The sequence below is a fragment of the Vipera berus genome (genome assembly GCF_964194415.1).
Source record: "Vipera berus genome assembly, chromosome: 1".
Lineage (NCBI taxonomy): Eukaryota > Metazoa > Chordata > Lepidosauria > Squamata > Viperidae > Vipera > Vipera berus.
The window spans coordinates 306,742,617-306,851,356 of record NC_138202.1 but is presented as its reverse complement, the minus strand read 5'-3'; the positions used below and the strand labels follow the sequence as shown (position 1 = coordinate 306,851,356).

The 108,740-nt window shown below is 40.0% G+C and overlaps 1 protein-coding gene across 1 annotated transcript; it reads left to right on the top strand.

Moving 5' to 3' along the window:
• Positions 1-24,177: 24,177 nt before the first annotated feature.
• CNIH3 (cornichon family AMPA receptor auxiliary protein 3) lies at positions 24,178-92,545 on the top strand (the record flags this gene model as incomplete). The annotated part of the gene is made up of 5 exons (XM_081329110.1): positions 24,178-24,258; positions 62,388-62,456; positions 65,367-65,414; positions 91,254-91,366; positions 92,398-92,545. 5 exons carry the CDS (start codon positions 24,178-24,180, stop codon positions 92,543-92,545), a joined length of 459 nt encoding a protein of 152 aa, XP_081185236.1.
• Positions 92,546-108,740: the final 16,195 nt, after the last annotated feature.

Genomic DNA, 108,740 nt, shown 5'->3' with positions numbered 1-108,740 from the left:
GAATTTGGCGGCTGAGAAGGGCTACAATGAGAAGTTACACAAGGAAAGATTTTATTTATAACAAAAACCAGTAAGGCTTCCCAGCTGCTTTGCTATCATTTCTCTATGTTTAAGAGCCTAGCTAAGTTGTGAAGGTAAAAATATAGTATATCAGCAATTTTATCATCTGCTAATTTCCTGTATACCTGTATGCAATATTGGAAGTTCTGGCAATGGCTTTGGGATGTGTGTTTGGGTGTATCAGCAGATTATCAGTTCTAACCAATATTAAGATAGGAATATAATGCTGAACCCCTTCATGGATTACTGCCTTGTTGTGGTGAAGGGGCTTACATAATTCGATGAAGCTATGAGCTATGCCATGCAAGGCCACCCAAGACGGACAGGTTATAGCAGAGAGTTTTGACGAAACATATTGTTTCTCTTCAGCAAAAATTCTAATACATTTTTATAAGATATATGTGTTATTCACTGTGCTTTGTCTAATCCCACTTTATAAAATATGATTACTTGCAGACTCCTTAAATAGAACTTCAGGGACTAGTCCAGGCAGTTGCCAGGAATCAAAAACTGACTCAAACGTACACACACTTAAATAATGCTTTCAATTCTCAATGGAGTGCAGTTGTCTTTCTCACTTCCACCAATCTCTTATTGTGGGTAGCAATCACAGCCATCATGTGTTGTCTACAACATAAAAAAGATTTGTCTTCAGATTGGAACATTATAAATATAAGACTATGTCTTGTATCACATTGGCAGATACAAGAGCTGTATCTGTATTTTAATCACAATAATATATAATAAAGGGACGTAGTGGCTCCGTGGGTTAGGACGCTGAGCTTGTCGATCAGAAGGCCGGCAGTTTGGCAGGTCGAATCCTGAGTGCTGCATAACAGAGTGAGTGCCTGTTACTCGTTCCAGCTTCTGCCAACCTAGCAGTTCGAAAGCACGTAAAAATGCAAGTAGAAAAATCGGGACCACTACGGTGGGAAGGTAACAGCGTTCCGTGCGCCTTTGGCGTCTAGTCATGCCGGCCACATGACCATGGAGATGTCCTCGGACAAGTGCTGGCTCTTCGGCTTTGAAACGGAGATGAACACTGGCCCCTAGAGTTGGAAACGACTAGCACGCATGTGCAGGGGAACCTTTACCTTTAATATATAATAATATGTAGGCAGACAGGCAGATATACAATGAATAATGCATCCATTACTATTTTAAAAAATGTTCCATTTATTGTTGGATACATCATTAATCTTCACCAAAGTAGCTTTCTGTTTAATTGATTATTTGTGCTACAAATTTTTTAATTTGATGTTTATTTAATATTAGTGAGATAGTAGGTACTATGAGATAAGAGTGTGAGTTATGATGTCATTGATATCATAAGCACAAATTAAAATATATTCAGAGAGTTGCTATGTGTATCACTAGTCACACTGCACTATATTTGCACCATACCACTAAAAGAGTTTGGGACATTTCAGCTTTCTAGACAGTATTTTCTCTTTAGTCATACTGTGGTGTCTATACCTACAAAAATCAGTATTACATAGGTAACGATATTCCCTGTGACAATTTTTGGAAACGAAATATGGACTTGAAGAAGCAGGATGGGAAGAGTATTTATTCTTTCAGCTTTGATTTTGGAGAAGATTCCTGAGAATAATGGAATAAAAGAGTTGGAAGGGACTAGAAGGTATTCTAATCCAATTCCCTGCTCATGGCTAGACAAGAAAAGAACAAATTCATGTAGAACATATCAATGTTCTCATTCAAGGCACAAATGACCATATTCAAATTATCAAATGGCTCCCTTGAGAAGTCTATAAAACTGAGAAAGGTGGAAGGAGAAAGACTCCAGCAAAATGGATGGATTCAGATATAGTGCACTATTGAAAGATCTGAAGGTCTAGGCTGGGACAGATTATCCTGGAGAAAATCTGTCTAGGTGATCACTAAGACATTAACTTGATGGTGCATAACCATCAGGCAGAATCGTTCATAGGGTTTATATTTTCATTTTTTTTATTTGAATCACAAAATATTACACATCAATCAGGGAAGTCACACATTTACTGCAAGTTTTATTTTGAAAGCTAATTTCAATTATGTTCAGCTAGGACTTAGAAAAAAAATTGTTAAAATATATTTGGAAGGTGTATTTTCAAAGAAAAGGAAGCATGCCTAATTCTTTGGTATGATATGTAAACTAGTTGTAATGCTGCATCGTCTAAAAGCGTCAATTAAGTTCAATTATAACGACTTGTTTGTCTGGTATTATAATGCTTCATTGCACTCTGTTTACTGTATGTATTTAGAACCTCTGGTTTTGAATAACTACGTTTTTTCAGCTTCATAAAGAAAACATCTCATTAATCTCCAAGTATCTCCAATATTTAAAAAGAGATCTAATAAAAAAAACAAAAAACTAAAACATTAGATTAAATTCACAAATGGCTGTTAGTGGGAATAACACCATAAAAATCAAGGAAAGGAACTTTCTCTTGGCCATTACATACTGTAACCAGGTCTACGAAATGGCTAGATTAGGAACTAGTTTGCATATGAAGAAGCTAGGGGGGGAAAGCAAGTGTTCAAGGTGTTGTCCTAGATTTAAGACTAATGGATACATGCTATTTATCTATCTTCTAAACCAGAAGCAAAGAATGGACAGCATTTTTCCCTTCTTTTCTCATAGAACTGCTGTTCATGCACACATACTCCCTTTCTCCTCCTCTTTCTCACAATCTTATTCATATAGTTGGAACTTCCTTTCCTTTCATTTACTTTTTTTCAAAGATTAACAAGGGGACTGCATTGTGTAAAGTTCTTTGCTTTCCAAGGACAGGACACATCACAACATAGCAAATCCGTACACGATGCTTTATTGCAGCACACAACTTAACCAACAACAGGCTATTGCTCTAGGTCAGAGGTAGGCAACCTCGGCTCTTTTATGACTCATGGACTTCAACTCCCAGGGAGTTGAAGTCCATGAGTCATAAAAGAGCCGAGGTTGCCTACCCCTGACCTAGGTCAACTCCATCCTTTTAGAATTGGCAAGGTGATGTTACCACATAAATATGTTTTTAATACTCAATCCTTTATACTCAGTATTTCAATATTCAGTTCAAACAAGTCTCAAAGTCTACACACAACTTTTGTCTTTCTCCAAATGTTCTTACACTAGTTAGGATGAGATACAGTCTCAGTATGGTTGCTCTTTTCCCAGTTGCTACCCATCTCTTGGCAAAGCTCCAAGCTCCAGGTAGAACTCCCATCAGGATATGCTGGTCGCCATAGTTTGTGATTCCGGCAGTTGAACGATAGTCCCCTTGCCTGCATGTAATAGCTGTCAATCTTCAGAGAGCACCTTCGCTTCCCCATCTGTATGCCATTTGTTTATCCCCTTTCCTCTCTTTCCCACTCAGTCTTTGCATTTCTTTTTGTAAGCTAAGGGCCTCGGTGGGGTGAGGGTTGCCTCTGGACACCTGCATGTGCTTGAAAACTCCAGGGTGTGGCTCAATTGTCACAAAGGCAGCTGCAGTGCTAGCCTGAATGCCTGTGAGTGTAAATGTATGAATGCGTGCGTGAGAGAAGTGGAGATAGCCCCAAATCAGCATTTATTTCTGGTTTTTGGCAGAGCCACACCAAAGCAAACAAATGGGTTTGCCTAAACAACTGCAGCGTTTGCTTAAGGACCACCACATTTGTTTAAAGGCTGCCATAAAAAACCCGATGAAATGCAACTGCTCCATTACAGTCATAACTCAAGGACTACCTGTATTTTTAACCATTACATTGTTCTTCTTTCATTAAAAATAGTTGTGATGTACTAGTGAAAAGAAAGGAGGATGCAAGAAGGCAGAAAAATTATATGTAGAGGAGTCAGAAACAGATTAGAAAAAGAAACTGCTGAGAAGTATGATATCCTCCACTAACCAGATTTCATCATTCACTGACCACATTTTTTTTTTTAAAAAAAATAGTGTTCTTACGTTGAATCTGCATGACATACAATTATGCCCAGAACGGTAACAGCATGATCTCACCTGGTCATATGTAATAAAATTAATATTTTTCTATGAAAGCCTCCATAAAGTAACTAATTGTATTTATTTACATTTATATGAAAATTGAAAAGTAACTTTGTAAATATTTTCAATTAATGTAAACCTTGTTAAATAGACACTGAGGAAGGCAGATAATCTTTATTTAAGGACTGTTGATATGAACTTTTTTTCCCCTGAAACTAAAAACAGAACATTTTACAAAACTTCATATAATAGTATATTCTTTTGGTTTATTAAACATTATGAAAATTCTCTGTGAGAATAGCATTGCTCTTTATAGGAGACTAATGTGGTCTGAATAATTAAATATTTTAAGCAGTAAGCAAAACCTATTGTCCAAGGCTTTCGAAAGTTTTAATACTTGTAATATTTTTTTTCAGATAACAATAAGGAATTTAAGGGATGAAATATGGAAAAAAACAAAAATAAAACCAATCAGATATTATTTACGTCAATATTTGGTTGCTATACATTACTTCCTATATTTTATATGCTGGGTTAAGTAACCTAATTTGGCAAAAACAAAGATTGGGACTTTTCCAACATGTAGAATTCTGAGTTTGAAGGACAGGCTCAAGCCAAGCATGAGAAAATATACAATTGGATCCAAAACACAGGGCAATATGAAGAATAAATTAAGTTCTGAGCAAGGCCTTATTCAAGAATACAGGACAAATGAGAATAAATTTCTTTTGCTGGGCCTAAATGATTGATAATTGGAACTTGTGTGAGGTCTTAGAACACAATTTTGTGTTGTGTGCAGTTGTGCCCCTTCCTGCTTCAAGAGGCCTTCCTCTCAAGTCACTCATGCCCTGGTCATCAACCATATAGATTGTGCAATGTGGTCTACATGGGGCTATGCTTGAAGAGTATCCAGAAGCTTCAGCTGGTGCAGAATGTGGCCACAGAAGCGGGTTTGAGTGCTCTGAGGACTATGCATGTAACATCTCTGCTGTATGAGTTGCATTGGGTCTCAGTTTGCTTCTGTGTTAAATTTAGGATGTTGGGTATTATCTTTAAAACCCTTCACGGCTAGGTTACTTGAGGAGCTGTCTTGTCACAATTACAACAACCTGTCTCACCCCGTCAGGGAGAGAGGGTATATTATGGATCTTGTCAGTTAAAGAATTTTGTCTGGCAGGGTCTAAGAAAAGAGCCTTCTCTGATGTTGCTCCTGCCCTATGGAATATTTTGCCCCCAGAGGTGAAGTTGGCCCCCACTCTTTGGCCTTTTGGAAGAGCATGAAGACCTAGCTTTGGCAACTGGCATGGGATTGAAGAGTAGCACATAACCCTGCGGTTGGTTGGTGGCTTTGAGGTGCTCCCTTTATCTTTTAACTTGCCTGTTAAATTCTTTTGTTATTTTATTTCACACTTTAATTCTGTTTTTTTAAAAAATTCTGTTTCTTTTATATATTTTAATGGTTCATGATTACAGAATCACTTAGCTAGTGACATGGGCAGTGTCATTTTGCACAATTTTTACCACATTCATTGATCCTCAACTCCATATTCATGTAAAACATTCTATAATTCCAAATTATTCATTTTGTCACATTCTTTTTCTGAATCAATGAACGTGCAATTAGCTTTCTTTTTCATTTTAATACATTTCTCAGGGTCTGCCAAAGAGACAGAATAGACTGCTTGGTATAAACTTGCACATTTTATTCTTTGTTTTGTTATGTATCCTTTCAATCACAGTTCTGGGCAGAAATGTAGTCTTCCCAAACCTGTTAAACAAGTTCAACAACCATTCCAATAAGCAAATCACATCCATATTTTAATGCTTAAAGATCACTGACACCCTCTTCCCTACAGCCTTATCTTTTTTTCCACATTCTCATAGTATTTTTGAGTATTTCTATCAGTCTTTTCTTGGACACTAATGTATTTTCATCCAAGTGCTACAGAAAGAGACTTTTTTCTTGACCTCTGGGAACCTTTGCCAAAATATCCTCTGAAGGTTCTCTTCCTGCACTGAGTGGCCCTCACACTTCGACTTCTTCAATAATCACCCAATCTTCACCCAGTTGTTATTTTTAATAATTTAATAATTATTTGCAGTTCATTTTCTGTTCAGAGGAACATACAGCTATCAAAAAACAGAATCCAAAATGTGAAACATTGCTTGATTTAATGCTAAAGTACAGCAGTGATACCTTGGCTTTTTCAAATGACACACTTAGCCATATACGGCTTGGCAGTAAACATATCTGACTCACTACCTGCCTGTCCCACTTGCTCCTCCCTGGGAATGGTGAAATGGATGCAGGGCACTTGGAGGATCCCTTTTTTGTTAAGCTACATGAAAATGTAGTGTACCATGTACTCAACCTTATGTTCTGTGGGGAATAGAAAACAGAGGCTGCAAACTAAAATACATGGTATGTGGAAGAGGCATTTGTTCCATTGGTTCCAGGGAACTGTCTGAAGCTGAGATGCCTGGCCCATACCTCCAAAGAGAAGCCTATGTGTGTAAATTTTGGGAAGAAAATATTTAGCACATGATTTAAATTACAAAGATGGTATCACGAGAACACAGTTGTTAATGGTTTCATCACTAAGAAAACTCCAAACTGAAGACTAAAGAGTTTTGGTTTTCTAAAGGCTATACCATATAGAGCAGACATGTCAAACACAAGGCCCGGGGGCCGGATGCGGCCCGCTAAGTGGTTTTATGTGGCCCGCGAAGCCATCCTGGAAACAGTGAGGGAATGGCCCCCACTGCCTTGGCCCTGGCCCAGAGACCCTCCTTCTGCCAGAGACCCTCAGATCTGTCCCACTCCTGCCCAGGCCCCCATAGGCACCCTTGATGCCAACGATGTAGAGCTGGCCACGCCCACCCAGTAGGCCATACACACTCTAGCCACGCCCACCCAGTAGGCCACGCCCACCCTGCCCCCTGAGGGCAACCGCAATGCTGATGCGGCCCTCAATGAAATTGAGTTTGACACCCCTGATATAGAGGTACATGTGGGAGAAAAGAAAATGTTCATGACAGAAAACAAGGAAAATGTAACCTGTACACAAAGGAATTTGTCCCCAGTCAGCTTAAAAATTCCATAACTATATTCCTAATGCTTAACCTATCACAAACTTTCAGGTTCTAGCATCCAACAGCAAACTTTACTCAGTGCCAGTTGTTCCACAATTGGAAAAAAAAGGGGGGAGGTGGAGGAGCGTTACTCCTTAAGTGTAACTTCGGGTCTATCTCATATTGAACAAGATTTATCTCTCTAATAATGGGGAGCAGTTTCTCCTACGCTTAGGATGGCTGATTATTGCTCCACATTATGGCCTTTATCCACTGTTGAATTAAAAATAATATGAAATAAACAAAGATATGGAAAGATACCAAAGCAGAAATAGTGTAAGAGAGAGGATTGCAAATCCTGCCATCACTATATACTCTCATGATCCTGAAATAATTAAAACTGAATAATAGTTGGGCAATCAGATCACTTATTTCACTAGGAATAGGGGGGGAAATGATTGAAATTGGCAAAATATTCTGTGAAAAATTGAGAAACTGTCTAAAGTCACAAGCTCAGTTTGGTATCCCTCATTATTTTGTAAATAAAAAATAGGCTATGGTATCTAAAAGTAAATATAGATTTGGGAATGTGTTTAAATGGAATAGTGTAAAAACATCCTCACTTCCCTGACATAACAGTGGAGGTCATTTCAGAATATAGTTTAAATAGTATATGAGTAATACAATCGTTTTTCTTCCACAGATAAAGTTGAGGGCTATGCTTACCTTTCCAGTACTTTAGTGGAGCCCTGCGGAAAAATTGGTATCAAAAAGAGGAGTTGGGCAGATGATAGGGCTGGAAAGAACCTAGCACGCATAATGCTAGTAGAGAGAAATGGATTATACTTATGGGAAAAGAAAAAGCTTATGCCTCCTAACTGTGGAAACGGAAATTTCTAAATGTGTACATGAACATTATTGGGAGCGGGAATCGGAAACTTTTTATAACTATAACAGAAGATGATTTATTTACAGGCAATGGATAATAAGAATGGAAGAACCTAGCACTTAGGGTAAATTACATAATGATTCTCCAGGAGGAGAGTCCAAGAGCATGTGCTCTATGTGCGTCTGTGTATTTCTGGGAAGAAAAGCAGAAAGTGGTGGAATCATCAATCTTGTGAAACAAAAGAGCAGAATGACAGTCAAAAAGGGGCTCAGAGAAATTCTTAGCTCTCTATAAATACCATTCTGTCCCCTTACAGTCACTAGGACAAGGTTGAAGAATCAATACTATTGGATTCACACCTCCAACCGTAGAATAGAATAGAATAGAATAGAATAGAATAGAATAGAATAGAATAGAATAGAATAGAATAGAATAGAATAGAATAGAATAGAATAGAATAGAATAGAATAACAGAGTTGGAAGGGATCTTGGAGGTCATCTAGTCCAACCCCCTGCTTAGGCAGGAAACCCTATACCATTTCAGACAAATGGTTATCCAATTTCTTCTTAAAAACTTCCAGTGTTGGAGTACCCACAACTTCTGGAGGTAAGTCCACTGATTAATTGTTCTGTCAGGATTTTTTTTCCTTAGTTCTCTCCTTGATTAATTTCCATCCATTACTTCTTGTCCTGCCTTCATGTGCTTTGAAGAATAACTTGGCTCCCTCTTCTTTGTGCCAACCCCAGAGATATTGGAACACTGCTATCGTGTCACCCCTAGTCTTTCTTTTCATTAAATTAGGTAAGGTAAAGGTAAAGGTTCCCCCGCACATGCGTGCTAGTCGTTTCCAACTCTAGGGGCCGATGCTCATCTCCGTTTTGAAGCCGAAGAGCCAGCGCTTGTCCGAGGACGTCTCCGTGGTCATGTGGCCGGCATGACTAGACGCCAAAGGTGCACAGAACGCTGTTACCTTCCCACCGTAGTGGTACCTATTTTTCTACTTGCATTTTTTACGTACTTTCGAAGTGCTAGGTTGGTAGAAGCTGGGACGAGTAACAGGCGCTCACTCTGCTATGTGGCACTTGGGATTTGACCTGCCAAACTGCCGACCTTCTGATCGACAAGCTCAGCGTCCTAACCCACTAAGCCACCGCATCCCTTTCATTAAATTAGACATACCCAAATCTCGCAACCATTCTTTATATGTTTTAGCCTCCGGTCCCCTGATCATCTTTGTTGCTCTTTTTCTAGAGTCTCAACATCTTTTTTACATTGTGATGACCAAAACTGGATGCAGTATTCCAAGTGTGACTTTACCAAGGCATTATAAAGTGGTATTAACACAATTATCAACAACAATTAACACTTCATGTGATCTTGATTCTATCCCTCTGTTAATGCAGCCTAGAACTTTGTTGGCTTTTTTGGCATCTGCAGCACACTGCTGGCTTATATTTAAGTGATTGTCCATTAGGACTCCAAGATCCCTCTCACTGTTACTATTGTTGGAGCCAGGTACCACCTAGTCTGTTTCTGTACATGTGGTTTTTCTTTCCTAAATGTATAACCTTATTTTTTCACCATTGAATTTCATTTTGTTAGATAGTGCCCAGTGTTGAAGTCTGTCAAGATCCTTCTGAATCTTAAGCCTATCTTCTAGAGCATTGGCTATTCCTGCCAGCTTGGTGTGGTCTGCAAATTTGATGAGTTCCTCATCTATCCCCTCACCCTATTCATTAAGATGTTGAACTGGAGGCTAAAATATATAAGGAACGGTTGCTGGAATTGGGTATGTCTAGTTTAACGAAGAGAAGGACAAGGGGGGACATGATAGCAGTGTTCCAATATCTCAGGGGCTAACACAAAGAGGAGGGAGTCAAGCTATTTTCCAAAGTGCCTGAAGGCAGAATAAGAAGCAACGGATGGAAACTAATCAAGGAGAGAAGCAACCTAAAACTAAGGAGAAACTTCCTGACAGTTAGAACAATTAACCAGTGGAACAACCTGCCTCCAGAAGCTGTGAATGCTCCAACACTGGAAGTTTTTAAGAAGAGACTGGACAGCCATTTGTCCAAAATTGTATAGGGTTTCCTGCCTGAGCAGGGGGTTGGACTAGATGACCTCCAAGGTCCCTTCCAACTTTATTATTATTATTATAAAACTTTTATTCATAAAACATGAAACTCAGTCAACTGAACACTCAAATTGACTGTCACTAATGGTTGACACGAGTTGCTGCCAGCATCCTAGGTATCAACCAGGTATCTCCTTAAAATGTAAGATGTTCCGAGTAGCGCAGTTTTTTGTAGCTTCGCTGCAGTTATTGCAGGAAGATGCAATTTCTTGATGTATTTTGCAAAGTTTTTGGACATTAGTTTCCAGTGCCCTGTTGACAATGGGTATCACTGTTACACGTTTTATCCATAATCACGCAGTTTCAATGGCCAGGTCAAAATTATATTTTATTATTATTATTATTATTATTATTATTATTATTATTATTATTATTATTATTATTATTATTATATAAAACTTTTATTCATAAAACATGAAACTCAGTCAACTGAACACTCAGATTGACTGGCACTAATGGTTGACACGGTTATTATTATTGTTGATATATATTATTATTATTATTATTATTATTATTATTATTATTATTATTAGTAGTAGTAGTAGTAGTAGTAGTAGTAGTAGTACTGGGCCTAAAACAAAATAATAATGCCATAGCTATACCACATGGGTATGTAGACATTAGACAGAAGGTATCTTACCAAAGAACAGAAGACAATAGTTCATATTGTTTTACAAATATCAACTGTTATGTTACATATAAAGAACTCACTTGTCTAAAGCTACAATCAACATCCATGAGGATATCTAGTCCAAGAAGCACTCTCAGGATTCAGATTTATTTGGTAAAAATAGAACCCATCTCAAAACAATAAATCATGTTTCTGGAACTGTACGGAAGTTATTGTTGTGCTCCATCCTGGGGATAGTCAGATAGATATTTAGTGAATTCATGTTCAGTGAAAAGTGTTGCTGGAATGAAAATGAACTTGGCCACACTCAAAAAATAGATTAGAAGCCAGATGGGTTGCCTGCAATTTTACTTACAAAACAAGGGAATGTGATCTTAGGCAATATCTGAATCTATATTAGTATAACAACAACATTGTTATAATAAAATCCATATTTTACTATGAATTTTCATACTTGCAGTACAGTGCTATACCTTGTATGTTGTTTTAAAAACAGTTCCTACTGTCAATATATTAAAAGAGCTTAGCTGTTAGCTCTGACAATGCATAGATACAAGCGATTACATTGCAGTTCACAAAGTATAGCCCTTTTGGGGCATTTAAAGAAGACTCAGTGAATATTTTTATTTATTTTTTATTTTAATTCCATTTATATCCCGCCCTTCTCCGAAGACTCAGGGCGGCTTACAAGCTTAGCAGTAGCCTTCATTCTATGTATATGCCTGCTTATTAGGGCTTTCATACACCCCCCAAGCGGCATTATTACAAAGTCAGCTTAATTGCCCCCAACAATCTGGGTCCTTCATATATAGAAAGTACCTTCACAAAGACAGCTCTGTTTGTGATTCTTCCTACATAATTTATGAAAAATTAGTGTAAGGAAGAAAAGAAAGAAGAGCATTCTTCAAACTTGGTTTGAAGTAAATGCAGCAAACAGAAACAATTTATGTTGGAAATGACAAACTGAGGACTTCTGGTTTGAGTCATGGCTGATTGAAGACATGTAGATGATGACCACTGTGAAGATAAAAGACTGGTGAGTAGATCTGTCCTTTAAATCTTCCTGGAAAAGGGGAGGTTGCTCATAAGTACTCTGTGGAGATCATAAAGCAACCATCTGCAGATTTGAGAACCACAAAACAAGGAAGAGAAGGTCTTCTGCCTCAGCAGCAGTGAAGCCTTTTATAAGGAGCCATCCTCATTTTCTGGTCACATTCAGAAATGTTTTAATTTCATCTCTTAGTGGACACTTAATGGGACCTTCAAAATAGCAAGTATAATTTCACATCTGGTGAGTTTTACCTTCTTTGGATTTAAGAAATTTTAAATAGAGGCAAGAATTTAAAATAATATACAATTGGCAAAAAGCCCCCAAAATTTATCAAAGTTTTAAATAGTTTGGGAAACTAGAAAAAATTGTAATATTGGTTATTTTGTTGTAAGATTCGAAAAATTAGTACATAATTAAATAATATACGCATGACAAATGACTGAAATAGAACTAAACTTGTATTAGGAACAGAGGCTTGATGAAAATTGCAAATGGACACTAGAGGGAACTAAAGAACCAGGCAAAAATGACTAATCCAGTTATAACCTATCTTTGGTTTTTGACCTGAAATATTAATAACTAATATCTTAGAAGGAATACAGATTTAAATGTTTTTTTAACTTGCACAAACTTTATCGAGTTTGAAGACATGGAAGATAACAAAATTGAGATTACCAAAATGGGAATACAAAAGACAAATCAAGAAAAGAATCTGGATATGGAACAGTTACAACAAGAAAACCAGGTTGATGCCTCTTTATGGAATTTAAAGTAGGCTGATGAAAGTTTTGATGCCAGAGTGATGAAAGATCAGATCCTATAATGAAATAGGAAAGACTTAAAGATCGACCTGAGCAGAGCAAAAAGAAGGAAGACTATTTGCCTGAAATGGTATAAGGTTTCCTGCCTGAGCAGGGGGTTGGACTAGATGACCTCCAAGGTCCCTTCCAACTTTATTATTATTATTATTATTATTATTATTATTATTATTATTATTATTATTATTATTATTATTATTATTATTATTATTATTTGACAAGAGATAATTTGTTCAATATTTCTGGTAATTCCTAATGGATCTTTTGCTGAAGTAGATTTGAAAAAAGTGATATCTGGATTGTGTATAGATAAAAAAAATGGGGAGAAGAGGTTTAGTTTACTTGTAACTTTAAAAAATGTAAACAGTTACAATATTAACTTATGCTTAGTATGCTAAAGGTTGAAAGCCATTCTTTATGATTGTTTTTGTTCTTTTTCTTTTCTACATTTTACTTTTTCTTTTTTCTTCTATTTAGTTTTTATTATTTTTATTAAGTTTATTAAAACATCAGTAAAATTATTATATAAAAAGAAGTGACAGGCAGGATAGGGAATTTAATTATATCATGGATCATTTAAGAATTCTAATTAAATTCTAATTAACTGGAATTATCCATTGATAAAATATATTCACTTGTTTTCAGGGAAATGGCAGAATGAGAGAAACAGAGAGAGAACTTGGTTTCAGAGAACATAGGAAACAAAGATATAGGCTTATATTAAGCTATCATAGTTTGCTAATAAGAATAGTTAGTTCATACAATGTGCTTAGTCCTTCCTACCCTGAAGAATGCCATGCCAAAGCATAACACGCTACATGTGATTTATTTTTATGTGTCAGTTGGGTGTTCTAGATCTAAATCTTTTATGATATCCAATTGTTCCACTTTTAGATAATTTTAAAGGGCAACAGGGGGCACCAAATCTGTTCATTTTTTCTATATTTTGTTTAAGTCCAGGCACAGAACAAAAAGCAATCATTTAATTGCAGTGCATTGTTGCTTCTAGATTTTTTTTGCTCGAATCAGGAAAAAAAGCCTTTTGATTTTAGGCTTTGATGACTAGAACAATCTTGTTATTAAAGAAATGACTTGAAATATTTAGAAATGTAAAGCAAAAGGTTGAGGTTGCAATTTTCTTTTATTCTGTTGCACTGATAAAAGTCAAAAGTCACTACCTAAAAAGTGCCAATTATTTTTATTCAAATATTAATGTACTGAAAACTGTATGTAGGAGGAAAGTTATACATGTTTTTAAAGGGGGATCTAATATTATAAAGCACCAGTCTTGCACTTTTGAATACAAATATTAACATTTAAAGAAATAAAAATACACTACTGATTTTCATTAAGAAGATTCTGTCTTCCATTATTTCTTTCTTTGCTGTAAGAATGCAAAATTATCGAAGTTTTATAAAAACAAAATATATTGTAATAAGTCTTGCATAAAATTATGCTTCTTTCTGTTATACAAGATTAGATAAAATCCACAAGAGCTATATTGAAAATATGCTTCCACTTGAAGAAAACAAAAAATTTACAAGTTAAATTAAAATGTACATAATCTTTATTTATTATTAAATGTTTATACAACCAAGAATCCTAATCTCTTTACAGTTTAAAATACAGTTTAAAATACATTAAGCAGATTGACAAAAATCTATATTTTTAGTTATAAAAATTGCACATTTTTATTTTAAATATTTTTAAATAAAATGTTTTAAAAGTATGCCTCCTGTGAGAGAGCAGGAAGAATGCTATTTTTAACATGCAGTAATTTGTACTTAGGGATGCGGTGGCTCAGTGGGTTAGGACGCTGAGCTTGTCAATCAGAAGGTCGGCAGTTTGGCGGGTCGAATCCCGAGTGCCGCGTAGCAGAGTGAGCGCCTGTTACTCGTCCCAGCTTCTGCCAACCTAGCAGTTCGAAAGCACGTAAAAATGCAAGTAGAAAAATAGGGACCACTACGGTGGGAAGGTAACAGCGTTCCGTGCGCCTTTGGCGTCTAGTCATGCCGGCCACATGACCACGGAGACGTCCTCAGACAAGCGCTGGCTCTTCGGCTTTGAAATGGAGATGAGCACCGGCCCCTAGAGTTGGAAACAACTAGCACGCATATGCGGGGGAACCTTTACCTTTTTAATTTGTACTTAAACTTATAGACATTTGACATTTAAGTTAATTTGTCTGCTACCAGAGGCCTGCACTTGTGAGTGCTGTTTAGACTTTATTTCTTTTTATTTTAGTTATAATTCTATTTGTAGTTTTAACTTACAGATTAATAATAATGTCCCATACAGAGGTGTAGAAGTGGATGCTTTGTATATAAGAAGCATCCTTTTAGAAGCATTGTATACACATTTTCCATATTTATTAATCAGTCAATCATCTAAATTATGTACACAGAATTATTTAAAACTGCAGTCTTAAGCCCACTTAAAACAAGTGAGTCAATGAAACTAGCATCTGAATAAATATGTGTAGATTATTTTTTTCCTTGTTGATAGGCTATTTAATAGACTAGCCAGACTTTAAGAAATACAAGGCTCAAGCATCTTCATTAGAATTTTAATATCAGAGGAACCTTAAATAAATATTTATAATAAACTAAATATATATGGAAATCCTTTATTGCACATAATATTGAACTTTTGTTTTTCATTACTGAGATTACTTATGATAAGCCAAGATTAGTCAGTTAAACACAATACACTACACGTGGTTTTCTGTAAGATATAAATGCAGCCAGTGTTCTAGAAAATTGTAATTAAGATAGAAAGATTTTGAATTAATTTTACACTTGTCTATCTCAGTTGGGTTAGTGATGTAGTATGCCAATTTGTTTTCTCAAACTAAACAGATGATTTAAATTTATGTTTTACCATTATGATTTAGTATTACTTAGACATTAAGCCGCATTAAACAAGCTATTGTTAAAACCAACAGTGGTTTGTCACTATATGAACTAAGCTTTTGCCATTCATTTATTGGATATATACTATTTCATGTACTAATTACACATAAAGATGTTTTACTGGCAAGGGACCAGAATCAATTTGGAAAAATTTAAACAACACAGGCAGACATCTGAGGACTTGATTTTCTGAACTATATGAATGCAAAAAAGTGAGGTTTAATATTTTCTACTTCATTCCCAAACTGACACCAGTACTACATTGCAATACCTTTGAGATATGAGTTTATTTCCAGTTATGTTTGTAAAAGAAAATAATATTAGAAAAAGGGCTTACAAATTGTTTACTTATATAAGGAAAAATTTAAAAAACAAAACTTCATTCAAGATTAAATACAGCTAAACTAATATATTTGGGGATGTTTAATTTCACAAAATAATATAGAACATATAGTAGAAATTAAAATCTTCATTAAAAATGGAATTGACATTAAATTCATCTTCATTTAAAAAGTGTGTCTTAAATTCCTGGATTTCATTAAAAGGGTGATTTATAATTAAACCTTATTTTTTTTAACAAGTATGTACTGAGTTAATTCTTTTTTAGAATGATTTCCAAAGATTATAATTGTGTCCAGTGCCTAGAAACAACTCTTTATTCATGGTAAAGAGTAAATTCAGGCCTGGTGTATTTTTGCTTAGTTGATGAATAAGGCTAATGCAATTCAAGAAGTCTTAATGCTTGGCTAAACAATAGGTGGGACCAGTGGCAGAAATCTTCATTGGCATCCTTCAGTCTTGAAAGACTTTGGTATTGTGCTCTGGAAAGAGGTCCTAAAGCAGCATCTGGTGTGGCTAAAAAGGCCAATTCAAGAGTGGCAGTCCCTTCCACACTGAGGGCAGGTAAAATCTGTCCCCTGTCCAGCCCCCAGATTTTGCTGGTTCCGGGACTGCCTCTTTGCCTCAGCCTGCCACACAAGTGTCTCTTCTAATTGGAGAAGGCCATGCTGTATCTTTAGCCTCCAGGCTGAACTATCAGAGGTCAAGGTTTCCCAGCTGTTAATGTCCATTCCCAAGGCCTTTAGATCCCTCTTGCAGATATCCTTATATTGCAGCTCTGGTCTCCCTCTGGGGTGCTTTCCCTGCACTAGTTCTCCATACAGGAGATCTTTTGGAATCCGACCATCAGCCATTCTCATGACATGCCCAAGCCAGCATAGATGACACTGTTTCAATAGTGTATATATGCTAGAAATTCCAGCACGTTTCAGGACTGCGCTATTTGGAACTTTGTCATGCCAGGTGATGCCGAGAATACGTCGAAGACAGCGCATATGGAAGGTATTCAGCTTTCTCTCCTGCCATGCATAAAGGGTTCAAGACTCACTACAGTACAAGCGTGTGCTCAAGACGCAGGCTCTATAGACCTGGATCTTTGTATGTTCTGTCAGCTTCTTATTAAGTCATTCTCTCTTTGTAAGTCTGGAAAATGTGGTGGCCACTTTACCAATATGTTTATTCAGCTCAGTATCTAAAGAGAGAGTGTCAGAGATAGTTGAGCTGAGGCACACAAAGTCATGGACGACCTCCAGTTCTCGTGCAGAGATTGTAATGCAGGGAGGTGAATCCATGTCCTGACCCATGACTTGTGTTTTTTTCAGGCTGATTTTTAGTCCAAAGTCTTGGCAGGCCTTGCTAAAGCAGAAATCTTGAGATTAAAAATAACATGAAGATTGCACCACTTCATCTGAATGAACAAAATAGCCTATGGGTGATCATTATGTAATTCTTGGTGATATGTAATTCAAATAACAGCCTACATATGCAAGTCTTTATAACATTTTTGCAGGTAGTGGTATTTATTGGCTCTTCATACTTCTCAAACTGACAAGCGTTATTATTCTGATTGAGGTAATGAATAGCTATAATTATATTTAGCATATTCATTTCTCCAGAAATGATATTCCATTGATCTTCCAATCAACACTTACTTGAGAATTCAGAATGGAGAAACTCTTTAAGATGCTTTCAGAAATGTATTCAATATACATGCAGAGGAAAGGAACATGATGAAAAGTGATGATATGTCCGTGGTACTTAAATCATGAAAGTAGGAAGTGTTCTTCAACAGAAATGAAACAAAATCATACAAGCTATTAAACTTTACTTATGAAAATATTTAGTCATTTAATAGTTTTACTCAAGATATTTAAAAACAAAACTGATGTAAGACATGGAGAGAATCATATTCCAATTGCATGGAAGGGATGGTTGTGCTACATACTGTACAGACATAATGTTTGTAGGTATCTGTGCATTTTAAGAAAGGATGTGATTGCTTTGAGTTTATGTTTGTGCTGTCACATGCTCTGAAGCACTTTTCTGGAACTAAATCCAAAACATTGCATAACAGTAATGATTGGTAGAAAGCTTACTGTACCCCTTTTGGACTTCAGAGAACAGACAACAGAGAACATCTGGTTTTTCTGACACCCTTTTAGAACTTGAAAAGCGTTCTCATTTGCCCTCCACTAGAGAAAATATTATGAGATAGTAAATAATATATTTTAATATGTTATTAAAGTTTATAGTACTATCTTTTCTTGAGATAAGTATTCTTGATACTTCCAACTCTCCTCAGAGGACTTAATTTCCAGTGCCTTGATCATCTATCATTGAACCTGTTCCAGGGTTGTCCAAAGCCTTCTTTAGATCCAGTATCTAAAACTGGGTAAAAAACTTAAAAGTGAAATCTGATCAATAGTGAAACTATTGCTTCTACTGGTACAGCCTAAAATAGCATTCATTTTTTAGCAGCTGGCTTTCACTGTTGTATTTCAAGATTCTTTTCACAAGTACTGTAGTACAACCAGACCAAATAGCCCTCATTCTAAAAAAGTGCACTTGGTTTCTTTTTCCTAATGAAGAACTTTGCAATTGTATCTATTGAACTTCATTGTCTAATATTGGTCCACTTGCCTAACTTACAAATTCATTTTGAATTATATTTTGTCTTCAATGGTATTAGCCGGGCCACCCAGTTTTATGTCATCTGCAACTTTAGTAAATCTCTTCATCTAGTCCAGGGGTCTTCAAACTTGGCCCTTTTATGACTTGTAGACTTCCACTCCCAGAATTCCTCAGCCAGGCACGCTGGCTGAGGAATTCTGGGAGTTGAAGTCCACAAGTCATAAAAGGGCCAAGTTTGAAGACCCCTGATCTAGTCATTAATAAAAATGTTGAATAGGACATGGCTAGACCAAGCCATGTGGCATTCCATTTGATTCCACTCTTTGGTTTAACATTGTTGGTTTAAACATTAAACAAGAAGACATGGCAGGCTACTGGAATGGAAGATAATGGTTCTGAATGTAAAGAAATTTTAAATTTTAATTTATTTTCTGCTTCAGTCCGCAATGGATGTGATATGGATATCAGGGAGCCACTGGCTTTGTTTCTTTTTTTTCTGCTATGGGTAATTTATCCAATTTTTCTCTCCAAGCTGTTTGCATCAAGTTAGAAAATGTTTGATTAAATGGCAAAGAACATACTAACACAAAGCCATATTCTTGGAATTAACCTTTCCATCTAACAGCAAAGTGTGTTAATTCCTTATGTGTACCAAGTAGTAACAGTTTCTGATTAAATGCCATGCATCTATAAGCCATTATGTGGTGAGTCAATTTGGTATAATACCGTAGTTAAAAGCACCAGGCTGGAAATTACAAGACTGTAAATTCTAGTTCTGTCTTAGATATGAAACCAGCTGGGTTGACTTTGGGCCAGTTGTTCTCTTTCAGCTCTAGGAAGAAGAAACTGGCAAGCCACTTCTTGCTAACTTTGCCAAGAAAATGTAGGGGACTAGTCGAAGCAGGAATCCAGAGTGCCTGGAAAGTACACATATATGCAATACTCATATTAATGTACAAACAATTCAGCACTGCTACACAATTTTTTTAATTTTTAAGACCCCTAGTCTTTTTGTTGTTATATTTTTCTTGCATTCCTAAGAGTTAGAAGTAATGTGTGGATTGTTTAGTATCTCCTTTAATTCAAATCAGTGAACTATTTCTCTGCAAAAGTAAAGTATAAGAAAAGATAGAAAGTGTTATACATTAAAGCTAGTGACTTGGAGGTCCCATCAAGGGCTGGACTCAGTGTTTGGAGGAAAGCCAGACCAGAAAACCAACTCCACCAATGTTCTGTACCAGCCTGCTACCGGCCCTGCAGAAAAGGCAGGGACAACCCCTTTTACAAAAAGGCAAGAGGCTGGAATTACGCCTGCCAAATTTATTACCACAAAAACAAACGGAACAAGACAAACCAAGAAACAGGAGCTTTAAGAAACAGGAACTATCCAAGCGGTTGCCTTCAGCAAACCAGCCCTCCCACACATTCCCCTTATATAGAGTTCAGGGCGTGGCTTCTCTCTGCCTCCTTCCGAGGAGCCCCATTGCCTTCCTCTGTTTACTCCTAATTGACTGCCTCCTGCGTCGGGCATCCTTGAACAGGGCCAGCTGTGGGTCATCTTCATCCACACTGTCAGGCTCACACAGCTGGGTCTCCATGGTGACCAAGTGGGAGGGGCCTGGCTGGGGGCTCTCATCAAGCTGTCCAATCCCCTCAGCAAGCTCTTCAACACCCCCCCTCCTCCTCTGAGTCGTCCGACCCAACTGCCGAACCCACAGGCTGACCCTGAATCACAACAACCAATTTGATTGGAATTCTATTGAAATTACTACACAAACCATCAGAATTTCTTCCTAAAGTTTTTTTTTTGTTAACCAGGTTTAAAATATATGTAATGTGTTTTTGTAATTGGTGTTCCACAGCTTCTGCAAGGTAATCTCTCTGCAGCTGGGTTCCCACAATATGCCTGGCTGATTTAGGGACAGAAGATATGTAAGCTCAGCATTCAATAGGATTCCACCTTCCTAAAAGAGGTGCATTTGGAAGGAAAGAAGTTGTGAAAAGAAATGAAATAAAACTGCCTACTCTGACTTAATGACTCATTAATTGCCCAGGAGGTAATTTAATCAAAGACAGGAAAAAGAAATAGAACAGCTGACATAGTGTAGTTTGAGAGTACAGAATCACTCCTATAAAGACTGTCTGGCTGTTTTTACGTGCTTGAAATTTCAGGGGGACCTCAGAAATGGGACAATATCTGGTTCCATCTCGTTGTTGGCATGTAACTATTGCCAAGCTATTATCCAAAAGGAAGGCAAAGAGAGGAAACTTTTTGACAGAAAAAAGAGAACTTTCTGCAGCTATTATAAGATTGTAAGGACTTTTTTTTTTGCACAAATGAAACCAAACTCTGCCTGATTCCTTTTCACTCCTTTAAAAAATTGTTCTGAACTATTGTAAAGGATGAATATACGAGAATCTATGTTGATACCATAACCTAGTATATATTTTTAAAAGCACTATAGATTTACATCCAAACAGAATGTTTATCTACAGCCCAGCTGTTGCTTTCTATCCATATTAATGTGGATGATTATTTAGGAACTGATGGAAATGTCAGATAACATAAATTGACTTTGTTAATGAATTCAAATAAACTCTATTCTATTAGACAAAAATGCTCTCAAATTTGATTATTTGTGATCAAGGCTGTTAGAAGGATGTATCTTAAGAGTCAGGTCTTACCATGTAATGGCTGAACCTGATTTCTCTATACTAGTTTAGATCTAATTGCAAAATAGTTCAATATTGAGGAAATTAACAGAAGTGTAACTTTAGTAAGAAGAAAACAATTAGAATAAGCCTAGAGAACTTGAATATTTTACTGCCACTCAGGCCTATGTTCTAGTTTTGCCACTAGTATCAGTTGAAGGGTGATTCCAGCACAATTTGTCCTATTAAAAACCATAATTCAGGAGCTTATATAACAATTTGATCCTCTGCCATAATTTGTTGTTATTGTATATCTCATTTAGTTTTAAATTTATGTAGCTTGTTTGCTGCACATAAGCTGTAACTAAAGACATAATTTTCTCAAACAACTAGAAAATCTTTATTTATTTATTTTTATTTATTTAATTGGATTTATATACCGCCCTTTCCTGCAGGACTCAGGGCGGTTTACAGGGTATTTAAAACAAGAAATACAAAAGTTAACAAACAATTAAATAAATAAATATTTATTTAAACAATTAAAAATAAATACAACAGTCCCTGAAAAAGTAAAAAAACCCAATTAAAATTAAAATTAAAATAAATTAATTAACATAAATTAACATAAATAATGAACAACAGAGAATGAACTCTTGAGTGCTGCCACAATTTGATTGTTCTTGTATGTTAAATTCTAGAGTATTTATTATTTATTTATTTATTTATTTTAATTCCATTTATATCCCGCCCTTCTCCGAAGACTCAGGGCGGCTTACAAGCTTAGCAGTAGCCTTCATTCTATGTATATGCCTGCTTATTAGGGCTTTCACACACTCACCCAAGCGGCATTATTACAAAGTCAGCTTATTGCCCCCAACAATCTGGGTCCTCATTTTACCTACCTCGGAAGGATGGAAGGCTGAGTCAACCTTGAGCCTGGTGGGACTCGAACCTGCACTAATTGCAGGCAGCTGGTGTTACTTAAGGAGGCATTAGCCCACTGCTCCACCAAGGATGTATATATATATAATGTATATAATAGAAAATCTTATGTCTTTTAATTTTTTGGATCTTGATGACTGAGAGGAAATCAAATAGTGAAATTATTAAATGCACTAACTTCACAATCCATGCGGCCAGAGCTGAAAAATCAAAATTATGTCTGTATCCAAGATAAATAGATTCTGTAGAGGCATAAGCAAAGTAGACAAACATTTATGAAAATCCGTTTCAAGTCTGAAAAAGCTGGAGGAATTTGGGGGCATCAGTATTTTTGGGAAGCCCAAAGGTGAACGTTAGATGACAAAGGTGTACATCTGAGCAAAGTTGAGCATTCTATGTGACAGATGCTTTTCCATGACTGTATTTCTGAAAGTTTAAAAAACACAAAACATTGCTAGCGATAAGATGAATAAATACTAAATAATTTAATAACATCTACTTTTGCTGAAATCACACTACAAAGTGCATTAGGATCAGTAAGGTGTGCAATCAAATTAATAGTAAAATCTAAAAACAACAACAAAAAGAGGCAACCAAGGTCCTCAAAACATGGAAAACAAGAGTCTCAGTAAAATAAAATGTCAAGATGTCTTATTCCACACCAGCCTCAGCGGGTCTCGACATTCTTTTGCCTACCAAAGATTTTCTATGGAGGAAAAAGAGCAGCCTTCCCAAAAAGCAAGTTCCCCGCTTCTCTCTTGCCTGCCAAGAAGGACGTGTGAAACATCATTTCAATCCACCCCTTTGTGACCCCTTCCCCGTTTCCTTTTCTGAACGAGGGACTGAGGCAGATGGCTTCGAGTGGGTAGAAAGGAAGAGCCTTTATCAACGACTTGGCCGAGAAGCCCGTCTAGGCTGGCGTAGCTTTCCAAATCCGTGTGCCCGAGAGAAAGGGCGCGAGCCCCGCTAGGAGGGGGGGTGGTCCACGAGGCCCCTCCGGAAGAGAACGAGCGGACTCGCAAGCGGAGGGAGAGTCGTCTGGAAACCCCTTGTTGCTTCTTTCGGACTTCCGCGAAGAGAGGCGCCCAACTGGAAGGGACGCCAACGGGGCCAGGCTACTTTTTTTTTTTACGGCGTCTCTACCTGCGCCGCTGCAGGAGGAGGGGGGGGGGAGGCAGGTGAGGTGCTGCTCCTTCGGAGCGGCGCGAGAAGCAAGGTCGCGCATCAGGGGAGCAGCAGGTGGACGGCTTCCCTCCTTCCTTGCCGAACAGACGGGCATCCGCTGCCCATCGCGGGGAAGACGAGAAGTCCCTCTTCGCCCCCACCCTTCCCTTTTCGTCGCGTCCGTCGCGGAGGCGATAATGGGGGGAGGGGGGGGAGGAGGAGGAGGAGGAGGAGGAGGATGACGCCACTGAACCTCTCTTCCCCTCGTGAATGTCGAACAAAGGAACTTCTCTGCTGAAGGAGAAAAGGTGGAAAGGGAGCCAGCCGGGGCTCTCCCCCCGCCAGAGGCTCCTCGCTTGAGGGAGAATGCGCGCGCTCCTTCCGGGAGAGAAAAGCCAGGAGCGGAGCGGTTTGCCGCCTCTCCTGTCGTCGCCTTTTCGCCCGGCTTCCCTCGCCGGCTCAGAGACATTCGCTGCGCGGGACCTTCCCGCTCCCCAGGCTGTTTCTTTTCCTTTGGGGGAGAATTTGCTTTGGGGATTGCTTTCTGAATCACCCCGCCCCGTTTCTTTAGCCCTGACAGCTCGCTCGCCTTGGATGCTTTCGAAGGGTCGCCCATTTGGATCCGGAGTATTGCCTGGAGCTGTCCTATATTCATGGGCTGCCTATCGGAAGATTTAACAGAGAAAGGCAAAAAAGCCCGAACGACGCCGTGGTACGTCTCTAAGCGGACCGCGTCGTGCTCCGATAAGGACGGTTTTGCGAAGCAAATGTGTCCTGAGCCCTCCTTTCATTGGCAAACGAGAAGCTCTTCGCACCTAGCTTGGAGAATCGCTTTGCTTCCCAAAACTAGGTGGGAGGCGCGCCACTTCCACGAGGTTCTTCTTCTCCTGGTCCCGGCATGGCCTTCACATTTGCTGCCTTCTGCTACATGCTCTCCCTGGTATTGTGCGCTGCTTTGATTTTCTTCGCCATCTGGCATGTGAGTAGATCGTTTCTACAAGTTCCCTTCGTTTAACTTTCCTTCGCACTCAGAACATAGAACAGTAAGAGTTGCAAGGGACCTCTGGGGTCTTCTAGTCCAATCCCTTGCTCCAGCAGGAGATCTTACACCCTTTTAGACAAATGATGGTTCAGTATCTTTTTGAAAGCCTCCAGTGATGGAAGGCAAGCTATTCCATTGGTTGGATTGCTCTCGCTGTTAGGAAAAAAAATTCCTTAGTTCTAGGTTGCTTCTCTCCTTGGTGAATTTCCAATCTTTGTTTCTTGTCTTTTTGTGCTTTGGAAAATAGTTTGACCTCCCCGTCTTTGTAGGAGCCCCTTAAATATTGGAGCAGTGCTATCATGTCGTCCCTAGCCCTTCTTTTCATTATATTAATCAGACATACCCAATTCCTGTAACTGTTCTTTGTATGGTTTAGTCTCCAGTCACCTAATTATTTTTATTGCTCTTCTCTGCACTCTTTCCAGAGTCTCAGCGTCTTTTTTATATTGTGGTGACCAGAACTGTATGCAGAACTTCATTCACATGCAATAGTTATATGTCTGAGAGATCGTTATGGGATCTAACCAAACTGGAATCTTTTAATTGCTAGACAACTCAAGCATGAGATGGATCAGTTAGAAATTATAGGACTCCTCCAAAAAAATGTTTTTCAGTGGAGGAGCTCAATTTTCAGCTACAAATTCAGAACACACCCTCTTATTCAGTAAATGAGAGCAGGCAATGAGAGAGTGCATCCTAGTTGCACTATCTAAGTGGTTGTGTATTGATTTGGAACAACAGAAGCATGAAGGAGCATGGGCACATAGATGTGCATAGAATTTCTCCTTGTCATGTGCATGCAAATGCTGGAAAGGCATGGTTTCTTTTTACTTGAGTACACACTTTGGCATGAAAGGCTACATATGATCCTACTATACTTGTCACAAATTCGTTCTTGGTATGTCTATGGAGATTCTCAATTATCCATGTCATGGTTGCCCCAAAAGTGCTTTTCCAAAAGGCAACTGAACTTTCTTGGTTTTTTCTTTGAAAATGTTTCACTTCTCATCCAAGAAGCTTTCTCAGTTTTGACTGAATGGAGGGGAATGGAAGGTTTTATATTCTTTGCAGTCATTTGGTCATTAGCACTCTGAGAGTCATTGAGGTCACTTGGGTTTATCTGTAACTTCAGATTCACCTAAATCAGAGTGCAAATGGATGTGGAGCCTTCTTGGAACTGCTGAAAGGAGTAGGTCGTAGACAGGTAATGTTGTATTCCTCCCCCTCTGTTGAGAAAGGGCTGTTCAATTTTAACATAGCTGGCTTCTTTGACCCCTCTTTCAAACTAGTGGTCCTCTCTGTCCAGAATGTGAACTTTGCTGTCTTCAAAAAAGTAACCTTTGTCTTTCAGATGCGGATTGATTGCTGAATCCTGTCCTGATGGGTTTGTTCTCCTATGTTGTGCCATGCATTTGTGAAGAAACAATCTCTTATTTATAAATAAATATATTTTGGCTAGCTTTGTAGTCACACTAGGTGACTAGAACAGTTATTACCTAGAACAGTTCCCCTTTCTTCTTCTCTTTTACTTCTAATGCAGCTCCATATTTCCTTTCTCATTTCAAAGTGGGCATTAGGGCCTTAAGGTATGGTTACTGAACAGTCAAGGTAATTTGGATGTCTTCGCAATACCTTATCCAGAGTTGAATTTTTGAGGCTCTTCAAACAAGTCTGCTTAAGGAGAAAGGGCCAAATCATAGAATAACAGAGTCGGAAGGGACTTTGGTGGTCTTCTAGTCCAACCACCTGCTTAAGGCATTTATAAACATATTTATAAACATTCTCATCAATCAGTAAAATAGTCTTTTACTATAGTCTTGAAGGGATGTTCTCTCTCCCCCTCTGAATTCCAAAATGAGGAGAAGTTAGTTTGATGTCTGTTGTGCTAGCTGAAAAAGTGTGGTACATTGTTCTTTCTCCATCTTTACTGAACACATTATTACTATCATTTAGAAGACCGTGTGGGGTATCAGGCCCACTCAGTTTTATCAAGAGACTACTGAAAATAAAACACTGTTGTTATTTTGAATATGGCGTCACATTGCCTTTTCTCTTTCCTGCTGGATGTAAGTCAGCTTACCTATGGCTGACTTACATTGCTAGTTAGGTTAATAGCTCTTAGGTCATCATTGTAGTGGTGTTTCTCCTCAAAACATTCTAAACTGCATCCATTCCGCTTTCATCTTGTTTAATGGGATTGTAATTAACAATTTCTCAATTAGCTATCTGCCAACTGTTATTTTCACATAGAAAGTTGGACAAGGTGCTCTTCATATCAGGAAATGACTAAACACTAAATGTACTTGCTTTATGTTATCACATACAGTAAGCATTTATGTGTTCTGACTGACATGTTGCTTAAGTCCTATAAATATCTTTGAATAGGAACATCTTGTTCTGACAATTGATACAAGCAGTGGGTAGGCTGAGTATGTTCTGCCTTTGCCAATTCTAGCATTGGTGCAGAATTCTCAGAATAAACAATACCTTTTTAAAAAAAATCATTTTATTTGAAAGTAAAATCATAACAGAGACCAATCTTATTTTTCTAAAATTATATACTCTTCCATTGTAAGTATATTGCAACATGTCCCCAAATATGAAGTCATGATTTTTTAATTTCTGCTTTAAGCATGATCTGTTATACTTCAGCATACTCAATAGCAATTGCCCACTCAAAATTTTAGACGAAAGTTTCAATTTCACATTTATTACTGAAAATGAACAACTATAAAACCACAGATTTGGAAAAGCAGGTGACAGAAGCAATAGCACTTAGACTTATATACCGTCCATAATGCTTTACAGCCCTCTCTGAGCAGTTTATGTCAGCATATTGCCCCCAACAACCTGGGTCTTTATTTTACCAACTTTGGAAGGATGGAAGACTGAGTCAACCTTGAGTCTGTCAGGACTGAACTCCTGGCTGTGGGCAGAGTTAGTCTGCAGTGCTGCATTCTAACCACTGTGTCACCAGGGCTATATCACTTGTCAGTACCTAAAGACTTTGGCAAATTAAAAAAACACACTAACTTCTAAGTAAGGGCAGGCCTATCTTGAAAGGAGGCAGTGGAAAATTATTTCAACATTGTTGACAAGAAATCTGTATGGATGTGTAGATATAGTCAACAGGAGCTGAGCATCACCTAGCCAACTTTGGCTGGTCTTAAAAGTGAAGCAGGGTTAGATCTGATTAGTGCTTGGATGAGTGATTATTGGAAATCTCAAGAATGTAGACTTGGTTGCCAAGCAAATTACATATACTGTACTGTAATCACCAGGCATCATGCTTGATTCAAAGCAAACTTTATTATTTAAAGGCAGGAAATCATTTATTTAATACAATATTTTTACTCATTGTCCTATCTGAGATATTGAAATACTTCAAGTCATCTCCAAAGGGGAAAGGAGCAAACATATGACAGATAAGAAATTAGGAATTGCTTGAAATGGTAAAAATGTAACCAAGAGTTAGTGGAATATGTATCCAACTATTCTAGTAGATTAATGTAGGCTCTACACAGATTTCTCCTTTTGATGATAGGAAGGGTATAGTGACCTACAAATGAAGCCATTCTATTCTGTTTTCTATTATAGCAATTCAGGGAATTTGAATGACAAAAAAGCTCTGCCTCTTTTAGCTACTGAATTTTTCTTACAGTCAAGGAAGTAACTATAATAACTGAATGCTACAAAATGCCACTATACAGTATCTGTGGGAATGAAAGCTGGACATAATAGGAAAGACACGAGCATCGTGGAGAGTAAGCAAAAAGAGTACAGTAAGAACTTTATAAATAAAAGATGTGTTCTTAAGAGGTGTTCTAGGGCAGGGCTTTTCAACCTTTTCACAGACTGTACCACTTTTAGGATATGGCAGTATTCGAGTACCACCAGTCGCCTAGCAAGGTGTCAAAAACTTGATGACCAAAAAAAAAAAGGAAAAAAGTGATAAATTACAGGTAGTCCTCAACTTACAACAGTTTGCTTAGTGACTATTCAAAGTTACAACAGCACTGAAAAAAGTGACTTATGACCATTTTTCACACTTATGACCGTTGCAGCACCCCAAGGGTCAATCTACATTTGGATGCTTGGCAGCTGATTCATATTTATGATGGTCACAGTGTCCCAGGATCATGAGATCCCCTTTTGCAACCTTCTGACAAACAAAGTCACTGGAGAAGCCAGATCCTCTGATTTTATATCATCTCTTCTCCATCCCTCTTTTATATCCTCTCTTCTCTTCCCTTCTTTTATAGCCTCTCCTCTCTCTTCCTCCCCCTTTTCTCTTCCATGCACCTCCAGCTGATTCCTCTCAAGGCTGCGCTTCTCTTTGTCTCTTTTGCAGTCCCCTTCTCTTTCCCCCATTGTCTTTTTTTCTTTCCCTCTCCTCTCTTCCCCCTCCTTTTTTCTTCTGTGTGCACCAGAAGCACTGATCCTGGGGCTTCTGTCTCGGCCCTGCAACCCCTGCAGAAATACGCGCTGATCCTGCCCAGCCCCCATAGCCCTGCAGAAGCACCGATCAGCTGTAGCTGCTCACGGCAATCCTGGGCTTTGCTCAGTCCGCATAGCCCTGCAGAAACGCCGATCAGCTGTAGCTGCTTAAGACGATCCTGGGCATTGCTCAGCCCCCATAGCCCTGCAGAAAGGCCCATCAGCTGTACGCACTCATGGTGATCCTGGGCTCTGCCCAGCCCCCCTAGCCCTGCAGAAACGCCGATCAGCTGCAGTATATGAATGTAAATCACAAAACCCTCGAGATGCTGCAACATTCCAGCTGATCAGCGCTTCTTCTGGGCTCGGCAGACACGCTGGGATCAGCACCGAGCTTCAGCTGGAGTCTGGTGCTGATCCTGGTGCTTCCGCTGAGCCCTGACAGCCCTGAAGAAGTGCCGATCAGCGGGAAAGCAACGCTGATCCTGGCGCTTCTGCTGAGCCCTGACAGCCCTGCAGCTCCAGCTGTCTCTCGCTCAGGCTCGTGTGGTGTTGCCACCGGTTCAGCTCATTGCCCTACTTTGCTATCATTTTTCTAGAGTGGTTGCGTACCACCTGCCAGGTGCCAATGTACCACAGGTGGTACGTGTACCACCAGTTGAAAAACCCTGGTCTAGAGTTTGAAGATGCGCTTGTTTGATCTCCATTTGGTTCATGTGTGCTACCAAGGAGAAGCAAGCACATTGCTAAAGAACAATAGGTAAAAATGTAGGAACACTAAATCAATTCTTAAAGTGAAAACTTGTTTTATAATGTAATTTATAATGGGGCAGATGTTCCATTACTGCTTTTGGATTGCTCTGAAAAAATCTACGATTGTGACCATTTGACATCTAAATAGTACAGAATAACGTTTTAAACACATCAATGTACTCTTGAAATAATTTGCTTGTTGAAATGGGGATAATTGAAACAAAGTAAACACTTAACTTGCTTTAAGTAATTTTGTTTAGTACTGTTTTGCCCGACTTCTACCCCCTATTTACAGTTGAATTTTAGTACTAATGAGACAGTATGCAAGATCTCATAAAATAATTATAGATATGGACTATAATGACCCAATTAAACTCATACAGTCACCCATAAATACCAAACAATAGCAGTTAAAACACTGCACTTAGACCTTATAACTTTAGTTTTATAAAAACTAGATGCATGTGCTGTGAATGAAGATATGTTCTGCTTTAAGGCAAATATTAGTTTATTTATGCAGGACCAAAGGAAAGAGGTATTTTTGAAAAAAAATGGCACTTTAGATAGCTTATAATTGTTTAGGCTCTGTGTGTGTGTGTGAGGGAGGGAGGGAGGGAGGGAGGGAGGGAGGGAGGGAGGGAGGGAGAGAGAGAGAGAGAGAGAGAGAGAGAGAGAGAGAGAGAGAGAGAGAGAGAGAGAGAGAGAGAGAGAGACTTATGTATGGAGGCATAATTGAAATAACATAGAGAACTTAAGCTTTGTTTTGCAATGCTGTATGTCCTAATTTGTTACCTGTCAATTTATCCTAATTTTTGAAATTCTCTTCAACTCTTCCACTTTCAAATTCCTCATCTCCTCTGAGCTTTTAACACATTCCAATTACACTTCTGTACTATAGCATAAACGTATCCCTTTCCCATTACAGGTAGTTCTCGACTTATGATCGTTTTCTTAACAACAGTTTGAATTAATAGCAGCTTTGTAAAGGGTGCTTTACAGCCTTTACAGCTTGTAAATCACTCCTGACCATTTCAAAATGTCACAAATCCTCCCTCCCCATGCAATCATGTGGTTGTGATCTGGGTGCTTGGCAACCTGTTTGTTTTCAATTGCTTGGCAAGCGTCACATAATAATATGCTCACCATTTGCAAATTTCTTCAACAGTTTCCCCAGAAAATCAATGGTTGCAAGCTGCTGCCACCGGTCCCTCTCATCTCTAAGGGCTGGCTGAAAGAGCTTCCTGCCAAAGGATTATAACTCTGTGCCTGCTTGCACGGTGCTGAAATCCTTCAGCAAGGAGCTCTTTCACTCAGTCCCCAAGACAAGAGGGAGCTGAAATGCAAGCAGAATTTTCAGCCCCTGAGCAGAGAGGCAATGCAATAATGTGAGGAGCTCAGGCTGCCTCAGGAGAGTGGGGGAGTCAGTGGGGGCCCCAGTGCAAGTTACATGTTAGTGTCCAGGGGCTGAAAATCCTGCTTGGATTTTGATGAGGAAGAGTTTCAGTTCTGAGACACTAGCATGCAACCTATGCCAGGCCTTCCAGGGTTTCCCCCAGCCCTTTGGGGCACTTCACACTCCTTCGTTGAGATTCTGTCTGCTTAACGACCTGCAACATCATTTAATGGCTGCTCTTGGGAGTGCTAAGAATGCGGTAGTTGAGCAAAGCATTCATATAACCTCTTGCATAACAACCTATAAAGTCAATCACCAAGATTTCAGTCCCACTTATGTTCCTAAGTCAAGGACTACTTGTATTACGATGAGTAACTTCTATGATTTGTTATGTATAGGTGACTCTCCTACAGTGTGATACAACTGATTATACAATAAGAGAAATTGGTATTTCTGTTCAAATACATTGCTTTCTCTTCCCCATGTTATATGCATTTTTCTTCAAAACACCATCTTTCTTGTTTGGCAATTTTTAATTTTATCCTCTAACACAGAGATCCCCAAGCTTTTGGGCACCAGGGACCAGTTCTGTGGAGAGAGGTTTTTCCATGGACTGGAGGGTGCGTGATTTTGTATGCTGCCTGCATCTCGCAGATGGGGCTTTGCTTGTTTCTGCGGCCTGGTTGCTGGCATGTCGCGACCCGGTACTGGTCCACAGACCGGGGGTTGGGGGCCCCTGCTCTAACATGAAGCAGCATTGAATCAGAAGTAAAGAAATAAACCTGCAAAATAAGTTCCAGCATTCATTTGTTTGAACTGTATATTCTGTTACTTCTTAATTTGCTACTAGGATTGTGTACCAGACTGATATTAAGGGTATTAGGTGTATAGATTTAGCATAACCTGAAGCATATTTCTGAATATGTAGCAAGTACAGAGACATTATATCCTTTTTATGGTTTTATGAGTTTTAAAAGCTGCAACTTATCACAATATTGCATACATTGTACAAAAAAGATTGATCAAATTTACATTAGAGTGTGATAGGTGACTTTCTACATTTTAGTTCTCTTTTACATCTTACAGCTTCATTCTTTTACCTTTCCTAGTCCAACCCCCTTCTATTTCAGACAAATCGTTGTCCAATCTCTTCTTAAAAACTTCCAGTGTTGGAACACCTACAACTTCTGGAGGCAAGTTGTTTCACTGATTAATTGTTCTAACTTTTAGGAAATTGCTCCTTAATCTCTCCTGGATTAATTGATTAGTTTTCATCTATTGCTACATGTCCTGCCTTCAGCTGCTTTGGAGAATAGGTTGACCCCCTCTACTTTGTGGCAGCCTCTTAGATATTGGAACACTGCCACAATGACACCCCTAGTCCTTGTTTTCATTATTCTAGATGTTGTGTAGTGAGTTCTTCGCGCAGGAAAGGAGGCAAGTGAGTTCAACAAAGCTCATGGTTTATTGCTTGCAGGATCTGAACTGAGAATTGGGCTACAGCTTGCAGCAATTTATAGCCTGGCCCCTAGGCGGCAGCCAATAGGTTTAAAGGAACCCATTGCCGCCTAGGGACAGCCAATAGCAGCACTGGAGACCTGCAGTCTGGGTAGCTGGAGAGCTGTTAGCTGCTCCAGCTTACCACGTGGTGTTACAACTGAGCCCAATACATAACACTAGACATACCCAATTTCTTTTTTTTTAGAAATGTTTTATTGTTTTTTTACAATAACAATCCTTAGTGCCTAGTGTGCAGTGTGTTGTCTTGGTTCATAAATTTTGGAAAAACAATCAGTAGAAGTTAATTAACAGTCAATAATAATTAATTTTTGTACTTCCATAATTAGTATATTAATTAATAGTATATTTCTTTGATCTTCCCTTCTTCCAATAGTATTCTCCTTCTTCAATCTTAAACAAATATAATTCTTAATATTTTCAATACATAAATGGTTAAATATAAACATTTTTTCATGTTTGCACAAATAATAATGTTCATGTATGACATTTTTTCTTATCAACTTGTGTTGCTTTTATAAAAATCATCTTATTAGTTCACCATATATCCTATTTTCATAATTCTTATTTAAGATTAATTTCTTCTTAATATTCAAACAATTCTTATCAGTCATGATTTTCTCAATATTTATCATCCAAATATCCAGATTTTCATTTAGGTACACCATCCCAATGTTTTCATATTTCATGCATTATAAAAATACTATACTGCTTATCTATTTTATGACATCTACTCATAACATCTTTTCTGATCAGTTTATATTTTACTTATATTTGTAAAAGTTAAGTTGTTAAATCACTATATATCCTATTTTTGAAGTTCTTATTTAAACTTAATTTCCCTCAGTATTTCAGTCATTCCTTAATCCTAATTCTCTTCAACTTAATTTACTTTTAAATTTCAAACTTTTCATTCACATACATCATGCCATGATTTTTACATTTTATATATTATAAAAACAGGGACGCAGTGGCTCAGTGGGTTAGGATGCTGAGCTTGTCGATCAGAAGGTCGGCAGTTTGGTGGGTTGAATCCCGAGTGCCGTGTAACAGAGTGAGCGCCTGTTACTCGTCCCAGCTTCTGCCAACCTAGCAGTTCGAAAGCACGTAAAAATGCAAGTAGAAAAATAGGGACCACTATGGTGGGAAGGTAACAGCGTTCCGTGTGCCTTTGGCGTCTAGTCATGCCAGCCACATGACCACGGAGACGTTCTCGGACAAGCGCTGGCTCTTTGGCTTTGAAACAGAGATGAGCACCGGCCCCTAGAGTTGGAAACGACTAGCACGCATGTGCGGGGGAACCTTTACCTTTACCTTTACCTATATTATAAAAAATACTATATTACTTATATCTCTTATCCCTCTTATTGCAAGGCCCCTTTATACCCAAAGTTATCTGTTCTTTTAACCGTATTCAAGCAAGTGTTTGCTCATGTAATATCCATCTGGTAGGGTGAGTCAAAACTCTTGGCCTTCTTGTTTTGCCAAGTAGCTTTCCAAATTGATATATTCTGCTTGCCAGGAAGTTCTTGTATTTTTGTAAGTGTTGTTGGGAGTGGAGAAGACAGAATGCGTAAAATATGCTTTTTGTCTCCCAAAATCTAATCTAATGGTTCTCCTGGCAATTCTGTAGTCCATTTTGTTAACTCTTCTTTCTTATCCTCAGGTTTATTTTAACATTCTGATGAATAAAGTATCTTTTCCATTTTTGTTGTTATGTCCAAGTCTTGTAGGTTTTTTCCTGTTTGCATTAAATTATAATTCTCTTCATTTGTAGCTTCACTGATTGTCATTTTCTTCTACTTTATGTTCTGTTATCTGATTTGTTTGTTCATTCTTTACTATCATTTTGTGAGTGTTTTTTGATTGTGGGTTTAGATTAGAAATGTGCTCATTTATGTCATCAAGATTGGTTTTGATCTTCTTGTGGTTTAAAGCTATTGTCATTTGTATCTGTCATAGCATTACATGCATTTCCTCCTGGAAAGTATTTGTCTTATCTTGAAATGTGGCTTTTGGAGGCCTTTGATATTCCAGGCTAGGTCCTTCAGGAGTAAGTATTAATTGTCCCCTAATTGTCTCTGTTGCTCTTATCTGTACTCTTTTGATAGTCTCAACATCTTTTTTATATTGTGACAAACCAAAACTGGATGCAGTATTCCAAGTGTGGTCATATCAAGACATTATAAAGTGGTATTAACACTTCACATGATCTTGATTCTATCCCTCTGTTAATGCAGCCTAGCATTGTGTTGGTTTTTTTGGCAGCTGCAGCACACTGCTGGCTCATATTTAAATGATTGTATGCTAGGACTCTGAGATCCCTCTCACAATTACTCCTATTGAGCAAGGTACCACCTATACTATACCTGTGCACTTAATTTTTCCTGCCTAAATGTAGAACCTTTTTCCACCATTGAATTTCATTTTGTTAGATAATGCTCAATGTTCAAGTCTGTCAAGATCCTTCTATATCTTAAGCCTATCTTCTGGAGTGTTGGCTATTCTTGCTAACTTGGTGTCATATATTCAGAATTTTAGGACATGTTAAAACTGCTTGAATGAGTATTAGATGTCTTCCGTCTGATTGCTTTTTCTACTACAGAAGAAACCCAAACTATGTGTACTGATGTAAGGTCACATTAACAACCTGAAAGAATTTCTTCCCTCCTTATCTGTACTTTCCAGAAAACTAAGGAGGGATCTTCCTTAGGTGCTTTCCATGCCCAAATTCCTTCTGTTGGTTATGTTTTGTCTGATCATTGTCTAGACTTTGACTCTTCCTCCTGTCTCACAAGGTTATTCTCACAGCCCTTAGGTGAGAGTGTGCCATGAATATATGGATAGTGATAGTGAGACCATAACTAGTTTCAAGGCATGAAATTATTGCATTGCTACTTTTTTCCTTTGGCTACCAGTTAAACTGCCTATCTGACAAATTAAGTGTTCCAATACTGAAATGAATTTCATCCCTGATGTTATTTTCATTCTTTAGACATTTGGACTAGATCTGTACTGAGGTTGAACTACTTCCCAAATTCTAAAAATGAGATGTGTTGCAGACAGGACTTTCAGTAAAGGAACAGTTTGCTCCCCTTTAAAATGGCACTGCCCATGCTGAAATACTGTATATATTGTACATAGCATCTTAAACAGGAATGCAAATAAGCAAAACACATGCCATAATGTTGGGTATATGGTAAACTTATTAAATGTCAATAATTGCTTTTCCTTTACTTTTACTATTGTAGTTCAGGAGCAAGAAAAGATCTGATGAAGTTACCATAGGTCTAAGTAATATTTCAGCTTTTAATTACAAAATATTGGCATACAAATCATAAGAATAAAAGCTATTAGAACCACACAGAGTCAACTGTATTCTGTATAGAGAAGACTAAGAAATTACCACACCCACACACCTTTTCCCTGCCTCGAAAAACTGCAGTGCAGGAGAAGAAAATGCTAATCTTTCTGTACTCTTATAATCAGGAAAATAAATGCATAATAATTGTATTTATAATTTCATCTTCTACTTCTGGTGCCTAAAACAATGTGGGAACAGAGAAACTTTTATCACACAATGATTACAGCCACATAATATATTCAACTGTATTTCTTTATGTACTGTATATAGGCATTTGGAAGATGATACCCAAAGGATACTGGAAGTAATCCTCTATTTGAGTTAAGGTTCTTTTTGACAACCTGTTTCTGTCAAAGCTATTTGTATTCTGAGGTAAATGATAAATCATGTCATAAATCATAATATTTTAAATCATACACCATAATATTTTAATATGCTATTATTAAATAATCCATTGTTAGAAAACATAGAAAGAGTTTGAAGATTATTTCCCAATAATTAGATATGAAAATACACTGGTTTTATATTTATTATTTAAGCTTATAGTATATGCTTGATTTCCAGAGATTTTGAGTGGCACAGGATGCTTTAGGACACATATTACATTGTACTTTATGCCTCATGCATAAGTTAAAATAAAAAAGTTAAATAAACAAATTGGGAGAAAAAAGTTAAATAGATAGATGCTTGCAATCAAGCAACAAAAAACTCTGTGAGGCTATCCCATTATCTGTACATAGTTGATCTGAAGCTACCGTATATGGAAAAACAGGATCTGAAATACAATCGCTGCTTAATACTGTTCACATAGACAGCCAGGATATTGCAGTGGACTTTGGTCTGGATAAATGTGCCACCCTTATCATTATCAGGGGAAAAATAGTGAAAACTAAAAGAATCAAAATGCCCTATGGAAATAACATCAGGTGTCTGGATAAAGAAACGCATTACAAATACAGACAACATCAAACACGGAAGTCAAGAAAAAGGTTAGTAGTGAATATATCAGGTGACTGAAGAAGATCTTAAAAACCAAACTCAATAGAGAATTACCATCAAGTCAACACCTGGACAATTCCAGTCATTAGATACACAGCTGGAATAGTGGGCTGGATTCAAATAGAACCCTGTACTGCTTGAGCCCTATCGAGGAAAATAAAACACAAATTTAGTAAAAAAAAATCATGATACATTGACCGATTGCAAAAAAGCCTTCAACATGATGAAGCCAATGGCCCAAACATTGAAGGCTCAAACATTTTGTCTGTCTAATACATCATGTACTTGATTTCCAAGTCCCTATAATAATATTCAATGGAGACAAAACAAAACATTTTTTAGAAAGACCTTGTTTGCTATTGTTGCAAAAAAACCAGTATTTTTTAAAAATGTAATAAAGTACATCTTTTTTTCAGAAATGTTATTTTTCTGAAACTTTATGGCATAATCCTGTTTAGCTTTACTTTATGGCTATAATCTTGAAATGAACTATTTGTTATTCAAGACAATGGTTCCTATTTACTATATACTGTTTGTAAGCCATAATTTATTCGTGGTACCAGTATCATTTGCTTGACTACAGAACTGAAAATAGAAACATCAGACAGTATCTACTGGATTGTATACGAGGGCAAACAGGTTCAATTTTTTTTTGAATTAGGATTATTACAATGATAACTGCAAAAAGATTTATGGAAATTAGGAGTATGATTACTAGGCTTCAGAATATGAACAATCACTAGAGGACAGTTAACTTATTCAGAAAATATTATCTTTGCTATATAGAGGTAATCTGGGTTTCTGAAGCCCAGCAACTGGAGCTCTACTGAAATATATCTAATTCCCTCATCTTGCCCCCATTTGCCATAAGTTATTAAGTAAGATAAGTATGTATATGACGTCTTATTATGTAGTGTATGAAGTTCCTTGTATCCTTGGGAACAACTCTACCATAAACAGATTTCTGCATTCGTCTGAAAATAGTTCCAGATGTTCCAAAAGTCTTTGAATTCTGCATTTGAAATGAACCATGAATTTTCTCATAGTCTTATGTGCTCTTTTGTTGCAGAAGTCTTTTGTAAATGGGTTTTGAATATCAGTCAACACATTTCGTTCAACTGCTTTTACCTTGTTAGCAGCAAAAGTGTTTACTGCTGAGAGCTACCCCAAAAAACTACTTTTAAAGAAAAGTAATCATTTCTGAATATACAGTATATATATAGATGTATAGTAAGTAAAATCTAAATTTGCAAATAAATTCAATAACATGATTTGTTTAATTATTCTTGTATTTTTGTCTGCTGTGTCCATGTAAATTTAAAAATAATTTATAATTACCATTTTAAACAAGAAACATGAGGATGAGATAATATAACATATATTTATTTTAAACAACACTTTTATAATTAAATCAGCTTTATCATCTGGTCTTGTGGTTAATCTTTATCAGAAATTATATAAAATCATTGTATCTCTCATTTGATTCTTCTGACTCTTTCAAGCTATTTTCAATATTGTCCAATGCAGTATTTCTAAGGTTACTATTTAAAGAATTCTAGCATTCCTGGAGCTTTAGAGGGTTGGAGAGGGGTCCTCTTAATTATTTATGGGAATCTGTGTGGGGTAGAGAAGCAAGGTGGCAGTGATGAAACATACATCATAACATGGCAAGGGAAACTATGCCCTTCATATATTTGCATTGCAATGTCACAAAGCAAGTATAGAAAGAACTTGCGACGTGGTGTATAACCCATGTTCTATCATTTTGGCTTCATCAGGTTAAAGAACAAATGCCAATATAATTACCGCTGTTTACAGACGAGAATGTTAAAAAGTGCTTAATGTACCTACTACAAATATTTCCCAGATTCCCAACAAAATAGTGTTCACAAATTGGTACCTAGCCTTTGTTGTTGTTGTTGTTAGTTGCGAAGTCATGTCCGACCCATTGTGACCCCATGGACAACGTTCCTCCAGGCCTTCCCGTCCTCTACCATCTTCTGGAGTCCATTTAGGCTTACGCTACTGCTTCAGTGACTCCATCCAGCCACCTCATTCTCTGTCATCCCCTTCTCTTGCCCTCAACCTTTCCCAGCATTAGGCTGTTCTCCAGTGAGTCCTTCCATCTCATTAGGTGGCCAAAGTATTTGAGTTTCAACTTCAAGATCTGGCCTTCTAAAGAGCAGTCAGGGTTGATCTCCTCTAGAACTGACCGGTTTGATCGCCTTGCAGTCCAAGGGACTCACAGGAGTCTTCTCCAGTACCATAGTTCAAAGGCTTCAATTCTTTGGCGCTCAGCCTTTCTTATGGTCCAACTTTCACTGCCATAAATTGCAACTGGGAAGACTATAGCCTTGACTATATGCACTTTTGTTGGCAGGGTGATGTCTCTGCTTTTTAGAGTGCTGTCTAGATTTGCCATGGCTTTCCTCCCCAGTGTTCTGAACCAGCCTGCTACCGGCCTTGCAGAAAGGCAACCCCTGTACAAACGGCAGAGGCTGGAGAGCGTCTGAAGCTGGAAGGCGTCTGCCAAGATTTATTACACAAACAACAGAACAAGAAACAAAACACTGGAACTGTGATCCTCAAACGGAGCGGTTGCTTTCAGCAACCAGCCCTTCCCCAAACACTCCCTTTATTAGAGTTCAGGGCGTGGCCTCCCTGTGCCTCCTTCCGAGGAGTCCCACAGCCTTTCTCTGCTTGTTCCTGCTTGACTGCCTCCTGCGTCGGGCGTCCTTGAACAGGGCCAGCTGTGGGTCATCATCATCCGCACTGTCGGGCTCGCGCAGCTGAGAAGAGGGCCCTGGCTGGGGGCTCTGCGAAGCCTCCAAGCCATCATCAGCAAGTTCGTCTTCAACACCCTCCTCCTCCCCCTCGTCTGAGTCATCCGAGACATCCGAGCCGGCTGCCGGACCCACAGGCTGGCCCTGAATCACAACACCCAGGAGCAAGCGTCTTTTAATTTCTTGGCTGCAGTCCCCGTCTGCAGTGATCTTGGAGCCCAGGAAAATAAAATCTGTCACTACCTCCATTTCTTCCCCATCTATTTGCCAGGAATTGAGAGGGCCGGATGCCATGATCTTGGTTTTCTTAATGTTTAGTTTCAACCCAACTTTTGCACTCTCCTTCTTCATTCGTAACAAGAGGCTTTTTAGTTCATCTTCACCTTCTGCCATTAGAGTGGTATCATCTGCATATCTTAGGTTGTTGATATTTCTCCCAGCAATTTTAATTCCAACTTTTGATTCATCTAGCCCTGCCTTTCTCGTGATGTGCTCTGCATATAAGTTAAACAGGCAGGGTGAAAGTATACAGCCTTGCCAGAATCCTTTGCCAATTTTGAACCAATCAGTGGTTCCGTGTCCAGTTCTCACTGTTGCTTCTTGACCCGCATATAGGTTTCTCAAGAGACAAATAGGATGGTCTGGTACTCCCATCTCTTTAAGAACTTGCCACAGTTTGTTGTGATCCACACAATCAAAGGCTTTAGCATAGTCAATGAAGCAGAAGTAGATGTTTTTCTGGAACTCCCTAGCTTTCTCTATTTCTCTAGACTTAGAGACATGGAAAATGTCTCATCACAAAGCATTCTGATTGGATGCTTAGTGTGCTTCAGATTGCAATCCTATATTCATTTGCTAGTAAGCCTGAACTTGGTGACATTTATTTTTAATTGGACATATATAGGATGGTACTGCAAGGCTGGCTTGCAATTACTGCTACTGGTAATAAAGGATAAATATGAAGTGGAACATATGACAAAATGAGGCAGTATGGAGGGCTCTTTTTCCATGTATCAGTTAGCTGTCCCACTTCATGATACTATTGAAGTATTATTTTAGTTACATAACAGCATCTATTCCTGACCAGCTTGATCTGTATGCTAGGATAGCTATGAATTTACCCAAGTTGAGCATGATTTTAGCGTTCTTCTCCTCCTGTGTTTGGTTTGGGAATTTAGGGCTGCCTTACCTTCCTTGTGCTTGTCCACAACATCATAGGCCACAGAGTTAATGGTCATTGCATCTGGCATTATAAACTGGAGGACGTTAAAAGATATTTGATATTAAGGAATATTTATATTTGTCTCTTGTCATAGATGGGGAAATAGATGGGGCAAATAGATGGGGAAGAAATGGAGGTAGTGACAGATTTTATTTTCCTGGGCTCCAAGATCACCGCAGATGGGGACTGTAGCCAAGAAATTAAAAGATGCTTGCTCCTGGGGAGGAAAGTCATGGCAAATCTAGACAGCACACTAAGAAGCAGAGACATCACCCTATCAACAAAAGTGAGTATCGTCAAGGCTATGGTCTTCCCAGTGGCAATGTATGGCAGTGAAAGTTGGACAATAAGAAAAACTTAAGAGGCAAAGAATTGAGGCCTTTGAACTATGGTGCTGGAGAAGACTCCTGCGAGTCCCTTGGACTGCAAGGCGATCAAACTGGTCAGTCCTAGAGGAAATCAACCCTGACTGCTCTTTAGAAGGCCAGATCCTGAAGTTGAAACTCAAATACTTTGGCCACCTAATGAGAAGGAAGGACTCACTGGAGAAGAACCTAATGCTGGGAAAGATTGAGGGCAATAGAAGAAGGGGACGACAGAGAATGAGGTGGCTGGATGAAGTCACTGAAGCAGTAGGCATGAGCTTAAATGGACTCCAGAAGATGGTAGAGGACAGGAAGGCCTGGAGGAACATTGTCCATGGGGTCGTGATGGGTCGGACATGACTTCGCAGATAACAACAACAACTTGTCATAGAGAGATAATTTCCACATGACCTCTTGGTAGCTTAGAGCTACTACTATGTTTCCACCAAAATAAGACCCATCCCAGATATAAGCCCTAGCTTGAATTTTTGGGGTGGGTTCAATATAAGCCCTACCCCAAAAATAAATCCAGGAGGCTGGATGTGGCCAGCACAAGCGACAGTGAGCATGCGGGGCCTGACGGTGTCCGGCAGCAGCCGCAGCCCCTTGGCCCCTTGGCACAGGGCAGTTAAGTCTAAGTGTGGAGGCAGAGGTGGGGGGAGGCAGGTGATCCAGACACCTGTGCACTTTTCGCCCACAAGGAGACTGGAAGCTTTGTCTGCTTGCGAAAGGGGCACTTAGAAACCGAATGATTTGTTCCGTCTCCAAGCGCCCCATTTACAAGAAGACAAAGCTTCCGGTCTCCGTGTGATAAAAAGTGTTTGGGTTCCTATGGGGTGCTTGGGGCAGCTGCACCCCCTCCCCCACACAGCATCCTGCTGCAAGTGGCTGTGAGCGGCTGCAGAAGTGGGCTGACGGCCATGCGGGCTCCTGCTGGATGGGGTTGTTGGTGCTGCCACCATCGGGCGAGGCAGGTTTTGTGGAAAAAATAAGACATTCCCCCGAAAATAAGTCCTACTGCCTCTTTTGGAGGCAAAAAAAAAGACCAGGTCTTGTTTACAGAGAAACTCAGTAGCCTCTGCAGAGTTGTTGGGCCAATTTGGATGGCCTTTCCCAGGCACCTGGTGAATTCAAAAATTTTCCACGTGGCACCTGAAGATTTCTCAGCAATCTGAAAGGCAATTTGGTTGAATGTCTAATTAATTTCTGGAATACAGAGGTAAGTGGGGTGCAAGATAGGATTGTTCCTGAATGATCTCTTCCCATGAAGAAAAATATTTATAGCTCAAGGTTGAAATGAAGGGTCCTTGGTGCTCTCTGAGCTTGCTTGCTTGTTTTCTTGCAGACGTTTCATTATCCTAACTAGGGGATATCATTAGTTTGCTGTCAGTTTATATTCTGCTGCCTTGCCTGTCTGTTTGGGTGGGGTTGGTCTTAGGGATACTTTGGCTGGGTTGTTTACTAATGGCTCTTTGGCAGTTTCTTGATTGGGTTATTGACCTTGGAGTTAATCTATGCTGATCTGAGTGCTGATTACTGGTGGAGAGGTGCTGGAATCTTTTTCTCTTTTGGGCTGGTTGTCTCTTTCCATAGCCTATAGATGTTGGTAATGTCCATTTGTCTATTGATGGCTGATTTGTCAGAGTGCCAGGCTTCTAAAAATTCCCTGCCGTTTTTGGATTTGGCCTGATCTAGGATTGTCACATTTTCCCAATTGAAACTATGGTTAAATCTGTCTACTGTATATGTTGTGAAATTAAAGAATTCTCCTCATGCCTTTTGATTGCCAGTTGGTATTCATGGTTGCGTTCTGCCAGTCTTCTGCCTTTTTCTCCTACATGGTGGTTGTTGCAGTTCTTACATTGTATGTTGTAGATGACTCCTGTTTTTTTCTTCTGGGGTTGATGGGTCTTGATCTCTTCCCACTCATCCTGTGCCACTCTTTGGTTCTCTGAAGACCTCTGGTAAATGACGCAGATAAAGAAATATAATGTGCACTGATAGTGTCACCTAGTTTGGTAATGAAAAGTATGCAAAACAACAACAACAATCAGACAAGCTCAGGGACCACCAAGGACCTACACGAAGAAATACTTTAAGCAACCCTGGCAGTATATGAGAAATTCATATTATTGCACATAGGTAGAAGCTCAAGTTCAACAACTCTGCATTGATTAGGGTGGCAAAAAGAACAATTTCTCACTGCATCTGTGGAAGGTCAAAAAGATGTACTGTTTAAAGGACCTTTCTTCTTTGAGTGATGGGTTGGAAAAGCTGGTCAGTACAAGTTGTTATCATCCAACTGATAGTTTCTTGGGTAAAAATGTTCATAGTTTCTCCAAGCTAGAAGGCAGGCTCCAAGCTAGACTGGATCTCCTAAATGGCTTTGAACTTGTAACACTCAAGGGAGGAAGGTTTGCTGTGATCTTAGGTCTTCTACCTGTGGATTTAACCCATGGCTTCCTGATTAGAGAGATTAAAACAAACAAGGAGGGAGCAGGGAGAGGGATCCAGCTACTAGTGCCTCTCCTGCAATGGAGACTCTGGGTGAAGACCTTAATTTTCCAGAATCTGTATTTGCACAGAGAACTCCATATAAAGTGTTACGGTACATTGCAGACACTGATTGTCGATATGAGGAAGGTGGCAAGAAAGCTTGTTCCTTTCTGCCTTGAAGCAAAAGCAGCATTATATTTTATTTTAGCCAGTTGTTCTTAAGAGAGCTAGAAAACATCGTTCTCATTAGTAGGCAGATCTCTCTGGAAGAGCTAGTCCCCTAGCCTTTTATCTATTAGGAGGCAACTTCCTCTTCCAGAGGATTATCTGCAGGTGAATTTGGAAGATAGCAGTAGGCTTGTTTTAAATAAAGTTTTTAATATTGTGGATTTGATGTATGCTTTTAATACTTTATGTTAAACAACCCAGATTCACTGGCATTTAAATTTACATAGAAGTAAATGTAATAAAAAAACAGGGCATTGAGCAATACTGTCATTTGAAGAAAGCTAAGCAGCCACCAACATACTTCATTAAATTGAAACATGCTGTTCAATTTTATATCCCAATAGCACAAAGTAATATGATGAGAAAGTAGATAACAAAATTGGCCCATGTTTAGGGAGAACTGTGTTCTACTTCCTTATATACTTCCTAGCAGTTTTTGTTTTTCTCTTTAAGTATTTTTTTTCTTGGTCCCACCCACAGTTCTTCTGCTGTTCCATATGTTAGTTACCCTTTGTGTAAAATTCTCGAGTCGTATGTTTTAATTTCCTAATAGGTTTCCTTTCCTTTTTAATTTTCTGTAGGTCAATTATTACTAATGCATTCAGCTAGATAAACACTTTATCATTTCCTGCTAAGAAAAGTATCCATAGGTTTTTTGCATCTTTCTTCTACCCACACGGGTTACTCATGTCAGCAAAATGTATGTGTAACATCAATGTAGGCATTAAACAGAAATGTAATGGATGTAGGTGGGAGAATAGATAAAAATCTGAATTATAAAGAGTAGAGACTATAATGCTAGGAACTCTAAGAGAGTTACTAAAAATTTTTGGAAGAAATTTAAGGCAAATGGTAAATGGTAAAAATAAATACAAATACTTATATGTTCATTTTTTTGGCAAATTTGGAATTAATAAATAGTTAGGATGAAAAAGTTACATGAATGAAACTGTAGAACTCAAGCAATCTTCTTCCTTTTAAAATATCATATGATTATGATTCAGTTGGACTGGGTTAAGACTAGTCAATTGGAGCCAGGGAAAGGCCAGAGATAGCCGAGAATTTGAAGTGATTTGAGATGTTTCATTTCCTATGATGACTAGTTGTTTTATTTTTAATAAGGCATATTTATTTTCTCCTACTGTCTAGTTGTTCAGATTTTGTTCTACTATTGGAAAATAATACTCCTCTAAAATATAAACTACAGGAGTAAAAGTGAGTTGGGTGTATGCAACCATGACCAGCTACTCTTAATTAAAAATGTTCATTCAAAAATTCTGCTTCTTGCCATTTTGTTAAAATTATCAAGTTAGAAATGACCAAATTAAAGCAAATTATCACAGTCTGTGGGCATTTCATATTTTTAAGTATTCTGTATTTTCCATAAAAAACAAATATCCTGAAATTATTAAAATGCAGCAATGAACATTATTGTGGCTGTAATCATCAATAGTTTTTTTTAATTTTTTTTAAAAATTCCATTTATATCCCGCCCTTCTCCGAAGACTCAGGGCGGCTTACAAGCTTAGCAGTAGCCTTCATTCTATGTATATGCCTGCTTGTTAGGGCTTTCACACACACCCCAAGCGGCATTATTACAAAGTCAAGCTTAATTGCCCCCAACAATCTGGGTCCTCATTTTACCTACCTCGGAAGGATGGAAGGCTGAGTCAACCTTGAGCCTGGTGGGACTCGAACCTGCACTAATTGCAGGCAGCTGGTGTTACTTAAGGAGGCATTAGCCCACTGCTCCACCAAGGCTCCATCAGTTTCTTCCTGTGCAGATAAGTAACAATAGACAAACTCCCTTGGTTTCATTTTAAAATAGGTCACCAAACTGTATGTTCTATTAGACAACCGTTAAGAACAAAAACTAGACTTGGAGGAGGAGGAATGTTCTAAATAGAAATATAAGTTCTACTATATTAATTTGTTTTCCATTTTAATCCTTAGTCATGTGTAAAATTTACTGCTCATACAAAAGCTATGCAAGTTCTCCTGCAATTTACTTAAAAGTTCTAGGCATCAGTGAAAGCATAAGATAATGGGTTTTGGTGTGTAGTGGAGGATAGATGGATTTGTGCCTCTCTAGAGCTTTTTAAAGCTGGTTTCAGTTCCATCCATTGCCAGTTTTCAGTTTCTGGCAGATTACCCATGAATAAGTGGTCTCCTGACAAAAAAAAATGAAGCATCCATCCTGGTCCACACAGAGGATTGTAAGGATTTCTGAATCACGAAACAAGGTACAGAATTACTAACTGGGATATGTACTTACCAGTGCTTCTAGAGCAGACATGTCAAACACAAGGCCCGGGGGCCGGATCCGGCCCGCAAAGTGGTTTCATGTGGCCCACGAAGCCACCCTGGAAACAGTGAGGGAATGGCCCCCACTGCCTTGGCCCTGGCCCAGAGACCCTCCTTCTGCCAGAGACCCTCAGATCTGTCCCACTCCTGCCCAGGCCCCCATAGGCACCCTTGACGCAAATGATGTAGAGCTGGCCACGCCCACCCAGTAGGCCATACACACTCTAGCCACGCCCACCCAGTAGGCCACACCCACCCTGACCATACCCACCTGGCCCCCTGAGGGCAACCGCAATGCTGATGCGGCCCTCAATGAATTTGAGTTTGACACCCCTGTTCTAGAGAATACAGGTCATTTAAAATATTTGACAGGCATATTGACTTGGTGGCCTAGGAAAGAAAAATGCTGGCGTCTAATTGCTTAACAACTCAGATGATTTGTGACAGTAAAAAAAATACAGATAGAGAAAAGTATGAATGTCAAGATACAGTTTATGGCTACCATCATATAATTTTCTATTTGGAAATAATCTGCACGGAATTTAGTAAGGTTTATTTCTAAGTAGACATGTGTCGTATAAAAGCTTTTCATGAACATTTATGCTGGGTTCTACATGCTGTATTAAAACAGTACTGATACAAGGTAGAGTTTGAATTCTGCTTATTCCTAGAGAATCAAATACTGGGTTTAACATTGGTAACACAGTGTTTTATATTTAGTATTTTGAGGATCACCACTGACCACTAAATAATATCTGGAAGCTCTTATAGATAGATAAAGAGAAGAATTGTTTGTTCTATTGTAAGCATGGCATGAATACAATACTACTTGTTCTTTTCTTGCTTATTTTAACCATCTGCCCTACATATTCTAAACAGTATGTCATTTTAGTTACCAGATTTCTGAATTAAAATTTCAAACACTAGAAAAAGTAGGGATGCAGATTTCTGTTCTGTGAGTAGCATTCAAGTGGCCCCTCTACCCCCAGAGGACCTTTGCTGTCTTCTTCCTCCTCCTGCTGGTCGAGGATCCTGGGGAGAGTGTGGTTGCAGGATGTGTGCAATGTGCAGTGAGTGTGGCAGGGTGGTAGAATTTCATCTGCTGAAGAAAGCTTACCAGGTATAGCCAGAGAGGGGACAGCTAAGTTTATTATATATACATATGAGAATTTTGCCTCTTCAAGCAAAAGGACAGCCTTAGTTTGGTTAAAGTGAGACCAGGGCAAGCGCCAAAGTGTCATCCATCAGAGGAGCCTTGCTGTCCCCCAAGGAGAGTGAGCACAGCAGCAGTAGCCTCAAAGAGGAGGTAAGTGGGGCTGTGTTGTGACTCAGGGTCAGCCTGTGGGTCCGACAGCCGGCTCCGATGTATCGGAGGACTCAGATGTGGGGGAGGAGGGAAACGAACCGGCTGATGATGATTTGGAGACTTTGCAGAGTCCTCAGCCGGGAACCTCTGCTCAGCTGTGTGAGCCCGAGAGTGCGGAGGATGATGACCCACAGCTGGCCCTGTTCAAGGACGCCCGACGCAGGAGGCAGTCGAGCAGGGACAAACAAAGGAAGGCTATGGGACTCCTCGGGAGGAGGCACAGGGAGACCACGCCCTGAGCTCTCTATAAAAGGAGTGTTTGGGGAGGGGCTGGTTGCTGAAAGCAACTCTTTTGCTTGAAGATAAGCTCTTGTGTGTTTACTATTAAATCTTGGCAGAAGCCTTTTAGCCTTGGACGCTTTCCAGTCTCTTCTTTTGATTAGGGGTGCGAGAAGAGGGCTGGTTCAGAACAGTTTGCTTTCAGCCACCCACCCCTTAATACTACGATGGAGCAGCTTCTTGCCGAGAATGCCCAGCTCAACCAGCAACTCACCTTGCTGGCCACTCAGGTGGCACAACTGCAGGCTCAGGTACATGCTGCCCCCCCACCCAGGAGGAAATGTCAGATAGCTATGCCGGATAAATTTGCTGGTAAACCAGAACTGTTTCCTGCCTTCCTGGGACAATGCCAGCTTTATATCAGCGTGAGAGCAGCTGATTTCCCCACTGACCGAGATAAGGTGGGATTCGTGTTGAGCCTTCTGTCGGGAGATGCAGCTCGTTGGGGCACGCCTCTGTTGGCACAGCCTAGCCCTTTGTTGGATAACTTTGGGGGGTTTTGTGACCATATGCGCCTCATGTACGAGGACCCGATTAAGGCGCAGACCGCCACCCGACGCCTGAAAGCTTTGAGGCAGGGTCAGCGCCCTCTACAGGCCTATATCAGCGATTTCCGGCTGCTTAGCCAGGATTCCGCCTGGAATGAGGCTGCGCTCGTGGATGCCTTTCAGGATGGCTTGTCAGAGGAGATGTTGGATGAGCTGGCCCGCGTGGACATTCCCTCAGACCTGAATGGGCTGATCCATCTTTGTCTGCGGATCGATGCCAGGCTGCAGCAGCGTAAGAGTCGCCGTGCCACCCCACAGACCCCTGCCACCCCTGTTGTGCGTGAGCCCCCAGTCCAGAGGGAGGAGCCAATGGAGCTGGGTGCCGCCAGGTCCCGTCTATCGGTGACGGAAATGGACAGACGACGATCGGAGGGGTTGTGTTTTTACTGTGGGGACCCTGGACATTTGGCTGCTTCTTGCCCGAAGAAGCGTCAGCGGGCGTCAGTGACCAAGCCTGCCCCGAGAAAGTCCCCTGCTTTGCTATCGGGAAACGGCCCGAGCCCGATCTAGACGGTGTGAAAGATCGGGCGACCCACAACGATCACGCCGAGCGACGCCGTTCCGACGGTGCCTGTGAACCTCCACGGCATTTGATTCTGGAGGCACGACTGATCCTCCCTGGCAAGCCAGAGGGGATTCCGGTCCATGCCTTAATTGACTCTGGGGCTACCACTAACTTTATGGATTCGGCCTTTGTGGCCAAATGGGCTGTTCCCCAGTGTCCGGTGGATCCGCCCATGCTTGTGGAGACCATCGATGGTCGAGTGCTCCTGTCCGGGCCTATCACGGCCGCCACGCAACCCGTGTGTATGGCCATCAGTACCCATGTGGAGGCCATTCAGTTCTACGTCACTTCGGATCTGCACTTCCCCGTGGTCTTGGGACTGGCGTGGCTCCGGGCGCATGATCCACAGATCTATTGGTCTCAGAACTTGGTCACCTTCCCAAGTTTGCAGTGCGTGGACCACACCCGCCATATCTGTGCCGGCCAGGTGGAGGGTTCCCCAGGGGTTTCCTTGCCTCCCGAACTGTCCGACTTTGCTGACGTGTTCAGCGAGTCAGAGGCGGACCAATTACCCCCGCACAGGCCCTACGACTGCTCCATTGACCTAGTCCCTGATGCGCCTCTCCCAGTGGGGCGTTTGTACTCCATGTCGGAGCCCGAGTTGGCTGCATTGCGGGACTTCCTGACAAAGAACTTGGCTCGTGGTTTCATCCGGCCCTCGTCCTCGCCAGTGTCTGCGCCCGTGCTCTTCGTCAAAAAGAAGTCGGGCGAGTTACGACTTTGCTGTGACTACCGGAAACTCAACGCCATCACGGTGCGTAACCGCTACCCGCTGCCCCTCATCCCCGAGCTCTTGGACCGACTCCGGGAGGCTAAGATCTTCACGAAACTGGACCTGCGTGGAGCTTACAACCTCGTCAGGGTTCGGCCGGGTGATGAGTGGAAGACGGCGTTTGGTACTCGCTATGGACATTTCGAGTACACGGTGATGCCGTTTGGCCTGACCAACGCCCCCGCTGTGTTTCAGCATTTTATGAACGACATCTTTCGGGATCTGTTGGACCAGTTTGTTGTGATTTACCTGGACGACATCCTGATTTACTCCCCGTCGCGTGAAGCGCATCATCAGCATCTCCGTCAGGTCCTGCAGCGCCTCCGGAAACATCGGCTGTTTGCCAAGTTGGAGAAGTGCCAGTTCTACCAGGTGACCATTGATTTCTTGGGCCACCGCATTTCTCCTGAGGGCATCGCCATGGAACCGAGTAAAGTTGAGTCGTTGCAGAGTTGGCAACCCCCGCGTCGCGTGAAGGATGTTCAGCGACTTCTTGGATTTGCCAACTACTATCGGACATTCATCCCTGGCTTTGCTGCCTTGACAGCCCCCCTCACCCGGCTCCTGCAGAAGAAGACTCGGTTCCAGTGGAACGCCCCCGAACAACAGGCGTTCCAAGCTTTGAAGGACGCCTTCATGAAGGAGCCCATCTTGAAGCATCCTGACCCGCAACGGCCGTTTGTCGTGGAGGCGGACGCCTCCGACATTGCCATTGGGGCCGTGTTGCTCCAGGCAGCGACGCCCAACGGTACCCTTTTCCCTTGCGCGTATCACTCTCGGAAATTGAATCCCTCGGAGCGCAACTATACCATCTGGGAGAAGGAGCTGCTGGCCATCAAGGCGGCGTTCGAGGCTTGGAGGCATCATCTGGAGGGGGCGCGGCATCAGATCGAGGTCCGGACGGACCACAAGAATCTGGAAAGCCTGCAGACCGCTCGGAATTTGAACCAACGCCAGATCCGGTGGTCCCTCTTCTTTGCGAGGTTTGACTTCCGGGTGCGGTACATACCAAGCGGGCACAACCAGAGAGCGGATGCTCTGTCCAGGAAGCCCGAGTACACCCGAGTGGAAGACAAGCTTCCGCCCAGGACCGTGATCCCCGTCGAGTCTTTTGCTGCGGTGCGGGAGCCGGTGGATATACGGGCTCGGATCCGGGAGGCGCAGCAGCAGGAGGCGTGGGTGGCTCAGCGGAAGGAAGAGGTGGGGCCAGATTCGCCTTGGTCGGTCACGGATGGACTCCTGTATTATCGTGACCGGCTCTATGTTCCAGGAGGGCCACTCAGGGGACTCGTCCTCAGCCAATGTCATGATAACCCGGCTGCGGGGCATTTTGGCCTGTTCAAGACTCTGAACCTGGTCTCCCGTACCTTCTGGTGGCCCCGAGTCCGACACGATGTCCAGTCTTATGTCACCTCCTGCGTCCCATGCAGGCAGGCCAAGTCAGCGACAGGGGCCCCGCCTGGTTTACTGCAGCCTTTGCCAACGCCCAAGAGACCCTGGGGGGCTGTGTCCATGGACTTTCTGACGGATCTACCCCCATCCTCCGGCTTCACGACAGTGTTTGTGGTGGTGGACATGTTGACCAAGATGGCGCACTTCATCCCCTGTCGCGGCTTACCGTCAGCTCGCGCCACTAGTCGCATGTTCATCCAACAGGTGTTCCGGCTGCACGGCCTTCCCGATAGAGTCGTCTCCGATAGGGGGGCCCAGTTTACAGCCCGCTTCTGGCAGGAGTTGATGCGGGCGTTGGACATTAAGGTTTGCCTCTCGTCCGCGCATCATCCTCAGACCGACGGGGGTACCGAGAAGGTCATCGGCATCTTAGAGCAGTATCTGCGCTGCTACGTTAACCTGCAGCAGGACAATTGGGTGGACTATTTGGCCATAGCCGAGTTTGCCTTTAACAACTCGCAGCACACCTCCACGCAGATGACACCGTTCTTGGCCAATGTGGGTTATCACCCCCGGTTTTTCCCCCTTTCTCCCGTGGACTCACCGGAGCCGGCAGCGAACGAATTCATGGCGGAGTTACAGGCGATCCATCGGTTGGTGCGACGGCAGCTGGAGAAGGCCAAGGCCGACTACAAGAGGTTCGCCGATCGGTCGAGAAGGGATACGCCTCCACTATCGGTGGGGGATCGGGTCTGGCTGTCCACCAGGAACCTACCATCCACTCGGCCGGCGAGGAAGCTGGACCACCGTTACCTTGGACCGTTCCCAGTCGAGGCCGTCATCAACCCGGTCGCCTATCGTTTAACTCTGCCACGTTCCCTGCGCGTGCACCCCGTCTTCCATCGGTCCTTGTTGGTCCCCGAACAACCGGCTTGTCCACTTCGCCAAGCGGAACCTCCCCCATCAGGACCTCGTGATGGCGACAGCACCCCCGAGTACGAGGTCGCCAGCATCAGGGATTCCCGCTGGCTGAAAGGTCGCTTCCAGTACCTGATCGAGTGGAAAGGGTACGGGCCGGAGGACTTCACATGGGAAGACGCGACCGCCGTTCATGCCCCTGCGTTGGTGACTGCGTTTCACGAACAGTTCCCATCCCGACCGCATCCGGATCGGCAGACCCGGGGGAAGGGCCCTGCGGTGCGGGATAGTGTTGTGACTCAGGGTCAGCCTGTGGGTCCGACAGCCGGCTCCGATGTATCGGAGGACTCAGATGTGGGGGAGGAGGGAAACGAACCGGCTGATGATGATTTGGAGACTTTGCAGAGTCCTCAGCCGGGAACCTCTGCTCAGCTGTGTGAGCCCGAGAGTGCGGAGGATGATGACCCACAGCTGGCCCTGTTCAAGGACGCCCGACGCAGGAGGCAGTCGAGCAGGGACAAACAAAGGAAGGCTATGGGACTCCTCGGGAGGAGGCACAGGGAGACCACGCCCTGAGCTCTCTATAAAAGGAGTGTTTGGGGAGGGGCTGGTTGCTGAAAGCAACTCTTTTGCTTGAAGATAAGCTCTTGTGTGTTTACTATTAAATCTTGGCAGAAGCCTTTTAGCCTTGGACGCTTTCCAGTCTCTTCTTTTGATTAGGGGTGCGAGAAGAGGGCTGGTTCAGAACAGGCTGGGCACCCCCTTGAGGCAGCCAAGCTGGGCTGGGCTGCGGGATCCCAGTGCCCCAGGAACTTGAGGGCTGGACTGGGTGCTTGCCCTCCACTGCCCAGGGCTCTGGAAAGCCTGGGGGACTGTCAACACTAACTGGGCATCCAAATCTTTCTCCAGGTAGGTCCACACCCTGCCTCCTCTCTGCTCAGGTTGTGGCGTTCCATTGGCCCTGCACCCCAGGGCTTGGAAGACAGTTATCCTTCTCCAGGTACCCGGCTGTTCCAAGCTGTGGCTCCGCATCAGGCATGAGTGCTGCGTTTCCCTCTCCAGCCCTACCACTGGCTGGCCCATAGGACAAAAGGCGATGAGATAGGAGCACAGGGCAGCATGAGTCGACTGTGTGAGCCACCCCATGAAGGACAACTGAGTCTCGAGCCTTGGAGCACAGGACCGACAGAATGCCACGGCCTGAGCAGAGAGCAGGCCGGGTGAAGACTCAACCAGAGGGGAATCTGGGTGCCTGGTTAGTGTTGACAGTCCCTTCAGCTGCCCAGAGCCCTAGGTAGCAGATGGCAATTGCCCAGTCTGGCCGTTGAGCTTCTAGGGCACCGGGACCCCATAGCCCAGCCCAGCCCTGCTTGTCTGAAGGGCGTCCAGCTGCGCTTATCTCTTCCTTGAGGCTGCTGCTATGCTTGCTCTCCTTGGCAAGGCTGGGCTTCACCAGGCTGGATGAGAGCAGGGGGGGTGGGCTCTTGCTGGATGGGGCTACCACTGCTGGTGGTAATGTAGCTGCCATGGGGTAAGGCAAGGCGAGGCACGTGGCAGGGTGGAGCAGCCTAGTTGCAGGGCCCTAAGGTGCACAAGTGTGGTGTAGGTGGGGCGTGGTCAAACAATGGGTGAGGGTCAGAAGGCAGAATGAGAGGGCAAGTCTCAAATGGCATCCCAATTCTGACAGAGGGCAGCTCTGGGGCTGGGCTCAGGCAGGACAGGGCAGAGCAGGGAAAGGAGTCCCAGCTGCCTCTTGGGGATGGGAACTTTCTGCTCTTCCCCTTCACTGGGGTCATCAGAGGTGGGTGGGAGGCACATCCCATGTGTGCGGCCAGAACTAGAGGATGAAGTTGGATGGCGGAGGCCCAGCGGGCAGGGGCCGCAATGTGGCAGTGACAATGACTGGCTAGGCTGCCTTGCTGCGACCCCACTGTCTACCTTTACTTGCCCACTGCCACTGCGGCTGGGATGGGGTGGGTGGGTGGCTGCCTAGTGCATCTGACGAGCCAGATCACATGTCTCCTTCCCACCCCTCTGCCTCCACCCACCACTTAAATGGACAGCCCAACAGCCACAGCATTCAAACCCACCTGCGCTGCACGGGCTGCAGGGCCTTGAGGTGCACAAGTGCGGTACATGTGGGGCAGGGCCGAGCAGAGCTTATTGGATGCCCCACCTCATATCCAGCTGGCCATCGCTACCAGCTAATGAGAGGCTGAGGGGCCAATGAGCTGCAGCAATGAGCTGCAGCTGCTGCCAGGCACTGCCAGCCCCCACGTGCTCACCGCCTCCAGTGAGCATGCCCAGGCAGAGCACCCAGCCGGGCTGGGGTGGGGCAGGGCCGAGGTGGCGGGGGCCGGCTCCTCACTATCTCCAGGGTCTGATCTAAACCCATTATAACCTGGATCTGGCTCACAGGCCTTGAGTTTGACATGTCTGCTGTAAATAATCCCATGACACCATAGAATCTGATGCTATTTATTTAGGGAAGCAAATGTGCAGTGGCCTTTGCTGTTTTTTTAATAATATATTCCTTTGCTGGACCTATTTTGATGGTGAACTACTAGAAGAGGGCTCAATCTGCTTCTCAGAAATGAAATGGTATAAAATTTTGGAAGAGGCACTTTCCCATTGGGGGGAACTCTTGGTATTTCCTCTATCTTGAAAACATACATGTTTGCTAGCTCTTGACTTCGCTTGTCAGCTTCACGTATAATTCCATGGTTATAGGATGTATAATTCCATAACATAATTGAGACATACAACCAGGTTACTCAAGCACATGTACAAGCCACCAATTCCTACCTCAAGGACTGGAATGCATATTATCCTTTATTCATCTTCAATCTGCTAGGAAAGCAATCCACACAATCTTTTCTTCTTAGAAAATAATAGTTTTTCCAACTTGTGTTAACTCAAATAGAAAGGTTCTTCTATCGGTTTTAAACCCTGAAATCAAATGAGATTTTGTAGCATTTCAAAACTTTACAACCAGACATTCTGAATTGCGTTTAGAAATAGACTAAGCATTAGTAAAGCTTGCTTTATATGAATTAAATCAGATTGTGAGATTTTAATACAAGGAAGAAATTATAGCTGTATTAAACCCTCATTTCAAGCCAGAATTTCAAGTGGAATGATAGCAATCTCTTTTCTTGAGCTAGCACTTCATTATTCTTCCACAATGAAAATAAAATTCAAATGGTCAGTTCAGAGACATAGTTTTGTTGGGACAGTGCCAAGAGTATCACAGATTTATGTTCCTCATCTGCGTATTCCTGAAACTAATATTTATCCACAACCATGTTTTTTAAAAAACAAATTAATTAATTGCATTGACAAAAAAGAAAATTTCCCCATTTGACATCATCCAGGACTTTCCACCTTCAAGAACATCTGCCCATGCCATAGGAGGATCCCCATGCCATAGGAAATCAAGCTAGGTAGGTCTTTTCCGGTAGTATTGTCATTGTGGAAAAGCTTGCCTCCATGGTTGATTTGGTCCCCAACTTGTTAGTTTTTTTAGAAGATGTTAAGATAGTACCTTTTGGGACACTAGTGGCAGTGTTAGGTTACTTTGGTTTTTTAAAAAATTTTATTCTGCTCATAGCGTTTACATAATGAGTGTTTTGATTGTACGAAAGATTAGAGGGTGCCTGAGATTTTTTTTTAATGACTGCTGTGCATTTTGTTTGGTCTGTTTTTATGAACTGCTGTCAGGCTGTGTGATTGGGAAAAATATAAATAATTGCTGCATTGGTCTTCAACACCTGCAATTTTTAATCGGTTGGGAGGGCACAGATTGAAGAAAGTTGAATAGATGAAGGATGCTATTCAAGGCCTTTTCTGGTAGATCTGTTAAAAAGGCTGAATTGTGCTGAAAATGGGAGGGGGGATTAAGTTATACCATGCTTGGGTTTGTCAATTTTTCATAATACTTTTTATGAAAAAGCTCAAAAGTTCATAGGTGTTATACATGTCAACCTACAAACTAAAATCTATGGGGGGGGGGAGAAAGCAATCTAGTTACTATGGAAACCAGAAATTTTGCAAAAATCCATTGAGCTGGCTAAGTAAGAGATGGAATTATATATGAAGCTGACAAGTAGAAGTCAAGAGCTAGAAATTAAAAGGATGAATAAATAGCGTTGCTGAGTTCCTCAAATCAGGGGACTAGAGGAGAGAAGCATAAAACACAGGAAAGATTATGTAATTGCCTCCTCATAAATGACAATGCAGGATTTCAGAAGTGAAGCTGGATCTTTGTTCAGCAACAATAGTGTGCTAGATGCCCAGGTCTGGCAAAAACGTCTGATATCTTGCTAAAAAATAAAGAAAATAGTAATATTATGGGTAGTCCTTGACTTACAACCAATCATTTAGTGACCGTTTGAAATTACAGTGGCACTGAAAAAAATAACTTATGATCATTTTTCACACTTACAGCAATTGCAGCATCCCCATGGTCACATGATCAAAATTCAGACATTCGGCAATTGGTATATATGATGGTTACAGTATCCCAGGGTCATGTGATCACCTTTTGCAAACTTCTGACAAGCAAAGTTACTAATTTAACAACTGCAGTGATTCATTTAACAACTGTGGCAAGAAGGGTTGTAAAATGGAGCAAAACTCACTTAACAACTCTCTTGCTTAGTAATGGAAATTTTGGGTGCAACTGTGATCATAAGCCAAGGACTACCTATACTCCACAGTCAAATAACAGAGACTGCAAGGTCAGCAGGCCCTTGGAGCATTTCAAAGGAGCATTTCAAATTTGGTGGAATATGCAGAAGATCTTCAAGCAAAAGATAAAGTTTTGTCCGCAATTCTTTTTGTTGGGTATAATTACAGATGCTACCGTTGTGGACACTAAGTTGATGTTAAATTTAGTTACAGCAGCAAGACTTTTAATAGGTCAGTATTGGAAGAAGGAGGAACTGCCGACTATAGAAGAATGGACTTTAAAGGTTTCTGACCTGGCAGAAATGGCAAAGATTTCGGCTTATTTGAAAGATCATTCGCAAGAACGTTATATTATGAAGTGGGAAAAATGGATTGAATATATCCAGAAGAAATACGGGACTAAAAAGTTTCACTTAGCATTTGAATAAGTCTTCCTTTCTTTTTTCTTTTTTCTTTTTTTTATATGTAATATTAATATTGCTTGTAGTTATTTTATATGAGCTAGAGAGTGATATCATAACAAACTGTGGCAAGTTCTTAAAGAGATGGGAGTACCAGACCATCTTATTTGTCTCTTGAGAAACCTATATGCGGGCCAAGAAGCAACAGTGAGAACTGGACACGGAACCACTGATTGGTTCAAAATTGGGAAAGGAGTCCGGCAAGGCTGTATACTGTCGCCCTGCCTATTTAACTTATATGCAGAGCACATCATGAGAAAGGCAGGGCTAGATGAATCAAAAGCTGGAATTAAGATTGCCGGAAGAAATATCAACAACCTAAGATACGCAGATGATACCACTCTAATGGCAGAAAGTGAAGAAGAACTAAAGAGCCTCTTGTTGCGGGTGAAGAAGGAGAGTGCAAAACTTGGGTTGAAACTTAACATTAAGAAAACCAAGATCATGGCATCTGGCCCTCTCAATTCCTGGCAAATAGATGGGGAAGAAATGGAGGTAGTGACAGATTTTATTTTCCTGGGCTCCAAGATCACTGCAGATGGGGACTGTAGCCAAGAAATTAAAAGACGCTTGCTCCTGGGGAGGAAAGCCATGGCAAATCTAGACAGCACACTAAAAAGCAGAGACATCACCCTGTCAACAAAAGTGCGTATAGTCAAGGCTATGGTCTTCCCAGTTGCAATGTATGGCAGTGAAAGTTGGACCATAAGAAAGGCTGAGCGCCAAAGAATTGAGGCCTTTGAACTGTGGTGCTGGAGAAGACTCCTGCGAGTCCCTTGGACCGCAAGGCGATCAAACCGGTCAGTCCTAGAGGAGATCAATCCTGACTGCTCTTTAGAAGGCCAGATCCTGAAGCTAAAACTCAAGTACTTTGGCCACCTAATGAGAAGGAAGGACTCACTGGAGAAGAGCCTAATGCTGGGAAAGATCGAGGGCAATAGAAGAAGGGGACGACAGAGAATGAGGTGGCTGGATGGAGTCACTGAAGCAGTAGGCGTGAGCTTAAATGGACTCCAGAAGATGGTAGAGGACAGGAAGGCCTGGAGGAATGTTGTCCATAGGGTCGCGATGGGTCGGACACGACTTCGCAGCTAACAACAACAAGAGAGTGATAGATTTAAGAATTTATTGTTGGTAGCATTTGGATGTTTATGATTGTTCTTTGTTTTTATACCCTGTACTTAGCTCTGGGAAGTCGGGGGGGGGAGGGGGGAAAGGGGGGGGAGGGGTAGGGAGGGATAGGTAGGGGAGGGGGAGGGGGGATTGTTAAAGATGAAATGTATTTTAAAACTTTTCAATAAAAAAAAATGCAAGTAGAAAAATAGGGACCACTATGGTGGGAAGGTAACAGCGTTCCGTGCGCCTTTGGCATCTAGTCATGCCGGCCACATGACCACGGAGATGTCCTCAGACAAGCGCTGGCTCTTCGGCTTTGAAACGGAGATGAGCACCGGCCCCTAGAGTCGGAAACGACTAGCACGCATGTGCGGGGAAACCTTTACCTTTACCTTATATACTATGAAGATATCTGAAATATATTATAGATTGACCTGCAGTTTATGCCTCCAAAGGGAGACTAAGACAATTGAAGATTTTGTAACAGATACATGAATATATTTTGACTTTAGTTTGAAACATGGATCCTAGCAGAGGTATTAGCAACAGGCAAAAACATTTGAAAACAGGGCAAAGTATATGTAAACAATGTGGCCAAAGAGGAATGAAGCATACCTATAAGAGTCACAAGTTGTAAGTATGGCCACAAGGTTAATATGCACAAAACAATGTGGATAAGATTAGATGACAGAAAGAAGTCTGGGTTTAAACAATATCCCTCTTGTTTTATAAGAGTGATGCTGGTGTACAAGTTAATCTAATTGCTAAGTGTGACTACAACAAATTGAAGCCTATGTCATATTATGCATGTATCTGAAATCATGTAATGGGACCCAATAGCTACATTGGGTGGCTATGAATATAAATGCATTAATATAAATGCATTAATACTACTAAATTCACAAAGAAACAACCTGGGGCTACAATCTGACAAGTTACAAATTTATAAACTGTCTATCCTGTTTCTCATTCAGTGTAGACAGACATCTTCATATCTACTTATCCATGAAGATTTTTTTCTGTGATAGTTCTAGACTCCCAGTAAGTTGTTTCATTATTGTTAATTAAGATGCACAACCAGTAGCACATGCTATGAAAAAATTATCAGTACTGAAGAATTAAAACAAAACTGTACTGAATAGAAACAAAAAAATATTTTGTCAAATTGAAGAACTAATTGGTTTTGGTCACAATGGAAGTCCAAGGTATTGCCTGGGACCCAAAATATTAAGTATGTGATTACAACAGATTTAAGGCTAAGCCAGAACTATATCTAGTAACTACATATCTGAAATCATATATTATAGTCACTTCAGACACATACGCTTCACATAGACTCAAAGAGAGCATTGCTACATCCCAGCACAAATAGAATGCTTAGCAGAATTCCAAATGCAAAGAGAGATGCAGTCAGGTTACGACACAGATTTATTTATTTATTTATTATTTAAACTTGTATACGGCCCTATTCCCGTAGGTCTCAGGGCGGTTTACAGGGGAAAATTAAAAATACATAACATACAAAGTTAAAATCGATTAAAACTAAGATTAAATTAAGTCCCTGAATTTAAACTAAAACCCCATTAATAAATAATTAAAACCCCTCAGTCTGGATGCTGGATGAAGAAAACACATGCCTATGTACTTTTAATATGCTGAATCCTTGGTGCACCTTTAAATACTTCTGTTCCTGAAGTGTTTCATTGCATCATGGAACAATCAATAGAAGGCATCCATAAACCATGGATGACATTCTTTTGTGAGCCACAAAAGACTAAAATCCTGATCCCCATTTCAGTTCTTCTAGTTTGGTTTGGTTCCTCATCTGCTGCATTTTACATAGTTTTATGTTACTTTTAAATGTTGTTAAGTCACACAAAGTCATTATTATGACAGGAGTGGCTATATAAATAAAATATAAACAAACAAATAATAAAACTGATATTAGGAAAGGCCTGTTATCTGTAAAAGGAAACCAGACCATCAAAGAACACAGTAGCTGGACACCATTGTAGCTGACACTAGCCACAGCATAGAAAAACTCAAAGAAATAATACAAGATCAGAAGATGTGGAGAAACTTGGCCCATGCTAAATGGATAACAACATCATCTTCATCAGAAACAGCCAGCTCCTCAAATATAAAAATTATCTGTTTGTAATATCTAGGAAATTACTAATAAAGGACATAATTAAACCAGGAAAAACTAAAGTACAGGCAATTATAGGTAAGCCAAAGCCAGGATGTCAGAAAAAGGTCCATAGGATCATGGAAATAGTAAATCATGCCTTGAAAATTATTCCTCTCGGGCTCAAATAACAAACCTGGGGACATTAACCTGCAACAATTTGTCTGCTATTGGACTTTAGCATATAACATAGGATATCCAGATGCCACTTTATACATTATATGTAGCAGATGTGTAATCAAGAAGCTAACTATTTAGGAAAGAGTCAACTAAACGTTATGGTAAATAATGACATGTTCCTTGCAATATGTTAAACTTCTTTTGTCAGAGTCTAAGCTGTTGTTAATAAACATAGTCAATTCATCTCTCTTTTCATTGCCTCCTCATATATGAGGAACACAAGAAATGGAGAACGTTCTAGCAAAGGTTTAGAACATAAGTAGGGAACAGAATCCTGATAGGCACTAATATTCCTGCTAAAATCTCTTCTGATGTCATTAAGCACCTGACTTTTAATTGTTCTCTTTCTTTTAATTAAAAAATAAATAAAGCAGATTTTGGCACAATGCAAACTAATGAATGAGTTCCATTATTCTTTCCATCAATGCCTACAGAGTTCACATAAATCCTATAAGAATTTTGAGAAAATAAAAATGTATAATTGGTTACATTCTGTGGAAATTAATATTTCTTCTATTTCCTTTTTATACAGGTCTTGTATTTCCTTTTTCTGCAGTCATTCAATTTTCACATTAGTTACTTTTTTCTGTCAGATTCATTATACCCCCAAAACCAGTAATAATAATCTGTCTGCATTCACAATTTCTTTTCTTTGTATCTTTCATTATTTCCCTCAGTTTTCTAGCATGACCAAACATGCTTTAGGATAATTTTTTATGTATATGCAAGACTTGAATACACTATTTCATACTCTCTTATATACATTTTAGCCCTTTCACTCATAATTAAATCTACACCTTCACTGATATACCTATATTCATCAATCCTGTTCCCCAAAATCAAACCAACATCAGTTAAATTTGTTACATCATTCCTCTTTTCTGTTACTTTTATAACACAATGAAACTATTTTCTTTTGCATTTCATATCACAATCTTACATATGTGATAGCTGTGCTAGACTGCCAGTTGGTACTATCCTCATTGCCCATCATGGCTATGGTCACTTGAGGTTTTGTGTGCAATTTTTAGATAGATATACAAGATGTAGATTAGAGTATCAGCCTTAGTTACAATGATGCCACATATAGATTAGTAAATAGGAGGGCCATAGCAGTCAGTTTCATTACATTTTGACCAATAAACAACAAGTACAACCAAAGTTTTACCTCAGATATCTATGCAAATTATATTAAAAAGAGCTTTAAGGACTGGTACGTAAATGGAGGATTCTAATACATGCTCAGGATTCAAATCTTTTTGCATTGTGAATAAAAAAATAAGATATAGTTCTAGATATTATCTTAAATCAGGGGTGTCAAACTCACAATGTCACGTGATGAGTCATGACGTATCACGACTTTTTCCATTGCTGGCAATGGGGTGAGCACGGTTTTGCTATGATGCCTTTGGCCCATGGGCCAGCAGTTTGACACCCCTGCCCTAACTATTATCAATACCACAATAAACCAATATAAAACATATATAATATATAAATCAATATCATTGTTACAAAAATATTGAGCAAACTAAAGTGATATTATATTAAACTATTAACTGGTATCATAGCTGTTCTGTTTATATGTAAGACTTTTATGGCTAAAAATATCTTATTCAGACAGTATCATGTGTGCTGCTGTGAAGAATTTTCACCACATCAGGACAGAATAAACAATTGTTAAAAGCACAAATTTGAAAGTAGTATAATGGTTTGAATCTTGCTTTTTGTAGATAATTGCATTTGATGAGCTAAAGACAGACTTCAAGAGTCCTATAGACCAGTGCAACCCAACACATGCGGTAAGTACTGCTCTTTGGTTTAGTAATAACTAATATTTAATGAAAATTATATTTTGAAAATATAGTGTTAAATGTGATCTTATGATCTTCAATAAGCATTGAAAAATACCATTCCTTGTGCCTTCATGGACAGGCCCTTATAGTTTTCTTGGCAACCATATGCAAGCTGATTGCCATTGCTTTGATTTCCCTGTCCAACCCTCTATAAGTGATTTTTATTTTAATATGTAAATGTAATGAGCCTGATCTTGACATAATTAGTTCTGATTCAGAAATGAAAGTTCCTGCAATAAAATCCCATAAACTAAAGTCTGATTCATGCAATCTATAATTGGCTAAGGTATTTAATGCTGGTTACATGCTGCAGCTGAATGCTCTGTAATTCTTTTCAGGGAGACACACTTTCTATAGAAGTGATATAAATAAACATAATTTATAAGTGCACTTCTCAAGGAGGATTTGTGGCCCCACTGTCTTCAGTAGACTGAGAAACAGCTAAATAAATAAATAAATGTTGAGAAAGATTCCTTTGAAGGTCAGATAAAACCATAGTTTCTTGCAGGATGAACTAGATACAATTATTTAATAGTAACTTCTTATTTACTGAATATTGAATGTTGACAAATGGCTAACAATATAAAAATATAGAAATAAAAATTTTAAAAAGATAAAAACAAGGCAAAATAATATTGATTATGAGAGAGTAACACACTATAATAGTATTATAATAATATAATCTTAGATGTGCATGCCTGAAGAAGAAATGTATGTTAGCTGACCTTATAAATACAAAGAGATGTAATAGTATCTGCACATAATTTCCTACAGAAGATATTCCATAACTAACTCTCCCAATAGCCTGGAGTTTGATCCTGAGGGGCTTGAGGTTGACTCAGCCTTCCTTTCCTGATTGGAAAGCATCCAAGTAATCCACTTTCCCAAGGCCTCTGAAGCTGTTGCACAGCCACTTTCTCTACCACCCTCCCCAAGAAAGGGAGGGTATTGTCCAATACGATGGGATCCAATGATGGTTTCTTGAGGAGGCATGAACCAATGCCTTCTTAAGAGATAAAAGAACAACTCTCTCATCCAAAAAAGAATCAACCTTCACCAGAACCCATTCACACGAGATCTCCCAGGCCACTTTGCCAAACAAGGTGAGATATGGATCTAAAAAGCAGGTGGCAGAGCTTACAGTACTGAGAAACCTGTCTAATTCCTCAGGTCTAACAGGTTCAAACTGTTGCATGATAATCAGGCAAGACTTCTCCCCAGGCATCTTCTCTTCATATTTTTTATTCTGACATGTGAGCACATATTGTCTAGTATTCACTAAATGAAAAGAGAAGTGGGAATATGTGAGGTTAATTCTTCCCATAGTTTTTGCATGCAGTTGGAAATCTGTCTTTCTCATTGTACTTAAATAATTTAATGGCCAACTAGTGAGGTTTGTAAATTGCCTTGCACTGATCATTATCTCTCCCCTTTGTCCCAATTTTGTTTTCACTGACTGACAGCAGCACTCAAATATTTCAGATACAGATGTTTATTAAAGCTGTGTGAAGCACCACAATTTCATTGAGTAAAGCATCTGTGTTCTTTGGAAAGCTTGTGCAGCTATATATTTGTGTACATATGCTGACTACACTTTCTCTGGAATTACCAATGAAATGAAGCAGCTGCACATGCATACACACTTGTTGACAGCCAAGGAAAAGCTGAACAAGCCTTCCAAATTACATGCCTGCTACAACATTTTGAGGATGGGGGCCTTGCAATTTCTGATGTGCTTAGCAAAGCACTCTCTTTCAAATGCTTTGTGCAGTCCCAGTGTTTAGTCATCCAGTCGCCGGGTTTTTTTAAATGTAAGTTGCCACAGATCACACTCGCATCTAAAACAGTGAAGCAAGTGGCCTGGTTTGCAACTTTCCTCAAAGGGCACAGGGCTATACCTCTCAACTGAATGAAATGTGGTAACCCCCCCACCCCCCACCCCATATGGGCCTGCAGTTTGCTATGTAACATCTGCTCAAATTGTGTAATGGGAAAACAATTCTGTAAAACCTCAGCCCCAAGATGACCCAGTTTAAGAGGTAATTGATAGTAGATCTTGTATGCTTAAGTCTGATAATTATAATTAACTATAACACCAATTCTATTGTTTCTAGAAAAGTACCCACAATTCAAGTTTTTGCTGATCTCTTATTTAGCCAACTGTACATCCTAAGGAAGCATTTTTTTTCCTTTTAGAGAACATTTTTACCTTTAAACTCTGCAATAAAAACTTAGCTAATTCAAGGCAGCATGAAAATGCCAGCTGATCATGCAAGAATGATGGTTGTTACATATGTACCATATTTTGAGAAAATAAGGTGAGACTTTCAGAGTATAAGGAGAAAGTATAAGGTAAAGTGTGCCTGCACAAAACACACACTTTGCTTCTGTCTCATAATGTTCTTTAGTAGCATTATTTGTTTCTGTCTTCCATGGTTTGTCCACTCTGTGGCAGCAAGCTCATCTTATATATCATGAAACTATAGGCTCCTTATTTTATCTCATGCATGAATTTCCAGGAATCAATTGCTATCTTTAAAGTTGCAGTAGAAAATTTGTAATCATCCAATCACGGCTGAATAGTTTCAAATATGCTGAGAGTTGTGGTTCAGATTTGGGACTAACTTCAGTTGCCTTGGCAAAAGTGAAAACATTTGATATAATTGAATTTAAATATGTTTAGATGATCTCAGAAGATAACTAAGGCAGTACCATGCAAATTGTACCAGAGGCTAGTATGCTATAGACTTTCTTCTGAGACCAGGTAAAATGTATGTTGATTCACACTAGTTGATCAATTTTAGGTCTCTTAAATTGTACCGTTTCACTCCATCTTTTCCCACTTTCCTTTGACAGAGAGAGCGGTTGAGAAACATTGAAAGGATCTGCTTTCTTCTGAGAAAGGTAAAAATTAATCCAGATTGGTTTTCTTGAAGTGAAGCAAGCCATCATGTTCTTATGAGCAGCAATACATTTTCTTTTTTTAACAGTAATTTTATTAAAACTACAATAACTATGATAAAAACTAATACACCAAAAATATATAAAAATAGAAGGTACAGAAAGAAAAAGAAAAGGAAAAATAGAAAAGAAAGAAAAAATAAAATTATAGTATAAAAAATAAAAGAAACATATAAATGACTTCCCTTCATCACAATACATAGTAGAAACAATTTTCAACTTATCTCCTCTCCTTAAAATATAACAGATGATCTCTTCTTCCCATATCTCTCATCTATAAACTAATCCTTAAAACCTCATCATTTCAGTCCTGATATCACCAAAAAGTCCATTACAATTACCAGAGATAACAACAGATCTATTTTAACCTTGGTCAAATAATCCACCTTTACTCCATTCTGTATTAGTCATTAGCAGGGTTTTTTTGTCATAGAACGCTCAGAACGGAGTTCCGGCACCTTTTTTGGATGGAACCTTGTAGGGTAGGCAAGGCGGGTTGTATGACATGTGTGAGCTCTGGCACCTTTTTCTTTTACAAAAAAAGCACTGGTCATTAGTATAAGAATGCTCTTTCCCTTTGCACTTTTGAAAATGCCTTTGCATTCATTTTTACATATTGCTTGGACAGATTGGACAGTCTTGGCCAACATGCCAAATTTCTAATAATGAATTGAGAAAAAAATGTGTGGAAATTGGAGGAAATACCGTATACATAACACATTTAAAATATACAAAAAATAAATTGGATTGTTTTTTAAAAAAATCACTGATTAGATTTTTTTTTCTTATTCAGATGTGTCTTGTCCTAAACATGCTAGAAAGGAAACCCAGGTTCTATGCAAATATGACTGAAAATAAGTGGTACGCCCTCCACTCTTATTCCACCTCTTTTTGAGCATTTTATATATCAGAAACATTTTTTACCTTTAGAAACTGCAAGAAAATATTATGCTGTATGCTTGCAAATATTTCCTTGTTCCACAAGGATTATATTTGTTCTACAGGATTCTTTAAAAGAAATGTGTAAAAATTTGGGTATATAAACACAGCCATAAGGATTTTTATACTTTCATGATGTATGTGGGCTCTATTCTCTTTTCATCATGCCTCCTCCTTTTGCTTGTGAAGGGAGGAAAGAAATGACAAATGACAAAACTCATATAGAAGTTTTAAAAATCAAGACAACTACACAATGGTAGGAAAAATGCAAAGGACTCTTAGTGCTTTGCCCCAACTGAGATGTTTGCCTTGGGCACAGACCATTCTCCTTATGGGTTTTAATTTTTTGCTACTTGTGGAAGAATTTATTGGATTTAGATAAATCTATTTTTGAAATACTCTGTTGTCTGCATGGGTGGATTGAAGGGGATAAGATGCCCTGGTTGGCTGGATGCTTTACCTTCAATATTGCTAACCACATTGATTTGTGCTTAAATTGTAAGCTGCCCTGAGTCTTCGGAGAAGGGCGGGATATAAATGGGATTAAATATATATATATATATATAAATAATGGCAGACTCAGTATTAAATGAGTAGAGATTCTATCCATGTTTATGTCTTTGGTTTTTAGAATGTCTCTTAGCTTTATTCTTCATAATTAGGCAGGTATATTCAAATATGCTCAACATTTTTATATCTGTTTAATCAATAGAGTAAGGTCTTGTTAGAGTTGCACAATATGCTTGATAATCTTTACAATTCTGTAGAAGTGTAGTCTTCTACATTATTTTATTATTGAAGAAATGTAGTCTCATAGTGGCTTGTACTCCAAGATTCAATTCCTAGCATTCTACATTGGGCTTCAAGCGGCTTCTTGTCCTTGTAGGTGGTGCCACCAATCACTTCAGTTTTGAGATAAAGTCAAAAGCTCTTCTAAAAATAATGTAACTGTTATTTGCTCAGCCACCTTTTGGTTTTAAGCTGTGACCCAATTTTTATAAAGCTAGCAACAGTCCATGATCTTTTTATTAATTTTTGCGCAAGGCATGGAGATGTCTTGCTGACATCAGCCTTTAATTTCTTTCGAGTCTAAATATCCTTACAGCAGAAATGGCAGCTCTTGGCTAAAATAGACTAAAACTATAGAAACAACATGCTCAAAGGAATAAAGGATAGCATATATTTCATAAACACATTGCTTAATGCAGCTTGTCTTTGCTGATAAGCTGCTTTTTAGTGGAGATTTTTTGCTTTGGGAAGAAAGGAAAACAGGATAATTCAAGAAGTGATTGAATGGGATTCTTTTTGCCTCCTTAGCAATTGTGAGGCATTCATGGTTTGGCAGCAGAGCTTTGGGGAGCAAAATTAGAACACACTACTAATAAAACAAAAATTAGGGCACGTGCAGCTTTTAACAACTCCTGAAGGTATCTGACCTCATTATAATATGGCTCTTCATGCCACCTCTAATAGTCAGATATTTGTGTGCCTTTCTTCTTTTTAAAATGTCTGTCTGTCTGGTCTGTCTTCCATAATTGCAAGACTTTTAACACGGCTATTTTTCTTTTCCCTGACTCAGAATATTATAGATTTGGAAAGGATCTTGGAGATCTTCCTAGCCCATTCCAGACAAATAGATGTTCAATTTTTGTTTGAATATCTCCAAGGAAGCAACATTCATGATTCCATGAGGAAGGCTGTTCTACTTTTTAACTGGTCTTGTGGTCAGGAAATTACTCCTTATTTCGAGTTTCTCTCTCTCTGTAAAGATTTCAACAATAATTCTTATCATATTCTTGGGCATTATGGAAAATAAATCTATACTTTCAGTTACCACATCTTCCCTTATTTTTTTTCTTCTTTAGCTAAATATTCCAACTTTTAAAAATGTTCTTTATGGGATTTAGCTCCAAGTCCCTCGCCCTCTTTATTAGTGCATTTGCACTCTCAGTGCTCATCAGGGAGTTTTGGTATTTTTGTTCCCTTTTGGGCTTGTTGATTGTCTCTTTTGCACAGTATGTAGATGTTGTTTATGTCTATGTGTCTATTGATGGCCAAGATGTCAGAGTGCCCCTCTTCCAGGAAGTCTCTAGCATTTTTGGACTTGGCTTGATCTAGGATGGCCACAGTTTCCCATTTGAAACTATGGTTAATTTTGTCCATATGTTCTGAAATTAAGGACTTTTTATCATGTCTTCTGACTACTAGTTGGTGTTTTATGAATGTGTTCTGCTAGTCTTCTAACAGTTTGTCCTACCATAGTGAATGTTGCAGTCTTTGCACTTTATGTTGTAGATGACTCCTGTTTTTGACTTCTGGGGCTGCTGAGTCTTTTGATTTACTTAGGATGTTTTGAAGGGTTTTCCATGTGGTCGTAATAACCTGTTGGTGGTTTCTGAGATGTGTTTGATGGCAGTGTTATTTTTACAACTTGTGTTGGCTGTACAATTCTGGGTTGAGTGATCAGGCCCTTTTTGACAAAGTTGTGTGGATATCTATTTTGTTGGGAAATGTTCTATAGATGCTCTATTTCCTTTTTGTACAAGCTAACAACCAAGTTCAGAGAGTACCAAGGACCTCTCATTTCAGCCTGAGCTACAAATATTCTTTTTCACATGTGAAATCCAATCTCACTATTTGAATTGCTAATGTTTGCTTAGGGTAGGGGTAGGCAACCTCGGCTCTTTTATGACTCATGGACTTCAACTCCCAGAATTCCTGAGTCAGCTCAGGAATAAAAGAGCCGAGGTTGCCTACCCCTGGCTTAGGGATTCAAGGGCTTCTTTAATTCATTATGTCCAGGTGAGCACGCTTATTCAGAAATCAACACCTATAGAATTTAATGCATCTTATTACTTTTAAATATATTTAGGATTGGGACTTATTTATCCATGAAACCACCTCTGTTTGAGACTCTGCAGGAAACTAATACATTTATAAACAAAACTGAAAATATGTGAAGTATCCAAAATTAAAATTAAAATCCCGACTTAACCTGTTTTACCCAAAGCTAACCCAAAGGCAGAGGCTTTCTATCCTTTCTATGGAAAACAGTGGTTGTGTGGACTGGTGTTTAATAAATTATCTGAAGTTCTCATCAGCATTTAATTACTGAAGGATAACAACTGTTAATAAAAATAACCTTTTAGTCTATAGTCAATATAGTTTAACCCTTTTATGAAAAAGTGTCTGCTTTTATAAACACGAGCAATGACTCTGAGCTATGATAGTTCTGCTTTGATTAGTCATTCTGTTCTAAAAATAGATTTTGCAACATAACAACATGCAATGTTCCTGCTTGGGTGTAGGAGATGACCAGGCTAAGCCTGAAGGAGGGGTCAGACACATCATCAATCATGAGTCCCTTCGAGTCCACGAGAGATCTCAGTCCAGCCCACCTTGAATTCCTTATCTATCACCAAATTGCTTTGACTGTTAGTAGTTCAGATTCTTGTAGAGAGCCTAAACTTCTAATAAATCTTTATATCCATTTGAACTATCTGGAACTCCTGATTTCTCTGGTGCTTGATATTGGGTTTCCTACAACCATTTCCCATGAGAAAGATTGTATAATGCATATACCATATTTCCCTGAAAATAAGACCCGGTCTTATTATTATTATTTTTGTCTCCAAAAGAGGCACCAGGTCTTATTTTCAGGAGTGTGTGTGTGTGTGTGTGTGTCTTTTCCAATCACCTCACAGCGGCGACACCGATAGCCCCACCCAGCCGGCCCACTTTTTCTGTAGCTGAGAATGGAGCTCGGCCTGCATTTTGCAGTCAAAGACCTTTCTGGAAGGCATCTGCAGTCAAGAACTGAGTTCTGTATTCAATCCATATCTCGGTTCTCGGCTACACACGCCTTCCAGAAAGGCCTCTTACTGTGAAATGCAGGCCAAGTTCCATTCTCAGCTGCAGAATGAAGCTGCTCTTTTTGGCAAGGCAAGTATTGATCCATGGGAGACCTGGCTACAATGGTAAGCTCCACCCCCTACCCCCACCCTAGCTTGATTTTTAGGTGTACACCTTGCCCCAAAACTAGGGTTTTTATTTGGGCTAGGGCTTATATTAGGTTCACCCCTCAAAAAAAATCAAGCTAGGGCTTATTTTGATGGGTAGGTCTTACTTTTGGGGAAACATGGTAATTAATTTCAAAATCTTATTTTAAATTTATGTGAACCCTTAGTTCATTTATAACTTTCTAAAACTAACTTTTAAACATCCTTTTGCTGTTTATTCCCCAAAGCATTTTTTAAGTGCTTAAACTTGTAAAATTTCTTTTTCTAACCAATGTATAAAACTCACCTGGTGCTGTAAAACAGCAGGCCCCAACCTCTCTGACTTTGAGGACTGGCGGGGGGGGGGAGAGGAGGGAGTCAGACTGGTTCTGCATGAGCATCTGGTGAGTGCATGCACATGTGCAGCTCCATTTGCTCGAGCAATGGGCTCACACACTCGCCACTAGCACACTTGCAGAAATGGAGCCTTGCACGCTCACACACTGCTCGTGCAAGTGTAGATGCATGGGCATGCATACTTGCCTGCTGCTTCCGTGGCCTGGTTCTGAATGGGCCGTGCTTGGTAGTGGGCCGCAGCCCGGGGGGTTGGGGACTTCTGCTATAAAATGTATTGATTCAAAGGTTTGTAATAGCTGAAAAGCAATTAACAAGCAATTTCTAAAAGTGATTAGAAAAGATATAAGTGAACTTAGTGTCATCTTAAAGCATTGACTGGGATTTGAGCAAGGTGGGTATTCCCTTATTTCCTAGAGCTCTAAACCCACCAGAGGTGCTACCTTGCAGTCTTCTCATGAGAAGCAAATGTTTGGAGCACTTGTGAGTGATCTCAAGTCCTCTCCTTTTTCGGAGAGGAATTGTTGAAGAGCTGGTTTATTTGAAATCATAGGCTGCAGTACAGGTAGTCCTCAACTTATGACCACAATTGGGACCCAAAGACATTGTGGTTATAAGTTGAGTTGGACCCAAATTTATGACAATTTTTATGTCAGTCATTAAATAAAAATAGCTTCCTTAATGGAGATTTTTGAAGTTTTTGCTGAAAATTGGCAAAGATAGCAAATAATGATCACATGACTGCAGAATGCTGCATCAGTTGTAGTGCAAACTGGTTGCCAAGCACCTGAATTGCGATCAGGTGACTATAGTGATTGTGAGTTTGTGTGTGTGTATGTGTGTGTGTGTGTGTGTGTGTGTGAGAGAGAGAGAGAGATGGAGGGAGAGAGAGGGTCATAATTACAGGTTGTAAATTTCTCTTTCTGAGGCTGTCATAACTTTGCACTATTGTTAAGTGAACGGTCTTGCAAACTACCTGTAGTAGAATCTTGCAAGCCTGCCTGTGTTTTTCCTGGCCTTCCTTTTATACCAGGGAGTTGTGGGGATAACTGAGTCCTTTTCTCATTCTCTCCCACCTGCCTAGGCTTAATGCACACTTCCTCGGCTCCTGATGTTTTCCTAAAGCTTCTGCTTTCATCAAGGTCATCTCCATGGTTCCCTAGAGCATTTGTGTAACACTCTATTAATTTCTGGGTGATTGTCTACCTTCTCCTAGAAGTATGTTGTTTTTGGTTTACTGCATAGGGATTAGGAGAAAGTTGTAGTCTTCCCCTTTTTCTGTCCCTGCTTCTGGGAAACCTCTTCTTCATTTGCTCAGCTATGCAATAGCTGCTTAGGAGGATCACATATCTGACTGTTGAAAGGCTGCTCCACTACCATGCCACAGTGAGTGGGGTTAACATGAGAGTCTCTTTTCCTGTTAGCAAACTTACTTTGCTGCAACAACAATTTTTGCTATTTGTGCATGATTTCATAGGAGGCTATTAAGCTATTAAAGTTTGAACTGAGCAAAGTCCTGAAAGGCCGTTGCATAGTTTTTACAAACTTAACAAAAATTCTAGATTATTTATGAACAAGTTAAAAAGCATTTGTACAGATGCCTATGCAAAAAGCTTCATACTTTATATCCGTTTTGCAAGAATGGTGTATTATTTTCATTCCCTGCTATTTGTTCTTTAACCAATGACAGTAATGCTTGGTTAAGGAGTGAAGAGATATTTACTTGTATCTCGTGTCAAGCTTTTTTTACATTTTTTTTAGTAAGAAACTTTGTCAAAAGCTTTTGAAACTACAAATAAGCAGGGTCCTCTTGATCATGCATTGGCTGCATGTGATTCCTTACTCCCAAATCCAAGATGACACGATTATGGGTCCGGATTACCTACGGCAGCACCTGTTGCCGGCGTCAACTTCCCTCCGTCCAGTGCGCTCCCACAGAGAGGGCCTCCTCAGGGTGCCTCCGATCAGAGAATGTCGACTGGTGGCCCCCAGGGGGAGGGCGTTCACTGTGGGCGCACCACACCTGTGGAACCGCTTGCCAGTTGAGCTCCGGATGGCCCCCGACCTTCGCTCCTTCCGGCAGGATCTAAAAACCTATTTATTTGAGCAATCCGGCCTGGTCTGATGGGTTTGGGGTTGGGTTTTTAATATGGTTTTAACTATTGTATATATCGGGCATAAATTATTTAATTGTTTTTTAACTTTTGTACTTTGTTTTTTAATATTTATTGCCCTGTACACCGCCCTGAGTCCTTCGGGAGAAGGGCAGTATAAAAATTTAATAAATAAATAAATAAATAAATCTCCATATTTTCTGTTGCTCTCTGTGGAGAGGCACTTTTAAAGTTGAAACAAAGGCCAAATTTAAAGACGATGCTAGGCATACATGGCTGAGTTGTTCGTTTGGTTTTCTTCTAGTATTATTTTGATATAAATCCTGAATTGTCAGCCAGTAGCAAGTAAGGAAATTTGAAACTGTGGCAGTAGAAAGATGTATTTTGACAATTTTACTTACCACAGCATAGGAGAAATTCTTAGTTTGATAAATTCTGACAAAAGACATAATGAGAATAGAAAAAAATGCTCTCTATAGGACTTTTCAATTGACAGTGTTGAGTAAGAGAGGTGGAGTGTGTGAAGTTTGCCTGCTCTCATCATAGTCCAAATATGAGATTCATGGTTTTCACTCTGTCCTCTTTTCATATTTGAAACTTTCTTCTAAGACAGCGGAGATTCTGCCTTTTGTGATAAGAAGAAAACATATTAAAGCCTTCTTCAACAGGAGCTAGTACCAAAAATCTGATCCAAGAGGCAAAGGTTAATTAATAAGTAGTACTTAGAAAAGCTGCAATGATCTTTCAAGTGTTTGCTCAATTTATATTTTAATAACTTAAAACTCCTGTCAAATAATGAATGCATGGATACCAACATTTGTTTTTGCAGCAAAGGAAAATATGTGCTCATTTTCAAAATAGAAGTCCTTTATGGTTAATTATGCAAGTCTTGTAACAATTCTCAGTGAAAAATGACATGAACATTGAAGAAACTTTGTTATATAGAAGTTTTTTTTTTCCTGTGACAAGAAATGAAATATATCTTATGCCAGTTAAAGACAAATTTTGATTGATTGGATGAGTAAAGTGTTTAGTGAATTAGGTGGGACAAAAATCGAATACCTTTTAATCTTAAATAAAAAAACTTGCTTTATTTTCTGTTTTGTTTGCCATCCACTCCAATAAGATATGCTGCTGAACAAAGCAGTGGCATAGCTGCCTATTCCAACTGGCCAATATCCTGGAAGAGAATATCCATTGGTTGCAATGCAATTTCATAACAATGTATTTCTCAAGGCTGTTCTTGGACAGAAAGGTCTGAGTCCCCATGAACAACTCATCCAGCCTCCCTGAAAATCTTCTAGATTCTAGAACTTTTATAACAGCGTTGACTTGAACTTCAGAAATACTTTCTCCCTAAATTCCAGTGATACTGGAAAAGTTATATCAGTTTGCTCCAGCACAGCAAGACTATTTAACATGTGTTTCTGAATCTTTTTGTAAACCCATGGATTCTAAAATAGACCATACAGATATTGCGTGCTGCTCTTCCATTTGTATCATGGAGTAATAGTTAAACAGGAATAATTTGATTTATAAGAGATTGACTGTAGCTGAAGGTTTAATCAGTGATAGACAAGAGCAATTTAGTCAGGAGAATAGTGTAGTAATTTCTAACCTGCCAGAATTCAGGTTCTCAGCGGGAAACTAGCAGCAGGGGACTTTTCTTCAGAAATATAAACACCTTTTTAAGAAGATAGCTACTACACTAAAGGGGAGACATTTTTAAAAATCCACCTCTTTCCTTATTGGGGTAAAGGTAAAGGTTCCCCCGCACATGCGTGCTAGTCATTTCTGACTCTAGGGGCTGGTGCTCATCTCCGTTTCTGAGCCAGTGCTTGTCTGAAGACGTCTCTGTGGTCATGTGGCCGGCATGACTAGATGCCAAAGGTGCATGGAATGCTGTTACCTTCCCACCGTAGTGGTCCCTATTTTTCTACTTGCATTTTTACGTGCTTTCGAACTGCTAGGTTGGCAGAAGCTGGGCACTTGGGATTCGACCCGCCAAACTGCCGACCTTCTGATCGACAAGCTCAGCATCCTAACCCACTGAGCCACCGTGTCCCTATTGGGGAAGAACCTTCAAAGATAATCTTTGAGTAGGTTCTTCAGCACATTTGTCCCAGTTATTTTATAGACCATTGAGTCATAAATTCAGACTTTAATGCACATTTCCACAACAACAACAGCATTAAAATCAGTCCAGTGTAGTTGAATATCATCAGATATTTATCTGCTTTTATCAAATGTCCCATAATATTCAGAATAATATTGAGACTATTCTGGTGCTACAGTTTGTGATAGATAAGTTTCTGTTTGTTTGTTTTTTAAAAAGGAGGGGAACGAGAGGCAAGAAAGAAAGGTCCTAGATGATGTATTAAATAGAGCATCTCCCTGGAGCATTGCAGATCCAGGTGTGAGACCCAAATCCTAATAGCAAGACTCTTTCTTAATGATGGCCCAGAAAATATTTCTTTTCTCCCTATTCATAATCCCTCCTCCCTTTCTGAGTGTACATGTTGTTGCTTGGATTCACTTGCCCTAGAAATAGCTTGAGAACATTCACAGTAAGCTTTTTCTCTGTGTACTTTACAGCTAGAGGACCAGCAGAAATGTTTTTAAAAAGTGAGTTTGAAAGGTGTTTATTATTTTTTTAATGCTGCTTTGGGAAAACAACAAATGTTCAGTAAACAACAGAAGTTGGCGATGTTACTTATAAAATTTGATATGTGTGCTCAGTTTTATAAAATTCACTTATTTCATTATTCTTCAGAAATATACGGTACTTGTGTGTTATCTGTGGCTATTTTCCTATGTTTTTTGTTGCTACTAGTATTTAAATAATTCTTATCAAAAAAGGAATATGGAACAGAGAGACATAAGCTTTAATAATATAATGATAAATACAATTATTCTGTATTATACATCATCATTTCTCCTAATATGGATGAATTGGGGAAATGGTATTAAAGACAGTCGAACAGTATTAAATAAAAAATAGAATTTTGTTGGAATAATCAAGTAGTAGTTATTTTTGAGTCAAAGTATATGGTTATATACTATTCAAGACCATTTTTCTCATCAGGAAAGCTAACAGTCATTTTCTGTTTAAATGAAAAGACCATCTTGGAAACTGACACGTGAAAACAAATGCTAGTATTTTCTTCTACTATTAAACAATCTATATAGTAAGCTGCAACTGGGTCTGATTGATCATCAGTTGGGATGAACTTTATATTATTTTAAATGCTTCCAGATTATGTACAGTTCTGTGCTCTTTGCATTTGAACTTTAAATATTACTTAGGTTCCACCAAGATTTCGATTTTGTTCCATAACCTGCCCAAAGTTTGTTCACACTGAAAATTCAATTTCAAGCAGTTCACTCTTTGCTGGTTATTGGAAATCTTTCCCTCCTACATGAATAATTTATTTTCAGCCTATTTGGGGAAAAATGTCCTGCAGCTTGTCAGAGAAGAAATGGAATACTTTGCTGCCTCTGTTGGGTGAGTCATTAGAACAGTTTTCTTCCCCTTCCCCCTTAGTTAAATGGATGGTGGCAGTGAAGAAAGAGAAACAATTCATTCTTGAGAGGCTTTGCTTTTAGATGTTTCTAAAACAATAACAATAACAATTCCCCTGTGAAAAGCTGTACTGTATGCTTTTCTTGAAAGGGACGCGGTGGCTCAGTGGGTTAGGACACTGAGCTTGTCGATCAGAAGGTCGGCAGTTTGGTGGGTTGAATCCCGAGTGCCGCGTAGCAGAGTGAGCGCCTGTTACTCGTCCCAGCTTCTGCCAACCTAGCAGTTTGAAAGCACGTAAAAATGCAAGTAGAAAAATAGGGACCACTACGGTGGGAAGGTAACAGCATTCCATGCACCTTTGGCATCTAGTCATGCCGGCCACATGACCACGGAGACGTCTTCGGACAAGCGCTGGTTCTTCGGCTTTGAAACGGAGATGAGCACCGGCCCCTAGAGTCAGAAACGACGAGTTTAGCAAGAGACACCAAGTTTAGCAGATTACGTGAACCCTCTATTATGATGTACAAATCATATCATTATAAACTACCATGGTATACAAATAGCATAGTTAACAAACCAGATTTAGCAAACCCGTAATTTTTACCATATGTGAACCCTGCCAAGATTTAATATAGGTAATATGGAACTTTACTAAGAAGAATTTCAGTCTTACTTGAAAGCATTTTCTACTCTCTCCAAACGTTCAGATATGTAGTTTAGCAATATTCTTGGATTCAGCTTTGGAAGTACAGTTGCACAGAACATCTTTTATCAGCTAAGGCCGATGAATGAGATTGTGAGGGACTGCTCAGAGCTGTAGAACTATTGAGCCTTAGCTATGGACTGAGATAGTTTTGCTACAATTATCTGTGCTTTGTACTCCCAATTTGATTGTTATACTTAAAAATCGTCTGTAAACTAGGTTCAAAATAGTGAGGTAACAGGAGCAGGTTATCAACTTCTTTGGCATCTTACTTACCTTCTGTTTTTAGGTTCTTAGAGGTTTTTTGATTATATGCCATAGTAATAATTTATGTCACCTGACTTTTTACAGGGACTCAAATAATTGTCAACTCTTAATGACCACATAAACAGATTTTTTACATGCTGAACATGGTCCTTTTGGTCTTCTAACAGTACACATATTGCTACTGTGACTATCCAGCTTGCCATCTTCTTCTCTTTCCTTCTACCTTTCCCATGATTAAAACCATCTCCAGAGAGCTAGATGTTTGTGCCTCACATGAGCACTCTAGGTTGATTTGTTCAATGAACCATTTGCTTGTTTTCTTGGCTGCCCATGGTTTTCACAGGAGTCTTCTCCAATACCAAAGTTCAAAAGCATCAACATTTTTCTTGTGTTGTGTCTTCAAGTCCAATTTTAGCAAGTCTAGCCCTGGGAAACACTCTATTCTCTTAGCCTTCCATAAAGCTTTGAAGACTTGGCTTTCTCCCCAAGAGCTGGGATAAGATTGGATAACTGCACATTAGAAGACTGACCTGGCACAAGGTCTTTGTTGTTTTTCATCTTTTAATGCTTTAATCTATTTAATTTTATTGGTTTAATATTTTATATGTCATTTTAATTTTTGATTGGGAGCCACCCAGAGTTGGTTGAAAGATGGGCGGGTGTATAAATGTTTTTTAAAAAATTAATAAATGTTCATTTCCATAGACTGTCACATGGCTTGCGCAATTCCGATCCTTGTATGTATAGAAATATCACAATATTTGACTATTTTACTGAATTCATTTTTAAGGCTCAATATTCAAATATTTTACTGATACCTTACTGTTTAATTAACTTTTAAACCTCTGGGCTCAAATTACATAAATGATGACTATTTTCTATATATTCCTACCTGGAACTTAAGACTATACTGAGTCTTCTTCTCTTAAAGATCTCTGAATGAAGAATAATAGCTAGCTGATAGGAAGGAGACAGTATCAAAATAAATATGAATAAAAAACTAATACCAAACAGCTGATTAGACTTAATGTGAGTTACTGGCAAGAGATAGCGGAAATAAGCTGATAATCACCAACAGAGTAATAATTTGAATGTTTACTACCAGAAGCTATTTGTACCCTCTGCCCTTCCAAAGAAAAAGCCCATTAATGAAAGAAAGCCTTATTTTCTCAAATAATGTGATTGATTTTATGCACAAATAAAGAGGTCACACAATCACTTGCAAGTATAATAGATTAGAAAAGTTACTATAGACTGGCTCATTAAACAAAGTATTAAAGGTATTTTCAGGGAAGTTAAATTCTGTCTCCAACATGGTACCTTCAGATGTGAAGAACTGCAGTCCTTTCATTCTCAGTTAGCCATGATCATTGAACATGGCAAATTCAGAGAAGAGACTTTGGACTTTATATTCTGTGCTAATGATATTTCCCCCTCTCTTCAAGTTGTTAAATATCTTTTCTGCATTTCCTTGAAAAGCTTAAAGTGATGCTTGATGTAGTCTCCAGTTTTATAGAAAGATGCAAAGAAGCAATACATAGCCACACTATGTATTTTATACACTATACTGTATTATTATTGTTGGATATTACCACTCTTGTGATTGTCTAAACCTGGAGTACATCCACATGGACTTTTTTTTCATTAAAAGATTGGCTTTTCAATGGATGGATGGATAACATTTCTGGATTGTAAATGAAGACTTTTCTTATTTATTCTTGACTATGCAGCATTTCTTCATCCATTATTATGTCTTATGATAGTTTTTTCCATTAATGTTAGTTTACTTTTTTGTTCCAGCTGATATATATTATATAATTAGGAAATGAATATACAACTCATATATCCATCTAGCCTATATCAATTTCACATGTCAGAAGTTTCTGCTTAATTCAGTGATATTTTAAAATGCTTTTAATTGTGCAATGTATGATTTTCCCTAATACATGAAATTCACTAACATTTTCTGTTGAATATATTGAGGAAAAATAGTTATGTTCTATAATCATTGTTCACAGTATTAAGCTGCTTAGTCCAAGCAACCCAAAGCAGTTCTAACAAGGCTTTGCAGCACTTCTTAGGAAAGGCGTTGGTCTAATCTGGCCTAAAAAAACTATCTCACATTTTGTCATGGACATCAGGTTTTCTGTGTGTTCAATACAATTTGAATAGATTTTGAAGAAATTATTTGTATTAGTGTTTAAAGGGTTCCTGGAGATGGATCTGTGATGTAGAAAATAAATAAGAATTTTAGATGTAAATATCACTTTCAAAATATTAAGCTTTGCCTAGAAGACAAGAAGTCTTTTTTTGGTAATGGGGCATTGCTGAATTACCATTGCGGCAACTTACCCCATATTCAGAAGTAGCTAATGTCTTTGTGATTTGTCCATGCAGAACTTATTTGCAACAGCACAGTATGACAAAAGCTCCAGTAAAATTTGGGCCTATACAAATTTGAAAATATTGTCAGTAACTTTGTGAAAATAATGTTCTCAATGCTTATATGTTATGAAACGTGCCTATTCTGTTTGTTATGCCAGATTTTTGCCAATAAGAAATAGAGATGGGTAGATTAGTATTTTATTCTATTATTTCTTGTAGATGTATTCTGCAGCATTTTAAGATCTACTGCATTGGGAGGAAGCTGCCACCATATGTGCATCCCAGCTGGAAGCTTATTCCAATTCATTGCACATGTCTGAAAATGCTTCTCCATGCTTGTATCATCCTGTCCTCTTGCTTCCCCTTGTTTTCTCTAAACCATCCTGCTTGTACTCTATAGCTTGCAATTAACACCACTTAATAGCTGTTAAATAGGGTAATTGGCTGTTATCCTCACAGAGGTGTTCCTTCAGAGCTGATGTTTCTCAGTGAACCCAGGCTAACAGCCCTTGAGCTGCAGCTAGAGGAACTGAAAGTGAAATCCAGTTCTTTCCTTGCTCTAAAAAAACAAGGATTCCTTTCTGATTTGTAAAGTTGGGTCTGAGGGCTACAAAAGGGTGAAGTAATTCTTCCTTTTTTTCTTCCTTTCCTTTAATGTAGAATAAATAATAGTAGAACACAAATCTACCCAGACCTTTCCAGCTCTTTTCAGCTTTCCAAAAAGAGATAAAGAGTTAAATATTGTTCCTTACAGTTTGTCTTTCTGTACTTTTACTATAAGTGAGTTGGGGGAAAAAAATTAAAATGCCAGCCTCCCCCCAAAAGCTAAGGAAAGTATATCATCCTCCATGTATGGTCTGAAGGGAAGTTTTTGCTTTTTGTCTAATAAACTTTTCACGTCAAGTAAACTTAATCACATATCAATCTTCAAAATAACTTTAATGAAAAGGCTTAATGTTAAATAGCGGGTTCTTTGGCGCAGGAATGAAGACGCGAAGCTGAGTACAAGGTAACTCATAGTTTATTTCATGCAGAAACTGTACTGGGGAAAAGGCTTCAACTAGCCACAATATATAGTCTAGCCCACAGGTCTGCAACCCGCGGCTCCGGAGCTCCCAGTCCTCGGCCATGTGCAGTCCAAAAAAAAAAAAAAAGTGGGACTAAAAAAGTTCAACCAATCAATTCAAATATGCAGGGTAGGTGCATATCTCGCCTTGGCTCCACTCTTCAGTCAAACCCTGTTCTATGCATGCACGCATGTACGCGCATGTGAATACATTTTTTGCGGCTCCCAATTTTTCCTTTTGTGAGGGAACCGGTTCCAAGTGGCTCTTTCACTGTTTCAGGTTGCTGACCCCTGGTCTAGCCCCTAGGTGGCAGCCAATAGGTTTGAATCAATCATTGCTGTCTGTAGATAGCCAATTGCAGCACAGGAGACTTGTAGTCTGGGTTGCTGGAGAGCTGTTAGCTGCTCCAGCAACCCAGTGGTATTCTTTAAGAGCCCAGTACATAACACTTAACCTGCAAGGATAACATATATTCTGCCCACCATTTATAGCAGACATGTCAAACACAAGGCCCGCGGGCCACAAACGGCCCGCCATACGGTTGAATCCGGCCCGCACAACTCTCCTGGAAATTACCAAGGTCCGGCCCCCACCACCTTGGCGCCGGCCCGGCTGAGCACCTGCTCAGTAGGAGGCAAGTGCACGTGGGCTGGTAGAGCCCAGCAACATTTGCAGCTCATTAGCCCCTTGACAGCTCATTGGCCAGAGCCGTCTCCTGCGTCTCCCAGTCCTCCTCCACCATGTGCAGTTCCGGAAAAAATAGTGAGACTCAAAAAGTTCAATCAATCAATCAATTCAAACTGCTCACAAAAAAACCCTTGCAAAGTTTGAATTGATTGGTTGAACTTGCTTTTTCAGACTGCACATGGGGGCAGCGGAGGAAGAGACTGGAGGACTGGAAAGGTGAGTGGGCCCTTTTTCTACCTGCTACGCGGGTGGGGGCGGCCAGTCTTGGGGTGCCCCGGGGGGCCTGCCTCTTCCCTGCCCGGCAGGTCTCCCCTTACCCTGCTGCACCGCCACCTCTGCTAGCCTGGGGTGGGGGTCCACAGGGGTCTTAGAAGCTTCCCCGTCAGCCCCTGCCTTTTGGCGTGCCGCGGCCGGCAGACCTTACAAGAGATTCCGCTGTGGTGCCTGCCAGGCCGGCTGACCTTGGCAACAAGTCCAAGCCATTGGTGCACCGCCCCTGTCTCTGTGCAGGGACCCAGAGGCATTCCCCCCCCCCATATGGGGATCCGCTCTGCTGCCCCCTTTTCTCAGCTGCCTGGTCCGAAGAGGAGCCGAAGGGAGCAGCTCTGCAAGCCCCCGCCGCCCCCTTCTCTCAGCTTCCTGGCAGCACATCCCGCAGGGGAGGTCTGCTAGGGAGGTGGCAGTCCGGTGTTGTTTCCCCCCTCGTGCGTGTGTATGTGTGTGTGTGTGTCAGACCCGCAGGAATGGCTAGTAAAGGTGGCGGCAGTCCGGCATTTGCGTTTCTCTGTGTGTCAAGCCCCGTGGGCCCGACACACAGGAGGGGGGGACGCCGCTTCCTTACCAGCCATTCCCGCGGGTCTGACACACGCACGCATGCATGAGGGGGGGAAACGCTGGACTGCCGCCGCCTCTACCAGCTCTGCAAGCCTTTGCTGCCCCTTCTCTCCACTGCCTGGCCTGAACAAAGAGGAGCCGAAGGGAGCAGCTCTGCAAGGCTCTGCCGCTCCCTTCTTTCAGCAGCCTGGCCCGAACGAAGGGACGTCCCTTCGTTCGGGCCAGGCAGCGGAGAGAAGGCGGCAGAGGCTTGCAGAGCTGGTAGAGGCGGCGGCAGTCCAGCGTTGTTTCTCCCCCTCGTGCGTGTGTGTGTGTGTCAGACCCACGGGAATGGCTGGTAGGGAAGTGGCATTCCGGCATTCCCCCCCCTTCCTGTGTGTCGGGCCCACGGGGCTCGACACACAAAAAAACGCAAACGCCGGACTGCCGCCACCTCTACCAGCCGTTCCCGCAGGTCTCTCTCTCTCTCTCTCTCTCTCACACACACACACACACACACACGCACACGCGGAGGGAAACAACACTTGACTGCCGCCTCCCTAGCAGACCTCCCCTGCGGGATGTGCTGCCAGGAAGCCTGGCAGCCTGATGAGCGGACCCTGCGAACCGCGGCCCATCAGCTGAGGCCGAGCCAGCTCCGGGATGCTGCCAGAGTCAACGAGCGGCTCGGCGTGGCACAGAATATAGATATGTTGCTAAGAAGGGGCCAAGCTGTAAGATCAAATCTCCTGAGCAGACTGAAAGAAAGAGCTCCCTACTCTGCTATCAGGAAATTAAATATTTTATTAAAAAATATTCAAAGTACAGGGTAGCAAAAAAAAAAAAAAAGAGGAGCCCGTGTCATTTTAATAAGGCACCCCTCAAAATAAAATCTTAAATAATAACTTAGAAGCCAAGCACCATTCTCAGATCCCCGTGGAGCACAGCTTTCCCAGGGGGAGGGGAGAGGGGCGGCCCAAAGGAACACCTTCCTCGGCTCTTAGGGGCTAAGCAGGCATTGTGTGCCACCAGCTAAGCTCCTGAAGGAAGACGGCATTCCGAGGCCCAGCAGAGATTTTTACTGCTGTGTTGTCTTTGGGGCTTTTCAAAAGCAAGCTACAGTCTACTCTAGTCTGTTCTAGCGACCTGAAGGTCTTTAGGATAAACACAGTTCTGCACAGCAACAGCCCCAACTCTACCTTTGGCTTTGCAGCCAGGGAGGCCCAACCGTATCAGTTTACTTAGGCTTTCTTTTTGGCAAATTCCAACACCTGATCTTTCAAACTTATATGGGACAGGTTATTAGCGAGTCTTGGCCTACCATCCAACGGAATACCCAATTAATTCCAAGCAGAGCTTTACCTTTGGGATTCAGATGAGCCCCCCCCCCAATTCTCCAGCCAAAGGCAGCTGCAGACCTTTCCCAAGGGTGCTCAAAGGGCCTTTTCTCGCTCTTCAAGGTATCTAATCGATGATATCTGATTCATGGGCTTCCTCTTCTGTGTTCTGAATGTCTAAATTGCTGCAGTGAAATAGGAGCATTTCTCAACACTATGTACCTGATGGGACCTCAGGAACTACAAAGCAGCCATTTGTTCCCCCTACTTGCTAAGGGAGAGGGCATTATATTTGTGCAAGCAAGATGTAAATGTAGTTAAAAAATAAAAAAAGGCAGCCGGATACCATTGTGCCCAACCACATAACTAAAGCATGCATCAGCATAAATGAACCCAGAACACTGACCCTTCTCACAACAGGCAGTGGTAAGCACCATTTGGCATCTGGCAGGCAAAGCTTTAAACTGCCATTCACTTGAACCTTGGCCCGCAAGCAAGAGATCTCCATATTTATTTGAAATAAATAACTTATTTGTTATATTTGAAATTTTACTCCTTTTTGCCCCACTCTTAGACATAATACACTTCTGAACTAATACAACACAATAGTCTTACATGCAACTGGCCCTTTGAAGGCAACCATGATGCTGATGTGGCAAAAGTTTCCAGGAAGCAGTTTCCTCCAACTTCTTCTGCCTTGAAAGATCTCTGGAGAGGAGCAGAAGGTGGCAGGGAAGCTGCATGAGGGAAGGCTGCTCCAACAAGCCAGCATCATGACCACGCATGATTGGAAATGGGGATTCCCTTTCAAGAAGGGCCAGCCCCCCTCATGCAGGACTGGGAAGTGCTGCTCCCTGCTTCCTCTTGCTCTCCAGAGATCTGTCAAGGCAGAAGAAGGAACACTCTCTCTCTCTCTCTCTCTCTCTCTCTCTCTCTCTCTCTCTCTCTCTCTCCCTCCCTCCCTCCCTCCCTCCCTCCCTCCCTCCCTCTCCAAGCTTGGAGACTAGGAGAATATCTACATCTGAGCTAACAAACTACCAATCATGCCTGGGCTTGGGAAGAAGGCCCTTTCCATCCTCTGTGGATAAAAGTTCCTAAACTTGGAATGCAGTCTGTGTGCGTGTGCACATGCTTGGCTGCAGAAGTTTGTGGAGGTGAAGAGCTTGTGGGGCAACGAGTTGTCCCCACATCAAATTAGCCGGTGCAACTTGTTCTTTCCTGACCAGGTATCTTGAGTCAGCTGCGCTGAGTGAGCAGCATTGAGCTGACCACGCCCACTCAGCCACACCTACTCAGTCACGCCCACTTGGTCACGCCCACCCGGCCCTTTGAGGGCAACCATAATACTGATGCGGCCCTCAATGAAATTGAGTTTGACACCCCTGATCTATAGGCTGAGTTCCTGTAGCATGGTGTTGGTGTTTGCTAGTGTCAGCCCTTCAAGATAAGGCAAGCTCCAGAAACAGGCATGGCAGAGATTCCAGCAATGCTTTTTATTTTTGTAGAATAGAATAAGATCTTGAAGGTCTGTTTAACATTTTCTCTCCCCATTTAATGCTAAACAGAGGTGGAGGTGGTTTTTTTTTTAATCTTTCTCCTGTTCCTTTCTCAGAGCTGAAAAAACTTTTTCTCTTAGTTTTCCTACAGTTTTCAGTAGTAAATAAAACCATAGGTTTCTGGTTTTCTAGCCAGATCAAATCAAGTACAAGTGCCTACTAGATGTATAAATGCTTAGGAACATTTTGCTTTCTATGGACATTAGTTCAATTATGTATCAAAACTGGAAAAAAATGATGGATGTCAGGTGCATTTTAAGTGTCAAAATATTAGGTTAACACAAAAGTACAAAGAAATCCAGATTTTTAATGTTTAGGTGTCTATATACCTCAAACTAAACTACTTTGTAAGTGTTATTAATAGTGTTAGGCTGACACCATGATTAAAGCACTGTACTTTGTCTTTCTATTTTTGTTTTTGGCGAGAGCATCTCCAGTATGTTCTGTTTTTAGAGGTCATAAACCAGTGAATAGTTTCATGAGCGCCAAGCATTGGCAATAATTTATAAGAATTGGCCATTGCTTTTCAGCACTGATTTACAGCATAACTACCACTTTTTCAACCAAAAAATTAATTATGACCACAAATTTATTAAAAGGTACCAATAGAAGAGAATTATTAAATAATTATTAACTTAATAACTAATTACTTTAAAGATAAAATATTAATGAATTAAATAATAAAGAATTATTAAAAAGTGTTTAAATGATAAAGTTTTATCAAACTAAGCTACTCAAACAATTTAAGCTAAGAATGTTTTCCCCCCCTCCCATTCAGCTGTGTCCGATTCTCAGAGACTGCCTGAAGTTTTCTTGGCAAGGTTTTTCAGAAGTGGTTTAGGGGTGAGAAAAATGACTGGCCCAAGGTCACCCACTTGCTTTGTGGGACTAGAACTCATTGACTCCCTTCTAGCTTGCTGCCTTAACCACTACACTGATGTAAACACTACACCAATTGTTTAGCAGTGTCTAAGTGATTGCAAGACGGGAATGTCTTTTAGTATAATGCTTTATTTAAAATGCAGTTTTATCGAAGGCTTTCAGAAAATGGCAGAATAGAATTGTAATCAAAAACCATTTCAGTACTGAACACCTGATACGATTATCACATGAAGCAGCAATTGGTCATTCAAGAGATTCCCCCATCTCTTTTCAACCAATACTTCCAGCATGCTGAGTTGCAAAATTAGAAAACGATATTTGAAAAATTAAGCTCATTTTAAAGGGTAGCTAGGTAAATTATATAATTAGGCATGAAAAGAAACAAAAAGCTAAACAAAAAATCCCCTAAGGGTACCATATTGCAAAAATCTAGAGAATGATACGGTGACAGCAAAGAGTCGGAGAGATCCCAGTTGATGCTTGGTTTTTGCAACCTAGACTTAGAACTGCAAAGTGTAGCATTCCATACAAGCCAGTTACATTATACAGGACAAGATTAAAGCTGGATGGTACTTTTATTAATGGTTTTGGGGAACAAAACAATCCATAGTCTATAAACTTTGCCTTCAGGTTTACAGACTGAACGGGTAATATTTTCATTAAGTTTACCAAAGATTTGTAAGAGGCATGGCAAACTTTTGAATTTTCAGAAAGTTTTCATTGTGGTTAAAATATCAGAAAGAAAGAAAAATGAAGCTGGTATAGCTTTGCAACAAATTGCAATCTAAGATGGAGTGTCTCTTGGAACTATGGGAATTGTACTGAATGTAATGTATTGGTAAGATTGTTGGATTCTAACCAAAGAGGTCCTAGTTTGTGGCTGTTCAGCTGTTTTATGTTGTTCGCGTTGCATAATGTATGTTTGTAGCCATTATCTCTCCCTGATTGTTGGAAGGATAACATTAGAAAGTGTTCAGGATGCAACTTGTGAGAATTAGAGAAAAAGTAATCCAATATTTTACTATATCTAAAAATCATTAGGCTGAATTGAAGATCTCTTGAATCTCCTCTGAAGACTGACTCTGGATGGAGGAAAAATGAGACTGCCAAATCATTCTCATGCCAACAGATGCAAGCAGGATCACTTGCTTTCTGGTTTGCTTCAGTAGCTCTTTCATTTGGCTTTTAAGCCTTTATATATTTTTATAACAATTAGTGCTTGGATTTGCTTGCTATTCTGTTAACTCCATATCATCTCTTCCTCTCTGTCATCTTTGTATGACCTGTAGAAAATTTTAGGCATCTGACAAATGAAATTAACCAGAAATAAAACAAAGAACACCAGGAACTTTGCATAAATTTTTCAGTAGACTTCTTAAGCTTGGTATGGAAAGCCGCTTGACTTAAGGCCAAAAATATTTTTACTATCATAGGTCATGTTTCTGTGTAATACACATGTGTTTTCCCTACTTTCTACTTGTTTTCAAGGATCTGTTTAAAATATAGATATGTTATAAAATATTACATTTAAGCCAGAGCTAAGGCTCAGATTTTTGTAGGTCCCCTGGAAGAAAAAAAGAAAATCTTCTATTTGTGTCTGATTCACAGAACATACTGCTGGCAAGCCACCTGTTGAGAGATTGCAAAGCTTGCTACCTGCTGTGCTGCCAGGTGGGCCAAGTGAAGTCACACACTGTTTATGCAGGCATCACTGCTGGGTTGTGTTTGGCAGATGACCCAATTTTCTTCACAGTAAACACTTCTGTCCCAAACATAAACAAATGCTGCAGATATAGCAAGCTATAGAAACATATTTCAAATGAACAAGATATGGGGTCAGGCTGGACCAGGAGGTGCAAAATCAGTCACTGAGAGAGAAGAGAGGAATTCAGAACCATGGAATAAGTTAGGAGGCAAAACTGAGATTCATGCCAGCAAATCAGAATCAGAGAACAACTCTCTGTCTCCAAGCAAACCAGGCTAAGGACTTCTTCAGGAAAGGGTACCTTTAACAAACAGCAACCTCAAATTGTTGGTTCCCAAACACATTTCCTTGCTCCATCTTTCTTAATGGGAAAAGGGAAGGGTGAAGAAGTGGTGGGAATTTCTGTCTCAAAAGATTTTTACCTTGTGGCTTCAACAGACTGCTTCCTCGGCTGCAGTTGGACAGTTGGCTGAGCAGCAAAAAGAGAGGTATAAGAGTGGAGAGTCACAGAAGACCCTTAGCTCCCTATTACTGGATGCCGCGAAGTAGAGGCTGAACAGCAATGCTCATATCTGAGTTCTTGTTCTGAATAGGATGTAGTCTAAATAGTCCCTTTTAACTTGGTGATGCTATGCTTCTCTAGCACTATACTGTACAGTTTATCATGCTTGCAACCAATTTTCTCTTCACTGTTGCTCATCTGTTGCCAAAAATTAAGCTGTGAATATATTCAAAATTCTTCAGGTTTTGATACTAATTCCTCATCTTGTACATGTTCTGTGAATAGGCCAGATATGTAACTGATGAACTTATGATGCAGATATAATCATCTTTATGTGTTCCGGTTCTTGTTTTTAAAAACTCAGAAAGCATTAATTTTTACTAAGAAAGAGTTAGTGTTGATTATCCTCCAGATATCATGTCATTTTTTAATCACAAATTGTAAATTTCTTACTTACAAAACAGACAAAATTAAACATTTTTAATGTGTTTCTAAATAGTGAAAAAAAATCCCTAGCTTATATACAGGTAGTCCTTAAATACAGATAAGCTTAATACAGGGTTAAATACATATAGTTACAATGGCAACTGGGACCAAAATTTCCATCACTAATGAATGAGGTCGTAAAGTACAGCTACATCCCTTAGCAATGGCTAAGTAACTGCAGTCTCAATTGCTGTCATTAACTGAATTGCAGTGGTTGTTAGGTGAGGACCTCTTTGCAATTCCTGCCAGCTTTTCACAACCAAAGACATTGGGGAAGCCAGAAGAAGTAGCAAGTCATAGGTGGCTCACAAGCAGGCCAACATTCAAGTAACTGACTGCTGCTAGGGGGAAGAACATGTGGGGGTGCAGAGGTGGCTGGAGTGGTGAAGGGTGAGTGCAGCTAGACTTGGGGTGGCTGTTGCCAGGAGGGAGAAGGAATAACATGAAGAGGGGAAGGCATGGCATAATTAAGGGAGAATGTTTAAACCAAATTTAAATTTAAATTTTAAATCAAATCAACCTTTATTGTCAGAGTACAACATGTGTACAATGAGATTAGCTGAGCCTCCCTTCGTGCACATCCCCCCCCAACACAATGAATCCTACTAACAAACACATAAACTTATTGCACCATGTGAACTTATTGCACAACGCGCCGGCCCCACAAGTGTATCATACTATGTTGACATGAAGTTATTTTCCATTCAGGAGTCTTACAGCCCATGGTAGAAACTGTTCTTCAGCCTGTTGGTGTGGCTGGCTATGCTTCTATATCTCCTATCCAATGGTAGGAGAGTGAAGAGGTGCTGACCAAGGTGTGAGTCATTCCTGAGAATTTTCCTTACTCTTCTAAGACAGCGGGCCCTGTTGTCTAGTGGTATCGGGACAGCCCATGATGTTTTGAGCTGTACTCACCACCCTCTGTAGTGTCTTTCTATCCTCAGCTGTCAAGCCAGCATACCACACCATAATGCAAATGTGAGAGGGTGCTTTCTATAGTGGACCGGTAAAAGGAGTTCATCAGTCGTTGTTCCACTTTGTTATTTTGAAAGACCCTAAGGAAGTAGAGTCTCTGTTGTGCCTTTCTGGCCACCTGGGTTGTGTTGATTTCCCAGGTGAGATCTTCGCTGAGGTAGAATTTAAAGGAGGAAACTCTCTCCACACAGTCCCCCTCGATGTAAAGTGGGGCGGGTTCCTCTCTTTTCTTCTGGAAGTCTAACACCATCTCCTTTGTCTTGCTGATGTTCAGGTGCAGGTTGTTATCTAGGCACCATGAGGATAATTTTTGAACCTTCCCCCTATACGCTGTTTCATCTTCACCTGTAATGAGACCCAATATGGTGGTATCATCTGTGAACTTAATGATCGCAGTGGATGGGTCAGATGATACACAATCATGCGTGTACAGTGAATAAAGGTAGGGACTGAGCACCCAGCCCTATGGCGAGCCAGTGCAAAGCTTCAGGGAGGTGGATGTGACAGACCCGACCCTTACTGTTTGTGGCTGGTCCCTCAGAAAGTCTCTGATCCTGTCGCAGATGGAAGAGGGAAAATCCAAGTCAGTCAGCTTTTCGATAAGGATGCTCAGCAGAATAGTATTGAAGGCTGAGCTGTAGCCAGTGAAAAGCATCCTGACATAGTTTCCGGGTTTCTCCAGATGGTTCGGAACAGAATGTAAAGCAGTAGCTATAGCGTCGTCTGTCGACCTATTCCCCCTGTAGGCAAACTGATGTTTGTCAAAGTCTGGCAGGAGGCATGTCCTAAGGTGTTGGAGAACCAGTATTTTGAGCATTTCATCACTACAGATGTTAATGCGATAGGCCTGGAGTCGTTTAGGCAGTTAATTGTCTAAATGTGTGAGAGTGAGAGGAAGGGAGGCTTAGGGAGGGTGTTGCGGGTGCATGAGTGGTGTGTAGGCATAGTGAGACTTGGGGAGATTATGCAGGGGTGTGCAAGTAGCTGGTGCAAGTGCAGAGGAACTTGGTTGTATGGATGGGAAGACTTTCCTCAGTGACTTGCAACTTTTCCTGGCAATTTCCCCATTGAGTTTATCAGGAAGCTAGAATGTAGCTTGCAAATGGCAGTCATGTGATTGTGGGGTGCTGCAACCAGTCGTAAGTATAAGCCAGTTGCCAAGCACCCAGATTGCAATCATGTGATTCGGGAGTACTGGGATGGCTGGTTGTAACCATCATTCATTCAGCGCTGTCATAACTTTGGATGAATGCTGAACTAATGGTCATAAGTTGAGGATGACCTATAGAGAGAAGGATAGATGTGGCTTGGATTCAGGATTTATGTTGTTCAGAATCACAATACTATACAATGACTCTTCAAATATATGTAGACCAACTGATGTAATAGACTAAAAGATTTGCAAATATAACTGATCTTCTGGCAAGGTAATTATTTATGTAATTTATCTTTAACCTTATAATTCTCTCTTTGTTTCCTTTCTCTTTAGTTAGTGTTGCCAGAATATTCCATCCATAGCCTTTTCTGCATAATGTTTCTGTGTGCTCAACAATGGTTAACTCTGGGCTTGAATATTCCCCTGCTTTTCTATCATTTTTGGAGGTAAATCTAACTCTATTTTGATTCCTTTGTGTTCACAGATTTGTCTCCTTTACCTCCCTGGCAGAGGACTTTGTGTTGTGAGTAGCTGCCAGACAGGTAGAAATGTAATAAATATATTTTCTTACATGGAGATGATGCTGTGAAGAGAAAACTGTATCTGCTGTGAACTGTAAGATTGTGTTAATTTTTCTACTTGACATGGGGACATCAAGGGCATGGGTACATCCAGCATGTAAAGCATTGTCTTCTGATGTAGTGAGCAATGCATAGAATAGGGTCAGGCCTCATGACTTGGTGACAAAGTCCATGTTATACTTATATGTTAAAGATACCAGGAGTGACTAAAAGATACTGTCTGGCTCTCTTACAGCATAGACTGTAATGGACCAGAAAGATATTTTTTCTAGCATTTCATAAAACAAAAGAGCCATTTTGGTTTAGTCATTAAGGTACTAGACTAGGTATGGAGAAAATTAGGTTCTAATCTTGTCTGGCTAGGTGAGACCATCTTCTTCAGCTGTAGGAATGATGCAGTAGCAAACTGCTTTAAAAATGTTTCCAAGAAAACTGCATGGACTTGATTATACCATTGTCAGGAATTGAAATTGAGTCACAAGACACAAATAAAACAATTATAAGGCAACTTCATAATTCTATTCTAGTGCTCCTTCATCCATGTATGAAGAGAAAGAAGGCACACTCTATGACATGCAAGAGACCTTATTCTTATCCCTCATTGTGGCCTCACAGGCTTTCCCAGAGGGAGTTAATTTTCTTGTGGTCTTGTGGTGTAGACTCTCCTTTGGACTTAGAAACTTGTGAGAAGAGAGTTTTCTAAATTTTGCAAAGAGCTTTGCACAAATAGAAAAGATTCTTCCCTGTACTTTAGCCTCATTGCATAGAGGTCTGTGAGGTTGTGACAAGAATGAAATATGAAGCACTTTGGGAACAGAACACCCAATTAAAGACCTTCTTGTGGCTTGATTTTAGTGAGAATCTTGAAGATTTTCTTATGTTCTCTTTTCTTTCAGGTATTTTCATTGTCCAGCAGACAGCACAGAACTAGCCTATGATCCACCTGCAGTGATGAATGCAGATACCTTGATTTATTGTCAAAGGGAAGCCTGGTGTAAACTAGCTTTCTATCTCCTCTCATTCTTCTACTATTTGTACTGGTAAGCATGGCCTCATTTCTTCTAAAAGGCAATTGGTAACATTTAGAAAATTTCTTTCCCCTCTGGGTGCTGCATTGCCATTCTGTCTGTTGAAGGTTCCTAGGGGGAGTAGCTTCTACTTGCTCAAGGGCTATCAGGTTGTTAACAACATTACCCAAATGTTAACCATTAGGTTGATAAAAATCAAAGGACAGTGACAATCTGTTTTTGAATATTCCTCAGCATAAATTCCCTCTCCCTTTTTTTTGACAACCATCAGTCACTATAATGTGATTCTGCCTGCCTAATCTCATTAAGAAAACTAACCAGATCATTCAAAAGATCATAATTTATATCGTATATTCAGATCTTTTTGCTATAAATAACAGTAATTATTAATTTACAAATATGGAACTTGGGGAAAAAAACTGCTAGTTTTATGAATGGCTTTTTAACAGCAGGATTTGGGAATTCTGTTTTTATATTAACTTTATAATGCTGTACATCAGAGTGATAGTTTTATTTTTCTTGTTACAAATAAGAGAGCTGCCTAGCACTAGGCATCAATATTTGTTCACAAACAAGTTAGTGAATGTCTGTATGTGAAGCAGCAGACTGTTCCAAATGAAGCACATTTCTCACTCTCAGCCAATAAAACATATTCCCTAAAATGCACTGTAAAAACTAGGACTGTATTTCTAAGAAGGCACTTTTACTACTAAGGCTATCTATTATGGCTGCTCTATTTAAGTGATGTGCAATCTCATTTTAAGAGCATTATTTGGTATATATACCAATATTAATTTTATGCTTTATATTTACATATTGGCTGTATTTCGAAAGCATGATTCCAGATTGTGGATAAATCAACAACATAACTTATGGGAATCATACAATAAATACGTTGTATGCATTAAGTGTTCAGTCATTAATTTACCTATACAAATTGTTTATTAGCGGTAATAAATGGAGAGAGAACAAAATAAATAAAATAAATTACATTACTGTCTGTCCTGCATTTGGGAGGGCATTTGGCAATGCAGGAGAGGAAAAAAAATCAGATTCAGGCTAGTAGAATGGTAAAGTTAACAGATTTCAAAGGGATGGAGAAATATCACATTATAGCTATATTCAAAGAAATAATAACAACAACAACAATAATAATAATAGTTGGAAGGGACCTTGAAGGTCATCTAGTCCAACCCCCTGCTCAGGCAGGAAACCCTATACCATATCGGACAAATGGCTGTCCAGTCTCTTCTTAAAAACTTCCACTGTTGGAGCATTCACCACTTCTGGAGGCAGGTTGTTCCACTGATTAATTGTTCTAACTGTCAGGAAGTTTCTCCTTAGTTCTAGGTTGCTTCTCTCCTTGATTATTTTCCATCCGTTGCTTCTTGTCCTGCCTTCAGGTGCTTTGGAGAATAGCTTGACTCCCTCTTCTTTGGGGCAGCCCCTGAGATATTGGAACACTGCTATCATGTTCCCCCTCGTCCTTCTCTTCGTTAAAGTAGACATACCCAATTCCAGCAACCATTCAGTTAGTCATAGCTTCTTATTGTTGGATCTGATAACACACAATCATACTAACCAAACCAGGGGTCACCATTCACAGAAATATCTCATGAACAATAGAAGAGAACAAATGTAGAACAAATGTAGCTGAGGGTTAAACTGTGAAGTCCTTGTGATCTTAGTTGTTTTATTACCTGACTAATAACATCATCATTGCCAGTGAGTATGGGGTTTGCTCCCTGTTTATATGCAATATCTTGCCCTATTAGTGTTGACTTTCTTCTTGGTAGTTCTTTAATTAGGGCATTGTTCTTGTCTTGTTTGTTTGTCTGGTACTAATCTCTGTTTATCTGGATGTTGGTTGCTGGGGAGGATGTGTTCTGATCTTTTTGTTTCCTTCTTATATAGAGATAAACCACATTTATACATCATTCAAAAAAGGCAATTTTTAAAAAAGCTGCATGTGTCACAGTCAGAAACAGATTTTGCTTACCCCTTTCCTTTAAAATCCAGATCAGTTATTTCTCGTGTTCTAGATGAGTGCATATTACATATACAAAAATTTTCCTGAAATTAAGTGAATATGGATAATTTCACAATGGAATATCATCTTATGAATTCATGCATGCAGCCCTGAGCTCCATGGAAGAAGTAAATGCACAATTAGATACCATCTACAATATAAAAACAAATCATTATATGTAAAAATAATCCTATTACATTTAATTACTGCTGTAGCATTGAACAAGTTTCATTTGGAATTGTTCTACAAAACAGTGTTTTATAGTTAAGGGTATTTTTAATGGATTCCACAGTATAATTATATTTCAAAAATTACATTGCAACTCTTTAAGAAATTCTCACTAATTATTGTTCCATCTGTCCCAGAAGAAAAAAAGAGAATCAAAAAAGCAATATTTAAATATAAATTCTAAATTTATCTGAGAGTGAAAAAAATTCAGAGATGACAAAAATTCCAGAGATCAACTTTCAGAGCTGTTTTGTAAGGAATGTAGTGACAGTGTCAGATTTTTGAAGAAAATGGAAATTGTAAAGAAAAATGTATTGCATGTTTAATTGTTAGCAGTGTTGAGCCCATTGCAATTTAAATATAGGCTGTAGAGATACAATGGTAGCATGCTCCCCAGGTAAAGAACTTCATCGTATAAAATAATTTATAAAAATAAAAGAGATATGCATCTTTCAAGGCATCTTTTCATATTCTTCTTTTTTCTGTTTATGTTCAGCATGATCTACGCTTTAGTGACTTTCTAATTCAAAGATTATGTAAATGACTGAAAACAAAGGTGACCGTATCCAGCCTACAATGATGCCTAATACTAAAACACAGCAACAAAATGGAAGTTTTAAATCCAGCAGCCATACAGGATATAAAAAAGCGAGAGATAAAGCCTTACAAGAATAACAGGTGACAGCACAAGTGGAAAAAAAATATGAAGTGATGGATTGCTGAGCAAGCTCATTTTCTTCTTTCCTTCCTTCGTTTTTTTATTTCCCAGGATAAAGCAAGCTAGGTATTTATAATGTGTGAAGTAGACAGTTTCATCTGCATGTGATGGAGTATGACTTTTATTATATTAATTTATTTTCAGAGTGCAGATTCTGCCACAAACAAGATTGTTTCTGTATCCCTTTTCCCCTCCGAGGGACTTGAAAGCAAGGCAACTATCCTCTGGACCTGTGGTCAAGTAGATGCAGATAATATATGTCTGCAATACTCTGCATTCAATCATATGCTGGAGAAAAGTTGGGAAACATTTGGCTTTTTGTGATTTTGGTGACTGAAGAAAACATATCTTGGGAGAACCAGGGGCCAAAACACATTCAAATTGCATTCAGTTATTCTTTGTGGTTAATGATAAAGTTCCAACTATTCTGAATTAGGGTAGGTAGTGCAGTAAAACAATATTATGTTATATATTAATAATACAGTTATGTCAAGCACTCTATAATATTGCATTCCTCCTACTGGAGGAAAAACATGTCCTAGTAATGTAATGAATGCTTCAACAATGTTTTACAGGCTGCAGTACATATTAAAAGGGCCAATTTACTTTTGTCTGGAGTTCTGTCAAATCAATGTAATAATTTCAGTTGAATTAAAGTTAACAGGATTCCTCCCTTCCCTTCCTTCCTTCCTTCCTTCCTTCCTTCCTTCCTTCCTTCCTTCCTTCCTTCCTTCCTTCCTTCCTTCCTTCTCCATGTATTCAGCAGATCTACAACATGGGTAGATGTTGCAGAACAAAATGCTGATTGTTTTTCATTTTGTGTACTATCTTTCAAATTTTGGTTTGAGATATGCTCACAAAGACAGAAAAGATTGGTGAAGCTACATTCTCAAACGTATTTGTTGGAGATAAAGCCAATGAAATTTTCTATATGAAGAACTGCCATAGCTTATGATTTTTGAAGAGAGAAGAGATAAATAGTGTAGTAGCCTAAATTCTCAGCGGGTGGGCCACATTTGCATTAATTGATAAAATATATTTTATGTTGAAAAGAGTGGAACGGCTTATTCCTTCAGCCCCTCTTTTTTCCCATTAATGTGCCTGCCAACTGCAAACTGAAATCATACAGTACAAAACACTGTCCTGGAAAGAAGGAGAGACTGATAGTGCAGTCTGTATTTTTTAAAAAATAATTTTAATATTTTTTGTTTTATTTATTTAAAATATCTATACAGCTGCCAATTGTATGCAACATAACCATGAGCAGCTCAAAAACAATAGTAACTACAATAAAAAACATAAAACCTAACACACAACTTTGCTAAGGTACAAACAAAATGTGAAAAGAAATTATGGAAAGAAATATAAGCGATGGAAAGTGAAACACATTTAATAATAAAAAAAAGAAAGAAAGTGAAACACATTTATTCAGCTCACAATTTTATACCTGAGCTTGTAATTCCTATCAAATAGTATATTTTAAGTTCTTTGCTACACCTAAGCCTAACAGATCTTGATAAAACAACAAATTCTAAATTTTTAGTAAACATGCATGCTTTATGTTCTCATGAAAAGACATAAAGCAAGCTAACTCAGAAATTAGCTCCATTATATTCATTGGTTCATATTTCCAGATATATCAGTACAGGATTGTTATCGCAGTGAACATTTTCTTGAGAACAAATACTATTTATTGACTTCAGCATGAATCTTAGTCTCATCGCCTACTAGACATGGTGTCATTTTATCGACAGATTTTTTGATAATGCCTCCCAATAGTGATTCTATATTCAGCCTACAAACTTAATCTTAGAACTGTTCATTTACTGCATTTTTTGCCACCTTTTGGACCTCATTAGTTATACTTATCCTGCATTTTTTTCTGATGAAAAATTCTAGAGGGCTGAGTAGCTTGCATTTTGTATTATCTTTCTTGTATGCTATAAAAGTATTACTCAACTATGGATTTGGGATATTTATATAATATGCTATAAATTATTTTTTCTAGAACCGGATATTACACATCATGTTTTCAGTGCATATGTTCAGTCTGGTATGCAAGGTTAATGGGTGTTTGGTAAAATAAATTAAAACAGTAAATATTTTTAGCAGACCATAACAATGACAATATTTTTATATTGTCAAATGCTTGTCAGTAGCACTGTTGAAATTCAAATTTGGAATCTGTATAATTTTATGATTTAATAAAATAAATATCGGCATTTTTGTAAAGTTTGAGATATGTCTAGTAATTTTGTTAAATGCAATAGGAATCAATTGTGTTTTGTTTAAAAGTAAAATACTCAATTAAAAGGTGTCTTACTGTATTGTGTTGTGCATACTTCAACCTAGATGCAAACTTCAACTTAATATATTCCAATATATTAATCATATTTGAAAAAAAATTCTTCTCTTTATTTTGTTGGTCTCATTTTATTTGGGGACATAGTCATGAATGGAAACAAATAAGCTGAGATCCAAGTATGACTGTCCCATTGAGGCATCTCCTTCCTATTTTTGTGCTTAAATAGAGGAGAGAGAAAGCTGTTTTGAATCTACATTACTTTGCATGTGAATGCTTACATCCTTATATGGTCAGACTCAGATCTATCATGTGTTTTTGTTGAACAAATTTTGAAGGATCTTCTATTGATAATTGGGCACAATCAATGAACAATGAATGCATATAACAATATGGTATTCTGTCAATTGTGATATACCTCTTTGTCACAAGTTTAAAAGCAACCATAGAACATAGAATAATAGAGTTGAAAGGGACCTTGGAGGTCTTCTAGTCCAACCCCCTACTTGAACAGGAGACCCTATACCATTTCAGACAAATGGTTGTCCACTTTCTTTTTCAAAGCCTCCAGCACCCACATCTACACTGATCTACAACCATCTACACCTACAAATCTATAACCAGATCTGCACTGATCTATATTTAAACTATGCTGTTGCATGAGTACTTAAAAATCCTCAAGGTAATTCCACCTGAGTCACATAAGACAAAAATATTGAGAAATAGGAAGAGTGTGATAGGGAGAAGGAAAACTTCTTAAATCATTCTTCAAACTTTCAATCCGGGAAAATATTTCAACTGACACTTAAGATGTTCTAAATTATTCCCTTGTTATTGTTTGAAATGGAAGCATTTCCAGTGTTGAAGAGAACTCAATGTATTCTATGAAGTTTTCTATGCGAGAAAATGTATTGTATTTGTATCTGCATTAAATTGGTGAAATGTCAATGGTTAAAAAATTGAATGGGTATTCTTTCTATGATGATGGAAGTTCTTTATATTGCTGAATCTCATTTATTATCAAAGTTAATAGTTTAATTAAATTTCTCAAAAACTCTTGTAGTATATGACATAAATGCTATCAATTCTTGAAGCTTTGCTCAATGTCAGCTGATCTATAAATTTAGTATCTATTGTGTTCAAATACCTTTTCGTCTTTCTTGGATCAGGTGTTTGTTTACTATATAATCTTGAGTGATATTTAACAAATTGATCCATCACATCTGTCATTGTGGAGATATTCTTTGTTCTGTCCCAAACTGAAGTAATAGTTCTTTGGTTCTTTACACTATAAACTTGCAATTTATCTGTTTGTTGACTTTTCCAGAATAAAAGCAAAATCTTCTAGGTCTCGTTTACTTCCATTAAACTGTGCTAATTGGACTTTTAAAAAACTTTGTTCTAAGCCTCAAACTAAATATTCTTGGGCTTTAATTCTAATTGTTTCAGTTCATTCACTAGCATTGTTTCTGGTTTTGCATTCCTTTCTTTTTGATGCCAGCTATATAAACAATTCTATCTCATAAATGCTTGGTGTCCCATACTGTAGTTAAACAAAGTTCATTAAGCAAACAACAACACAACCTCCTTTGATCTAGAGTTTAATCTTCCAGTTATTGGGTTTTACATCTGCATCTGCATCTGCATCTATGAGACTGGTAAGTTTATAGTAAGTTTTATGGGCTAAAGAGTAATATGTATATTCTTTCTCTGCAGGGGTATTGTTATCACCCTGCTTTGAAAAGAGATATAAGGATATATTTTGAGGGAATTTATGTATTTATTTGTCTAATTTATATCTTATATAATTTATACTTTTATATAAAGCAGATTTATCTATGTTTGGAGAGGAAAAACATGTCTATAGAAATATAATATCCCTTTGCAATTTGAAGAAATGTTTGAATGTTTTGCAGAACTTTATTTTGTTGCTATTTGGGGCATAAATTGAAGCAATTGTTATAAAACACTATAAATCTCCCTTGTTCATCTTGGATTTGTTTTTCACACAGCTTTTTTAAAGACCCTGAGTACAATGCTTCATGTGAAGAGCTCATCATAAAGAAGGGGAAAGAAGGCGCATTTCACCTTCGCCATGTGCTGTTCCTTACACCAACCTCAACAGATGGCAATACTGGCTAACTTAAGCAGGGCTGAGCCTGGTTAGAACTTGGTTGTATACTTTTTATCTTTTAATTGTGTTTAGGGAGATGATGATTTTTACTTCAGTACTATATCTTAGATATGAAACAAAAATAGTACATGTTTATTGATCATTTCATAATAAGATATAATTTTCACATGAAAACCTGACCTAGTTACTTCAAAATTATGTGGCTCTGTGCTTCCCAATAGACAATAACAGTGAATTCATAGACATAAAGTGCTTTGTAATTAACTTCAAGAAACAACATTTACAATTATAATAATATTTCATTTTAAAATGTTGCCTCGCTTCAAAATAATTTTTAAAGTATGTCACACAGTGAAAGTATAAAACTTTAGAACAGTAGTATGGAAACAGCTAGGGTTTAGGCAATTGGAAATTCTTAATAGCATGGCAGGATTAGCTTCAGTTGAGGCCTATACCATTTTGAATGAAATGACTGGTTTTTTTGTAACTGAAGCAAAGGAACTCATGTGCATCTACAGTATTTGCTATGTGGGTGTATTTTAATACTGACTGTGACAATTGCATGATAACTGTTCTAAGAAGAGCTGTTGGACAGCAGTCAGAATTACTGAGGGTTACTGAAGATTGTAGAGCAGAGATCCCCAACCTTTTGGGCACCAGGGACTGGTTCTGTGAAGGTTTTTCCACGGACCTGAGAGTGGGTGGTTTTATATGCTGCCTGCATCCCACGGATGAGGCTTTGCTTTTTTGTGCAGACCGGTTGCTGGCATGCCGTGGACCTATAGAAGAAGGAAAAAATTCATTTCAGTGGACATATACTGTAGCATGGCTTGTTTTGAGATTTGCTTTGCAAGCTGAGCTGATCAGTTCTGCCATGTTGAAGAAAAATTACAGTCTCATTTAAAAGTAGTGTCAAGCTCAGAAACCTTCATGCTGTTTTGTATATTTTTTCCCCCTTGGCTTCTCTACAGAAGCGTGGGGGGAGAGTGGGGAGAATGGAATGTGTGTTGCAGCTGTGGATGGTCATCCACGAGTCTGTTTTGTGTACTGAAGATGCTTTCTCATAATAATTGTCTGGAGCTTAATTGGGTAATGTGACCTGCACTGTCAGGGGGAAAATACATTTAATATACTGTTTTGGTGCCAATTTAATCAGAGCTGACTTTTGTATTCATTAGTGCAGGGCTTTTCAACCAGTGGTATGGGTACCACCTGTGGTACATTGGCACCTGGCAGGTGGTACGTGACCATCCTAGAAAAGTGGTAGCAGGGGAGGGGAATGAGCTGAAACGGTGGCAGCACCACACAAGCCTGAGCGAGAGATGGCTGGACCTGCAGGGCTGTCAGGGCTCAGCGGAAGCACCAGGATCAGCTGGAATGTTGCAGCATCTCCAGGGTCTTGTGATTTACATTCAGATGCTTGGCAACTGATTCATATTTATAACGGTCACGTGTCCCAGGGTCATGTGAAGGGACCAAAACCTGCTGCAACCACCCAGCAGACGGGCAGAAAAAAAACCAAACACCCACCCCACCCCCGCTGCCAATCCTCAATAGAAATGCTCACAACAATGAAAACCTCATACAGGAGGAAGAGCGTCGCCGGGCGGGCAGGCAGGTGTCTTGCTCGGCTGTGGCTCAGGGGGCACTTTTTTCAGTGCCATTGTAACTTCAAACAGCCACTAAGAGAACTGTTTTAAGTCGAGGACTACCTGTACTTCATCACTTTTTTCATTTTTTTTTGTCATCAAGTTTTTGACACCTTGCTAGGCGACTGGTGGTACTCGGATGTTGCCATATCCTAAAAGTGGTACAATGGGTGAAAAGGTTGAAAAGCCCTGCATTAGTGCCACCAGGCTATGCTCAATAAAGCCTGGCATTAGGAATTGCAATGTCTCAGGTGTACTTGCTTTGTTGGGGTCATCAGCCAGAACTTTGACATTAAGTCAGCTCTCATTAAAAATGAAAATCAAGTAAGGGGTCCTGAGTTCCTATACCCTATCTAGTCACCTCTGGAGGGTCTGTGAAGACTCAGGGGAAGATGTCTGAATGGAAAAGGCCAGTGGGCTGGAGGCATTTGACAGTAGGCAGCAGTCAGCCGACTGAGCAGCTGTGGAAGAGACTGTACAACATGGAAGTACAGGGATGGGAGCCAGCTGAGAGCCAGGAGCAGATTCCATAAACAAGGTCCAACCAACTCATGGAAGCCACACTGAGCTTGTCACCTCAACCAAACTCGAGGACAGTGACCACTGCAACTGGAGGGGTGGGCTAGTCCCCAGAGGGTCACCCCTCCTAGGACTTGGGGCTGCTGGTCCTTAGGCAACAACTGCCCAACCATCTGGAACAGCCAGCCAGCCATTGCTGCAATCGCCAATGGAGCATTGGCCTGTGCCTGGAGCCCAGCTGCCTCCATCGCTAGGAGTAACCTTTGACGGAAACCCAATCTGTCCTTCTTCCTGAACCAGGTGTGGTCACACCTGGACTGGTTTGGCCAGATGTACCTTGATGATGAGGCCTGTGTGGATGTCATTGTGGCAAACCTTGAGGGAGAAGCTGCGGAATGGGTGGTTGGTTGCTCTCCACAACAAGGGACCTCCTGAGCTGGGGGATCTGGATGCGTTCCTGGGAGAGCTCAGAGCCCGGTTCGGCAACCCCACCTAAACCTGACGAACTGAGGCTGAGGTCCAAAACACCAGGCAGGGGAACAGACCCATAGCAAAATACATCAGAGAATTCAGGAAGATTGCAGGGATGCTGAGGCGTTGGATAGAGTGACTCCTAACTCAGTACTTCTGAGAAGGGTTGAGGTGAGACCTGTTCTACTTGTGCCTGGCCCGAGGGCTCAACGATTGATACCAACTGATGATCACTGTGGAGCTGGACCTGATGAGGTACAAGGGCCATGGAAGATTCATATCACACCCCAAGAAAAGCCAAGAGAAGCGTGCATGAGGGAGAAAGCAGCTGGCAACGGCATCTCCTGTCTCTGCTGAAGCTTCAAGTCACATCCCCATCCTGTGCTTCTATTGCAGTGTTTTTCAACCTTTTTTGGGCAAAGGCACACTTGTTTCATGAAAAAAATCACGAGGCACTCCACCGTTTTCCACACCGTTGGACCTCCCCACGGTCGCTACACGAATGGTCGTAAGTCGAGGATGGCCTGTGTTCTCAAGGGGTTGGACTAGATGACCTCCAAGGTCCCTTCCAACTTCTTCTTCTTCTTCTTCTTCTTCTTCTTCTTCTTCTTCTTCTTCTTCTTCTTCTTCTTCTTCTTCTTATTCTTATTCTTCTTCTTCTTCTTATTCTTATTATTATTCTTATTATTATTATTATTATTATTATTAATTATTATTAGCCTTTTTATTTTATTTTATTTTGGGGCTTTTGTTTTTTTGTTTTTGCTGTGAAGGAAAAGGAAAGCTTGCATTTCTTTTTAATTTATCTTTCTGTATTTTCTTTTTTCCCTTCTTTTCTTTCTTCCTTCCTTCCCTCTCTTCCCTCCCTCTCTTTTCTTTCTTTATCTTCCTTCCTTCCTTTCTCTCTCTCACTTTCTTTCCCTCCCTCTCTCAATTTCTTGCTTTCTACTTGTTGTGGAAATTGGAAGCTACTTGCATTTCTTTTTAATTTTTCTTTCTGCATTTTTCTCCTTCATTTATTTTTCTTTCTTTCTTCTTTCTTTCTTTCTTTCTTTCTTTCTTTCTTTCTTTCTTTCTTTCTTTCTTTCTTTCTTTCTTTCTTTCTTTCTTTCTTTCTTTCTTTCTTTCTTTCTTTTCTCTTTCTTTCTTTTTCTCTCTTTCTTTTCTCTTTCTTTCTTTCTATCTTCCTTCCTTTCTTTCCTGCCTTTCTCTCTCCCACTTTCTTTCCATCCCTCTCTCAATTTCTTGCTTTCTACTTGTTGTGGAAACTGGAAGCTACTTGCATTTCTTTTTAATTTTTCTTCCTGCTTTTTTTCCTTCCTTCCTCCCTTCCTCTCTCTCTCTCTTTCTTTTCTATTCTCCTTTTTTTTCTTTCTCCCTCCCTTTTCCCCTTCCCCCTTTCTCCTTTTTTCCCTTCCTTTTTTCTTTCTTACCTTTACCATCAAAAGCACTTCACTCCAGAGGGGGGGGGAAACCCCAAAGGTTTTTAATTGCTTTGGTCCAAAGGACATTTTATTATGCAACGTATCAAAAGGACAGGTTAAAAAAAAATCAGCCATGTAATTTTTCAGACGCAAGCGAAGCCTCCAAGAGCGAAGCGGTCAGATCCCTCTATTTCGGGCTGGGGCGAGGGGTCGCGGCGAGCAACCAGGCAGCCGACCAGGCGGGAGTCTCGCATCCTCAGCCACGCGGGGAGTAAGGAGTAAGCGGCGCGTGCTGGGGAAGAAGAGCTTTTTCGAACGTTGCAGGCAACCAACCACGCGACAGCTCAGGCGAGCCGGGCTGGCCGCCCGTCCGTCCTCTTCCGATAAGCGAGCCGGTCGCCTCTCCCCAGCTTCTCTCTCTTCAGCAAGAGACCCTCCGAAGCCAGAGAAGGGGGCGGAGCTACGCTGCCGTGGAGCCCTGGTGCCTAGAGAGGTCGAGCCCACTTCTTTTCCCGGGCTTTTGCTTCCAGCGAAGTAGGGCCGTCAGCTTAGCCAAGGCTCCCCGCCAGAGAGTCTTGCAGCGCTGCTCCGCCCGTGGCTGTTCCTCCTCCTCCTCCTCCTCCTCCTCCTCCTCTCACTGCTGTCTCCTAGGTCAGTGTTTTTTCAATTCTTCCCACGGCACACCAGGCAACATCTTGCGGCACACTAGTGTGCCGCGGAACAGTGGTTGAAAAACACTGTTCTATTGCAGCCAGAAGGGCCATCAGGCAGCAGTGTGCTTGACGCCAACACCTAAAGCAGGCCCCGCTGCTCCTCTCCCTCTGATGCCTAAGAAGCCACTGAAGAGGGGGAAGGGGAAGTTACGAGGGGCAGCCCGGGGAGAAAAGCAAAAGCCAAACAATATGTTTAAATCAAGGAAGATCAGATGGATGTACCAGCCCTCATCCCAAACCTGCTTGTTCTGTACCAGCCTGCTACTGGCCCTGCAGAAAAGGCAGGGACAACCCCTTTTACAAGAAGGCAAGAGGCTGGAATTAAGCCTGCCAAATTTATTAACATAAAAACACAGAGCAAAGAGAGCAAACATGAACCATGAAACAGGAGCTTTTCAAGCGGTTGCCTTCAGCAAACCAGCCCTCCCACGCATTCCCCTTTTATACAGTTCAGGGCATGGCTTCTCTCTGCCTCCTTCCGAGGTGCCCCATTGCCTTCCTCTGTTTACTCCTCATTGACTGCCTCCTGCATCGGGCGTCCTTGAACAGGGCCAGCTGTGGGTCATCTTCATCCACGCTGTCAGGCTCACACAGCTGGGTCTCCGTCGTGACCAGGTGGGAGGGGCCTGGCTGAGGGCTCTGCGGAGCCTCAAGGCCATCATCACCAAGCTCTTCAACACCCCCCTCCTCCTCCTCTGAGTCGTCCAACCCAACTGCCAAACCCACAGGCTGACCCTGAATCACAACACTGCTGGAGATCATGAAGAAGTGTGATCAATGCAGTCTCCGCACTATAACATAGCCTGAAACCTTACTGAAAAGAGTCTAAATAATCTGTTTTTCCCCATAGTCCTTTGGATCTGCAAGCTTACACCTTCTGGAAATGAAAGTTGTTCATTTCTGTTGAATCTAATGATGACTTCTTGAAGAGAAGGCAGACTGCCACTTCCTTCAAAGTAGATGGAACCATTCCCTTCCTCATAGCTACTGTTAGGTGTGCAGATTAAGGACATTTTCTTCTGCATAAGCTAAATCTAGAATTCAAAAAATTTGCGGTGAACAAACCAGAATGATTTTCTGCTAATTATATTGGAATCATTTACAAAACACATACTTATTAAACACCAGCTCAGCAATATTTCCTAAGTTCCTTAAGACATCATAGGAGATAGTGTTTAGTATGTATCACAATTTAATTGGAAAAGAGACTGAGAGATAGCTAAGAATGTGTTTGGGCAGTTTAAATTTGAGCAGAAATGGGAGAAGCTGAAACTTTAGTTGTAAGCTGCCTGCAGATGAAGCACCTGGGAGAACACTTGCTCCTCTTTATAGAGAATTAGTAAATGAAACCTTATTAAATTATTATTGCAAAGAGACCACAAGCCTTAGTGTTTTCTCAACCAAAGAAAATTAAATTACCTTGCATAACTTACCTTAGACCTCCGAAAACTCAGGAGAACACATAGTAGTAATTTTCATGTTTATCTTAGTATCTAAATTCAATATTGTTTAGCAAGCAAGTTGGCTTAAAAACTCAGAAAACAGTTGTTAATCTGACAGGCAGTACACTAAATAGTTATATTGGAATGATTTCAGGATGCTAATAGGGAGGATAGGATAGGATACGATAGGATAGACTTGGAAGGGACCTTGGAGGTCTTCTAGTCCAGCCCCCTGCTCAACCAGGAGAACCTGGTTGACTGTCTATCTCTTCTTAAAAACCTCCAGTGATGGAGCACCCACGATTTCTGAAAGCAAGCTGTTCCAGTGGTTAATTGTCCACACTGTTAGGAAGTTTCTCCTTAATTCCAGGTTGCTTCTCTCTTTGGTCAGTTTCCAACCATTGTTTCTCATCCTTCCCTCTGGTGCTTTGGAGAATAGTTTGACGCCCTCTTCTTTGTGGCAGCCCCTTAAATACTGGAATACTGCTATCGTTGCCCTGTTTCTTCTTTTCTTTAGACTAGCCAAACCCTAGTCTTGCAGCCGTTCTTCATATGTTTTAATCTCCAGGTCTTTGATCATTTTAGCTGCTCTTCTCTGAACTTTTTTTCCCAAGGTCTCAACGTCTTTTTTGTGGTATGGTGACCAAAATTGGTTGGGGTTGCCGTATCCTCCTTTAAACAAAGAGTTGGACTAAGTGATTTTTACATCTCTTCAATACTGATAGTATTTCTAATGTGAAATATCTACAATGGAGAAGCAATCTAGTTATCAAGCTACGTGATATATTATCTGTTTTGTGAATCCAGACATGACAGATTTAAAACTATACCTTGTGGATTAGAATATTAAGTGCTTTCAGACAATTGTGTTTAATCCATAAGATTTGGTTAAGCAATCCATTTTATTATATGCAAACCCGGTTTTAATCTTTGCTCTCTATTTTCTATTTTCTATATTAAGTTTATTTTGTGCTTCCATGCTGTTTTATTGTATTGTATTGCATTATTTATCTGCGAAGGTTATTTTATGCATCATGCATACCACTATTTGCTATATCTTAGTGCTGTGATGTAGAGGAAAACAATTAGGAGAGCAATAACAAGGGAAGTTCTAATATCTTAATGACCTTAATCAAATCTATGGTGTGATGACATTTCTTTTTTTATAAATTGTAAATTAAGAAACAATACAGAAAAGGACAATCAAAATGATCAAAAGTTTTAATTGGGGTATATATGCTAAAATAAATTTTCAAGAAATTTTGTGGAGAAAGAAAACAGGGAGGAAATCCCTCTCCCCAAAAATGAGCTATCTAATTATTATGTTGCATAGCAGAAGCTTCCTAAATACTTTGTATTGCAAATAGAGTGTTTGAATATTAAATTGGTCGCAGAATTAGATTGTCACATGAAAAGACCTGAAAGCAACAGCTTTCAGAGGGTTTTACCAAATCCTATAAGATTCATTACTGTTTTTAATGATGAGGTGGTAGAGTAAGCCTTCCATTTCAGCAATTCAACAAGATTAATTAAAGAGTATAAGAAGGAGGACATGTAATTTGGTTGCTTATTTGTATATATGTTTCTATTACACTGACTTGAGCATACAGTCTGTTAATGACTCTACCTAGTTTTTCAAGGCTTCAGAAGTGGCATTTAAAAAGACTTATTTCATATTGGTGAAGGAAAGTTTTTACCATGCAATTTACTCCTGCAGATGATTGTTTCGTTCAGAAATGTTCTGCTGCAGTTTTAGCTTTGCATTTTGTATTTCTCGGTTGCATCTGATTAGATAGTTCAGCTCCAGTAATGAATTAATTGATGAGTAGTCCAATGTAGTTGTGGGAATGGCTTTGTTTCCCTGCTGCTTTTATTGCTGTTCAGGAATATCCTGTGGCTTCCTATTTACTGAGCTTCTAATATAAGGTTATTGCATCAGATTTTATATAAATGAATCAGGGAATCCATATCTTTATATTCTCTTATTGCTCAAAAGCAGACCTTTTTGAAGAAACAACTATTAAAGGACCATTAGAAACAACAGAATTTTCAGTCTAGAAGACTTTAAAATAACAGGGGTCAATTTTCTTCATATTTTTGTTTTTAATGAAGTGATTTACCAATCAAGGCTTTGCTAAATAATTAGGCACAGTTCCTAATCCCATTCCATAAACAATTCCATTTTAGAAGATGAATATGTCATTCTGTTTATTCCTTTTAAATGATAATTGTACTGGAAGGATATGAAGATTTGGGCCACTAGAAAACAGGAGCCTTTTATACCGTGCATCCCTTTTTAATAGCTTGGACTACTGAATTGCCTTTACTAGGTAAACTTTCAGAGTTTTTAAATGTTTTCATGTTTTCCTTTATTGACAGTTCCTAGTAATAGTAGTAAAAATGCAGAATAAAAATCCAATGAACAAACAAATTTAAAAATCATAGTAGAGTTGTATATTTTTGTTAAGTTACTGAACCATAAATATATTACAGGATAGTCTTTGACTTAACAACCAGTCGTTTAATGACTATGCGGAGTTAAAATGGCCCCAGAAAGGGTCTTTTACAGCTCCTGAAAGCAC